General features: G+C 37.0%; 6 protein-coding genes and 1 long non-coding RNA gene across 9 annotated transcripts in view; 4 read left to right on the forward strand and 3 right to left on the reverse strand.

The window, feature by feature from the left end:
- Positions 1 to 2,275, forward strand: part of LOC149787977 (C1q-related factor-like) — a 7,051-nt gene extending 4,776 nt beyond the window's left edge. The window contains exon 2 of the mRNA XM_089975695.1: positions 1 to 2,275. This exon is cut by the window's left edge and continues 2 nt beyond it. Coding sequence (XP_089831821.1) covers positions 1 to 444 — 444 coding nt within the window. The 3' untranslated portion in view covers positions 445 to 2,275.
- Positions 2,276 to 23,598: 21,323 nt separating this feature from the next.
- On the reverse strand, positions 23,599 to 58,812 carry LOC149787978 (complement C1q tumor necrosis factor-related protein 4-like). Its single transcript, XM_089973503.1, has 4 exons — positions 58,178 to 58,812; positions 57,377 to 57,808; positions 25,550 to 25,744; positions 23,599 to 24,883 (listed from the first exon to the last, which is right to left on the reverse strand). Exons 1-4 carry the CDS (start codon positions 58,374 to 58,376, stop codon positions 24,450 to 24,452), a joined length of 1,260 nt encoding a protein of 419 aa, XP_089829629.1. The 5' UTR covers positions 58,377 to 58,812; the 3' UTR covers positions 23,599 to 24,449.
- LOC149787979 (C1q-related factor-like) lies at positions 30,769 to 37,839 on the forward strand. 2 transcript variants are annotated; one of them, XM_089974252.1, is made up of 3 exons: positions 30,769 to 31,041; positions 35,563 to 36,033; positions 36,660 to 37,839. In XM_089974252.1, exons 1-2 carry the CDS (start codon positions 30,837 to 30,839, stop codon positions 36,006 to 36,008), a joined length of 651 nt encoding a protein of 216 aa, XP_089830378.1. In that variant the 5' UTR covers positions 30,769 to 30,836; the 3' UTR covers positions 36,009 to 36,033; positions 36,660 to 37,839. The 2 variants fall into 2 exon arrangements, with proteins under 2 accessions (XP_089830378.1, XP_089830377.1); XM_089974251.1 differs by having other exon boundaries at positions 35,563 to 37,839.
- LOC149787980 (uncharacterized) lies at positions 38,621 to 54,641 on the reverse strand. The gene is made up of 3 exons (XR_016424128.1): positions 54,545 to 54,641; positions 39,561 to 39,616; positions 38,621 to 38,884 (listed from the first exon to the last, which is right to left on the reverse strand). It is a non-coding gene; the product is annotated as an uncharacterized LOC149787980 (long non-coding RNA).
- Positions 58,813 to 61,846: 3,034 nt separating the features above from the next.
- On the forward strand, positions 61,847 to 68,300 carry LOC149787981 (C1q-related factor-like). The gene is made up of 3 exons (XM_089974253.1): positions 61,847 to 61,931; positions 63,026 to 63,188; positions 67,669 to 68,300. The coding sequence occupies exons 2-3, from the start codon at positions 63,128 to 63,130 to the stop codon at positions 68,112 to 68,114; spliced, it is 507 nt and encodes a 168-aa protein (XP_089830379.1). The 5' UTR covers positions 61,847 to 61,931; positions 63,026 to 63,127; the 3' UTR covers positions 68,115 to 68,300.
- A 26,689-nt stretch (positions 68,301 to 94,989) lies between these two features.
- On the forward strand, positions 94,990 to 107,130 carry LOC149787982 (putative glutathione S-transferase 8). The gene is made up of 5 exons (XM_089974254.1): positions 94,990 to 95,261; positions 100,932 to 101,024; positions 101,539 to 101,654; positions 104,797 to 104,901; positions 106,911 to 107,130. Exons 1-5 carry the CDS (start codon positions 95,129 to 95,131, stop codon positions 107,073 to 107,075), a joined length of 612 nt encoding a protein of 203 aa, XP_089830380.1. The 5' UTR covers positions 94,990 to 95,128; the 3' UTR covers positions 107,076 to 107,130.
- A 34,154-nt stretch (positions 107,131 to 141,284) lies between these two features.
- LOC149787983 (glutathione S-transferase-like) overlaps positions 141,285 to 144,179 on the reverse strand; it is a 92,668-nt gene continuing 89,773 nt past the window's right edge. Inside the window, exons 3-4 of one of the 2 annotated variants that reach the window (XM_089975696.1) lie at positions 142,074 to 142,178; positions 141,285 to 141,516 (exon numbers count right to left, since the gene is read on the reverse strand). In XM_089975696.1, coding sequence (XP_089831822.1) covers positions 141,352 to 141,516; positions 142,074 to 142,178 — 270 coding nt within the window. In that variant the 3' untranslated portion in view covers positions 141,285 to 141,351. The remainder of the gene's footprint in view (positions 141,517 to 142,073; positions 142,179 to 144,179) is intronic. The other variant, XM_089975697.1, reaches the window with a different exon arrangement.

The following is a 144,179-nucleotide window of genomic DNA, read 5'->3' on the forward strand; positions in this document are numbered from 1 at the left end:
TCCTCAACTTCCCCATCCACCACAGCACCAAGCATTGCCTTTATGGCTTATCGCAAAACAGTCTTGACGAATCTAGGAGTTAACCAGAAGCTAATCTTCGACAAGGTTGCTACAAATGAGGGGAATGGATACTCTGCGACGACGGGGATTTTTACAGTTCCTGTTCAGGGGACCTACTTCTTTACATGGACAACTGCACATGCCAAAGGTTGTTCCTTTCCTGATACATATCTTGTGACAGGTCTTGTGGTCAACGGGGAGTACATGGTCCATGTTTGGATTGGCGTCGAAATGGCTTTCAATATGGGAGGTAACTCGGCCGTTCTCCGACTAAACACTTCAGATGCTGTGTGGATAGGCGTTTCCAAGGGAAATGGAGTTTATTCCAATACAGCCGCAGGATGGTTCTACCCGACCTTTTCTGGATATCGGATACACATTTAATGTGTTTCCCACATTTTTCGTCCAAGTTAGTTTGGACACCTAAGATAAACTTTAATCCATACTTCCTTATACTGGTGACGAAATCATGCTTGTCTGATTGCTTGATGATATTTTTTTTAATTGCAGAGGCAACAATAGTTAATTGACTCGCCCAAAACAAATTAAACTTTTATCGCCAAAACTTTTTATGAATATTTGTCTTTTTTGTAGCTTCACTGGTATCCTGCTTGCAGCAAGAGATAAATTAATAATTGCTACATAATTTAAGGAGAACTGTTAGTCAACTGTCATGTCTGAATAACCACAGTTCAGTGAGTAGAGATAATATTCAGACTAACAAATATTAGACCATATATCGTCACTTCCGGTCATTTCCCCAATAGTAGATTTTCAAGAGCTGATAAACTCCTTGACTTCTATACTGAGAAAAACGGCTAAGAAGCATTATTCTCCTACACTTGATATTCTCATACATGGGCTATTCTTTAAAGAAAAGGTATTCGTGAATAATAATAATAATAATAATAATAATAATAATAATCTGTATAATCTTTATAATTTTATGTGTATTAAATTAAAAATAAAGAGTTATTAATTATTGCTATAAATGTTAATTTTTTCAGTGCAAAATATTTATTTTTCTTTATCTAGGTCGTACGTGCCTTATTGAAATATCGGACAAGTGATCATACCGGTCTACTATGAGCTAGGTGGTGTAAGCCCTCCTTTTTACCGTTTGCACAAGAGAGAGAGTTGCAGCTAGTTGGTTTAGGCTAATAAAATCACAATGAAGATTTTTACCTATTGCATTCAGAGCAGAACTTCATGCTTAATTAAATCATGTAAACCAAGCAAGTTTGCTCTCCTCCACCCCCACCCCCAACACAAAAGACAAGGTGAAAAAAAGTCACAGCTGCATTGGCTCATAACATTTAGTTTTCTCAGAACTGGGAACATGGCAGTTCTTCGCATTTTCTTTATGCACAATTGTTATGTAGATTTGATTTAATTATATAGGATTTAATATATATTTATTTCAATTTAATTGTTTGTCAGTTTAATTTTTTTATATTTTTCATTACATGCTACTGTAATGTAAATTTATTCACTAGAGATGATACTTTTTTCAGAAAATAGTTTGACCATGACTGTTCGTTTTCATAAACACCAGGTGTTGATGTAAATCAGGACCTTGCTTCAAAATTTTTAGCCACGACGTAAACAATTTTTAAATATTTTTATTTATTTATTAGAGTAAGATAATTGGTTTTCGTCAGGGCCATACTGGGTGGACGTGAACTTAGCATGTATCTAATTTCTATAAGCTTCTAGAACATGATCACGTGACCCCTTGTTTACGTTTTAGGAGAGGATATAACCTCTGTTTTGAAGAGATATTCTCATTTGCAGCTGGGCGTTCTCTTACACTGGAAGTTGTATTTTGTGCTGTTTGAAGTTATTTCAAATTAGTTGCATTCAGAAAGATTAATTCTGCTATTTGTCTGGAACATACGTGTGTTCATGTGAAATTGTTGAACAAGGACAGTTTTGTTAATAAAAATTTATTTAAATATCCGAAATCGGAGTGATAATTCTTCTTTCTATAAGGAACTGTAGACTTCAACACTACAGATTGCATCATACGTCATCGTCTTCCATCTTGGATTCGTCGTCGGAATTAGAACTTGAAATCAGAAGAACATTTTGTTATTAGGACTTCTAAAATATTATTCGTGGATTTTTCTTCGATTATTTTTGGATTTGATTCTATAAAACCGTAATAACTTTTACAGAATTTTTCCTGGGAAATAAATTATTGTATTTTATCAAAGCTTGTTGTTTACTCTCTTTCTTGTTTTACTATTTATTCGAGCCTAAGCACGTGCAATAAGAACAATGCTGCACTGCATCAATGACAACCTTTCTAGCCGTGATGTCAACGCCTTAAAGTTATTAATGATAACTTATAGTAAGGATAAATATCCAGTTATTTGCGAGATTCGTTTCGCATACACATTTTAAAGATATAAACTTATCTCATTAAAAAAGTTTATATTTTAAATTAGTATATTGTAGAGGTCATTCTGTATCATCCGGCAAAGACAACGTAAAAAGCTCACACATAAATGAAAAACTCAATCTTTATCGGTCAGTGTGTTTTTGTGTCATAAGTACCTTCTTTAACACTCCTGCGCGGATTTTTGAGATCTTTTCCTTATCTGGGTCCCTCACATAACCCCTGCGAGAGGTCTGGTTGAAGTTTAATTTCAGTGTCATTCTGTTTGCAATTACAAAAATTGTGTGTAAAACTATACTACTGGAGTCGGAGACCTTGTCACATGCAACACTAAATATAACTAGACCATCATGACCTGTCTTTTGCCCTTTGTTAAAGGCGTCACCGCATATAATTAGCATAGCCCACTGTGAGGGATGTTATGGTTGGGGTGGGGTGCTCCCAATATTGGACGTCAAATTAGTGAAATATTGATGTAACGCTCCGAGCCCCCAGTCAGCAATGCCGACGGTTAAATGATTGAATATACAAAAAGTGAATTTCAACTAATAACAATTTAATAATAAATGATTCACATTTCCCAAGTACTCTCCTTCCTATCGACCCTGTAATAGCCTACTGCATCACGTGATTAGTAGTGTGAGATAGATTTCCAACTGTCCTTGTATTCTACTCATCGGTATATCTTCTATTCCTCTCAATTCCTTGTTCTCTTCCTCTCGACTTTCTCCACATTCCTTCTCCTCCTCGACTCTCTATACTCATCTTCCTTATCCACCTTTACCTCATGCTCCACTTTCTATACAGCTTCTCTCACACCTTCTCTTCACCGACTAGACTGTGGTCCACTCCGACTGCGCTGAAAACACAAGGACGCTATAAAATTTTTCCGTAGCCCTCTCATCTCACACTACACACAGCCTATCATCAGAAAACGGCTGTTAAATTTCATCGGTCACGCATTTATTTCCATCGAAATACACATACGTGCTTGTATGGTAAAACAACGTCGTAATAAAAGTAATAAAAGCACGGTAACAATTACTTCTCATACATACATCAATAAATTACGTCACGCATCAGTACATATTCCTAATCCCATTATACTAAACAATGTCACAACAATCAGGCGCATTTCTTTACATTACAACTCATCCAAAGTATACAAATATTCAAGTATCCATGCTCTAGTATATAAATACGTCCACAATAACTAATCTTGCATGCTTCAACCATTTTCCCAACTCACAATTCAAGCATGTGTAACTTCTAACATAAACATTAATACATTCACTAGTTTACTACGAATTAACCTAATAGCGAATTACAATATTAATTCTAACCACAAGCTAACAATCTACAATCTACATAATTCTCTACGTAAAACTCAAGCTCATTTCTCAAATACGCATGTAAATGAAACACTACAAAGGTGATTCTACATACTAAACGATCCTAATAATTAAGTATACATATTCCAAGTATTTATAATTAAGATGCCATAATATTCTGCAAAAATCGATCAAATAACTTACTGAACGTTTCGAAGCTTTGTCTTTCCTTAGAAACTCCTCTCTAAGTTTTACTGTACCTGAAATTATAACAAGATTATATTTTATATTCTTTAAACAAGGTTTGAGAAATATATCGGTGTAATGCCATATATGTTCTTATAAACTGCGTAGATGTATTTTCATTTCTAGCTTCAAAGTTGGCTCTTTGTCACAAAAGTGTCATTCTAAAGGACACTAGTTAAAGACAGAAAGAATAAAAGATTAAAAGATAGCTACTCAATTTCCTATTTCAAAGTTTTATACCTACCAATGCCCTTTGACCCTTTGACAAACTGGTTGTCGTGAAGCTTTCCTACGTATTTCATTGATCTGCTCATCAAACTTTATAAGTCAGCCAATGACAACCCCAAGCAGCCAGACAATGTTGTCACAGGCGATCTCAGTGGAGAAATATATTCAGCCGTAGACAGTTTTTACTAATGCAGATGGTATCTAACTTGTCTGGTTTGGTTTTATTTAAATTCTAGGCAAACCAGTCAACGATGGCTTCACTCTCCCGCTGAAACAAATCCTTAAAGTAGACAATGTATGCGTGTGTAAAAGAAAGAGTGCTATCATTTGCATACTTGTTAATCGTTACCTGAGGCGGAAGCTCTAACCATTAGGCCGCCGGAAAAAGTTGAGCATACAAAAAAGTTGGTCAGATACGAGCATGCTTCATTCCATTCGAATTATTGTATGATCATTAGTTTTGGCCTTATTGAATAGACAATGTTTGATACTGAATTATACTTATACCTCTCCTTTTAGCTTTCTTACCTTTTATTCATTTGAATTTTGTAATTTTCCAAGTTAGTGTTATTTCTTCAGTTTTGAAACAATCAAAGAGCATCCTCTTCAGTATATTAGATACCTCAAAACCCCTGCTTATAATACTTGTCATATCAAACACAGATTGGTTACCAGTCCAGAAGAATTTACTCCAGTTATACAGGACTTTAGTAAAAATCTAAACTTGATAATGGCTCGACTGTGTACGGATCAGCTAGACTGTGTTCGGATCAGCCAGACTGTGTACGGATCAGCTAGACTGTGTACGGATCAGCTAGACTGTGTACGGATCATCTCGTAAATCTACCAGCAGAGGCAAGATTAGTCATAGGCAGGGATTTGAGACTTCGGAAGGAAAAATGCATCTACGCTGAGGCAAATGAACCATGACTTTATTTCAGTATACTACAAAACTGTCTTCTAATCAGTCTAATCCCGAGTGTGACGTCATCTTTTATACACATTTGTACGATCAAAAGCCAGATTTCATCAAATCATTTAGCAAATGAATTCGTCCTCTTCTAAAAGCAACAATACTGCAAATATCTCTATCCCTAAATTGTCAGGTTGATTAAAATAAAACCCCATATTTGACTCACGTCATTATTAACAAGTGCTGTACTAATTACATCTTTGATCTTTGCTTTTGCGGAAAGGCTACCTGCCGTCTCGCTTTTCGGAGTAGATACAATGAATTCCGAATCACCTATCTAGATACAATGAATTCCGAATCCTCTATCGTGGTCATGCGTCCCTGTATAAGGATGATTAGAAAGATGGAGACAATGCATCTTCCGTTGTAGTTGTATGATGTGCAAATTTTATATATATATATATATATATATATATATATATATATATATATATATATATATATATATATATATATATATATATATATGTGTGTGTGTGTGTGTGTGTGTGTGTGTGTGTGTGTGTGTGTGTCCATAATAGTATACTAAGTAGAAATAATATACACAAGCCGAAATCGAGTTTAGGTTCATGCTCTAAGGGAGATAACTCGAAAAACTACAAATTTTGCTGGATATTGGTTGTGTGTTTAGTATCCCGTGGCTAAGCAAAGCCTTGTCAAGAGCAACTGCATGTAATGTCGGCTCTTCTGTACTACTTTTAGAATCGAAAAGTTTCGATTGCCTATGTATTCATGTGAACCGTGATAATTATGCCATTATTTTAGGTCTATGTCGTCACTAGACGATTCGAAAGATGGAGTCAATGCTGCAACATCCATGTCACTATATGGATCCGGTTACCGGATAAAGACTACATTCATACTTAAATCTGGTTACCGCGTAAAGACTACATTCATACTTAAATCTTTGAAATACACTGAAACATCTCAAAGAAAGAAATTTCATCATTTTTTGGGATTCCATTTCCTGTGCAAAACCTTACGTTTCGACAACCCACTGATGTCCCGTTTCTAACGAAAAGGGACCGTCCATTTAGTACGTACGCATGGAGGGGGAGGGGGTAACCCAAATGCATACGCTTTGGTATGGGGGCGTGTCTACTGATAATGTACGTACGCTTAGGAAACGGGGGTGGGTGAAACTTCAATAATAATTTGTCTAATACGTAACCTGTTCGACTGGGTTCACGCGGGGTTTGAATTTTAGCGGACACTAGGCAAACTGTTTAAAGTTACGCGGCTTATTTCTTTGGTGCAGCCAGACATTCAACGTCGGTGGACTATCTGTTTTATTAAACATGTTAATATTATTAATCCTTTATGGTTTCTGCGTGGATTAAATAAAGGCCGTTCTATAGAAATGGGTCGGGGGCGTTGAGCGTACGTACCCAGGTGGGGGTTAAAAAAAAGTACGCATGTGTACAGGGACGGGGGAGGGGTTAAGCCTTGCCAGAGTTTTGCGTACGTACTAAATGGATTGCCCCAAACATGATTTACTCATACAACCTGGCAAATGCATTCTGTACTATTGTATGTGTAGCCACATTGGTATTAACGACAATTACAGGTCAGACAAAGCAGCCGAAGTTACCCCGATGTCGCCTGTTTCTGAATGGATGAAGCAGAAGGTTTTTGATGTGGACTCATCTAAGGAGCATTTTGAGGATTTACTCAAGCTAGACCCCAGGATGTGCGGGGCCTAATTCAACAAGCGATGAGCACGGGGCCCCAAACAAAAACATTGCATTTGCCTGAAAGCTGGGGGCCTAAGGCGGTTGCCTCGTTCGCCTTGCCCTAGGGCAGGGTCTGGATTTACCATGTTACGTATATTTGATTTGATTTGCATTTGATTTAATTTGTGTTTGATTTGATTTGTTTGTGCGTTTTGGAATCTTTTATTTTATTTACATGTGAACGTAATGCAATTTTGCTTACAAGGAATTTGATATTTTCCAGAAAATTTAGTTTGACCTGAATCTTTCCATAAATACCTAATAATAAAACCATTTGTTTATATTTTTGACTTAGTTCCTGGGGGCCCCTAGTGGCCTAGTGGTCTAAAGCGCTCTCCGTTACGGATCACTGCCATCTCACCTCCGTCTGCGTGGGTTCGAGTCTTGGATTTTGCCAATGTGGGTATGTGAGAAAACTTGCCAGTAGCTTCTCGTGGGTCGGTAGTTCTTTCCGGGGTTTTCCCGGGTACTTCCTCCACCATTAATACTGACCGCCATGTATAACCTATTTTGTGCTGAAAAATGGCGTTAAATCCTACAACAAAAACAACTTAGTTCCTTCCTTTGATTGAGGGTCAAGTAAACAACTTTTATTCTCGGAGTAAAATGATTGGATCTTATCAAGGACACACAGGGGCTACGTGATTTTTTTTATATGTAAACATGATCACGTGATCCTCTATTTTGCAATTAGGCATTTCCAAAATTGCGAAATACTTAGTATTAATAGTGATGTTTAGAGAGAGAGAGAGAGAGAGAGAGAGAGAGAGAGAGAGAGAGAGCTCAGAGACCGGACTTTTAAACACTTGATGTCAAGTTGTTTTCTTCTGTTGTGGCCAGTATTGAATTTTAGAGTTTTGAGTTATTTTTTAATTTTTCTTCCGATTATTTGGACTCTAAAAAATGAATTCGTTTCTTTGGAAATATTATTGTATTCATACAGAATTATTGAACAAGGACATTTCTTGAAAATGTTATTTGAATTTCCAAGACCGAAGGATTAATTATTGTGTTTCTACCAGGAACTGTTGACTTCAAAAAAGTACAAGTTACAGCATACGTCGTCGCCTTCCATCTTGGATTCTTCGTCGGGACTCGAAATTGAAATCATTAGAACATTTCAATATCAGGACTTCTAAAATTTTATTTGTGGATTATTCTTGGATTATTTTTGGATTTGATTCTGGAAACCTTAAGTTCATTTTTTGGTTTTCATTTTTACAGTATTTTTCCAGGGAAATAAATTATATTTTTCAAAGCTTGTTGTTTTCACTCTTCTTTGTGTTACCGTTGATCCGAGCCTAAACATTAACATAAGAACAACCAAAGAATGTTTTGCAATATTTAAATAGAATGTGGTGTATATTTTAGGTGTTGACTATGTATTTTAAGGATTATTTATTATTACCTTTATCTTTTATTTAAAGTAATTTGTAGATCTATATGGCTGAGTTAATTTGAAAGAGTCTTGAATTTGAAATTTTACCATTACGTCTTGGAGCTTTACTTTAAATTGTAAAAACAGGACTGTGCGCTGAGAGTTAACACGTATACATACTCATCATCATCATCTTTATTTCCTTCCATGGAAGATTGCATGATATAAGAATAAATCATCTGAATACAATCAATAAATAAGTATTTTAAAAAAATACAAATTCTTACACTATATCAGTCAACAAAGTGTTCGTCAACTCATAAGTTGCAAGTTTCAGTACCTTATTTACAGAAGATAGCTGCACACTGCATGACAAAGTATGCTGCATACAGGGCGAATAGCTTGGAGTTTTCTTTGTCGATTACACCTGATAGTAACCTTTTACCTAGAAGATATTGTAGTTGCAGCTCATCTTCTGCATTAAATAACGTAATGTGCAGGCTCAGTAGTAGTGAATAGGGACGGTCTAGGGACTAGGGGACTTTCATGTTAAAAAGTGTACATCCACTCTGGGGACTATGTAAATTTAACATGGGAAAAAAAAGTATACACTCTGGGGACTATGTAATTTAACATGGGAGAAAAAAAAATATCCATTCTAGGGACAAGGGGAATTTAACATGGGAATAAATCGTGGGACTGTCTAGGGACTAGGGGAAATCGAACAGGGTCGGGACCCTATTTTTAATACGGTCCCGACCTGATGGGGCCTATAAAAATGGAACAGGGGAAAATTGAAACAGGGAGGGTCTCTATTTTTTTTAAGACAAAAAAAATTTAAAAAATGGGGGGTAGGCAATGAAAGTCAAGATCTTTTCGAGACCTACGAGTGGCCCTGAAAAGGGCCTTTGGGTTTATGTTAATATACCCTTAACATAAAGGGCATCTGTGACATCTTCTTCTTGTCCTTAGCCTGCGCCTAACTGTAGGACCATATATTAACACTCTTTTGAGGCATCCTTGCCTCTCCACATAGACTCTTCGCATTAACAGGCTGGTGTCTGTCCTGTGGATAACTGTCCAGATGGATCGGACATACATTAATATGTCCGTCCGGAACATCATCGAAGACACAAGCGTGGAAGATTGTACGTCGGTCCACATGTTGGGGGTGCCGAGAACAGGTGAAGGAATGCAGTGAACTGCGCTTATTTATAGGGAGAGGAAGGATTGAAACGGATTGAGTTCGTTGACCAATCCAAACAGGCGTTACAAAATTCAGTCAGCCCACATCCAATCCGAAGAGAGCAGTCTGTGACGTCACGTGGTCTATATAGATTCGCTAGTGCCTGTGCGCAGTCAATTCATGCGACAGTTTTTCAACATGACGAAAACTCAGAAAACGATCAATTGGGGTGCACCAGCCATGGAGACTACTCAAGGGAACCCGGACTTACTTTCAGAAGAGGTGAATTGGGATTTTGTGGATTTTCTTACCTCGCAAGAATTTGTTCCGGAACCTTCGTCACCTTCTCCTTCATTACCGGAGAATATTAGACAGAGACAGAAAGAACAATTGGAGAAATTTATACAACAGCAAAAGGAAGCGGAACAAGCTTTTTTCCTACAGCAACAACATCAAGAAGAAGAGGTAAGAAAAAAACAACAACAACAAGAAGCAGCAGCAAAGAAACAAGGGTGTGAAAATCAAACGGTCACGGTACATTTAGACATTTTAGTGGAGTTAAGAAGTCTGAAACAAATGTATCAGACTTCTTTATTACGACCGAAGAGAATACGACCATCCCGAGCTAAACACTCCAACCCTGTGACTAAGCCTACCGTGCCACCCTTAGTGATTTCAACCAAATCATCATCATCAATAGTACGCAGTCCAGAAGTACGCCTTGGCCGTGGCAAAGGCTTAAGACAGTTAAAGCTGATTGCTTAATCTCACCCCTACACCAAAAAAGACCCTTTTTATGGCCACCCACGTCTATCGAAAAAGAGATAGACTTTCAATTGCCAACATCCATTCAAACTAAAAAAAAGCCATTTTACCGCTATAGTACGTGTCTGTGTATGAGTGCGTGAGTGTAGCTTCTTATTTTAAAATCAAAACCCAAGGACACTTACCTTTTTATACCTAATTTATTCTTTTATAAATATTTACAATCCAATTCACTATTCACAAGAGCACTTTAAAAAAGTTCATAAACTTCCTCTCTCTCATTGTTCACTCTCTCTGTTTTTTAATTTCTTCACCATCACAATCTTTTCCTCCTCTTCCTCCTCACTTTCTTCCCGTCTTCTTTTCTTCTCCTGTTTCTTTTTCTTCACCTGTCTGTTTTCTTCCTCTTCTTCTTCCTCTTCCTCTGAAGAATCCCTCTCTTCTTCTGACTCCTCTTGTTTCTTTTTTGGGCAATCTGGAGACCAATGTCCTTTTTCTTGACAATAATAACAGGTATCTTGACTTTTGTCTCTTCTAACAGCTTTTTTTCTTTTTTGACGGTCTGGACACTCTGAAGACCAATGCCCTTTCTTCTGACAGATATAGCAATTATCTTGACTTTTATCTCGAAAGGAAGGAGAGTAGTCCCTCGGCTGGTCTGAAGAGAATTTTCTAATGACCCCTCGCAAAGTTCTGATGAAACGTTCGATCTGGGTAGTCTCTTCCATCGTTGTGCTCGGTTTGAGAGTGAAATGAATAGTGAAAGGACAAGACACATATCCTTTTATATACGCTGGTCTGCTATGACTATAAATTAGTCCATGGTGTTTAAACTTTAGTCGTTTGACTGTTTGCTATCAAGATGAAACGATCCAATTCATTTGAGAAGAAAGAAGAAGAAAGTAAGAGGCAGAAACGTGATCTATCGCCTCGTACCAGGGCTGAACTCTTGGCATAAATTCATGCCAATGATTTTGCTAAATTTTATCCTGGTCAGCTAGCTGCGATCGGTTAATCTATCGACCTCAAATGCAGATAATATGTTACAATTTCGTTATTGACATTTAGCTGCCGGCCGGAATGATCGGTCAGTGTCATCGTGACAGAAGATATTTGATTTTCGACACTAACAGGATTGTAGATTATTTGATGTGGTGCCACTTGCATTAAAGAACCTGCTGGGACATTAATATTAAAAGAATAAATTGTTTGTCCTTGACTACCATGTGCCGTATAGGATCCGCTGGCAGTTAAGCAGTTCACTAAAATCGAATTTATTTTTGTTATGTCCACCGGTGATTCGCCATATTATGAAATTGAAGCACTTTTCGATCCAGAACCGTACTGTTTTCGAGCAAACCTAACAACCCGATGATGTTGGCGGTAATAAAATCTAATTTGAAAAAATGTTCTTCAAAGTAATTCTGGCACGCAGTGTGTTATAGTTTGGAATAAGCTCAAAACTGTCTGAACGTTAATGCTTTATTTAGATCAGTAACTTTATGAGAGCCTTGCGATATTTTAACAGAAATCCAAACTGGACCACAGCTGGCTGGATCGATTGAAATGTGAAATCGTCATTCACCTTAGTTCATAAATTTGACATAGCGTGCCCATCAGTAGCTGATACTAGTCCAATTTCGTATTGTTTATTGCTGTCAAGTTCGATTGGTGGATTATAAATAACAGGGAAGTTTGCACTGTCTGATGCAGTCTGCGATGAATCAAGCAGTAATGTAGTTGATAACATTCTTATTTTATCTGATATCTAACACTGAACTGTTGGCAGTTTGTGCTTTGCTGTTAGCGAATCAAATCACTATGTAAAATCTAATATTCGTCGGATGTTAGATAATTGTTTGATCTGAAATTATCTAAAATTTCAACAATTGCCTTGTCAGTTTATGTGCTCACATTTCCTGTTTCCTTTGATAATATTAATAGCATCAACCGGTCAACTATTTCAGCTTGAGAGATCTTAAGATCACGACATAATCGTACAGATTTATACTTTATATTTTCGCCAGAGTAAGTAATTTAGTATTCCAATTATATTTTTTTGTCGAATTTTTGTATTTTCCAAAATTGTAATGTATATCTCAGGTATAATACTTTTTCGGTAATTTTTAACAAGATTGTACGCTTCCCAAAAATCATCAGAATTATTGATATTATTACAGTATTCAGATTCGTTCAGTTTTATATATCTGTTAATAACTCGATATATTCATCAATTTTTGCATCATCCAGTTTTCTGATATTACCTACTGTAATGCGTTTTTCTGATTCCAACACATCGTTTTCCAGATTCACTATTTCGCTATCATGAAATTCGTTTCTAATTAATTTTATTGCTTTTTCAATGTTGCTTAATCGATTTTGTTATTTTCTAATGTTCAGTTTCTCCTGTTTTAGTCATTCTTTTTATCTCGTTTTATTTTTGATCTTTCTTCTTCAACTCGATCGACTCTTCCAATTTCGCGTAAAATCTTAGCCTGTCATACAAACGGATCCTCTATTTTTTCAATAATTTTTGTGCTGCAGCTTTTTCTGTACTTCTACAACTAGACCAAGTAGTCCTTTCTTTAGTAATGCTGTTTTTTTTATTATCTGCTAGTGATACCGCGGAAATATCAGGTTATTTGCCAAGTACACCTTCACTCACTGGTCTAAAAAGTCTACCAGTTTCTTCTGTAGTTTGCTGTTATTCTCTTCATTCCTGTTCGACTTTTTTCTTAAATGCGGCCCTTGTTACAACAAATTTCTGTAGAACTTTCAATTCGTTTCTCATCCATTTCTTTAAGTATCTGACCAAAAACGTGTCTATTCCGCATCTGAACATACGATTTCGATCTCGTGCTAGTTTATCAAATAAATAGAAACTGTGATTTCCCTGAGCAGCAGGCTGGTCCGACGCAGGCAACCTGCCAGTAGCGTTATGATAAAGCTCGGCAATTTTATCTTCTGATACACATCCCCATTGCTCTCGACCTATATTTTGTCAAATGCAGCGAATAGTATAAAATAACCTGTATTTCGCCTGATAAATCGATCGACATTATAAAATCCTTGTGCCAGATAAACTGCATTACATTTTCTGTTGCGCGATAGTGAAAAATAAGATATTTTCGTATCCACTTCGACTTATCAGGATGTCATCCAACACAATAATTGTATGCTCATCAGAATCTAGCTCAGCAACAGAAATCATATTTTCCGTATTGTTTTATGATAACTGTATCATCACCGGCGCCAAGTTCATTGTTTTTAGCTTTCCCTTGTATTCGCTAAGCAGCTTATTTTTATCCTGCTGTGGATTGATCGTGTATAACCTCGATCGTAGTTGAAGCGGTCGTTGTGTAACAGATTCATCAGAAGATTAGTTTTGTCCGATCCAGTTCGTCCTACTATCAGATAATGACAGTCCGGTAGGCCGTGGTTATGCTCATGTCATTAAGCGCTCCGTGTAAAAGGTGATTATGCTCATTCTGTACCAAGTATTCACAAATTTTATCTCACAGTAATAATAAGAATGAGCTATTACACAAAAGTTGGTACGATAATCGAAAGCTCAACAGAAACAACAGCAGCAATATAAACTACCGCGGCTGGAGCAGATTTAGCAAACTATTTCCCAAAAAAATCTGTAGATACAATGACAGGTAACTTAAATATGTCAGGTCAGCGAGCGCTACACCTTGAAACAACATATCCACCTGTCAACCCAGATAACTCACAAGCAGTAAGCTTTGCCTAACAAAAGACGATCGAAAATAGTAAGTTATCATTGACAGGTGGAAAAATGGCTGGTAACTTAAGTATCTCAGGTCAGCAAGTGCTAGACCTTGAAACAACATATCCACGTATCCACGTAGATAACTTACCATCAATAGGTTTTGCCCAACTTCGCGGGCAGTAATAGCAAGTTATCATTGACAGGTGGAAATATGACGGGAAATATCAATATGAGCGGGAAAAAAGTTTAATATGGGTGCTAACAAAATAACAACTTATAATCCAGTCGCCCCGTCTGAGCTTATAAATAAATGGTATGTTGACTCTGAAATAAATGTAGCATATGCAAGAACAATAAATGCTGTGAATGCTAATTATGTTTTTAAAAAATCCAGAGGAACAGTTACAGGTGCGATCGATATGGCTGCCAACAAGATAACTTCTACGTATGTACCCGTTTCGACAGTTGAGTTTGTCAATAAACAGCATAGTGTTACCCAATCGCATGCGATTTGTGGTAGTACAAAACGAATTAAAATAGCGTAGGTCATATTCTAAATGTCGCTGATGCTAGAAACAATCAATCGGGTTTTGTCAAGATATTATTGGGAGAATAATCCAAGTTATGCATTTGCGTTCAACAGCTATATATATATATATATATATATATATATATATATATATATATATATATATATATATATATATATATATATATATATATATATATATATATATATATATATATATATAATTAGAGTGGTCACAAACGCAGAAAGTTTTTTTAACTTTTGGATCAAAATAAAGTGTTTACCAGTCGTTTCAATATGGAAATTTCAACTACGAGGTCTAATAAATGCCAATGTCGGAATAATTTATATATGGCAATTACGAGGATCGAATAATGATTCGGAATGGACTGCGCTGCATAAGGCATCGAATGTTTATGTTAGTGCTTCTCTGCAATTTACACTTGATTCGCAGTAACCACAAATAAGTACTCGTATTTTCGGATTTATGTTGTCGACGTTGAGGGTCCATATCCAGGTTTGATGATGCTTCAGATCTATTGCGTCGATGATCGAAATCAATATAGCTGATGTTGATCAGCTAGATCCAGAAAATGTTGAGGAAGCAAAGCGGTAAATACAAATGCTCGAATAAAAAAATTAACTTTATATTCAACGGGTTTAAATGAGAACAGTGACAATTTTGCTAGAGTTGCTGGAATGAGAGGCCCTCAAATGAGATACGCGATCAGAGACTTCGATATAATTAGCAAATACTGTCCTGTGAGTGACTGTGAGGAACGACGAGTAAAAATTGAAAAGTTGTTGATAAATACACTGTTTGGGCTACACGAAGTAAATGTTCTGACGATCGACAAATCTAACCTTATTTTTTTAATAAATTCATGGTGGTAAAAGCTAGAGCAAGAGCGAAGATTCACGACGAGCTTGACAAACTAGAAAACACAAGTTTCTTAAAAAGCGTAAACTCAAAGACACATTAAACGTCGAGTATTTAGTGTGCTACGAATGGACTACTATGACAAAAAGACACTGTTGGAAATGGTAGATAATAATACTGACACTAACCTGCTGACAACAGCATATCTAGTTCTAATAGAGTCTCTCACCGCTATACAAAAGTATAAAGTATATCATATTAATGCAGCACTAAACGCAATATCAGATACTTTAGTCCAGGATAGTCGTATGATGATGTCGAACGAGATATATTTTATCAGGAGTTTGATATTTTAATTGTAGAATCAAGTATTGATGAAGATTATAAAATATATAATAGTTTTTAAAAATTGCATTGAAAAACTGTAAAAAAAAAAAGAAGCTGGAAAGTTACTCACAGAAGCAAAATACAGAAATATCAAAGAGCTGATTACTAAATACCTAAACCTGCCCGTCAGCGACATAAATATAGACCAAGCAGATATTTGCGGTCTTTTGAGTCTTACAACAGCACATGCGATTCTCAGGCAATATCGAGTATTTTAACAAATTTAAACTGGGACATTTATGTTATGTTGTTAGTTATCTCGATGAAATAGATGATATTTATCGTGATAGAGTCAATTCTATTACTGAAATACAAATTTTGACCCCCCCCCCCCAATTTCATCCTCAGATCGTAAAGTTTTAATTGATAGCAAATATAATGAGATCTCGTCTGAAGTGTATGAAGTGCCTGAAGTGTATGACGTGTCTGAAGTGTATGAAGTGTATGAAGTGTATGAAGTTTATGGAATGTATGAAGTGTATGATAAGTAGAGATATTTTCTTGCTAATCCTGTTAATAGTAAATTTAGTGTTCCGATCGATAAGGCTGCCGCTGAAATACCTTCACTACAGCAATTGAAATAATTACGGAAACAGTTTCAGAATGGCAAAGAAAAAGAAATTATTGATTTCAACCACATATCATCAGGCCTGTCAGACAATGATAGGGATAAGTTCATCAAATACTATAAATAGTACAATTTAAAAAAAAATTACTGCGTCAGACAAGCTAGAAAATATTACATTAAAATAATAAGCATGCTGAACTACATTCCAATGATACTAACAACATCAGGAATTGTATCAGCAGGAGGAACATTAAATCCATTACTACTGATAGTGTCAGAAGAAAGTGTTCTATTTTCAGCAATAAATAAAAAGATCGAGCCAAAACAAGAGAACAAAAATACTTCATGTAAAACAGGAATAGCTACCTACAAATTTTTGTTTCTTCCTTTCTTTTTTTTGCTAAGTATTTAAGTCTTGAGTTTCGGAAGTCGCAAGAAATGAAAAGGTGATACACTGTGATTGAGCTAGTCATTCGAATATTCGAATGGTGCTGAGTATTTGGGTGACTGGTGTTTGAACTTTTTAAGTTTTACGGCATCATCTATTATATGCATGTGTTTCATAAATGTTTTAACTAATTTAACGCAAAACGTAATTGTCTTGAATTTACCATTTTCAGATAATATGAATAAAATGAAATCCTCGTGAATGTGTTGTAGTTAACGTTAATGAGATTGCCTCAGTGTTAGAGACATATTCTCTTGCTCTAACTCAGACACAGTTTAAAATTCCTGCTCTAACTCAGACACAGTTTAAAATTCCTGCTCTAAGTCAGACAATTTAAAATGCCTCCTCTAACTCAGACACAATTCAAAATTTTTGCTCGAACTCAACTCTGTTGTTTGGTAGGGACCTTTTAATTGCTTTCTTACAGGCGAGTTTGGTATACAAAATCAAAGACTATCATAAATAACGCGAATTTTTTAAAATAAATATTCGTTATAAATGTCATGTCTTCCGGACGAGAATCGCTGCGTTTTAATTAGAATGGATGCTGAAACATAACGGCCTGATGTCTCTGCATGACATACCGCCTAACCCACAAACGAATCGCATTTCTCTGTATCATCGAGTCAATTCTAGAACGAAGACGGTGTATGTTGAGTTTTGGAAGAGTTGCCAGTCAATAAAAGTTATTATAAACCTAGTATATGTCTTGTTGTTGTTGTGGACATGACGCCATTTTTCAGCACATGCCAGGCTATACATGGCGGCAATTTTATGGTTTATATATAGGGTTGCTTATAGAACATTTAGCAAATAAACAAATTAATGTAAATGTTTGCCATAACTATGTCGACTGTGGGAATTTAGATACACATCACCTTCATGAATTGTACATAGGGTTGCGCGGATGACGCACCCTAAAAAATTAGTAACAAAAAAGTAATAAATAAAAATGAGTGCGTAACGAACGGAACACTTCAAAGGGTAAGTTGTCTTGACAGTTAAATGGTTAAGATTATGCCTTGAAAACAGTTAAAAATGCAGGAGCTCAGAGGTTCCATCCCGCAGACCCCATGCCTACTTGTTTACTTGTCCCCCTCCCGAAATAACTGGATCCATCGGTGCATTTTAAATGACAAGGCGTTATGACGGAAGATCCTGGAGTTTACTTCAGATTTTGTTAATAAACACTTCTTATACAAACAATTCCAGGGGCCCAACAGTAAGACTGCGTCGTTCCGAGGTTACTCTTTCACAGACATGAATGTAATATTCTTGTTTTGTTACCACGTCATTGTATTTCAATACAAGCAAGTTACGGAGATCTCTAGCAATACACGATATGACATAATTTTGATCTTCCACATAATGGAACGTTTTCCAAACATATTTCTTTAGGCATAGTGCAGAACACGAATGCTTCACCAAGGAGAATAAAGGGGGGGGGGGCATTTACTCCAATTTCATTTTTTAAAATAGAAAGTTTTGTCCTAAAAATATAATCTAATATCTTACGATTTATCTTTAGTGCCTCAAACCATAAATTTAAAGTAATTTTGCACCTGGAGGGATTTTGTCAACACCATTTGAGCATTGACCTTTATTGTCGTACACGATGAGAAAGCTGTTGTTTCCTTTGACATAAGATTAAAACCGGAATCTTGTTCGGTGATTTACCTGGAAAATATGCCGCAATTTTGTATCGAACAGCTTACACTCTTCGTCTAGTGCAGGTCGACAGTGCTTCGTTTTGTCCCGTGTTAGAACCATGAGGAAGTTTGTTTCGAATTGAAGAGAGTTTTCCTTTTTTTAAACAAGAAAATTAAAGGTTACATTTTTTCAATTGTCACTTTATCAGTGTATTTAGCAGGACAAATGTTTAAAATTTCACATAAAATATCTTCATTTTTAATATCAACGGAAGTTCAAAGAATAAAGTATGTACAAAGTAAAGCTATTATTTCAAGTGTATTAATCTATCATCCATATATTCTAAAACTATATATAATATTGCTAGTGCCGTTAATATTTTTTTTAGTCAATGTCCAAAACCCCAGCAATATATCTATATTGTGTTTCTCTTATTCTGACTATGAAATCTTTTATTTGACAACGTAATAGTTTAAGTCACTACCGCCACCCCACCCCTTTTTGAAATGTATGTTCAATATATACGAGCTAGGTTCAACACGGTGTCTGGTCGAGTATTATGACATTTAGCACTGGGCAAATTGATTTAGAATCTATCCTGTCGATCATCGCAGCAATCTTGTCCAAAAGCTGTACTAAAATCTATACTTGATACATATAGCTCTGCAACGTTAGGCCGTCATATAACCTGGTTTGATTCTCTTGCATGGTTGAGGCGTGACTTTAACTGTAAACTTTCTCAGCATAGTTACATGGAATAAAACAGATGACTTCTGTTTTTGTTATTAACATCAATTGTTTCTAATCGTTTATACGATTAAAAAGTTGTTACTCTAAATGGATATTGGGGTTTTCATAAAACACTATATAGAATAATTGTACCTGTGCATATTTGTTTCCTGACAGGTAAATGGGGATTTCTCTTTCTCCCTCAGAGGCCCACGTGGCCGAATGATAGACAGTAGGCGCTTGCAGTAACAGAAAACACATCTCAACTCTGTCCACGTGAGTTCGGGTCTCGGCCTGACCAACATAGGTGGAATCGGATCACAATTGTAAGTTCCAATTCAGAACCCACGAATGTAATCCCAGTCTATTTTTAGAGTATTTTTTCTGTCTCCTTTTGGTGGAGATCCAAGAGTAAGATTTAGGCATTCTTGCTGTTGATTTAAAGGTAATTGTTTATTATTTAGAATTATGAGCAGTATGACGTGCTTGTCTGTGTGCATTTCGGCGACAGTGCACACTGAGTAATGAGGCATTGATAATGATCCGGTAGTGGAATCTGTAACCAATCTATGATGCTTTGTTTATAGCTCAGCTTCTCAAAACAAATGTCGGACGACATATGACAAGACCTGTATCATGAGTTTATCTTTGAAAGTACCTTAGAATAAGATGCGATTTATTATCTTTTGGACACAACGGAAAGTTCAGTACTGAGAAACAAATGTAGAGAATATAAAGAGAAATTAATTTTAATCCCATTCCAGATATGCTAGAGAGAGCCTACTAGCAGTTTCCTGCGAGTTGATGGTTCATCGCGGGTTTGCACGTGTGTGTGTGTGTGTGTGTGTGTGTGTGTGTTTAGACGCATTTGTAAGTATACCACTCGTTCTCTTTCTCCGTTTTTAGATGGATTAGTAACTTAACCACCTTGTTTCAGTGACACAAACTCCACATGTGATATAAATCATTGTGTCATATAATATTCTCAAGAATAACCTTGACATATTTGCTCAGTTGTTGTTGGGCAGTGACGTGGTTTTATATTACCATATATGATAAAACACATCGCTAATAATGATGTACAATGTCGGCCTAGGGGTTTTAGGCGCACCTGACGACCTTTGACTTTGGCGCTCCCAACTTTCCCCCTCCGCGAAAAATCACTTCAGTCTAATTTGGCGTCGCTTAAACCTGGAACCCTAGGCGACCGCCTAGTCCGCATATATTTGTATATGGTCGACGGGCCTGAAGCTGTACGTATATATGATCAGTGTTGTTTTGCTATCTCTTGCCAAAAACAAACAACCAAAAAAAATTAAAAAAATACTGTACGATATCTGTAAGCGCACGAGTATACACTAGCTGGTAAAACAGTACCGTACATACAGGCTTATAATTGGAGTCTAACAGTAAAAAAGCACAAAATTTAATAAAAGATTTAAAGGAAAAATTGAAACTATATTTCAAGCAAATTATTTTATCATAATTTACAATTAAGTCACTTTTCATCATTTTGTAATCAATAAATTATTTTAGAATACTACTATAGTTATTAACATTCTTTTAGATATTAATTTTGTATTAATTTTGTATTAGTTTTGTACTAATTTTGTAAGTTTTGTAATAGTTTTAGGAACCATTTTTGTCAAACTATAATAATAATAATAATAATAATAATATCTACATTACTTCATTTAAAATTTTCTCAGTTTGCTAACGTCTTAAATACCATGTAATATGACTCAGACCAATTGTCCAGGTAAAGCCACATTTATCCAGACTACGTTTGTTTTGGATTGTCTGGCATGTACAAAACAAACAAAAAACAAGGATCAAAGTCTAACTTTTCTTACATACTTACAGGATATTTCCGTGGTTTCGTCTGCATTTTCTTATTTTAATTGGAGCTGTTGTAGCGGTGGTAACTTGCGTGTAGCATGGATGATAAAATAAATAATTTTTCCTTTGCATATACAAATGGCTGCGTCACGTATTACGTTAGTCGCGTATATTAGAGCTCTCCCTTTTCGGTTTGTCTACTTTACGCCGATTCGTTTTCATAACTAAAAGTACTAATTTTACTTCTATAGTAAAAGTATGAAAACAACATAATAATATAAAAAATTCAGTCACTTGAGATTTATAAACAAGTTTTATTACACCTATATATCTCAGCATAGACACAATCTTGATGCTGTCGTATGTGTGGAGAATAATGGAATCAATAATGTGGTGGGCACCGAGACAAAGAAATCCCAATGGAAGGGTTACATTATATGTCTTCTGCCAGACTCTACAGGAACATCCTCGTCTCCTTCCTATCAAGTTGAAATGACTTCGATTCTCTGAAGTAGTCTCATGGTTGCAAGCCACGGACATCGATCCACTACGCTCCTTTATCAAACGTGGCTGCCTGTGCTTAGAATTTCCCGCTTCCGATGAGTACACATGAACAAAAATACGTCACCAAAAACACAGTGTAGCTGACACCTACACATCAGTGAAAGCTCCCGTGTAACCAACAGAAGAAGGCTTGTATTTGGAAAAGAAACAATTGGCTCATTCCAACAGCATGATGTTGGAAGACCCGGTCGTATAGTTGGCGATGCCCAAGGAGTCACGCTAGCAGCGGGCCCAGCCGGTGCATTACTGTACTATGCGTAAAATAAAAAAAAATTGTAACTTCGAGCACAGGACCCCGAAGGGGCGGGGCCCAAGGCAACCGCCTTGCCTTAAGGCCGGCCCTGTCTGATCACAATGGCGAGTGATTGGTTAAGCAGGTTTATGCATAGTCATGAGAAATCTCAATACGGAGCGTAGTGGATTGTCGTCTGAGGCTTGCGACGATAACGAAACTCCTATGTAATCACAGTAATACTTCGAAAAATTACTAAATTTTTGGCGGACGTACATTCGGATTCATATGCAAAGAATATATACCTATAAAATGACAGGTGTTGAAAATAACACTCGACGATGTTTCAACTATCAATGAAATACCTGTATTTTCAAACTCTGGTGTTATTCCTGCAATTTGAGATGAAAAAGTTTGACGAAATCATTCGATTATAATAGCAACTTTTTATTCTAGTATTCTTGATGTTACGACGTCGACTCTTTGTGACATCAAGGCACTTCTTTTTGTGTATTATCACATGGTCGGTATAGTTTTCCTACAGTATGTGCAGTTTCATATTTTTTTTAAATATCACAACGTGTTACCTATCACTTTATGTGATTCTGATTGGTCCAAATAAGCCCTGGAAATTATGATGCAATATTCTCGTTACTGATTGGCTGCGATCGTGGGAAAGCTTTTTCAACTGCACCTTCTAGAATGTTTTGTTTTCAATTAACAATTTGGCTACCATTTTTCGAGTCGACTCACGAAAGGGAATTGAGGAAAAATGGTCTAGTCTGTCTGAATACGGTCAATTCCCCCCACACACACACACACACAGTGGTTTATGACGCCATGAATAACAATATCATCATATGAAACATGACGTAAAATCCCAAGGCAAGAACAAAAACAAGAAGTAAAACTAAAGGTATTGCACATTTGATAGTGGGTCTGTGGGGTGGGGGTTGAGGGTTCGGTATATATCCACCCTTTTTTAAAGCGTGGTTTAAATATTAACTTACAGAAGTAAATAAACTCACCTTTTTTCACAGAAGACAGTGGTCATAAACCGGTTTCCCATCTGACAGAACTTTATCCAAACACAGCATATTTATGCTGTACATTTGTGATGCAATTCCGACTCTCATATTCGGTAGCCTTTTGTTCCAAATCAAATACTGTAAATATCCGGTCACGACTACATTACAGTAAATATGGAAATTTCGATCTAGTAAACCTTCTTTCACATGGATATCGCAACAATGTAATGTTTAGTTGTGAAGATGACACTTAAGGTTGCGTAAACATTGAGTGTCAACAGTACTCAAACGGGTACTGCATCAAACAATGCGACATCACACACATTGAACATTCTGTGTTCAAAAATGACTATGTAAAATGTTCTATTTATTCGGAAGGACGCTTATTCTTTGATTTATAGTTTGTAAGAAAAGCATAATCTACTTTTAGACGTTTAAAAGTAGATTATACTTTTCTTACAATCTATAAAGTGTTATGTTAACATGTTATAATACCAAAATTATTACATTGCACACACTGTAGGTAAAGTATACCGACTATGTTTTATATATATATATATATATATATATATATATATATATATATATATATATATATATATATATATATATATATATATATATATATATATATATATATATATATATATATATATATATGAAATACATAATACTAACAATAATGTGAACTTTATATATGTAACTATTAATCCAAACACTCAAATAAAAACCACAAGAATTGCATGACAGTATTGGAAGTAACTCGAAGAAATAAACTGTGAGAAACCAAATAACTTTCAAAAAAGCTCTAGTAGAACCATTTCCTACTCTGAAGCGAGGTAAGTCAACAACTTACTATAAGAAGCAGAAGAAAAAAAAATCTCTCCCAAATTTTCAGAAATATCTCCCACTCTTTAACTTGCAAGCGATGGAAGCCGGAAATGCCGAAATCGGTTAAAAATATAATAATTATTTTTAATGAACACGTTTTAAGTGTATTTTTATTAGTTTCTTTAAAGAAACATAGCTCAGCTTAATCCAATTTCAGCATTCCCGGCTTCCGTCGCATTTCAGACAGCTGAACTGTAGGACAACGGATTTGCAAACACGTTCATTTGCTTGTGTGAGAATTTGAATGTATTAGAAATATAGACATCAGAGAAAGAACCGTCTGACTAAAACATTATGACATTAATTTGTAGAAAAGCGTCGATAAGGGCTGCCAAGTGTGTGAAATATTCCTGAAAATGCGACTTCATGTTTCCATGCTAGTCGATATCAGAACACGCTACACAGCGTTCTTGGGCAGTAAGACCTCGACCCCACCTCCAGACATTAATATCGGGGTCGATGTCGTACATTTTAGGACTGAGACTGACAACTGTACATCCCGGTTATATCAATAAGTACTGATGGAACTTGTCTAACTTTATATGCACGGTATAGGATACAGTGGTCCGAGTTTCCTCTGACCCTTGCCACCCCATTTTTGACGTTTGGACATTTTGGGGTGGCAAGGGTCAGAGGAAACTCGGACTAAGGATACGGGTATTAATCCTTAAGGCTGCACAAGAAATCCGGAAAATGCTGGGTAGTACCAGCGTTCAAATGAATTAGAAAACATCCCATTTCCGTGGGAAACACCTATCCACACAATGTCGGCTGCATTGAGTCGGAACACTGCAGAGTTACCTCCCATATGGAAACCATGTGTAATGGCAATACCCGCATGAACTTTGTACTCGCCGTTCACGACGATCCCGGTTACAAGGTCGGTGTCAGGAGAAGCAATACCCATTGCGTGGGAAGTCATCCAGGTAAAGAAGTAGATGCCAGAAACGGGGGCAGTAAATATGCCTGTGATCGCAGAATATCCGTTACCTTCATTCGTAGCTACCTTGTCGAACACTAGCTTCTGTTTCAGTCCGAGATTTGTCATAGATGTGTCTCGATAAGCCATAAAGGCAACATTTCTGCACCTGGACGATGAACCTTTATGAAATAAATGCAAAATATTATTATTATGCGGCTAGGTTACTGTTTTTAATGAAATGTTTCCAATGACTCTACTCCACCGCAGAACATATGTCTGCAAAAGTACTTTCACTATTTGATTCTTAACAACATCCGGTCCAGTAGCTTTTAAGAAAGTGCAGGTCAGTTGAATACGTGCTGTATTTGAGAATGGGGAATTATGAAAATATTCTTTTAAGACCTGACTTCTAATTTTAAATTAGCATTTTTATCTAGGTTTCAGGTTTGCTAATGATAGAGACCCACCAGAATTTTTTTTTATAGAACATGACAATTCTGTTATTCTCGTTTTAGATGAAAATCTGACTGTGACTAGATTTTAAAGGAAATAATCGAAATTCCGAGTATTTTTATTTTCATATATTCATTCTTTCTCGTAAATTTAGCGTGGGGAGGAGCTGTGTGAGTAAAAAGTCTTGACTACATAGTAATTTGCCAAATAAACGCTGTCTTTAGTCGACAAAACAATGCCAAACAGGTGTGTGATTTTTCCAATGTTACTGTTTTACTGTGTATTTATATTTGAACATGTCATTTTTGAGTTGTTCAGAAAGAACTCATTGCCTTACTCAGAAGGATAAAATATTTATAAAGTGAAATGTTGTATCAAAATAATCGTCTTACCGTCAGCGTCTTTCTCTAGTTTCCTTTCAAGATTTGCTACTTTCAGCATCAAAATCTCGACGTCATTTTGCAACAGGAGACGTTTCTCCTTTTCCTCCTCCAGACGCAACTTTACGGCACCGACGTCACTGCATGTCATTCCGTCCAATATGCCGTGACACAGTTGTACAGAGATTATACAAATGCACAAGAACCACATTTATGTAGCTTGTTAATTCTTGACTTTTGTATCAAAGGCAGGCATATAGACGTTGTTGAAGGCTGATGTAAGTATTTGCTGCTAACCATCGCTTTTTGTTTCTTTATTCATTGTATCATTTATTAATGCTTGTTATTTTGGCCCCAGTTACTGTTGGGCCGAAGCTTGTTTGCCAGAGACTGAATAATATTGATGGAAGTGTAACAAGTGTCATTCCATAGGAATGGTATGTTAATTGTATGCAATATACCAAATTGTGTTTCTCTCATCATCCTGATTAAACAAGTACATGTTGTAAGTAATAGCTATTATTTATGTTGCTACGAGAACAATTAAGCTGAATTTACGCGCACTTGCAATCACACCCGAAAGCAACAATAAGTCACACCATATAATTATGCTTGTATGGAATTTACAAAGTACATTTAACATCCACGAAGTAAATAAAGGTCAAAATCAAATAAAAGTCGTTTGAAAAACATAGTTAAGATAGTTAATGCCGTACAGGGTTATTTTCTGCAGCAATCTAAATTGTATTTTTATGGTCTATCTTCATTATGACAAGGTGTTTGTAAAACAGATTTCACAGCATAAAAATCTATACCTTATTTGTTTGTCATGATACAGGCTTTTATTTTTGTTCTATATCCGTCTAGGCCAATCTATATATGAGTTTCCTTAGAGAGTATATATATATATATATATATATATATATATATATATATATATATATATATATATATATATATATATATATATATATATATATATATATATATATATATATAATGTCAAATATTAAATCCCGTCAAGCTTCCATTATGTATTTTTGCTTACTTATTGATATCGTGACAAAATACCTGATTGTCAGGTGAAATCTCACGCTTGTGTACAGAAAAAAGGCAATGCTACACATTGCCGTTATAAAAAGAAGAGCGTTTGTCGATTTTATTTTTGGGGAGAGTCTCCTAATTATCACAGCAACAAGGCGCGTAATCCGGACGAATTATCACAGCAACAAGGCGCATAATCCAGAAAATTATCACAGCAACAAGGCGCATATTCCAGACAAATTATCACAGCAACAAGGCGCATAATCCAGACAAATTATCACAGCAACAAGGCGCATAATCCAGACAATCAACAGAGGCAACAGATATCAAATGTGCTTTCAAATTCCTGATGCAAACCATGACGCAGATAAATATGGATGACTGGATCCCGTATTTCATTTACATGTGGTATATAAATACACACGTGACTAATCTCGAGGTTAACACAAGTTAATGATACAGTCTTCTTTAGTTTCTTGATAGGCTAGTTTAAATCCTAGTATTATGTAGAAAAATGTGCACATTAACCGATTACGTTACCCTCAGATACATTATACTTTGGGGCAGGGCACAGAGCCAACTTCTCTCCTACAAGTTTCAGGCAAAATTTTGAATCTTCGATTGATATCGTTAGTGACACGTACAAACATATTATTACTATCAAGGACTATAATACTGATTTACTTGTACCTTCTATCTCTGCAACTTTAGTTCATTTAATGGAAATATATAGTCGACGAAATGTGATAGCATATCCTACACGAGTCACTTCCACTACTAGAATTTTGCTTGATCCAATCTTTGTAAATAATGCTACAACTATATTCATGCATACATTTTAAAAATTGATAAATAATTTAGTGACCGTGATGCTTCTACTACAGCAATCAGTGTTTAACGTCTACCTCCAAACGGCCTACCCTGTCTGGGTTTACAGCAAAGTTGATTTTAGCTAATGAAAAGCTCTGATAACAGGAACTAACTGGGCAGATCTTTTGCTAACACCAACGGATAATGATGTTCCAACATATGTATTCAAAACCAAATTATTACAATTGACAGCTTTGTGTTTTCCTTTTAAATCTGCAGCAGTTCGCCCGTGCAATGAACCGTGATTTGGTTGCCAATTAAGAAAAATGACAAGGAAATGGGACAGAGCACGCAAATTTGCCCTGAATCGTGGTAGCTAATCGACTGGAATAAATTCAAACAAATAAGAAATAAGGTAAGCAACATTAAAATGCATGCTAAAAATCAATATATTTGATACACATATTACAGATTCTAAACAAAAATGCTCCAAAAACATTTTGGAAAATTACAAGATCAGTTTTGAAATGATAAATCATTCAACTTTTATTCCACCACTTCCATTCTTAATCCAGGAAAAAAAGAACGGCTATGTTTTTCAAGAATATAAACTGAAAAAATATTCCTGAAGCTGTTTTTGAAAATATTCATCTCAAGTATGTGAATCCTCTTCGCCATTTTGGATTACTACCTTCAGCAAATATCAAACTGACTTTTCACATTGGTAGCATTTATAGCATTTTAAAAACAACATCATTTCGAATAGCCTCTCTTCGAAAACTTAAATACCAACTTAGTAGGTAATTTTATCAAAACTTTATGAAACTAATATAAGGCCCATCTTTTAATATGCCAGTGCAGTCTAGGACTTATGCACGTTGACGGATTCAGAAAAATTGAAAAAACTACTGCTTTAAGCGACAAGAATAGTTACAGGACTTCAACATAGTTACAGGACTTCAACATAGTTACAGGACTTCAACATAGTTACAGGACTTCCACATAGTTACAGTACTTCAACAAAACTAAACATTAGTAAGCAATATCTCTATTTTCAAACAGAGTGGGAAAGTCTGCGGTCTAGAAGAATGAGACAAAAATTAAAACTGTACCACATTAAAAGGAAACAAACTCCGTTCTATCTCAGTGAATTTCTCCCCGCCCCGTGTCAGAACAAACAAATTATAACCTTCGACATTCAAACAATATGGTCATTGTCAAGTTCAGGCTAAATTCTACCAAATCATCTTTTACAGACTCATTGGTTGCCTTGTGGAATAGGATACCTTGTGTTGCATGTCTTTCTGCTTTGAAAAAAGTGTTTGTGTCCAAAAATCGTATCTTGGAAAAAGCGAAGTTTTCTTATTCGAACCCTAGATATTATCCATACTGGATTACGACATATTGTAAGTTCATTAAATGCTGATTTTTATCGTGTTCAGCTTGCTGACACCCCTTTTTCTTCTTGCCATAGAACTGAAACCACCATGCATTTCTTGTTCTGTCCCAGGTATAGTTGACAAAAAACTGAGCTAATGAGAAATTACTCATTGCCAAATGCAACTGATAGTTTAGATTTACTGCTTTGGGGATAGGGCGATGCAAGCTGAAAAATATAGAACTATACATGCATTTAAATATATAACCTTTGCCTGACGACTGCAATAACTTACTCAAAATGCGATTACTGTCTCTTTTTCTCTCTCTCCAATCACGTGTCATTATTAGTCACTGTATTCATGTTGAATATGTTGTGATACTTGTAGTATAAAGAGAGAGGGCAAATATTTAAATTGTGTCCAATCTTATTGTATTTTTTGCGACAATAAAATATGTTTAATCCATGAAACCACTAGATCACTGTGCACTTGTGCTTGTAGACTGAGTTATTGCCCTTTTGGCTTAAAACTGGTTGCTCTATTTGTCATAATCCTGGGACTAAAGCTTGTCTCGTAGTTGCTGAGAGACGTCTCTGATACTTGGTATACAATACTTTGCATGATCATCATGACTTTAGTAAGAGTTATGACCCTTTTGGATTGTATCTTGAGGCAAATAGTCCAATAATTTTGGTTGGATGCAGCAAAGTAGAATATATATTTGCTGAGCATTTTGCTCATCATTCGTGTAATTTTCTATTTTTCTTCTTCTTCTTCTTCTTCTTCTTCTTATTATTATTATTATTATTATTATTATTATCATTATTATTATTTAACCACAACACAAGTGAATGGAAACTTTCGAATGCTGTGAGGATACAATTCTTGAATACAACGGTTAAGGCCCTCTTTATTCTAAGTAAATCCAGATTATTGAACTATTTACATTTGTTTTCTTTTTCTTTATGTTATTTCTCCTTTCGTTCATTATTCTTATTCATTTTCATTCTTTTTTTACTAGATACATATTTTCTTATCGATGTCTGGTTTGGCGAGTTTCTAAATTCTCAGCAAGTATAATCGATACTAATGTTAAATACACGTTCTCAGAAGACACATCTGCATATCAATCCAATAATTATTCTCATCTAATATATATATATATATATATATATATATATATATATATATATATATATATATATATATATATATATATATATATATATATATATATATATATATATATATATATATATATATATATATATTCGACCAATGCGGGTATGTATATGTAAGAAAACTTGCTGATAGCTTCTCGTGGGTCAGTGGTTCTTTCCGGGGTTTTAAAACCTACAACGGCAGCGACTTTATAGCGTAATTTGTGGTGATGTGTGCATGACTGAGATGGTATACAGGTCCGTGCTTCCAGGTAAGGCGATGGGTGCAGTTGAATACGAATTAAAAATTCTCTTATCTGTATAATTATGTTGTTAATTCGTAAGTATCACAAATGTTTGAAGTCTCTAGGTAGAGAACGTGACACTATATTACCAATGTGTTGGTTAGGTTGCCATGGTTTTCCCATTCTTGGTTTACGTCTCTTAATATTAAAATATAAATGCTTGACACTTTTATGTCAGAGAAGTGGGTTTAAATAGGACAAATCTATCACTGTGTTTAATATGATGTACCCCTTTATGAGGACGAAATGAGGCTTGTTAAATGTTACAAATCGTCGAAAGATTCTAGCCAGCTAATAGTAATGGTTTGTGACAGTACTTGTTTAAGCAGTTCGTCGAGATAACGAAAAACAGGATAATCAAAGATGACCTTGATTTTGTGACCTAATGTATGATGTCATGCATATCAAGGAATTCAAATTAGTCTCATTAAATTGTAGCAGAAACGCTTAAACAGCTTCCGGAATTCCATCTGGTATATAGATAATGATGCTGAATTGCGTGTTCTATTTACTGGGTTTAGCAAAGTCTGTAAACAAATTAATGTTAGTTACATTCTGAGTTTGCTTTTGCCACCAATAATTTTAGAAAGGTTGGAAGAAAATGGAGGTTTTCTGTATTGCTCTACATTTTCTGTTCGCCCAATCTTCTTTCGGCATTTTAGACAGCATGATTAGCAGTGACGTCAGCGCCGTCAAGTTTCGTCTTGAAGAAGAAAAGGAGAAACGTCTTTTATTGGAAAATGATATGGAAATCCTGATGTTGAAAGTAGCAAACCTTACAAGGACTGTGGAGAAATTTGCAACAGGTAAGCATCTTACTAACGTACAGAAAATCGTCACAGGTAAACATCGATTAATATGGAGAAAATAGCTTATTATTTTTTGTGGTTATTATTATTCGCCAAAATTGATATTTCAAAGTATACCATTGGTAGTAATTTAAGACACAATATATTCATCAAAATCGTATAAAATCAGACGAGTTTTCATCCTAAGGTTTACATTTTAAAATATTCAATATGAATAAAATGTAACCAGGAGTGCGCTTAGTTAAATTATATAACTTACGTAGCGATACCAATATGTCGCTTACTAATAAAGGTGTACTTTTTGGTCTGTTATTTTCGTTGCTAACCCAAATAAGTTATATAATTGTTTGAAAATGTTCAATGCTTTGTCGCTAAAATTCTTTTTACTATTCCATATTTTCATTATTAGATCAATAAAATTATGGTCCACATTCTTCCTTTAAAAAAAAAAAAACGTTTGCCATTTTATTATATGCTTCCAATTTTGATTCAGATCGTTTATTAGGGTCAATATACAATTTATCAATATCAACTACTATTCAGTTTATAGGACTTTCAGGTAAACAATCAAAGAATCATATTATATTTCCAGTCCTGTACTACTATTGGTTTTTATCGTTTTTGGAAACTTTGGAATATTGATATGAAAGATGTAAAGCAGATATTAGAGATTTCTCTGAACGGTCAAGAACGCACATAGCATAAAAGACATGAGGAGAATGGATATCCCTGTCAACGCCCTCTATCGATACCAAACTAATTCGAAAACATTTGTTGTTTCGACATTAAAGTTGCATACAATTATATATATATATATATATATATATATATATATATATATATATATATATATATATATATATATATATATATATATATATGACCATACATCTTAGTCAAAATCTTCTCACTCGCTAGGCATTCAGCATTAAGAGGTTAATTAAGGACTGGTCGGACTGGTTTCAATATAATGTGACTGGGTGAGGCATCATGTTACGCGTCTGCGGCATGATGTCCTAGTGCTACACATCACTATGAACTGTTACACTTCAGACAGCGTAGCGATAGGACTGAAATTGTTTTAAAGCTACATTAAAAATCCAAATCACACACACACGCACAAATTTTGATTTTGTAAAAATCATACTTTATATAAAAATTCCACCTTTTTATATTTTGTGCTCATTTGCAAAAAAAATCTTTTTTCATGCAACAATAAGATAATTTTAAAACATTTGCGTAAAATGAGATACTTTGGGTTAGGGTTACTATACATTTTGAATATTTCAGTCCAGATTGTGGCAACATTTGCACAGGTTGTCCTATATTACGTAAAAGAAAGTAACTCCTGCTTCCAGGTTTTAGTCATGTTGTGGCAACATTTCCCACAGGTTGTCCTACATTGTGCAATACAAATTAAGTACATGTACTCCCAACTGACCTGTGGTGATTCATATTGCTCCCACATTGACTAGGTAATTAGATAAGCAGTTACTCAGCAAGGTTGACTGACAGGTCCTAAAGGTCTATTCTGCATAAAAGTCAGTACAAGTGACCAAAATTTTGAACTGAACAGGAAATACATTATTTTGAGAAGTGCTTTTTTGCAGCTGGGGTATGATACATTCATTGTTCATTCATTGTGACACTTACATGGATTATAAATATGATGGCAAAATCTGAAGGTCAACGCAGATCTTAAAGTAGTTTATCCCACACTGCAGACATCGTAGCGATATGACTTAAAAAGTTTTAAAGCTACGTCAAAAATTAAAATCACACACAACCACACAAACAAAATCTTTTCAAAACGAATCAAAATATATATAGTAAAGAAAAAGTGAGCTTTTTTGGTTTCTTGTGTTATCTACAGTTTCTTGTTCTTATAGAAACTTTGCTTATTCCATATGAAAAACTATGGGAAACAAAGTATCAACCCTACTTGCAATAATTGCAGAAGCAACCTTGTATGATACAGTTGGAAGTGAAATGGGTCTCCAGTTTGAAATGTACCACTTGGGTTTATCACATTGTGGTACACATGTAATAACTCCTGAGGGAAGATAATTCACCAATTCATACCTAAAATTAATGACCCTCGCTAGACACTATCCAACATCTTTCCAAAATAATCCACCAGATCCTGGGATTTTTCATGGCATTTTTAAAAAATGTGCAGCTTCTGTATGTGATACGATACCATTAAAGTAATGTTTCTGTACTTGAATGTCTGCGCAATTAAGTAGCATTTCAAGAGAAACAGAATCACCTTCACGAATTTTATATAAACTCATATAAACTTGTTTTGCTCAACCTCAGATGTCTTGTTGACTCTGTGTTAAAAACATTGCTTGTTGCAAGATGCGGCAATTTACTCGTATAATTTCTATTTTCCAAATGACAGAGAAATTTAGTTACTTTCTTTCCGTCTACATAGCTCTAGACCGCACCCTCATTCCATCCAACTTTACCTTCCTAAAATCTTCTAACTCTTTTATTTTTTCCACAAGTTGTCATGCTTCACTAAAAACTCTCGTCTAAAATTTTATAACTGCAATTAGTTGATGTTCCTGTCCATCTTGAGTTTTCTTTTCATACAAGATGCATACGAAATTGTTGTTCCAATAAATTGTAATAGAAGCATTTTAAATAGATGTTGATCATTTGTTATACATTCAGAATCCGATGAAGATACAGGCTCAAAATTGTCCAGTTGTTCAGTACAAACCTATTAATGTTTATCTTTTAAGATGGCTTATTTTACTCTTATAACATTTTCCAGGTCTTCTAATCTTGAATTATTAAATTTCTTGAATTTTTCCTTTTAAATTCCTTTTTGAAAGCTATCATCATTTTTACAAGAGAATGGTCAGTCCTGCATCAAGTTGAACATTTACATTTTCACGAACTGTAAATCAATTTTCAACTCTTCATTTTCAGATTTCAAATTAATCTTTTCTGTGGCTCAATTTCTCATCACACACAACAGGAAAAAAAGCCCATTAAACTATATACATTTTACCTAGGGTCGGACCACGGGTTTTTGGTGCCCTAGCTGAACTACAACTTTGGCGTCAAGAAGTTATGAAGTTTCAAAAAAGCAAGATACACAAAGGGTTGTTGGCGCCCTAGTTGAGCTATACCTTTGTCGTTTTCCTCCCTGAAAATAAAAACGTGTAAACAATGGAGGCTGAAGATGCCTCCTCTTTATGCTGGGAAGCCAATCTTTTCATTCAGTTGCACATTTCAGAATGTGGATCCTTGAGCTGTCTTTGAAGTTACTGATTTCCCTCATCCTTGAGCTGTCTTTGAGGTTACTGATTTCCCTCATCTTTGAGCTATCTTTGAGGTTACTGATTTCCCTCATCCTTGAGTTGTCTTTGAGGTTACTGATTTCCCTCAACGTTCGTGTTCCATAGCTGATGAATTTCCCAGTGTTAAGACATTTTAGTAACCTGTATCGCGGGATTTGCTCTGAAACACATCCATTTGACGCCAGGGGATGTTTGGAATAGTTTACTCTAATTATTATCTGTACAACAGGAGTACGACCTAAACCGCCTGCAAATAACGGAAGCATGACTATTATAAAATACATATACCAACAGATTCATCCACATAACATCTTGCAGCATAAAATATATGTTTACCACAACATTACCAAATTTATTCTGGCTTTAAGATTAAGAAATGATGTATTTTTGGTGTGCCATAAACAACAAAGAGCTCGCTGTCTTAGCAAAAATGAGTGTATCTGATAATCGAAATGATTATTTTATCCTTTCTGTACACACCATCTCGCTTCCCTCCCCCCCCCCCTCCATTTCATTTCGTTCTCTCCAGTGAGTATAGTTTTCCAACATATGAAATACAAACCTAATTTTAAAAAAGTGATAATTTAAAAAATAAGGAGGTTTACAAGTGTGCACAGTCTCTTCGAGTTTCAAAAGTAAAAATAAGAAAATAATCGAGTATGGGTTTCTAACTTGACGAGTAACAGCAAAATGCGCTTGTGCCAAGTCACTCGTTTAGAGCGATATCAGGAAGTTCTGAACTTTCAAAAAAGCAAAATATACAAAGGACAAATCAACTGTAAATGTAACAGAACGACGTGAAAAGAACAGGCACAATAAAATGATAGAAAACATTATAAAGAACAACCTACATGAATCCAAAGAAAACGCAAGGAAAAGCAAAGGATAGGAAAAGAAAACATGAATTCAGAGAAGACAAGAAAATATATAACTGTAAATCTGAGACACTTGCATAAGGAGATAGCCACATTTTGGCAAATCCTGGAAGAAAAATTGTGTTCAGTCTAATTGAAATCTGGGGTTAATGGTCATCACACTACTCTTTAAATTCAATATATTACAATACTATGTTTAACAAAGTATTTATGTTTACTCAATAAACTCTTACCAGCTCACGTTGTACGTGTGTTTTCCAACTTGTAAGGAAGGGAGAGAAGCATTTTGCTTTAATAGCCTACGTATGAATAGCATCTTTTTATTATAGGTTCCTCAACTTCCCCATCCACCACAGCACCAAGCATTGCCTTTATGGCTTATCGCAAAACAGTCTTGACGAATCTAGGAGTTAACCAGAAGCTAATCTTCGACAAGGTTGCTACAAATGAGGGGAATGGATACTCTGCGACGACGGGGATTTTTACAGTTCCTGTTCAGGGGACCTACTTCTTTACATGGACAACTGCACATGCCAAAGGTTGTTCCTTTCCTGATACATATCTTGTGACAGGTCTTGTGGTCAACGGGGAGTACATGGTCCATGTTTGGATTGGCGTCGAAATGGCTTTCAATATGGGAGGTAACTCGGCCGTTCTTCGACTAAACACTTCAGATGCTGTGTGGATAGGCGTTTCCAAGGGAAATGGAGTTTATTCCAATACAGCCGCAGGATGGTTCTACCCGACCTTTTCTGGATATCGGATACACATTTAATGTGTTTCCCACATTTTTCGTCCAAGTTAGTTTGGACACCTAAGATAAACTTTAATCCATGCTTCCTTATACTGGTGACGAAATCATGCTTGTCTGATTGCTTGATGATATTTTTTTTAATTGCAGAGGCAACAATAGTTAATTGACTCGCCCAAAACAAATTAAACTTTTATCGCCAAAACTTTTTATGAATATTTGTCTTTTTTGTAGCTTCACTGGTATCCTGCTTGCAGCAAGAGATAAATTAATAATTGCTACATAATTTAAGGAGAACTGTTAGTCAACTGTCATGTCTGAATAACCACAGTTCAGTGAGTAGAGATAATATTCAGACTAACAAATATTAGACCATATATCGTCACTTCCGGTCATTTCCCCAATAGTAGATTTTCAAGAGCTGATAAACTCCTTGACTTCTATACTGAGAAAAACGGCTAAGAAGCATTATTCTCCTACACTTGATATTCTCATACATGGGCTATTCTTTAAAGAAAAGGTATTCGTGAATAATAATAATAATAATAATAATAATAATAATAATCTGTATAATCTTTATAATTTTATGTGTATTAAATTAAAAATAAAGAGTTATTAATTATTGCTATAAATGTTAATTTTTTCAGTGCAAAATATTTATTTTTCTTTATCTAGGTCGTACGTGCCTTATTGAAATATCGGACAAGTGATCATACCGGTCTACTATGAGCTAGGTGGTGTAAGCCCTCCTTTTTACCGTTTGCACAAGAGAGAGAGTTGCAGCTAGTTGGTTTAGGCTAATAAAATCACAATGAAGATTTTTACCTATTGCATTCAGAGCAGAACTTCATGCTTAATTAAATCATGTAAACCAAGCAAGTTTGCTCTCCTCCACCCCCACCCCCAACACAAAAGACAAGGTGAAAAAAAGTCACAGCTGCATTGGCTCATAACATTTAGTTTTCTCAGAACTGGGAACATGGCAGTTCTTCGCATTTTCTTTATGCACAATTGTTATGTAGATTTGATTTAATTATATAGGATTTAATATATATTTATTTCAATTTAATTGTTTGTCAGTTTAATTTTTTTATATTTTTCATTACATGCTACTGTAATGTAAATTTATTCACTAGAGATGATACTTTTTTCAGAAAATAGTTTGACCATGACTGTTCGTTTTCATAAACACCAGGTGTTGATGTAAATCAGGACCTTGCTTCAAAATTTTTAGCCACGACGTAAACAATTTTTAAATATTTTTATTTATTTATTAGAGTAAGATAATTGGTTTTCGTCAGGGCCATACTGGGTGGACGTGAACTTAGCATGTATCTAATTTCTATAAGCTTCTAGAACATGATCACGTGACCCCTTGTTTACGTTTTAGGAGAGGATATAACCTCTGTTTTGAAGAGATATTCTCATTTGCAGCTGGGCGTTCTCTTACACTGGAAGTTGTATTTTGTGCTGTTTGAAGTTATTTCAAATTAGTTGCATTCAGAAAGATTAATTCTGCTATTTGTCTGGAACATACGTGTGTTCATGTGAAATTGTTGAACAAGGACAGTTTTGTTAATAAAAATTTATTTAAATATCCGAAATCGGAGTGATAATTCTTCTTTCTATAAGGAACTGTAGACTTCAACACTACAGATTGCATCATACGTCATCGTCTTCCATCTTGGATTCGTCGTCGGAATTAGAACTTGAAATCAGAAGAACATTTTGTTATTAGGACTTCTAAAATATTATTCGTGGATTTTTCTTCGATTATTTTTGGATTTGATTCTATAAAACCGTAATAACTTTTACAGAATTTTTCCTGGGAAATAAATTATTGTATTTTATCAAAGCTTGTTGTTTACTCTCTTTCTTGTTTTACTATTTATTCGAGCCTAAGCACGTGCAATAAGAACAATGCTGCACTGCATCAATGACAACCTTTCTAGCCGTGATGTCAACGCCTTAAAGTTATTAATGATAACTTATAGTAAGGATAAATATCCAGTTATTTGCGAGATTCGTTTCGCATACACATTTTAAAGATATAAACTTATCTCATTAAAAAAGTTTATATTTTAAATTAGTATATTGTAGAGGTCATTCTGTATCATCCGGCAAAGACAACGTAAAAAGCTCACACATAAATGAAAAACTCAATCTTTATCGGTCAGTGTGTTTTTGTGTCATAAGTACCTTCTTTAACACTCCTGCGCGGATTTTTGAGATCTTTTCCTTATCTGGGTCCCTCACATAACCCCTGCGAGAGGTCTGGTTGAAGTTTAATTTCAGTGTCATTCTGTTTGCAATTACAAAAATTGTGTGTAAAACTATACTACTGGAGTCGGAGACCTTGTCACATGCAACACTAAATATAACTAGACCATCATGACCTGTCTTTTGCCCTTTGTTAAAGGCGTCACCGCATATAATTAGCATAGCCCACTGTGAGGGATGTTATGGTTGGGGTGGGGTGCTCCCAATATTGGACGTCAAATTAGTGAAATATTGATGTAACGCTCCGAGCCCCCAGTCAGCAATGCCGACGGTTAAATGATTGAATATACAAAAAGTGAATTTCAACTAATAACAATTTAATAATAAATGATTCACATTTCCCAAGTACTCTCCTTCCTATCGACCCTGTAATAGCCTACTGCATCACGTGATTAGTAGTGTGAGATAGATTTCCAACTGTCCTTGTATTCTACTCATCGGTATATCTTCTATTCCTCTCAATTCCTTGTTCTCTTCCTCTCGACTTTCTCCACATTCCTTCTCCTCCTCGACTCTCTATACTCATCTTCCTTATCCACCTTTACCTCATGCTCCACTTTCTATACAGCTTCTCTCACACCTTCTCTTCACCGACTAGACTGTGGTCCACTCCGACTGCGCTGAAAACACAAGGACGCTATAAAATTTTTCCGTAGCCCTCTCATCTCACACTACACACAGCCTATCATCAGAAAACGGCTGTTAAATTTCATCGGTCACGCATTTATTTCCATCGAAATACACATACGTGCTTGTATGGTAAAACAACGTCGTAATAAAAGTAATAAAAGCACGGTAACAATTACTTCTCATACATACATCAATAAATTACGTCACGCATCAGTACATATTCCTAATCCCATTATACTAAACAATGTCACAACAATCAGGCGCATTTCTTTACATTACAACTCATCCAAAGTATACAAATATTCAAGTATCCATGCTCTAGTATATAAATACGTCCACAATAACTAATCTTGCATGCTTCAACCATTTTCCCAACTCACAATTCAAGCATGTGTAACTTCTAACATAAACATTAATACATTCACTAGTTTACTACGAATTAACCTAATAGCGAATTACAATATTAATTCTAACCACAAGCTAACAATCTACAATCTACATAATTCTCTACGTAAAACTCAAGCTCATTTCTCAAATACGCATGTAAATGAAACACTACAAAGGTGATTCTACATACTAAACGATCCTAATAATTAAGTATACATATTCCAAGTATTTATAATTAAGATGCCATAATATTCTGCAAAAATCGATCAAATAACTTACTGAACGTTTCGAAGCTTTGTCTTTCCTTAGAAACTCCTCTCTAAGTTTTACTGTACCTGAAATTATAACAAGATTATATTTTATATTCTTTAAACAAGGTTTGAGAAATATATCGGTGTAATGCCATATATGTTCTTATAAACTGCGTAGATGTATTTTCATTTCTAGCTTCAAAGTTGGCTCTTTGTCACAAAAGTGTCATTCTAAAGGACACTAGTTAAAGACAGAAAGAATAAAAGATTAAAAGATAGCTACTCAATTTCCTATTTCAAAGTTTTATACCTACCAATGCCCTTTGACCCTTTGACAAACTGGTTGTCGTGAAGCTTTCCTACGTATTTCATTGATCTGCTCATCAAACTTTATAAGTCAGCCAATGACAACCCCAAGCAGCCAGACAATGTTGTCACAGGCGATCTCAGTGGAGAAATATATTCAGCCGTAGACAGTTTTTACTAATGCAGATGGTATCTAACTTGTCTGGTTTGGTTTTATTTAAATTCTAGGCAAACCAGTCAACGATGGCTTCACTCTCCCGCTGAAACAAATCCTTAAAGTAGACAATGTATGCGTGTGTAAAAGAAAGAGTGCTATCATTTGCATACTTGTTAATCGTTACCTGAGGCGGAAGCTCTAACCACTAGGCCGCCGGAAAAAGTTGAGCATACAAAAAAGTTGGTCAGATACGAGCATGCTTCATTCCATTCGAATTATTGTATGATCATTAATTTTGGCCTTATTGAATAGACAATGTTTGATACTGAATTATACTTATACCTCTCCTTTTAGCTTTCTTACCTTTTATTCATTTGAATTTTGTAATTGTCCAATTTAGTGTTATTTCTTCAGTTTTGAAACAATCAAAGAGCATCCTCTTCAGTATATTAGATACCTCAAAACCCCTGCTTATAATACTTGTCATATCAAACACAGATTGGTTACCAGTCCAGAAGATTTTACTCCAGTTATACAGGACTTTAGTAAAAATCTAAACTTGATAATGGCTCGACTGTGTACGGATCAGCTAGACTGTGTTCGGATCAGCCAGACTGTGTACGGATCAGCTAGACTGTGTACGGATCAGCTAGACTGTGTACGGATCATCTCGTAAATCTACCAGCAGAGGCAAGATTAGTCATAGGCAGGGATTTGAGACTTCGGAAGGAAAAATGCATCTACGCTGAGGCAAATGAACCATGACTTTATTTCAGTATACTACAAAACTGTCTTCTAATCAGTCTAATCCCGAGTGTGACGTCATCTTTTATACACATTTGTACGATCAAAAGCCAAATTTCATCAAATCATTTAGCAAATGAATTCGTCCTCTTCTAAAAGCAACAATACTGCAAATATCTCTATCCCTAAATTGTCAGGTTGATTAAAATAAAACCCCATATTTGACTCACGTCATTATTAACAAGTGCTGTACTAATTACATCTTTGATCTTTGCTTTTGCGGAAAGGCTACCTGCTGTCTCGCTTTTCGGAGTAGATACAATGAATTCCGAATCACCTATCTAGATACAATGAATTCCGAATCCTCTATCGTGGTCATGCGTCCCTGTATAAGGATGATTAGAAAGATGGAGACAATGCATCCTCCGTTGTAGTTGTATGATGTGCAAATTTTATATATATATATATATATATATATATATATATATATATATATATATATATATATATATATATATATATATATATATATATATATATATATATATATATATATATATATATATATATATATATATATATATGTATGTATGTATGTGTGTGTGTGTGTGTGTGTGTGTGTGTGTGTGTGTCCATAATATTATACTAAGTAGAAATAATATACACAAGCCGAAATCGAGTTTAGGTTCATGCTCTAAGGGAGATAACTCGAAAAACTACAAATTTTGCTGGATATTGGTTGTGTGTTTAGTATCCCGTGGCTAAGCAAAGCCTTGTCAAGAGCAACTGCATGTAATGTCGGCTCTTCTGTACTACTTTTAGAATCGAAAAGTTTCGATTGCTTATGTATTCATGTGAACCGTGATAATTATGCCATTATTTTAGGTCTATGTCGTCACTAGACGATTCGAAAGATGGAGTCAATGCTGCAACATCCATGTCACTATATGGATCCGGTTACCGGATAAAGACTACATTCATACTTAAATCTGGTTACCGCGTAAAGACTACATTCATACTTAAATCTTTGAACTACACTGAAACATCTCAAAGAAAGAAATTTCATCATTTTTTTGGATTCCATTTCCTGTGCAAAACCTTATGTTTCGACAACCCACTGATGTCCCGTTTCTAACGAAAAGGGGCCGTCCATTTAGTACGTACGCATGGAGGGGGAGGGGGTAACCCAAATGCATACACTTTGGTATGGGGGGGGTGTCTACTGATAATGTACGTACGCTTAGGAAACGGGGGTGGGTGAAACTTCAATAATAATTTGTCTAATACGTAACCTGTTCGACTGGGTTCAGGCGGGGTTTGAATTTTAGCGGACACTAGGCAAACTGTTTAAAGTTACGCGGCTTATTTCTTTGGTGCAGCCAGACATTCAACGTCGGTGGACTATCTGTTTTATTAAACATGTTAATATTATTAATCCTTTATGGTTTCTGCGTGGATTAAATAAAGGCCGTTCTATAGAATTGGGTCGGGGGCGTTGAGCGTACGTACCCAGGTGGGGGTTAAAAAAAGTACACATGTGTACAGGGACGGAGGAAGGGTTAAGCCTTGCCAGAGTTTTGCGTACGTACTAAATGGATTGCCCCAAACATGATTTACTCATACAACCTGGCAAATGCATTCTGTACTATTGTATGTGTAGCCACATTGGTATTAACGACAATTACAGATCAGACAAAGCAGCCGAAGTTACCCCGATGTCGCCTGTTTCTGAATGGATGAAGCAGAAGGTTTTTGATGTGGACTCATCTAAGGAGCATTTTGAGGATTTACTCAAGCTAGACCCCAGGATGTGCGGGGCCTAATACAACAAGCGATGAGCACGGGGCCCCAAACAAAAACATTGCATTTGCCTGAAAGCTGGGGGCCTAAGGCGGTTGCCTCGTTCGCCTTGCCCTAGGGCAGGGTCTGGATTTACCATGTTACGTATATTTGATTTGATTTAATTTGTGTTTGATTTGATTTGTTTGTGCGTTTTGGAATCTTTTATTTTATTTACATGTGAACGTAATGTAATTTTGCTTACAAGGAATTTGATATTTTCCAGAAAATATCCATTCTAGCGACAAGGGGAATTTAACATGGGAATAAATCGTGGGACTGTCTAGGGAATAGGGGAAATGGAACAGGGTCGGGACCCTATTTTAATACGGTCCCGACCTGATGGGGCCTATAAAAATGGAACAGGGGAAAATTGAAATAGGGAGGGTCTCTATTTTTTTTAAGACAAAAAAAGTAAAAAAATGAGGTCTAGGCAATGAAAGTCAAGATCTTTTCGAGACCTATGAGTGGCCCTGAAAAGGGCCTTTGGGTTTATGTTAATATACCCTTAACATAAAGGGCATCTGTGACATCTTCTTCTTGTCCTTAGCCTGCACCTAACTGTAGGACCATAGATTAACACTCTTTTGAGGCATCCTTGCCTCTCCACATAGATTCTTCGCATCCACAGGCTGGTGTCTGTCCTGTGGATAACTGTCCAGTTGGGTCGGACATACATTGATATGTCCGTCCGGAACATCATCGAAGACACAAGCGTGGAAGATTGTACGTCGGTCCACATGTTGGGGGTGCCGAGAACAGGTGAAGGAATTCAGTGAACTGCGTTTATTTATAGGGAGAGGAAGGATTGAAATGGATTGAGTTCGTTGACCAATCCAAACAGGCGTTACAAAATTCAGTCAGCCCACATCCAATCCTAAGACAGCAGTCTGTGACGTCACGTGGTCTATATAGATTCGCTAGCGCCTGTGCGCAGTCAATTCATGCGACAGTTTTTCAACATGACGGAAACTCAGAAAACGATAAATTGGGGTGCACCAGCCGTGGAGACTACCCAAGGGAACCCGGACTTACTTTCAGAAGAGGTGAATTGGGATTTTGTGGATTTTCTTACCTCGCAAGAATTTGTTCCGGAACCTTCGTCACCTTCTCCTTCATTACCGGAGAATTTTAGACAGAGACAGAAAGAACAATTGGAGAAATTTATACAACAGCAAAAGGAAGCGGAACAAGCTTTTTTTCCTACAGCAACAACATCAAGAAGAAGAGGTAAGAAAAAAAACAACAACAACAAGAAGCAACAGCAAAGAAACAAGGGTGTGAAAATCAAACGGTCACGGTACTGTTAGACATTTTAGTGGAGTTAAGAAGTCTGAAACAAATGTATCAGACTTCTTTATTACGACCGAGGAGAATACGACCTTCCCGAGCTAAACACTCCAACCCTGTGACTAAGCCTACCGTGCCACCCTTAGTGATTTCAACCAAATCATCATCATCAACAGTACGCAGTCCAGAAATAGGCCTTGGCCGTGGCAAAGGCTTAAGACAGTTAAAGTTGATTGCTTAATCTCACCCCTACACCAAAAAAAGGCCCTTTTCAGGGCCACCCACGTCTATCGAAAAGAGATAGACTTTCAATTCTCAACATCCATTCAAACTCAAAAGAAGCCATTTTACCCCTATAGTACGTGTCTGTGTATGAGTGCGTGAGTGTAGCTTCTTATTTTAAAATCAAAACCCAAAGACACTTACCTTTTTATACCTAATTTATTCTTTTATAAATATTTACAATCCAATTCACAATTCACAAGAGCACTTTAAAAAGTTCATAAACTTCTTCTGTCTCATTGTTCACTCTCTCTGTTTTTTAATTTCTTCACCATCACAGTCTTTTCCTCCTCTTCCTCCTCACTTTCTTCCCTTCTTCTTTTCTTCTCCTGTTTCTTTTTCTCCACCTGTCTGTTTTCTTCCTCTTCTTCTTCCTCTGAAGAATCCCTCTCTTCTTCTGACTCCTCTTGTTTCTTTTTTGGGCAATCTGGAGACCAATGTCCTTTTTCTTGACAATAATAACAGGTATCATGACTTTTGTCTCTTCTAACCGCTTTTTTTCTTTTTTGACGGTCTGGACACTCTGAAGACCAATGCCCTTTCTTCTGACAGATATAGCAAGTATCTTGACTTTTATCTCGAAAAGAAGAAGAGTAGTCCGTCGGCTGGTCTGAAGAGAAGTTTCTAATGACCCCTCGCAAAGCTCTGATGAAACGTTCGATCTGGGTAGTCTCTTCCATCGTTGTGCTCGGTTTGAGAGTGAAATGAATAGTGAAAGGACAAGACACATACCCTTTTATATACGCTGGTCTGATATGACTATAAATTAGTCCATGGTGTTTAAACTTTAGTCGTTTGACTGTTTGCTATCAAGATGAAACGATCCAATTCATTTGAGAAGAAAGAAGAAGAAAGTAAGAGGCAGAAACGTGATCTATCGCCTCGTACCAGGGCTGAAGTCTTGGCACAAATTCATGCCAGTGATTTTGCTAAATTTTATCCTGGTCAGCTAGCTGCGATCGGTTAATCTATCGACCTCAAATGCAGATAATATGTTACAATTTCGTTTTTGAGATTTAGCTGCCGGCCGGATTGATCGGTCAGTGTCATCGTGACAGAAGATATTTGATTTTCGACACTAACAGGATTGTAGATTATTTGATGTGGTGTTACTTGCATTAAAGAACCTGCTGGGACATTAATATTAAAAGAATAAATTGTTTGTCCTTGACTACCATGTGCCGTATAGGATCCGCTGGCAGTTAAGCAGTTCACTAAAATCGAATTTATTTTTGTTATGTCCACCGGTGATTCGCCATATTATGAAATTGAAGCACTTTTCGATCCAGAACCGTACTGTTTTCGAGCAAACCTAACAACCCGATGATGTTGGCGGTAATAAAATCTAATTTGAAAAAATGTTCTTCAAAGTAATTCTGGCACGCAGTGTGTTATAGTTTGGAATAAGCTCAAAATTGTCTGAACGTTAATGCTTTATTTAGATCAGTAACTTTATGAGAGCCTTGCGATATTTTAACAGAAATCCAAACTGGACCACAGCTGGCTGGATCGATTGAAATGTGAAATCGTCATTCACCTTAGTTCATACATTTGACATAGCGTGTCCATCAGAAGCTGATACTAGTCCAATTTCGTATTGTTTATTGCTGTCAAGTTCGATTGGTGGATTATAAATAACAGAGAAGTTTGCACTGTCTGATGCAGTCTGCGATGAATCAAGCAGTAATGTAGTTGATAACATTCTTATTTTATCTGATATCTAACACTGAACTGTTGACAGTTTGTGCTTTGCTGTTAGTGAATCAAATCACTATGTAAAATCTAATATTCGTCGGATGTTAGATAATCGTTTGATCTGAAATTATCTAAAATTTCAACAATTACGTTGTCAGTTTCTGTGCTCACATTTCCTGTTTTCTTTGATAATATTAATAGCATCAACCGGTCAACTATTTCAGCTTGAGAGTTATAGATCTTAAGATCACGACATAATCGTACATATTTATACTTTATATTTTTGCTAGAGTAAGTAATTTAGTATTCCAATTATACTTTTTTGTCGAATTTTTGTATTTTCCAAAATTGTAATGTATATCTCATGTATAATACTTTTTCGGTAATTTTTAACAAGATTGTACGCTTCCCAAAAATCATCAGAATTATTGATATTATTACAGTATTCAGATTCATTGAGTTTTATATATCTGTTAATAACTCGATATATTCATCAATTTTTGCATCATCCAGTTTTCTGATATTACCTACTGTAATGCGTTTTTCTGATTCCAACACATCGTTTTCCAGATTCACTATTTCGCTATCTAGAAATTCGTTTCTAATTAATTTTATTGCTTTTTCAATGTTGCTTAATCGATTTTGTTCTTTTCTAATGTTCAGTTTCTCCTGTTTTAGTCATTCTTTTTATCTCGTTTTATTTTTGATCTTTCTTCTTCAACTCGATCGACTCTTCCAATTTCGCGTAAAATCTCACCCTGTCATACAACCGGATCCCCTATTTTTTCAATAATTTTTGTGCTGCAGCTTTTTCTGTACTTCTTCAACTAGACGAAGTAGTCCTTTCTTTAGTAATGCTGTTTTTTTATTATCTGCTAGTGATACCGCGGAAATATTAGTTTATTTGCCAAGTACAGCTCCACTCACTGGTCTAAAAAGTCTACCAGTTTCTTCTGTAGTGTGCTGTTGTTCTCTTCATTCCTGTTCGACTTTTTTCTTAAATGCGGCCCTTGTTACAACAAATTTCTGTAGAACTTTCAATTCGTTTCTCATCCATTTCTTTAAGTATCTGACCAAAAACGTGTCTATTCCGCATTTGAACATACGATTTCGATCTCGTGCTAGTTTATCAAATAAATAGAAACTGTGATTTCCCTGAGCAGCAGGCTGGTCCGACGCAGGCAACCTGCCAGTAGCGTTATGATAAAGCTCGGCAATTTTATCTTCTGATACACATCCCCATTGCTCTCGACCTATATTTTGTCAAATGCAGCGAATAGTATAAAATAACATGTATTTCGCATGATAAATCGATCGACATTATAAAATCCTTGTACCAGATAAACTGCATTACATTTTCTGTTGCGCGATAGTGAAAAAAAAGATACAATCTTATCCATTTCGGCACTGCTTATCAGGATGTCATCCAACAGAATAACTGTATGCTCATCAGAATCTAGCTCAGCAACAGAAATCATATTTTCCGTATTGTTTTATGATAAATATATCATCACCGGCGCCAAGTTCATTGTTTTTAGCTTTCCATTGTATTCGCTAAGCAGCTTATTTTTATCCTGCTGTGGACTGATCGTGTATAACCTCGATCGTAGTTGAAGCGGTCGTTGTGTAACAGATTCATCAGAAGATTAGTTTTGTCCGATCCAGTTCGTCCTACTATCAGATAATGACAGTCCGGTAGGCCGTGGTTATGCTCATGTCATTAAGCGCTCCGTGTAAAAGGTGATTATGCTCATTCTGTACCAAGTATTCACAAATTTTATCTCACAGTAATAATAAGAATGAGCTATTACACAAAAGTTGGTACGATAATCGAAAGCTCAACAGAAACAACAGCAGCAATATAAACTACCGTGGCTGGAGCAGATTTAGCAAACTATTTCCCAAAAAAATCTGTAGATACAATGACAGGTAACTTAAATATGTCAGGTCAGCGAGCGCTACACCTTGAAACAACATATCCACCTGTCAACCCAGATAACTCACAAGCAGTAAGCTTTGCCTAACAAAAGACGATCGAAAATAGTAAGTTATCATTGACAGGTGGAAAAATGGCTGGTAACTTAAGTATCTCAGGTCAGCAAGTGCTAGACCTTGAAACAACATATCCACGTATCCACGTAGATAACTTACCATCAATAGGTTTTGCCCAACTTCGCGGGCAGTAATAGCAAGTTATCATTGACAGGTGGAAATATGACGGGAAATATCAATATGAGCGGGAAAAAAGTTTAATATGGGTGCTAACAAAATAACAACTTATAATCCAGTCGCCCCGTCTGAGATTATAAATAAATGGTATATTGACTCTGAAATAAATGTAGCATCTGCAAGAACAATTACTGCTGTGAATGCTAATTATGTTTTTAAAAAATCCAGAGGAACAGTTACAGGTGCGATCGATATGGCTGCCAACAAGATAACTTCTACGTATGTACCCGTTTCGACAGTTGAGTTTGTCAATAAACAGCATAGTGTTACCCAATCGCATGCGATTTGTGGTAGTACAAAAAGAATTAAAATAGCGTAGGTCATATTCTATATGTCGCTGATGCTAGAAATAATCAATCGGGTTTTGTCAAGATATTATTGGGAGAATAATCCAAGTTATGCATTTGCGTTCAACAGCTATATATATATATATATATATATATATATATATATATATATATATATATATATATATATATATATATATATATATATATATATATATATATATATATATATATATATATATATATATATAATTAGAGTGGTCACAAACACAGAAAGTTTTAACTTTTGGATCAAAATAAAGTGTTTACCAGCCGTTTCAATATGGAAATTTCAACTACGAGGTCTAATAAATGCCAATGTCGGAAGAATTTATATATGGCAATTACGAGGATCGAATAATGATTCGGAATGGACTGCGCTGCATAAGGCATCGAATGTTTATGTTAGTGCTTCTCTGCAATTTACATTTGATTCGCAGTAACCACAAATAAGTACTCGTATTTTCGGATTTATGTTGTCGACGTTGAGGGTCCATATCCAGGTTTGATGATGCTTCAGATCTATTGCGTCGATGATCGAAATCAATATAGCTGATGTTGATCAGCTAGATCCAGAAAATGTTGAGGAAGCAAAGCGGTAAATACAAATGCTCGAATAAAAAAATTAACTTTATATTCAACGGGTTTAAATGAGAATAGTGACAACTTTGCTAGAGCTGCTGGAATGAGAGGCCCTCACATGAGATACGCGATCAGAGACTTCGATATAATTAGCAAATACTGTCCTGTGAGTGACTGTGAGGAGCGACGAGTAAAAATTGAAATGTTGTTGATAAATACACTGTTTGGGCTAAATGAAGTAAATGTTCTGACGATCGACAAATCTAACCTTATTTTTTTATAAATTAATGGTGGTAAAAGCTAGAGCAAGAGCGAAGATTCACGACGAGTTTGACAAACTAGAAAACACAAGTTTCTTAAAAAGCGTAAACTCAAATACACATTTGTTAAACGTCGAGTATTTAGTGTGCTACGCATGGACTACTATGACAAAAAGACACTGTTGGAAATGGTAGATAATAATACTGACACTAACCTGCTGACAACAGCATATCTAGTTCTAATAGAGTCTCTCACCGGCTATACAAAAGTATAACGTATATCATATTAATGCAGCACTAAACGCAATATCAGATACTTTAGTCCAGGATAGTCGTATGATGATGTCGAACGAGATATATTTTATCAGGAGTTTGATATTTTAATTGTAGAATCAAGTATTGATGAAGATTATGAAATATATAATAGTTTTTAAAAATTGCATTGAAAAACTTTAAAAAAAGAAGCTGGAAAGTTACTCACAGAAGCAAAATACAGAAATATCAAAGAGCTGATTACTAAATACCTAAACCTGCCCGTCAGCGACATAAATATAGACCAAGCAGATATTTGCGGTCTTTTGAGTCTTACAACAGCACATGCGATTCTCAGGCAATATCGAGTATTTTAACAAATTTAAACTGGGACATTTATGTTATGTTGTTAGTTATCTCGATGAAATAGATGATATTTATCGTGATAGAGTCAATTCTATTACTGAAATACAAATTTTGACCCCCCATTTTCATCCTCAGATCGTAAAGTTTTAATTGATAGCAAATATAATGAGATCTCGTCTGAAGTGTATGAAGTGTATGATAAGTAGAGATATTTTCTTGCTAATCCTGTTAATAGTAAATTTAGTGTTCCGATCGATAAGGCTGATGCTGAAATACCTTCACTACAGCAATTGAAATAATTACGGAAACAGTTTCAGAATGGCAAAGAAAAAGAAATTATTGATTTCAACCATATATTATCAGGCCTGTCAGACAATGATAGGGATGAGTTCATCAAATACTATAAATATTACCATTAAAAAAAACTTTACTGCATCAGACAAGCTAGAAAATTACACACTAAAATAATAGGCATGCTGAACTACATTCCAATGATACTAACAACATCAGGAATTGTATCAGCAGGAGGAACATTAAATCCATTACTACTGATAGTGTCAGAAGAAGGTTTTGTATTATCAGCAATAAATAAAAAGATCGAGCCAAAACAAGAGAACAAAAATACTTCGTGTAAAACATCAATAGCTACCTACAAATTTTTGTTTCTTCCTTTCTTTTTTTGTTAAGTATTTAAGTCTTGAGTTTCGGAAGTCGCACAAAATGAAAAGGTGATACACTGTGATTGAGCTAGTAATTCGAATATTCGAATGGTGCTGAGTATTTGGGTGACTGGTGTTTGAACTTTTTAAGTTTTACGGCATCGTCTATTATATGCATTAGAATGCTTCAGTATGTACCATATTTAGTGTGTGTGTGTGTGTGTGTGTGTGTGTGTGTTTATGGGTGTGTGTTTATGTGTTTCATAAATGTTTTAACTAATTTAACGCAAAATGTAATTGTCTTGAATTTACCATTTTCAGATAATATGAATAAAATGAAATTCTCGTGAATGTGTTATAGTTAACTTTAATGAGACTGACTCGATGTTAGAGAGATATTCTCTTGCTCTAACTCACAGTTTAAAATTCCTGCTCTAACTCAGACACAGTTTTAAAAAAATTGCTCGAACTCAAACAGTTTAAAATTCTCAGATGTAGTTGCTCTGTTGTTTGATAGGGGCCTTTAATTACTTTCTTACAGGAGAGTTTGGTATACAAAATCAAAGAACATCAAAAATGACGTGCAAAAATAAATTTAAATATAAAGATCATGTCTTCCGGACGAGAATCGCTGCATTTTAATTAGAATGATTGCTGAAACATAACGGCCTGATGTCTCTGCATGACATACCGCCTAACCCCACAAACAAATAGAAGAAGGAAAAAAAAAAGACGAACTCAAACGAATCGCATTTCTCTGTATCGTCGAGTCAATTCTAGAACGGAGACGGTGTATGTTGAGTTTTGGAAGTGTTGCCAATCAGTAAAAGTTATTAAAAACCTAGTATATGTCTTGTTGTTGTTGTGGACGTGGCGCTATTTTTCAGCACATGCCAGGCTATACATGGCGGCCTTTTTATGGTTTATATATAGGGTTGCTTATAGAACATTTAGCAAATAAACAAATTAATGTAAATGCTTACCATAACTATATCGACTGTGGGAATTTAGATACACATCACCTTCATGAATTGTATATAAGGTTGCGCGGGTGACGCCCCCTAAAAAATTAGTAACAAAAAAGTAATAAATAAAAATGCAAGCAAGCAAGTTATGGAGACCTCTAGCAATACACAAAATGACATAATTTTGGTATCCCACATAATGAACGTTTTCCAAACATATATTTCTTTAGGCATAGTACAGAACACGAATGCTTCACCAAGGAGAATAAAGTGGTTTTTTGGGGCATTTACTCCAATTTCATTTTTTAAAATAGAAAGTTTTGTCCTAAAAGTATAATCTAATATCTTACGATTTATGTTTAGTACCTCAAACCATAAATTTAAAGTAATTTTGCACCTGGAGGGATTTTGTCAACACCATTTGAGCATTGACCTTTATTGTCGTACACGATGAGAAAGCTGTTGTTTCCTTTGACATAAGATTAAAACCGGAATCTTGTTCGGTAATTTACGTGGAAAATATGCCGTAATTTTGTATCGAACAGCTTACACTCTTCGTCTAGTGCAGGTCGACAGTGTTTCGTTTTGTCCCGTGTTAGAACCATGAGGAAGTTTGTTTCGAATTGAAGAGAGTTTTCCTTTTTTAAACAAGAAAATCAAAGGTTACATTTTATCAATTGTCACTTTATCAGTGTATTTAGCAGGATAAATGTTTAAAAGTTCACATAAAATATCTTCATTTTTAATATGAGCGGAAGTTCCAAGAATAAAGTATGAACAAAGTAAAGCTATTATTTCAAGTGTATTAATCTATATACTAAAACTATATATAATATTGCTAGTGCCGTTAATATTTATTTTTTTAATCTATGTCCAAAACACCAGCAATATATCTATATTGTGTTTCTCTGCTTCTGACTATGAAATCTTTTAGTTGACATAGTACTAGTTTAAGTCACTACCGCCACCCCACCCCCTTTTTGAAATGTATGTTCAATATTTACGAGCTAGGTTCAACACGGTGTCTGGTCGAGTATTATGACATTTAGCACTGGGCAAATTGATTTAGAATCTATCCTGTCGATCATCGTAGCAATCTTGTCCAAAAGCTGTACTAAAATCTATACTTGATACACATAGCTCTGCAACGTTAGTCCGTCATATAACCTGGTTTGATTCTCTTGCATGGTTGAGGCGTGACTTAAACTGAACTTTCTCAGCATAGTTACATGGAATAAAACAGGTGACTTCTGTTTTTCTTATTAACATCAATTGTTTTTAATCTTTTATACGATTAAAAAGTTGTTACTCTAAATGGATATAGGGGTTTTCACAAAACACTATATAGAATAATTGTACCTGTGCATATTTGTTTCCTGACAGGTAAATGGGGATTTCTTTTTCTCCCTCAGAGGACCCCGTGGCCGAATGATAGTAGGCGCTTGCAGTAACAGAAAACACATCTCAACTCTCTGTCCACGTGAGTTCGGGTCTCGGCCTGACCAACATAGGTGGAATCGGATCACAGTTGTAAGTTCCAATTCAGAACCCACGAATGTAGTCCCAGTCTGTTTTTAGAGTATTTTTTCCTGTCTCCTTTTAGTGGAGATCCAAGAGTAAAAGTTAGGAATTCTTGGTGTTGATTTAAAGGTAACTGATTTTTCTTTAGAATTTTGAGCGATATGACGTGCTTGTCTGTGTGCATTTCGGCGACAGTGCACACTGAGTAATGAGGCATTGATAATAATCCGGTAGTGGAATCTGTAAGCAATCTACGGTGCTTTGTTATAGCTCAGCCTCTCAAAAAAATGTCGGACGACATATGACAAGACCTGTATCATGAGTTCATCTTTGAAAGTACATTAGAATAATATGGGATGTATTATCTTTTGGACACAACGGAAAGTTCAGTACTGAGAAACAAATGTAGAGAATATAAAGAGAAATTAATTTTGATCTGATTCCAGGTATGCGAGAGAGCCTACTAGCAGTTTCCTGTGAGTTGATGGTTCATGGCGGGTTTCCACCTCTGTGTGTGTGTGTGTGTGTGTGTGTGTGTGTGTGTGTTTACACGCATTTGTAAGTATACCACTCGTTCTCTTTCTCCGTTTTGTGATGGATTAGTACCTACACCACCTTGTTTCAGTGACACAAACTCCACGTGTGATATAAATCATTGTGTCATATAATATTATCAAGAATAACCATGACTTATTTGCTCATGTGTTGGGCAGTGACGTGGTTTTATATTACCATACATGATAAAACACATCGTTAATAATGATGTACAAGGTCGGCCGAAGGGTTTTAGGCGCCCCTGACGACCTTTGACTTTGGCGCTCCCAACTTTCCCCCTTCGCAAAAAAATCACTTCAGTCTAATTTGGCGTCGCTTAAAACCTGGAACCATAGGCGACCGCCTAGTCCGCATATATTTGTATATGGTCGACGGGCCTGAAGCTGTACGTATATATGATCAATGTGGTTTTGTTATTTCTTGCCAAAAAACAAACAACAACACAAAAAATACTGTACCATATATGTAAGCGCACGAGTATACACTAGCTGGTAAAACAGTACCGTACATACTCGCTTCTAATTAGAGTCTAACAGGTGACAGCACAAAATTTAATAAAAGATTTAAAGGAAAAATAGAAACTATATTTCAAACAAATTTTGTATCATAATTTACAATTAAGTCACTTTTCATCATTTTGTAATCAATAAATTAGTTTAGTATACTACTACTATAGCTATTAACATTCTTTTAGATATTAATTTTGTATTAATTTTGTATTAGTTTTGTACTAATTTTGTAAGTTTTGTAATAGTTTTAGGAACCATTTTTGTCAAACTATAATAATAATAATAATAATAATATACATTACTAACATTTGAAAGTTTGTCAGTTTGCTAACGTCTTAAATACCATGTAATATGACTCAGACCAATTGTCCAGGTAAAGCCACATTTATCCAGACTACGTTTGTTTTGGATTGCTTGGCATGTACAAAACAAACAAAAAACAAGGATCAAAGTCTAACTTTTCTTACATACTTACAGGATATTTCCGTGGTTTCGTCTGCATTTTCTTATTTTAATTGGAGCCGTTGTAGCGGTGGTAACTTGCGTGCAGCATAGATGATAAATAAATGATTTTTCGTTTGCATGTACAAATGGCTGCGTCACGTATTACGTATCAGCGTGTATAGTAGACCTCTCCCTTTTCGGTTTGTCTACTTTACGCCGATTCGTTTTCATAACTAAGAGTACTAATTTTACTTCTATAGTAAAATTATGGAAACAACATAATAATATAAAAATTCAGTCACTTGAGATTTATAAACAAGTTTTATTAAACCTATATATCTCAGCATAGACACAATCTTGATGCTGTCGTATGTGTGGAGAATAATGGAATCAATAATGTGGTGGGCACCGAGACAAAGAAATCCCAGTGGAAGGGTTTGATTATATGTCTTCTGCCAGACTCTACAGGAACATCCTCGTCTCCTTCCTATCAAGTTGAAATAACTTCGATTCTCCGAAGTAGTCTCATGGTTGCAAGCCACGGACATCGATTCGCTACGCTCCTTTATCAAACGTGGCTGCCTGTGCTTAGAATTTCCCGCTTCCGATGAGTACGCATGAACAAAAAATACGTCACCAAAAACACAGTGTAGCTGACGCTTACACATCAATGAAAGCGCCCGTGTAATAAACAGAAGAAGGCTTGTATTTGGAAAATAAACAATTGGCTCATTCCAACAGCATGATGTTGGAAGACCCGGCCGTATAGTTGGCGATGCCCAAGGCGTCACGCTAGCAGCGGGCCCAGCCGGTGGATTACTGTGCTATGAGTAATTGTTTTCTTCTAACTTCAAGGACAGTGCCCCGAAGGGGCGGGGCCCAAGGCAACCGCCTTGCCTTAAGGCTGGCCATGTCTGATCACAATGGCGAGTGATTGGTTAAGTAGGTTTATGCATAGTCATGAGAAATCTCAATACAGAGTGTAGCGGATTGTCGTCTGAGGCTTGCGACGATAAAAGAAACTCCCAGGTAATCACAGCAATATTTCTCAAATTACTAAATTTTTGGCGGACGTACATTCGGATTCATAAGCAAAGAATATATACCTATACAATGACAGGTGTTGAAAATAACACTCGACGACGTTTCAACTATCAATGAAATACCTGTATTTTCAAACTCTGGTGTTATTCCTGCAATTTGATATTAAAAACTTTGACGAACTCATTCGATTATAATAATAGCGACTTCTGTTTATGCATGTACTCTTGATGCTACGACGTCGACTCTTTGTGACATAAAGGCATTTCTTTTTGTGTATTATCACATGGTCGGTATAGTTTTCCTACAGTATGTGCAGTTTCATATATTTTTTTAAATAACACAACGTGTTACCTATCACTTTATGTGGTTCTGATTGGTCCAAATAAGCCCTGGAAATTATGACGCAATGTTCTCGTTACTGATTGGCTGCGATCGTGGGAAAGCTTTTTCAACTGTACCTTCTAGAATGTTTTGTTTGCAATTAACAATTTGGCTAGCATTTTTCGAGTCGACTTCGCGAAAGGGAATTGTGGAAAAATTGTCTAGTCTGTCTGAATACGGTCAATTTACCCCGCTTCCCGGCTTCCATCGCATTTCAGTCAACTGAACTGTAGGACAACGGATTTGCAAACACATTCATTTGCTTGTGAGAATTTGAATTTATTAGAAAAAAAGACATCAGAGAAAGAAACGTCTGACTAAAACATTATGACATTAATTTGTAGAAAAGCGTCGATAAGGGTTGCCAAGTGTGTGAAATATACTTCTCATTTCCATGCTATAGTCTGATAATACAAACCGTTTGTTTGTAAAAAAAAACAATAAAAAAAAAACACTGATTTAAATAATGGAAACCTTTAATGTGATAAAAGGTGCAAGGAACTTGGTAAATTCATTCATTGATTTATAGTTTCTAACCTGACTCTGAGTAGAGTGGCCCTAACACCGTCATCATATGCGCGTTTCATGCATATCAGAAGTTTTCAGTGTAATAGACGGACATGCTCGGATCTATTTCCAGTTTCTGGGCAAGTCCATTTTCAGCAAAGTGGTGTACCACGACTATAGATGTACATACATAAGTCGTCTGCTTCTGATATTTACAGTGTCGAATCAAGCAAATGAAAATAATAACAACTACAAATATGCTTTTCATGTGGATTAAACAAGCGGTTTAATTTCTATGTTCATATATGCAGAGGAATATAATTCCAAATTCTCGACGTTATGTAATTTACGCAATTATTCAGCAGTTACCGAACAGGATCAACTACGTCATTATGTTGTCTGATGGAAATAAACTAGCCTATAGTGTACGCAATATGGCGCCGTGTTAGTATGGAAAGTCCGTTAAGCATAAAATGGTGCAGGGGATGACACCATTAGTGCCATTCTGGTCACAGTCAGGTTAGAAATACAAATCAGTGATTCAATTGACTTAGTTCTGTGCACTTTTTATCACATTAAACGTTCTCCTTTTTGAAATCGGTAGGAGGGTACAAACAAACGGGGACGTAGAGTCAGACTATAATCTATATCAGAACACGCTACACAGCGTCGTTAGGCAGTAAGACCTCGACCCCTCCCCCCGACATTAATATCGGAGTCGATGTCGTACAATGAAGGACTGAGACTGACAAATTTACATCCCGGTTATATCGATAAGTACTGACTGAACTTGTCTAACGTTATATGCACAGTATAGGATACAGTAGTCCAAATTTCCTCTGACCCTTGCCACCCCATTTTTGACGTTTGGACATTTTGGGGTGGCAAGGGTCAGAGGAAACTCGGACTAAGGATAAAAGTATTAATCCTTAAGCCTGTACAAGAAATCCGGAAAATGCTGGGTAGTACCAGCGTTCACCAGAATTAGAAAACATCCCACTTCCAAGGGAAACTCCTATCCACACAATGTCGGCTGCATTGAGTCGGAACACTGCAGAGTTACCTCCCATATGGAAACCATGTGTAATGTCAATACCCGCGTGAACTTTGTACTCGCCGTTCACCACGATCCCAGTTACAAGGTCGGTGTCAGGAGAAGCAACACCCTTCACGTGGGCAGTCATCCAGGTAAAGAAGTAGATGCCAGAAACGGGGGCAGTAAACATGCCTGTGATCGCAGAATATCCTTTACCTTCATTCGTTGCTACCTTGTCGAACACTAGTTTCTGTTTCAGTCCGAGATTTGTCATAGATGTGTCTCGATAAGCCATAAAGGCAACATTTCTGGATCTGGACGATGAACCTTTATGAAATAAATGCAAAATAGGTTACTGTTTTTAATGAAATGTTTCCAGTGAGTCTACCCGACCGCAGAACATATGTTTGCAAAAATACTTTCACTATTTGATTCTTAACAACATCCGGTCCAGTAGCTTTTAAGGAATTGCAGGTCAGTTGAATACGTGCTGTATTTGAGAATGGGAAATAATGAAAATATTCTTTTAAGATCTGACTTCTAATTTTATATTAGCATTTTTATCTAGGTTTCAATTTTGATAATGATAGAGACCCACCCGAAATTTTTATAGAACATGACAATTCTGTTATTCTCTTTACTGAGAAGGATAAAAAATTTATAATGTGAAATGTTGTATCAAAATAATCGTCTTACCGTCAGCGTCTTTCTCTAACTTCCTCTCAAGATTTGCTACTTTCAGCATCAAAATCTCGACGTCATTTTGCAACAGGAGACGTTTCTCCTTTTCCTCCTCCAGACGCAACTTTACGGCACCGACGTCACTGCATGTCATTCCGTCCAATATGCCGTGACACAGTTGTACAGAGATTATACAAATGCACAAGAACCACATTTATGTAGCTTGTTAATTCTTGACTTTTGTATCAAAGGCAGGCATATAGACGTTGTTGAAGGCTGATGTAAGTATTTGCTGCTAACCATCGCTTTTTGTTTCTTTCTTCATTGTATCATTTATTAATGCTTGTTATTTTGGCCCCAGTTACTGTTGGGCGGAAGCTTGTTTGCCAGAGACTGAATAATATTGATGGAAGTGTAACAAGTGTCATTCCATAGGAATGGTATGTTAATTGTATGCAATATACCAAATTGTGTTTCTCTCATCATCCTGATTAAACAAGTACATGTTGTAAGTTATTGCTATTATTTATGTTGCTACGAGAACAATTAAGCTGAATTTACGCGCACTTGCAATCGCACAAGAAAGCAACAATAAGTCAAACCAGATAATAATGTTTGTACGGAATTTACAATGCACATTTAACATCCACGAAGTAAATAAACGTCAAAATCAAATAAAAGTCGTTTGAAAAACATAGTTAAGATAGTTAATGCTGTATAGGGTTATTTTCTGCAGCAATCTAAATTGTATTTGTATGGTCTATCTTCATTATGACAATGTGTTTGTAAAACAGATTTCACAGCATAAAAATATATATCTTATTCATTTGTCATGATACAGGCTTTTATTTTTGTTTTTTATCCGTTTAGGCCAATTTATGCATGTTATGCATGAGTTTCCTTTGAGTCAATTATATATATATATATATATATATATATATATATATATATATATATATATATATATATATATATATATATATAATGTCAAATGTTAAATCATGTCAAGTTTCCATTATGTATTTTTGCTTTCTTCTTGATATCGTGACAAAATGCCTGGATGTCAGATGAAATCACATGCTTATGTACAGAAAAAAAGGCAAGCGCTACACATTGCCGTTACAAAAAGAATAGCGTTTGTCGATTTGTTTTTGGGGAGAGTCTCCTAATTATCACAGCAACAAGGCGCATAATCCAGACAAATTATTACAGCAACAAGGCGCATAATCCAGACAATCAACAGAGGCAACATATATCAAATGTGCTTTCAAATTCCTGATGCAAACCATGACGCAGATAAATATGGATGATTGGATCCCGTATTTCATTTACATTTGATATATAAATACACATGTAACTAATCTCGAGGTTAACACAGGTTAATGTTACAGTTTTCTTTAGTTTCTTGATACGCTAGTTTGAATCCTAGTATTGTGTAGAAAAATGTGCACATTAACCGATTACGTTACCCTCAGATAAATTATACTTAGGGGCAATGCACAGATCAATCTTCTCTCCTACAAGTTTCAGGCAAAATTTTGAAACTTCTATTGATATCGTTAGTGACACTACAAACGTAGTATTAATATCAGGGACTATAACACTGATTTACTTGTACCTTCTATCTCTGCAAGTTTAGTTAATTTAATGGAAATATATAGTCGACGAAATGTGATAGCATATCCTACACGAGTCACTTCTCCTAATAGAATTTTGCTTGATCCAATCTTTGTAAATAATGCTACAACTATATTCATATATACATTTTAAAAATTGATAAAGAATTTAGTGACCGTGATGCTTCTACTACAGCAATCAGTGTTTAACGTGTACCTCCAAACGGCCTACCCTGTCTGGGTAGTAGTGAATGGGGTCACCCTAGCGACAATGGAAATTTAACATTAACCAAACGGCCTACCCTGTCTGGGTTTACAGCAAAGTTGATTTTAGCTAATGAAAAGCTCTGATAACAGGAACTAACTGGGCAGATCTTTTGCTAACACCAACGGATAATGATGTTCCAACATATGTATTCAAAACCAAATTATTACAATTGACAGCTTTGTGTTTTCCTTTTAAATCTGCAGCAGTTCGCCCGTGCAATGAACCGTGGTTTGGTTGCCAATTAAGAAAAATGATAATGAAATGGGACAGAGCACGCATATTTGACCTGAATCGTGGTAGATAATCGACTGGAATACATTCAAACATATCAGAAATAAAGTAAGCAACATTAAAATGCATGCTAAAAATCAATATATTTGATACACATATTACAGATTCTAAACAAAAATGCTCCAAAAACATTTTGGAAAATTACAAGATCAGTTTTGAAATGATAAATCATTCAACTTTTATTCCACCACTTCCATTCTTAATCCAGGAAAAAAAGAACGGCTATGTTTTTCAAGAATATAAACTGAAAAAATATTCCTGAAGCTGTTTTTGAAAATATTCATCTCAAATATATGAATCTTCATCGCCATTTTGGATTACTACCTTCAGCAAATATCAAATTGACTTTTCACATTGGTAGCATTTATAGCATTTTAAAAACAGCATTATTTCGAATAGCCTCTTTTCGAAAACTTAAATACCAACTTAGTAGGCAAATTTTATCAAAACTTTATAAAACTAATATAAGGCACATTTTTTAATATGCCAGTGTAGTCTAGGATGGATGCACGTTGACGGATTCAGAAAAATTGGGGGAAAGAGCTGTTGCTTTACAGGATACCTTGTGTTGCATGTCTTACTGCTTTGAAAAAAGTGTTTGTGTCCAAAAATCGTATCTTGGAAAGAGCCACGTTTTATTATTCTAACCTTAGATATTATCCGTACTGAATTACGACATATTGTAAGTTCATTAAAAGCTGATCTTTATCGTGTTCAGCTTGCAGACACCCCTTTTGTTCCTGCGATAGAACTGAAACGACCATGCATTTCTTGTTCTGTCCCAAGATTAGTTGACAACAAACTGAGCTTATGAGAAAATTACTCAGTCATATATGCAACTGATAGTTTAGATTTACTGCTTTGGGGATAGGGCGGTGCAAATGAAAAATATAGAATTATACATGTATTTAAATACATAACCTTTCCCTGACGACTGCAATAACTTACTCAAAATGTGATTACTGTCGTTGTGCTCTCTCTTTTTTATTCTCTCTCTCTCTCTCCAATCATTTGTCATTATTAGTGACTGCATTCATGTTGAATATGTTGTGATACTTGCAGTATAAAGAGAGAGGGCTAATATTTAAATTGTGTCCAATCTTATTGTATTTTTTTGCGACAATAAAATATGTTTAATCCATGAAACCACTCGATCACTGTGCACTTGTGCTTGTACATTGAGTTATTGCCCTTTTGGCTTAAAACAGGTTGCTCTGTATGACATAATTCTGGGACTGAAGCTTGTCTCGTAGTTGCTGAGAGACGTTTCTGATGCTTGGCGTGCAATGCGTTGCATGATCGTCATACGAATATGTGCATACTAATCACTGCTTCCATGACTTTAGTAAGAGTTATCACCCTTTTGGATTGTATCTGAGGCAACTAGTCCGACAATTTTGGTTGGATGCAGCAAAGTAGAATGTATATTTGCGTGAGCATTTTGCCCACCAATCGTGTAATTTTCTCTTTTTCTTCTTCTTCTGATTATTATTATTATTATTATTATTTAGCCACAACACAAGTGAATGGAAACTTTCGAATGCTGTGAGGATACAATTCTTGAATATAACGGTTAAGCCCCTCTTTATTCTAGGTAAATCCAGATTATTGAACTATTTACATTTGTTTTCTTTTTCTTTATGTTATTTCTTCCTTCTTTCATTTCTTCCTATTCATTTTCATTTTTACTTTGTTAGGTACATATTTTCTTATCGATGTCTGGTTTGGCGAGTTTCTAAATTCTCAGCAAGTATAGTCGATACTAATGTTAAATACACGTTCTCAGAAGACACACCTGCATATCAATCCAATGATTATTCTCATCTAATATACCAATGTGGGTATGTAAGAAAGCTCTTCCTCCACCTTTGATACTGGCCGCCATGTATAGCCTATCTTGTGCTGGAAAATGGCGTTAAAACCTACAACGGCAACAACGGCAGCGACTTTATAGCATAAGGTTTGGTGATTTGTGCATGATTGAGATGGTATAGAGGTCCGTGCTTGCAGGCAAGGCGATGGGTACCGTTGAGTACGAATTGAAAATTCTCTTCTCTGTATAATTATATTGTTAATTCGTAAATATTACAAAAGATTGAAGTCTCTAGGTAGTGAGCGTGACACTACATTACCAATATGTTGGTTAGGTTGCTGTGGTTTTCCCATTCTTGGTTCACGTATCTTAATGGTATAAAAAAATGCTTGACACATTTATGTCAGAGAAGTGGATTTAAATAGGACAAAAAATCTATCACTGTATTTAATATGATGTACCTCTTTATGAGGACGAAATGAGGCTTATTAAATGTTACAGATCGTCGAAAGATTCAAGCCAGCTAATAGTAGTGGTTTGTGACAGTATCTGTTTAAGCAATTCATTGAGATAACGAAAAACAGGCTAATCAAAGATGACTTTGACATTGTGACCCTATATATGATGTCATGCATATCAAGGAATTCAAATTAGTCTCATTAAATTGTAGCAGAAACGCTTAAACAGCTTCCGGAATTCCATCTGGTATATAGATAATGATGCTGAATTGCGTGTTCTATTTACTGGTTTTAGCAAAGTCTGTAAACAAATTAATGTTAGTCACATTCTGAGTTTGCTTTTGCCACCAATAATTTTAGAAAGGTTGGAAGAAAATGGAGGTTTTCTGTATTGCTCTACATTTTCTATTCGCACAGTCTTCTCTCGGCATTTTAGACAGCATGGTTAGCCGTGACGTCAGCGCCGTCAGGTTTCGTCTTGAAGAAGAAAAGGAGAAACGTCTTTAATTGGAAAATGATATGGAAATCCTGATGTTGAAAGTAGCAAACCTTACAAGGACTGTGGAAAAATTTGCAACAGGTAAGCATCTTACTAACGTACAGAAAATCGTCATAGGTAAACATCGATTAATATGGAGAAAATAGCTTATTATTTTTTGTGGTTATTATTATTCGCCAAAATTGATATTTCAAAGTATACCATTGGTAGTAATTTAAGACACAATATATTCATCAAAATCGTATAAAATCAGACGAGTTTTCATCCTAAGGTTTACATTTTAAAATATTCAATATGAATAAAATGTAACCAGGAGTGCGCTTATTTAAATTATATAACTTACGTAGCGATACCAATATGTCGCTTACTAATAAAGGTGGACTTTTTGGTCTGTTCTTTCCGTTGCTAACCCAAATAAGTTATATAATTGTTTGAAAATGTTCAATGCTTTGTCGCTAAATTCTTTTTACTATTCCATGTTTTCATTATTAGATCAATAAAATTATGGTCCACATTCTTCCTTTAAAAAAAAAAAAACGTTTGCCATTTTATTATATGCTTCCAATTTTGATTCAGATCGTTTATTAGGGTCAATATACAATTTATCAATATCTACTACTATCCAGTTTATAGGACTTTCAGGTAAACAATCAAAGAATCATATTATACTTCCAATCCTGTACTACTATTGGTTTTTATCGTTTTTGGAAGCTTTGGAATATTGATATGAAAGATGTAAAGCAGATATTAGAGATTTCTCTGAACGGTCAAGAACACACACAGCATAAAAGACATGAGGAGAATGGATATCCCTGTTAACGCCCTGTATCAATACCAAACTAATTCGAAAACATTTGTTGTTTCGACATTAAAGTTGCATACAATTATATATATATATATATATATATATATATATATATATATATATATATATATATATATATATATATATATGACCATGCATCTTAGTCAAAATCTTCTCACTCGCTAGGCATTCAGCATTAAGAGGTTAGTTAATGACTGGTCGGACTGGTTTCAATATAATGTGACTGGGTGAGACATCATGTTACGCGTCTGCGGCATGATGTCCTAGTGCTAGACATCACTATGAACTGTTACACTTCAGACAGCGTATCGATAGGACTGAAATTGTTTTAAAGCTACATTAAAAATCCAAATCACACACACACGCACAAATTTAGATTTTTGTAAAAATCTTACTTTGTATAAAAATTCCACTTTTTTATATTTTGTGCTCATTTGCAAAAAAAAAAATCTTTTTTAATGCAACAATAAGAAAATTTTAAAACATTTGCGTAAAATGAGATACTTTGGGTTAGGGTTACTATACATTTTGAATATTTCAGTCCAGATTGTGGCAACATTTGCACAGGTTGTCCTATATTACGTAAAAGAAAGTAACTTCTGCTTCCAGGTTTTAGTCATGTTGTGGCAACATTTCCCACAGGTTGTCCTTCATTGTGCAATACAAATTAAGGACATGTATTCCCACCTGACCTGTGGTGATTCATATTGCTCTCACATTGACTAGGTAATTAGATAAGCAGTTACTCAGCAAGGTTGACTGACAGGTCCTAAAGGTCTATTCTGCATAAAAGTCAGTACAAGTGACCAAAATTTTGAACTGAACAGGAAATACATTATTTTGACAAGTGCTTTTTTGCAGCTGGAGTATGACATATTCATTGGTCATTCATTGCGACACTTACATGGATTATAAATATGATGGCAAAATCTGAAGGTCAACGCAGATTTTAAAGTAGTTTATCCCACACTGCAGACATCGTAGCGATATGACTTAAAAAGTTTTAAAGCTACGTCAAAAATTAAAATCACACACAACCACACAAACAAAATCTTTTCAAAACGAATCAAAATATATAGTAAAGAAATAGTGAGCTTTTTTGGTTTCTTGTGTTATCTATAGTTTCCTGTTCTTGTAGAAACCTTGCTTCATCCATATGCAAAACTATGGGAAACAAAGTATCAACCCTACTTGCAATAATTGCATAAGCAACTTTGTATGATACAGTTGGAAGTGAAATGGGTCTCCAGTTTGAAATGTACCACTTGGGTTTATCACATTGTGGTACACATGTAATAACTCCTGAGGGAAGATAATTCACCAATTCATACCTAAAATTAATGACCCTCGCTAGACACTATCCAACATCTTTCCAAAATAATCCACCAAATCCTGGGATTTTTCATGGCATTTTTAAAAAATGTGCAGCTTCTGTATGTGATACGATACCATTAAAGTAATGTTTCTGTACTTGAATGTCTGCGCAATTAAGTAGCATTTCAAGAGAAACAGAATCACTTTCACGAATTTTATATAAACTCATATAAATTTGTTTTGCTCAACCTCAAATGTCTTCTTGACTCTGTGTTAAAAACATTGCTTGTTGCAAGATGCGGCAATTTACTCGTATAATTTCTATTTTCCAAATGACAGAGAAATTTAGTTACTTTCTTTCAGTCTACATAGCTCTAGACCGCACCCTCATTCCATCCAACTTTACCTTCCTAAAATCTTCTAACTCTTTTATTTTTTCCACAAGTTGTCATGCTTCACTAAAAACTCTCGTCTAAAATTTTATAACTGCAATTAGTTGATGTTCCTGTCGATCTTGAGTTTTCTTTTCATACAAGATGCATACGAAATTGTTGTTCCAATAAATTGTAATAGAAGCATTTTAAATAGATGTTGATCATTTGTTACACATTCAAAATCCGATGAAGATACAGGCTCAAAATTGTCCAGTTGTTCAGTACAAACCTATTAACGTTTATCTTTTAAGATGGCTTATTTTACTCTTATAACATTTTCCAGGTCTTCTAATCTTGAATTATTAAATTTTTTGAATTTTTCCTTTTAAATTCCTTTTTGAAAGCTATCTTCATTTTTACAAGAGAATGGTCAGTCCTGCATCCAGTTGAACATTTACATTTTCACGAACTGTAAATCAATTTTCAACTCTTCATTTTCAGATTTCAAATTAATCTTTTCTGTGACTCAATATCTCATCACACACAACAGAAAAAAAAAACATTAAATTATATACATTTTACCTAGGGTCGGACCACGGGTTTTTGGTGCCCTAGTTGAACTACAACTTTGGCGTCAAGAAGTTATGAAGTTTCAAAAAAGCAACATACACAAAGGGTTGTTGGCGCCCTAGTTGATCTATACCTTTGTCGTTTTCCTCCCCGAAAATAAAAACGTGTAAACAACGGAGGCTGAAGATGCCTCCTCTTTATGCTGGGAAGCCAAACTTTTCATTCAGTTGCACATTTCAGAATGTGGATCCTTGAGCTGTCTTTGAAGTTACTGATTTCCCTCATCTTTGAGCTGTCTTTGAGGTTACTGATTTCCCTCATCCTTGAGTTGTCTTTGAGGTTACTGATTTCCCTCAACGTTCGTGTTCCATAGCTGATGACTTTCCCAGTGTTAAGACATTTTAGTCACCTGTATCGCTGGATTTGTTCTGAAACACAACCATTTGACGCCAGGGGATGTTTGGAATAGTTTACTCTAATTATTATCTGTACAACAGGAGTACGACCTAAACCGCCTGCAAATAATGGAAGCATGACTATTATAAAATACATATACCAACAGATTCATCCGCATAACATCTTGCAGCATAAAATATATGTTTACCACAACATTACCAAATTTATTCTGGCTTTAAGATTAAGAAATGATGTATTTTTGGTGTGCCATAAACAACAAAGAGCTCGCTGTCTTAGCAAAAATGAGTGTATCTGATAATCGAAATGATTCTGTTATGCTTTCTGTACACACCATCTCGTTTCTCTCCTGTCCCCTGCCCCCCACCATTTCATTTCGTTCTCTCCAGTGAGTATAGTTTTCCAACATATGAAATACAAACCTAATTTTAAAAAAGTGATAATTTAAAAAATAAGGAGGTTTACAAGTGTGCACAGTCTCTTCGAGTTTCAAAAGTAAAAATAAGAAAATAATCGAGTATGGGTTTCTAACTTGACGAATAACAGCAAAATGCGCTTGTGCCAAGTCACTCGTTTAGAGCGATATCAGGAAGTTTTGAAGTTTCAAAAAGCAAAATATACAAACGACAAATCAACTGTAAATGTAACAGAACGACGTGAAAAGAACAGGCACAATAAAATGATAGAAAACTTTATAAAGAACAACCTACATGAATCCAAAGAAAATGCAAGGAAAAGCAAAGGATAGGAAAAGAAAACATGAATTCAGAGAAGACAAGAAAATATATAACTGTAAATCTGAGACACTTGCATAAGGAGATAAACACATTTTGGCAAATCCTGGAAGAAAAATTGTGTTCAGTCTAATTGAAATCTGGGGTTAATGGTCATCACACTACTCTTTAAATTCAATATATTACAATACTATGTTTAACAAAGTATTTATGTTTACTCAATAAACTCTTACCAGCTCACGTTGTACGTGTGTTTTCCAACTTGTAAGGAAGGGAGAGAAGCATTTTGCTTTAATAGCCTACGTATGAATAGCATCTTTTTATTATAGGTTCCTCAACTTCCCTATCCACCACAGCACCAAGCATTGCCTTTATGGCTTATCGCAAAACAGTCTTGACGAATCTAGGAGTTAACCAGAAGCTAATCTTCGACAAGGTTGCTACAAATGAGGGGAATGGATACTCTGCGACGACGGGGATTTTTACAGTTCCTGTTCAGGGGACCTACTTCTTTACATGGACAACTGCACATGCCAAGGGTTATTCCCTTCCTGATACATATCTTGTGACAGGTCTTGTGGTCAACGGGGAATACATGGTCCATGTTTGGATTGGCGTCGAAATGTCTTTCAATATGGGAGGTAACTCGGCCGTTCTCCGACTAAACACTTCAGATGCTGTGTGGATAGGCGTTTCCAAGGGAAATGGAATTTATTCCAATACAGCCGCAGGATGGTTCTACCCGACCTTTTCTGGATATCGGATACACATTTAATGTGTTTCCCACATTTTTCGTCCAAGTTAGTTTGGACACCTAAGATAAACTTTAATCCGTACTTCCTTATACTGGTGACGAAATCATGCTTGTCTGATTGCTTGATGATATTTTTTTTAATTGCAGAGGCAACAATAGTTAATTGACTCGCCCAAAACAAATTAAACTTTTATCGCCAAAACTTTTTATGAATATTTGTCTTTTTTGTAGCTTCACTGGTATCCTGCTTGCAGCAAGACAAAATGTAATAATTGCTACATAATTTAAGGAGAACTGTTAGTCAACTATCATGTCTGAATAACCACAGTTCAGTGAGTAGAGATAATATTCAGACTAACAAATATTAGACCATATATCGTCACTTCCGGTCATTTCCCCAATAGTAGATTTTCAAGAGTTGATAAACTCCTTGACTTCTATACTGAGAAAAACGGCTAAGAAGCATTATTCTCCTACACTTGATATTCTCATACATGGGCTATTCTTTAAAGAAAAGGTATTCGTGAATAATAATAATAATAATAATGATAATAATAATAATAATAATCTGTATAATCTTTATGATCTTTATAAATTTATGTGTATTAAATTAAAAATAAAGAGTTATTAATTATTGCTATAAATGTTAATTTTTTCAGTGCAAAATATTTTTTCTTTATCTAGGTCGTACGTGCCTTATTGAAATATCGGACAAGTGATCATACCGGACTACTATGAGCTAGGTGGTGTAAGCCGTCCTTTTTACCGTTTGCACAAGAGGGAGAGTTGCAGCTAGTTTGTTTAGGCTAATAAACTCACAATGAAGATTTTTACCTATTGTATTCAGAGCAGAACTTCATGCTTAATTAAGTCATGTAAACCAAGCAAGTTTGCTCTCCTTCACCCCCACCCCCAACACAAAAGACAAGGTGAAATGAAAGTCACAGCTGCATTGGCTCATAACATTTAGTTTTCTCAGAACTGAGAACATGGCAGTTCTTCGCATTTTCTTTATGCACAATTGTTATGTAGATTTGATTTAATTATATAGGATTTAATATATATTTATTTCAATTTAATTGTTTGTCAGTTCAATTTTTTTACATTTTTCATTACATGCTACTGTAATGTAAATTTATTCACTAGAGACGATACTTTTTTCAGAAAATAGTTTGACCATAACTGTTCGTTTTATAAACACCAGGTGTTGATATAAATCAGGACCTTGCTTAAAAATTTTTAGCAACCACGTAAACAATTTTTATATATTTTTATTTATTTCTTAGAGTAAAATAATTGGTTTTCGTCAGGGCCATACTGGGTGGACGTGAACTTAGCATGTATCTAATTTCTATAAGCTTCTAGAACATGATCACGTAACCCCTTGTTTACGTTTTAGGAGACGATATAACCTCTGTTTTGAAGAGATATTCTCATTTGCAGCTAGGCGTTCTCTTACACTGGAATTTGTATGTTATGCTGTTTGGAGTTATTTAAAATTATTTGCATTCAGAAAGATTAATTCTGCTATTTGTCTGGAACATACGTGTGTTCATGTGAAATTGTTGAACAAGGACAGTTTTGTTAATAAAAATTTATTTAAATATCCGAAATCGGAATGATAATTCTTCTTTCTATAAGGAACTGTAGACTTCAACACTACAGATTGCTTCATACGTCATCGTCTTCCATCTTGGATTCTTCGTCGGGATTAGAACTTGAAATCAGTAGAACATTTTGTTATTAGGACTTCTAAAATATTATTCGTGGATTATTCTTGGATTATTTTTGAATTTGATTCTATAAACCCGTATAACTTTTACAGAATTTTTCCAGGGAAATAAATTATTGTATTTTATCAAAGCTTGTTGTTTTCTCTCTTTCTTGTTTTACTATTTATTCGAGCCTAAGCACGTGCAATAAGAACAATGCTGCACCTGCATCTCTGACACACTTTCTAGCCGTGACGTCAACACCTTAAAGTTTCTTAATGATAACTTATAGTAAGGATAAATATCCAGTTATTTGCGAGATTCGTTTCGCATACACATTTTAAAGATAAAAACTTATCTCATTAAAAAAGTTTATATTTTAAATTAGTATATTGTAGAGGTCATTCTGTATCATCCGGCAAAGACAACGTAAAAAGCTCACACATAAATGAAAAACTCAATCTTTATCGGTCAATGTGTTTTTGTGTCATAAGTACCTTCTTTAACACTCCTGCGCGGATTTTTGAGATCTTTTCCATATCTGGGTCCCTCACATAACCCCTGCGAGAGGTCCGGTTGAAGTTTAATTTCAGTGTCATTCTGTTTGCAATTAAAAATAATTGTGTGTAAAACTATACTACTGGAGTCGGAGACCTTGTCACATGTAACACTAAATATAACTAGGCCATCATGACCTGTCTTTTGCCCTTTGTTAAAGGCGTCACGCTTCATATACTCGCGAGACCGCATATAATTAGCATACCCCACTGTGAGGGATGTTATGGTTGGGGTGGGGTGCTCCCAATATTGGACGTCAAATTAGTGAAATATTGATGTAACGCTCCGAGCCCCCAGTCAGCAATGCCGACGGTTAAATGATTGAATGTACAAAAAGTGAATTTCAACTAATAACAATTTAATAACAAATGATTCACATTTCCCAAGTACTCTCCTTCCTATCGACCCTGTAATAGCCTACTGCATCACGTGATTAGTAGTGTGAGATAGATTTCCAACTGTCCTTGTATTCTACTCATCCTTATATCTTCTATTCCTCTCAATTCCTTGTTCTCTTCCTCTCGACTTTCTCCACATTCCTTCTCCTCCTCGAGTCTCTATACTCCTCCTCCTTATCCACCTTTTCCTCATGCTCAACTTTCTATACAGCTTCTCTCAGACCTTCTCTTCACCGACTAGACTGTGGTCCACTCCGACTGCTCTGCTAGCCACACATCCGTCTCCACCTCTTGGAGACTCAGGACTCAACTGAACCGGAAGTTCAGTCCCCTAAAAAGCTTCCTGTGAAAACACAAGGACGTTATAATATTTTCCGTAGCCCTCTCATCTCACACTACACACAGCCTATCATCAGATAACGGCTGTTAAATTTCATCGGTCACGCATTTATTTCCATCGAAATACACATACGTGCTTGTATGGTAAAACAACGTCGTAATAAAAGTAATAAAAGCACGGTAACAATTACTTCTCATACATACATCAATAAATTACGTAACGCATCAGTACATATTCCTAATCCCATTATACTAAACAATGTCACAACAATCAGGCGCATTTCTTTACATTACAACTCATCCAAAGTATACAAATATTCAAATATCCATGCTTTAGTATATAAATAAGTCCACAGTAACTAATCTTGCATGCTTCAACCATTTTCCCAACTCACAATTCAAGCATGTGTAAATTCTAACATAAACATTAATAAATTCACTAGTTTACTACGAATTAACCCAATAGCGAATTACAAAATTAATTCTAACCACAAGCTAACAATCTACAATCTACATAATTCTCTACGTAAAACTCAAGCCCATTTCTCAAATACGCATGTAAATGAAACACTACAAAGGTGATTCTACATACTAAACGATCCTAATAATTAAGTATACATATTCCAAGTAATTACAATTAAAATGCCATAATATTCTGCAAAAATCGATCAAATAACTTACCGAACGTTTCGAAGCTTTGTCTTTCCTTAGAATCTCCTCTCTAAGTTTTACTGTACCTGAAATTATAACAAGATTATATTTTATATTCTTTAAACAAGGTTTGAGAAATATATCGGTGTAATGCCATATATGTTCTTATAAACTGCGTAGATGTATTTTCATTTCTAGCTTCAAAGTTGGCTCTTTGTCACAAAAGTGTCATTCTAAAGGACAGTAGTTAAAGACAGAAATAATAAAAGATTAAAAGATAGCTACTCAATTTCCTATTTAAGTTTTATACCTACCAATGCCCTTTGACCCTTTGACAGACTTGTTGTCGTGAAGCTTTCCTACGTATTTCATTGATCTGCTCATCAAATTATATATGTACAACCCCAAGCAGCCAGACAATGTTGTCACAGGCGATCTCAGTGGAGAAATATATTCAGCCGTAGACAGTTTTTACTAATACCCACATTGGCCGAATCCTAGACTCAAACCCACGCAGACAGAGGTGAGATGGCAGTGATCCGTAACGGAGAGCGCTTTAGACCACTCGGCCACTCGGGGCCCCACATGTCTACGGCATGATACCCCAGTCATCACTATAAAATACTGCCACACTGCAAACCTTTTTGTGATATGACTGAGAAAAAAATGTTAAAGATACATTAAAATTCCAAATCACACACACACACACACACACACACACACACACACTTCTCAACTTTCAGCGCGTGTACTTCTATAAGTATTAATCCACCAAACTTTATATCTTCAGGTATCATCAGTCTTTCGGTCTTGATAATGAAAAATACGTGCCATTAGCTACTTGTTCTAAATAAATATTTATATGAATACATAAATAAGATGTATATTGAATTTAATAGCAAGTAGGAGACCTATTCTAATTTGTGGTATGCCTTTTCGCGTGTGAATCAAATTAAGAAAATACAAATTATAGCAAAATTACAAACAAATCAGGTAAGATATGTCAGCATTTTATACTTTACAATATGGCATTTCGTACAAGTTCTGGTTGCTGTCATGATCGTCACAAATGGTGACTGTTAAACGAAGTATGGCGTAACATGCTTAATGACAATGAATATGACACTTATTCATGTATATATCAATGTACTTTTCTACACTGGATTCTACGGTGTGTGGAATAGGCCACGTATTGGGAAAGGGACACTTATTTGTACAGTTTGTTATGTACATGTTAGCGGTGAATTAGTTCTCTAGAATTGTGATTCTAACTCTTAATTTTGGGTACAGCATAATGTTTGGGACTAGCATGATGTCATTATTATTATTATTATTATTATCGAAATACATGGAGAATTGTTATATTGTCTTTTTCATAAAATGCTAATAATGGCCAAGGTTGTTGAGGACTTACTGGAATCCATTTTATTTGCAAACAGTATGTGTAGAAAAACAGCCCATGTGTTCTCTCTCCAAGTTTTATTCAAAATCCACTTATCCTTGCCACTTCATGGATTATTCAAAATCCACTTCTCCTTGCCACTACATGGATTATTCAAAATCCACTTCTCCTTGCCACTACATGGATTATTCAAAATCCACTTCTCCTTGCCACTACATGGATTATTCAAAATCCACTTATCCTTGCCACTTCATGGATTATTCAAAATCCACTTATCCTTGCCACTTCATGGATTATTCAAAATCCACTTATCCTTGCCACTACATGGATTATTCAAAATCCACTTATCCTTGCCACTACATGGATTATTCAAAATCCACTTATCCTTGCCACTTCATGGATTATTCAAAATCCACTTATCCTTGCCACTTCATGGATTATTCAAAATCCACTTATCCTTGCCACTACATGGATTATTCAAAATCCACTTATCCTTGCCACTACATGGATTATTCAAAATCCACTTATCCTTGCCACTTCATGGATTATTCAAAATCCACTTATCCTTGCCCCTTCATGGATTATTCAAACTCCACTTCTCCTTGCCACTTCATGGATTATTCAAAATCCACTTATCCTTGCCACTACATGGATTATTCAAAATCCACTTATCCTTGCCACTTCATGGATTATTCAAAATCCACTTCTCCTTGCCACTACATGGATTATTCAAAATCCACTTCTCCTTGCCACTACATGGGTTATTCAAAAGTGACACTGGCACTTCATATTCATTACATACGTACTCATACTGATGTACACTGACTGCATCAAATTCTGTGGACAATGTTTTTTGTAAGCTATTTTTTTTTCACACACTCACTGCTAAATGGTACATGATACTTAACTAATAGAAATGGGTCATCATTATTACCATAATCTGTTTTAGCCATTTCGTCAGAACAAAGTACCATCCCCCACCCACCTGTGTTGAATTGTGCATTACCAATAGCTGGATGCATCTCTCTTAGTACTACTATGTCGCAACCGGAGGTCACAGTGATGAACACTTGATGCTTTTACTAACATAGGTTTAAGAGTCTCTAAGCCATTTACGTCCAGTGTACTATGACGTATGAATACGTACGCTTATTCAGTGGTAAACTTTCTATGATGATAACACATTGTATAGTGATAGTTAATCTCAGCAGGTTAACTGTGTATTGTATTTATTTTCTGAATGATAATAAATGTTTACAGTGGCCATAAGAGACTGCTAAAAATTGTAGTTATCATTGATCACACTCATGATTTTGCGAAGCTATACTTCTGTAATATACCGCCCGCTCCGGTGGCCTAGTGATTAGAGCGTCCGACTCGGATGCGAGAGGTCGTGGGTTCGATCCCCGGCCGAGTCACATCAAAGACTTACAATAATGGTAATAACAGGTGCCTCGCTTGGCGCTCAACATTAAGAGGTCTGTGTTAGGACAGGTTTGTCTGGTGTCTGCTGTACGATGCCCTGGTGAGCAGCAGGGAAGTCGTACAGACCAGGTGGCTCAGATAAATTTAAGCCTCCCACACAACATTTCTCCGTAGAAGCCTCAGAAAGCAGAAATAACGCCTCCTACGCAAATTAATCCGCAAAATTTCAACCCAAAGTGCATTTTTAGGCATAAAAAAAACAGCATTTTTTTTGGGGGGGTATTGTAAAATTTGTTTGTGCCATAATGAATTATGGTGGGTTGCAATTTTATGAGTAAATTTGATCAAGACCGATTCGATACCTACTACGTGGATCATGAAGATTAATCGTGACAAAACCGTGTGGTGTTGCCTGAGCGTGACTGAAGAAATTTTTAAACTTATTTATGTCCATGTCGCCATTGCACCAAGTTTGATGGATATTTCTTAGTGTGTGAGTATCAACGCCATTGAAAACTGATAAAATATTACAATTATCTCTAATTACCTTCGGAATTTGCGTATATCGCTGTGTCACGTAAATCACATCGGTGTTCTTGTGTCGGCCACGCGAGAATATCCTAGCTGGGTTAGTTTGTTTGTCCAGCATCACATCATCGAAAACAACAAGATTATTAGCATCACCGTCTAAACTTTCCACTGATGGAGATTCATTGATATCCGTTATAAATTCTATTGTGCCATCCTCAGTATTATCGCTAAATTCCTTTAGTACTTTATAACATCGCTGATCATCAACGGACGGTGCAACCAAATACAATTTGTCCCATTTTAGCCATCTCATTATCAAATTCAACAACAATTGCGTTTTTCCAGAACCAGATGGTCCAATGATTATCATTCTAATCGAATTCGGTAATGCCTCGGTGTGCTTTACTTGCTCGCGTTTTTTCGTGGCTGAAAAATCAATTACATTCATGTTATTAGAATATTATGGATTCATATTGTGTTAAGTGTCGCACTCGAACTGCTACGCTAAATCCAATCGAAGTCGTTACGCGCAACAACAGGAATGCAATCAAAGGTGAATGTGAAGTTTGCAAGACAATCAAGTTTAGATTTGTAAAAAAAAAAGTAGAACCGGAGGAGACATCGCTGCCTCCTTAACAAATCTGCCTGGAGCTCCTTGGGCAAAATATCCCGGAGAGAAACATTTACCAGGATACAACTACTGCGGACCTGGTACAAGGCTAGATATAAGACTTAACGATAATAATCAACCAAATCCTGGCGAGGATCCAGTAAACGCTATCGATAACGCATGCTACTATCACGATCTTGCATATCGCAGCGGAGATTTACAACAAAGACATCTCGCTGATATTAAATTAATTCACGCAATAGATGCTATTCCTGATAAAAATTTCAAAGATAAATTGGCAACTTGGTTGATAAAAGGAGCAATGAAAGGTAAATTAGTACTAGGTGCTGGTAATTTATAATGGAGCAAATATATTATTCTCCGCGAGGATTTTGGCGAGGAAAATCAGCAATAGCCAAACTTGTTAAGGCAGCAAAAGTAAAGCAATCTGTCGCTGAATCGTGGCTATCGAGACAAGCAGTTTGGCAAATTTATCTTCCTCCGCCTAAGAAAATATCATATGCGAGTTTCTCTGTCAGTGTCCCTAATGAAGTCCATCAGGCTGATCTTATGTTTCTTCCTTACGATACCGTTGACGGAGTTATATACAAATATGTTCTGACGGTTGTTGATATTGCAAGTAGGTACAAGGAAGCAGAACCATTATCGAATAAAACAGCAACGGAAATAGCAAAAGCATTTGAGAAAATTTATTCACGATCTCCATTAACATGGCCGAAGCTTCTCCAGGTTGATCCAGGTCGAGAATTTCTTGGCGCGGTTACTTCACTGATGAAAAAGAATAATGTTAAAATCCGTCGCGGTATTGTAGGTGTTCATCACAATCAAGCTATCGTTGAGAGATTCAATAAAACTCTTGCAGAACGATTATTCGGATATCAGTACGCGAGAGAATTTATTCAAGATAAACGATCTCACGATTGGGTAACAAGATTACCTCACGTGATTAATGCGCTAAATAACGAAGTAACACGAACAATATCAATGAAACCCGCAATTGCAATTACAAAGACAAAAATACCACTAAAGCGAGATTCTACTATTCCACCTGTGCTAGGTAGCGTTATTGTAAGGTATTTGTATAAGGAAGGAGAAGCCGAGGGTGGCAGAAAAAGAGCAACTGATCCAAACTGGAGTGTTACGACACATAAAATATCAGCTGTAACAAGATCATCAGGAAGGCCAGCGATTTATTTTCTAGATTCACTAGCGCCACAACGCGGATTTACCAAAGAAGAATTACAAATAATACCAAAGGATACTCAATTACCACCATCGTCGTTAATGTGAAATTTAATTCTACCTAACTGAGATAATTTTCTTACTCGAGACACGGCCAGATAAACTAAATTTGACCAGGAAATTCTATCATCGACAATCCAGACTTGACCATCTACTGTTAATCCTTGTGATGAATGTATCGTTGCTGCGTATCCGAGTTTCCATGGTGATTTTTCGGCATTTATCGCATCATTGACAAGATTAATATCAACGAAAATAATATCATTTAAAACCATTATTTTTTCTTCTCCACATGGCAAAGTAACATTAATATTTTGTTTCCTAGTATCAGCTGGCCTGTAGCACAACGGAACCTGCAATGTTGGAAATTTCTCACAATGAAGTTTGAATAGTATTTCCTGAATAGTATCGCGAATAATTTTTCTGCTAGCAACAATCAAATGATCTGGACGCCACAAAGTTAGAAAATTATCCATCGGAGTCTCATCAATTATTTTTCTCATCACATCACATTGAAACTTATTAGGTTGCAACCGAATCATTTTTTTAAACTCGGTCAGTAAAATATCATTAGATCTATAATCAGCATCAATCTCTTCATAATAATCCACAAAATTTCTAAGCCATCTATGAGGAGATTCGCCATCAATAGGATCAGGTTGGCCGTGATCGCCGCACATTATTACTGCGGTGTTTTTCTCTTCCAACCAACTTAGGAATGATTTTAGTATAACTAAATTTACTGTGCAAATTTCATCAAATATTATAATCTTATTAACGTACTTGTTTCCCATTCGAGCCGGATCCCACAATCCACCACTATATTTGAAATAACTGTGATAAGTACAAGAATTAACGCCACGCTGTTTTATTTCTCGCGCTAATCTATGAGTTGGAGTCAATACGATCATATCAGAATTTGAAAATAAGTTTATTGCTCGTGTTGTTTTACCACTGCCGCCAGGACCATTTAGGTAAACGAATTTGTTTCGTGAAATTGGATCAAACACTGATACTGCTGTTGATACTTCATCGCATTTATCTTTATGAAATTTATCGCAATCTTCTACATCCGCGTCCTCACAATAATCTAGAATATCCTCGTTTTTTATTCTCCAAGTTCCCCAGGAACCATCGGTGATTAAATTTTCCAACCTACATTGAAATTTCTTATTGATATAAAATGAATCCGTTGCAACCCTTACCGCGATATCAGAAAATTTATTTATCATTGACAGCAAATTAATACTCACATAAGCGAGCATTGATGATCTTAAATGAGTATACTGCGCGGATTCTCCATCGAGATAAGTGATCACGGTACCTAACTTCGTTCCATCAATAATAATATTTTCTCTGTTGCAAAATATTCCACGCGATACTGTATCAGCAATAATAAAATCCATCTCGGCATCATTGATAAATAACCTAGCGTGGCGATGTTTATGATCAACTGATCCTCCTTGAGTAAATTTACCAATTATTTTTCTTCCAATATCTTTCGCGTTCTCACAATCCGTGGGTAACCACACCTCGGTCTGCTTTCTATACGATATAATCGCTTCACTTACCGTCAATGATATTAACATCGACGAATCCAGCATATATCTCAACAATACCGTAGGGACCCATCTTCGCTGAGATAAATGCCGACCAAACCAAATATAACAAATTTTATGCAAATTTTCAGCAAGTTCGAATGAAGTAACATGAGCGAATCCTGTCATGACAAAATCAGGTAACGGTCCGTTAATTGCCACTCTCGTCATTTCGTTGGTGGGATGGCCGAATTTAGCAAAGTAATTTGCACAATCGCCATACCCAAGGAAACTTCCAGGATAGCATGCGCTCATATCAACGGAAATCATATCTTCGAAATAATACTTAGTATTCCATAATCCTCCATGGCCGTATTCGATACAGCTAAGTTGAATATCATTAAGAAATTCATTTCTTGTAGGTTTCCACGAATTTCTTTCTCTAGCAGCGTGAGCAGCAACAGACGGAACAGTAAAGCAATTTGTCAGTAACTGATCTGGATTTGACGAATACTTCTCCGCGATATTTTTCATCGATTCATGTAATATTTCATCTCGGTAAATATCTCCGCGTGGTAAGATAAATTGATCGTATCTTTCTTCGCTAGAAAATAACCAAATCGATATTGGATCGGACTTGGCTAATAGTTTGATATATCTAAACATTGCATCGGAACTATCTTTCCCAGATTCCACGGGATAAAACTTAACAACACGATCTCGCGGGAATATCATTACCGACTGACTCCACGCATGTGAATTATGATCAACAATTTCGATTGGTGTTCCTCGAGAATTATACGGCGATGAATATAATATTTCTCCCGATAGTGTTTTAACCGTAATAGGAAATTTAAGTTTCTTACTTAACGCAGCAACATCATCGATTGATGCGCCATCAGCAACTGTCTTTGCCCATGAATTAATTTTATTCAATCTCAATTGAGTTAGACCAGATCCGCGACGAGCATTCCTCATGTGTTCGATAACGCGCTCAGCTACGCAGTTTATTTTCGGAGATTCCCTCATCGCAGGTAGATTTTTAACATCAGGATTATTATTCAGCCGATAAATTCCATAAACAACAGCACTAGAAGGATACGCCCTAGCATAATAAGGACCATCAATCCCTAATAACAATCCTGGTTTCGAATTTTTATCAAGAACAACATTTTTCTTACCGCCGCGTACCGGATCTCGTTTATCACGAATAATCCAAATGTCATCGGGCATTTGTGCAATAAATTTTATTCCGAAAATAAATCTCTCTTCTTTGTGTGAGTTTTTTATATGTTCGATTATCTTTTTCGCTCGCTCCAAATTCATCGTAGCATCAACAAAGTTAGTTTTCCATGTCGACCAAACATGAATCGCTCCATCATCAAAAAATTCCTTCTTCGCACTATCAACTTCAGGAATGATATATTCTGCCTCATCGAGATCAAATAAATCCATTATTATATTTTAGACAAATGTTTAAATTATATAATGCAATGCAAATGGATAACAGTCGGATCAACAAAATCATGTAACAAATCCTGTAGAGGTGAATATTGTGGCGCTCACATATACGAAATTCGACGAGGTAACAAAGGACCACAGCGATGTTTAATTTGTCAAGTTGGCATTCGAGGAAGGACTCGATTATGTTTCTCTTGTGGAGGGAAAAAATATCGTGAGTTACGGAGATATTATGAAAAAAGATCCTCGTCAGTGATAAAATGCGAAGAAGATTATATTAATCGTTTCAAAGCAAATTTCGATTTAAACAAAGAGAATATCATATATGGAAATGAAATCAGCGATTCCCACAATGAAAATCACATGCGAGTATAAATCGCATCCCATCATCGAAGGTTACGAAGCATCTGAGGATGGTAATGTCAGAAACATCAAAACAAAGAAACGTGTTGGTAGTATTTGTAATTCGGGATATCTCAAATTTACAGTCCATAAAAGAAATGAAAGAACAGAATGTTATTCGAATCATAGATTTGTGTTCGAATGCTACAAAGGACCAATAGAGATCGGACTTGTTATCGACCACATTGACGGTAATAAACTTAACAATAAACTTTCCAATCTGCGCGCGGTAACCCAGAGTGAAAATTCAAGATTTGGTAATAACCGTGGATTTCCTAATTATTCGAAGACTGTTAAATCAGTGAATCAGGCAACAGGTGAGGAAATCGCGTTTACATCGATGAGTGCAGCAGCAAAACATTTCTTTATTGAACCACGATCAGTACAATTTGTGGCAGAAGGAAAATATAACGCAACATTTTCTTATGATGCTGATTCGTGGATCAAATTCTCCTATGTACCAATAATATTTGATTCGGAGAGTGACGAAGAATAATTGAATATCTCCGCAAAACAAAAAAAAAGATTAATTTTGAAAATTTCCCTGGATTTTATTTATTTTTTTCGCCCATTTTTCCCACGGAGACAGATTTGGAAAATCTCACTTGCGATTTAAAAATCTATGATTTCACCAAAAGATTGATACTTACAGTTTCTCCTCGTATATCAAGTAAATTTCCTTTCTGATCCGTTAGTTTGAAATTTATTCTTGTCAATAATCGATTATGACATCGCAGGTAAAACGGATTCATTGGTTCCTTGATTATCAAATAACCCGGGGATGCGCTAGGTGAAAACGAATACAATACAAATCCCTGATTCGCTTGATTCGACACTGACGAATCAACATTATAGCTACCCTCGACAACATCCGCGTGAAGATAAATCGCGATAACTTCCGTTATATTAACGATATCCGGCGATATATGTCGTCCACCTTTGTCAGGATCGTTATTGTGTTTAAGAATTAATTCTGAATGTATTTTTTTGGTCCATGCGGCATGTAATTTCGGAAATAAATCATCAATGGTATCAGTGACGGATTTTCTCATCGCATCAAAATCAGAATTGGGAAATTTGAAATTTGGCAGTGTTTCCTCGGTTAATTCAAATACTCTCATGAATTTTTGTTTCTCACCCGAGTTCTTGATCAACTCGAATTTGCTAATAGGAAGAACATACTCGGCAATTGATATATCGTCGACTATCGCCCGAATAAACATATCATGATAATATTCAATATCATTCGCAAGTTGATTTAAAATTTTCACGTGCTTTATAATTTCGCTACATGAACCAGATTTATTTAGGATGCATTCATGAAATGATCCGCGCAATAAATTTAATTGTAATTCATGTTCTTGAATAAACTCGTCTAGTGTTCTTCTTACCAAGATACCGTCTATGGGGGCTATTATCCTGTTAATGTGGGTAGCGTCGAAGATTTTCACATCTGGGGGGATTTTAGGAAGAGGCAGCCATGAGAGAATTCTTTCGTTAATAAAAGTGAAAGCGAATATTACTAGGTTAAATTTGTGGTTATTCATGAGATTGATGGCGCTGTGGATCAGAGGCTTGTGTTTGATATCTCCATACCATCCTTCGTTGGTGGTAAAATCTTCCTTTTTTGGTTCCGGTATTTCTGGAATTGCCTCCTCATACCAACCTGGAATAATAACATCCGATTTCTTTGGTTCTACCAGAGGTGCGACCTCGGGCCAACCTAATACGGTTCTAATCGATGATTGGTAAATATCTACCACGTACGGTGATTTCACTTCTATCATTGACGATAGTGTTGGATCATGTGAAGATATCTTTATTCCCGGAGTAGCATCGCCGGTTAAATTTGATATTCTAGTGGTAAACTCATTATTCAGCTGATCAATTTCATAACTGCCCGTTGGTATACCAACGACGATCCAATCGGGTGTTCCATCGGGTTTATTTTTATTTGCAAAAACAATTGAATTATTTGGCATCAAATTACCGAATGATTTTGATCTAACATTAGGCCAGCTATTGTAGACGCGTAATTGTGTTAATGCAATTTCGTTAACGTTAATTGGTGTTGAGAAATTAATACTAAACTCGGGTTTCGTTGAACTTAACGATATTAACGTTGTTGTCGGCGGCGTCGTGTTTGTCACGATCTGGGCTAACTCGGACATTATTAATATTCATTTGTTCAATCTCCGAGTAAATACTAATCATTGAAGAAAATTCTAGATCGGATATAATACCATCGTTGAGACTTTCAGAAAGTAACAATGATAACTTCGAGTACGCATCATTGATTTTAGCAAGTTTACTTTTGTACGAAGATAACTTTTCACTTGTGCACGAGGATATCTTTTTTGCAATGATATTAAGAACACCCGCGATTGCTGTTGTTGACGAGATTATTATTGTTGCAACGATTGGCGTTATCATTGTTACCGCGGATAGAATTATTCCTGCACCAGCGACCACAGCAGATACCGCGTACACTGCAACATCAATGATAACTAATTTGCGCTGGTATTTATTTATTTTTATCTGATAATCGTCAAGTTGTTTTCGCAACGAATCCTGCCATGATCGCGCCTGATTGTAGCGGTAATCCGATGCGGTCATTTATTAGTATCTTACGATAACAATTGCAGATAATATGGCGTATGTTCGGATAAATATTCGAACATTATAGAATAATGCACAATTCCCATGCTGGTTCTTGGCGTGAATATTGATCTGTCTGGCGGTTCTAGCGTGAATGTTGTTTTGCTATATTCACTTAACGAAATAATAATAAAAAATCCAGGGCAGAATTCATAAATTTTATTATTCTGATCCGGTTGTACCTTAAATTTTATATCGGAGATAATATGTGCTCGATATATGCCAGCAATTGGCGCGGTAAATTCAAAAGAATCATTATCGGGTGTCCAGATAGAATCATTTATGATTAACACAAATGTTGGATCGAATTGTGTAATTACATCTATCAATTTATTTGGTATATGTAATTTCTTCAATATTGGGATATCCAACGATGATATTTTTGTGTTGATATTGTTAATTTTTGTGGTTGTTTCGATAATTTCCCTACCTAATTGTTTTACGTCAGTGGCGTGACCAGTTTTATCGACGGATTGGTCAATCTTTGCTGTTGCAGCAAGAAGTTTCGTGTTTAAATCTCGAATTTTTTCGTCGTACGTTGATGTATCTAACTTTTGACGCGCCAATTCACGTACCGCGTTAATTTCATCGTTGATGGATTTTATTTGTCCTTGCATCACGTTAATCCCCTTGGTAAATTCAGGAACAACAACATTGCCGAGTTTAATAATTTCCTCGTTGATTTTTTTGTTGAGATCGTCGATGGATGGTTTCTGACTCATCGAGATATTTACTTCGTTAATTTCGGCAAGAATATTAGTAATTTCCTCGTTGATTTTTTTTATTTTTTTGTTGAGATCGTCGATTGATGTTTTATCGATTTTCTGACTCATCGAGATATTTACTTCGTTAATTTCGGCAAGAATATTAGTAATTTCCTCGTTGATTTTTTTTATTTTCTCGCTAAGATCGTCATGTGATGCTTGATCGGCTTTTTTATCTGATACGGAGGAAGTATCACTGGATGTTTTTATATTCTCGTCAAATTTTTTGCTAAATTTATCTAAAACATCGTCAAGTTTTTTAAGGTCGTTATTTAGCCTATTAAGTCTTTTTGTCATTCTGTCCTGAAGATCGTCGTGTAATGCTTTATCGGCCTTCAGGGGTAACTTTGCTATAATATCGGCGATATCAGCAACAGATTTTAATACCATCTCCGATTGGCGAGTAAATTGACTAATGTGATCGCGGTATTCGTCTCGCTTGATTATATCAGTTATTTTGACGTTGCTAGTTTGTAATCGCCCTTCTGCATTTTGAAATACAGCAACTTCGCCGGGATCCACTTCTGACAGCGATAAAAGATTGTTAATATCACTCTTGGTTGCAAACTTTGATGTATCGATGTCGACTGCTCCCTTTTTTTCTTTTCTGAAGAGAGATCTACCGTAAATGTCAACCATGATATTTATCTACGGTATATTCAAATAAAATTTTGCGATAAGGATTGGATGATTTTGAAATTGCATCAAGGACATTAATTGACTCCGGGCCGCATATTGGTGGATCTGCTAATGTTTGTGTTGGAAGTGTTGAATACCAAACCGGAAGTTTTAGTTTTGACACATATTTGATAAATTCATTTGGCGGTGCTAATCCATATGAGTCGAAGTAAATAACTTCGCGAGGATTAATCGCGTAAGCAACCCAGTGAGTGCCAGGACCAGAATTTTTATCAAGATTTATTATTCCTGTCTCGGTGAGATTTGGTTTATCTGGTAGTTGATCTCGCATAAATACGCCTCTGAAAAATTTTATTTTCTTTTTTTTTGCTTCACTGATTAAATCTAAATTTGAGGCTGGTAGGCTCGACTTAGACCGGATCCGTACGGGGGTCGTCTTAGGTAAAGTCCTGATCCTTGTTGCGGCTGTATCAATTTTGCGAGAAGAGGAAGAAGAGGGAATATCCCTCCCTTTTTTTTGCGATATCTTCCTCCAACGACCTTTTTTCCTAATGCGGAACCTATCCCACCAAGTGCACCTAATCCTACTGCCTTTGCAATCATGGGTGCCGCTGCAGCTATTAATCCTGGAATAGCTGCGAATAAAGGAAAAATACCACCTACTTTGATCATATCTCTGATTGCACCTATTGAGAGATTCAGGCGAATACCAGTATTTGCTGATCTGGCTCTGGTGAAATGTCCGTGTTGATTTTTAGTTAACGATAGTTTGTTAGGTCCACCGTGAAGTTGATTACTTTTTAAGGTTAAACTTAAACCTCGTCGCGCTGTTGTTGCTGCATGAAGTTTTTTCACCTGACCGGGGGTCAGAGTTACGCTGACGTGATCATATGGCATATTAATAATCACTTAATCTAAATTTAGAATTTATCACATGTTCTCTACGGGTGCGTCGATAACTCTCATTCTACCACTGATGCCTTCCAGGATCATCGTTCTATCACTAAGAATAACCGCGATTGCTCTTGCTGGTCCTCCCGTGTTAATTCTGGCTTTGAAATGAATATCGACAACCGACTGCTTTACTAAATCGAGATGTTCCAGGGAAAAGTAATAGATGGGATAGAGAGTATTAAAATCTAACTGTGATATTTGCAATCCGGTATCAATATTTTGATCGCGTCCCATAAAACTTAGTAATCGATGATATGCACGTGCCGTCGAATTGTTCTCAAAATCGATGGCTATTTCCTCGGATGGCTCCTGTTGGCCATTTATTCTTAATGATACGTTTGTTGCCTCGAATCGATCGAATATCATGTTACTGTGATTTTGATCGTCTCTGATCATGCTTTGCAGAGCAACAAAGATATGTCTGGGTGCGGAAGAGCCCTGCTGTGACGCAATTCGCCAAGTAAATATTCCGTCCATATTAACATTTTCGTAGGAGTCAGTCATTGTTGTCAGCCAAGACATAATGGATTTTCCACCTTGATTCATAAATGATAATAATTTTTCTTCTATGATCATCGATGGAACTATTGCTGGCATCCACAAGGTAATTTTTTCAAGGACAACTTTACCAGGATCACCAGGATCTCTCCAAATGGCTCTGTCATCATTGGCATCTCGAACGAAAGATATCGTATGCTTCGCTCCGTAAATAACTTTTCTGAAATGTCTGCAAAATCCAAAAATATGAGATAATGGAATTGCACAGGAGAATTTTCGTTCATCTCCCTTTAACATATTTTTTCTTATGGCAAATCCAAGATTGTAATTGCCATTGGGGGCAATCATCGCTGAACGAACATCAGCGGGTTGGCCATTGGGGTCTACCGGTCTACCGATATCAAATGGTAAATGTTCAGGGTAGTTGGAATTATCCTTGGCAAACATCATACTAGGACCGGCTGATCTAGTAAAATCATCCGAGTATCTCGCTAGACCTATGATAGTCGTTGCTATATCAACGTTGTTCGTAATTGATTCAATCTCTCTTCCATCAATCATGTAAGTGGCATTCTTGAATAATGCCATGATACCATTATTGACAAACCCAACACCAAAATCCGCATCGTAGTTGGTACCATCAGCTGCCTTTACAATTTTACCAACAAATTCGATATACGCCTCAGATGGAAGAAAATATCTTGTTGTATCGTGGACTTGAATTTCCTTCCGATTTCTTGAATCTGGCTCAACTACATCGTACGAGAAATACTGAAAATCTCGCACTGATGTGTCCCTACCTACTGGCTCGTCCATATCAAATACTTCATTTGACACTTGTGCGAACATTTATTACTAATAATATCGTCTAAAACGAAGACCACTACCTGAAACAAAACTTGTATTTACAAGATTTTTCTTAGCAACATCCTGTGCTAGATTTGTATTAGCAACTTCCTGCACTAGATTTGTTATAGCAGCTTCCTGTGCTAGATCATTTATTTTTTTATTTGCCGCATCATTTATGGCCTTACTGACTTCAGGTGGCATTTCGCTGGTAATGGGTAATTTGACGGGTTGCTTTTTACGTACTAAACTTAATATTTTATTTTTGATAGCGTTGAAGCCTTTACTGGCCAAATTACCGATACCAGAAACAGCAGTCTCACCGATCTTTCCTATCGCTTTCAACCCAAATTGCTTAATCACGGGTCCAATTTTAGGTATTACTCGCGTGACAAGACTTCCAACGATATCGCCGAATCCATTACCGTGAATATATTTGTATACTGGCAATCGAGAGTTTACTATGCGGACCTGATTAGGTCTGCGCTGATGTTTATGAATAATCATATTATTTCAATTGTGTTGATTTAATCGATGAGTTCATCGACAAACTCCTTGTAAATGTGAGAATCGATGATACCACCACGGAATAATCGCTGACAAATATCTGATGCTTCGTTGACTATCTCACGAGAATTATTTCCGGCTCGCTTTCCTCCGATTAATACTTCAAGGCGAGATACATCGTTGACAACACTGTCAGGGCAAACTGAATATCCACTTCCTGTTTTTTTTGTTTCTGGAGATTCCAATGGCGTTACGTAGAATACTTCATCTGACGGCGATGAAGATGTCCCTGACAATGACCTTGGTGGCAAATCCCCTATAGGAATATCTTGTTTAGATTTTATTAAAGATAATGCTATTGCTTTTCCCTCTGATAACTCTATTCTGTAATTACCAACATCCGATGAAAATTTCGCAAAACCTTCATCAGAATATCTTACTGGTTTTCCTAAACTACCAAAATACATTATCGCATACCAATCAAGTATGTTAACTTTATCAGCATTAATTTCTTTTCGTAAAAAGAATCTTTTATTTTCCGTAGAATCATTCGCAGTCATTTGAACTAATGAATCATAGTGGCTAAGTAAATAAAACCTACTTGGATTCAAATAATTATCCGCTGTTACACTAGGATCAATTTTAAACACACTACTAGCCGGTGATGATTTATATTCGGGTACAATTATCGGTTCATCACTTTGATCTTTTTTCTTTTTCGATTTTCTTTCCTTTTTATGAGGTGGAATTTTTTCTTTTGGTCTAGCTCCTAATTCCTCTGGTTGAATTATTGGTTCCTGCGGTTGAATATCTTCCTGTGGTATTACTTTTCTTCCTCGTGTTTTAGTTTTTTCTTTTGGTCTAACTCCTAATTCCTCTGGTTGAAATATTGGCTCCTGTGGTTGAATATCTTCCTGTGGTACTACTTTTTTTCCTCGTGTTTTAGTTTTTTCCTTCTTCTCCAGTTGTTTTCTTTCTTTCTCTAGATTTTTTTCTTCCTTCTCCTGTTGTTTTCTTTCTTCCGCCACTTGCTTATTAAATCTTTGTGTATCTCTTGCCGCTTCTAAAAATCTTCTGTAACGTGGATCCGTTACTACACTCACATGTGTTTTTCCCGTATAAACTTTATATACCATGCTGTACCAATTATCACGAGTCCCATATCTTTTTTTTCCTATTGGAGTCAAATATTCATTTCGATCGCTAAAATAATTTTCCGCAAAATCACCAATTTGTTCTATAGTATACAGTGCCGAGAGAGGTCGCGATATCATCTCCCATCCCTCCTCGGTAAAATTTTCTCTTAAATTCTCAATATTAAACTTTCCTTTTATCATTAAAGGTTTTCCTCCTCCAGGTTTTTTTCCTCCAGGTTGTCCTCCATCAGCAATTGCAAGTTGTTGCGCCGCTGCTGCTATTGCTAATCGCTCGGGTAATGTTTGTGATTGATCCTCAATACCTTTCAACGCACGAAAAATTCCACGTTTTCTGGTATCTGGATCTTTTTCGTCACCATATACAACCTGCTCAATTGTTCCGGTCACTGGCTTCAACCATTTTGCCGAAGTTTCGGAAATTCCATGCTGCATATCTTCGTAACCACGAACATTTCTCTTAAATAATCGCTTCGTCGGAATGAACTTCTTTAATGCCGCTAATTGCTCTCGCGCTAATCTAGCAGATTGAGGTTCTCCAACTGTGCTAGTTTTCCGACTCATCTTATTTTCAACTATATTGTTTTATTGTGAAATAAAATTAATATCCGCAACCCAAATTTGCAATCACAAACAAATTTTACAATACCCCCCCCCAAAAAAAATGCTGTTTTTTTTATGCCTAAAAATGCACTTTGGGTTGAAATTTTGCGGATTAATTTGCGTAGGAGGCGTTATTTCTGCTTTCTGAGGCTTCTACGGAGAAATGTTGTGTGGGAGGCTTAAATTTATCTGAGCCACCTGGTCTGTACGACTTCCCTGCTGCTCCTGGTGCTAGACAAGACTATAAACTGCCACACTGCATACATCGTATCGGTATGACTGAAAAATTGTTAAAGCTACGTTAAAAATCCAAATCACACACACACACACCCCTCTGTAATATTTTAGCGTTTAAGGGCCATTTTACCGATGCCGTGGAGTGTTCGTAGCAGTCTCGACTTTAAATGCAACTGGAACGGAGGAAATTATTCAAGTTATAAGTGATAAGAACGCTGATGGCAAGCGGAGTGTCTGTATGTATTTATAGAATGCAAAATAAATGGAAAAAGATATACCAGTTTGGAATCATTCTGTTTTTACATCAAAAGTCACTTGAACTTATTAAATTAAGAATTAGTACAAGTCTTGACCTTAGACCTATACAATAACAAAAATCAAAACAAGTCTTGATCTTTGACCTGTACAATAAAAAAAAATCAAAACAAATCTTGATCTTTGACCTGTACAATAAAAAAATCAATACAAGTCTTGACCTTGGACCTGTACAATAAAAAGATCAATGCAAGTCTTCACCTTGGACCTGTACAATAAAAAGATCAATGCAAGTCTTCACCTTGGACCTGTACAATAAAACGAGTATTGTCATAAAATGTACATGTTTTTCATTCGCCACTCTTAATTTTTACTGTTTCGTCTATCGTTTGTCATACTCTAACTTGAGAGAAGTTCATTCATTAAGGCGTGTATTGTATATATGATGCCCAACATATCTAAAGTGTTTATCTTGATCAACCATACTATCGACAATGAAACTGTGCTAGTCATGGGGATAGTCCTCCGATACAATGGGTTATAATTCAGAACCCATTATCAAAGTCAAGATTATACTCAGTACCATCATAAAGTAGTTATCAAGGTATTTACGTGAAATATAGCCTTGTGATTTACACCCTCCGTGTAGATAAGAACGGACAAAAACCAGAACATACAGGCCATTATGGCATGTAAATAAACTCATGTGAATTACACACCATGTTAGCTTTCATTTCACATGTTACATGATTTTGAAAGACTGTCAACGTTTATGCAAAATATCAATATTTTTCAATTGCCACGAACATAACAATTAATATTTTAATACTGGTAAATTCAATTATTATCACCTCTATTTCTTTTTTGTTGACTTAGAAAATGACACTTATAATTACTAATCCTTCATTGTTTTTCATTTTTATTTTTAACTGAGAAGAGTTTTCCTTTTAGCGTTTGTAAGGGTAAACGGCTATTCATAAATGTCATAGTTTTCATTTTGCAAATTCTCTTCATTATATATATATATATATATATATATATATATATATATATATATATATATATATATATATATATATATATATATATATATATATATATATATATATATATATATTAAAACGGAGAAAACCGAAGAAAACGAACATTTCAGATATGAGAATAGATAAATATAATGGCAAAAACTCTAATTTTCTAACTCAAAAGTACTTCAATATTGATACTGTAATTTGTACATTAAATATTTTTTGTGTCCAGGCGTTTTCTTTAACTTCACCTTTTTAGTCACTTAGTGATTTTGATTATTTGTCAAATTTCTTTATTCACGTCTGTTAAAGGAAGATCATCAATTTAAAGAATACTGATGTGTCTTACGACGACGATAACCAATATACATTGTCCCAACCAACGTCAATATTGTCATTGAATTGTAATCATAGACCGTGAATACGACATTGCTACGCATCCACCATACACTGCCCCTGTCGTGCGTTAATGGGGTGGGGGAGCGCTCTACAGATAGTATGTACTTCTGAAAGAGTGACAGGTGTAAGGTGAAGTGGTTTGCATTGTAACACGAAAAATATAGAGAATATTGGCATACCCTTAAGTTACTCTCATGTACTGTGGCTGAAATTTCTTTGAATATTGTACTTATGGATATTTTCCATGATCTTACACAGCTAATCAAAATGGCTGACCCCATATGCTTGAAACAAATTTTGCCAGACTAGACAATATCAGATTCTAAAAGTTCAGTGACTGAATCACAAAATATATATAAAATAAAAAAAATTATCTTTTTAATAATTTACCTTTAAGTTCAGGAAGTGAAAATGACCAAGCGTAGTATCTACATTTTTGATAGGTATATATCTGAAGTAAGACCAAGATTTATACTCTACAACCTAAATTACTCCAATCATTCAAACATCGAAATTAAAGGAATTTGAACTTCTTTTACAACGCCTAAGATATACGAGGTCTTTTCTAAATAGCCAGTATAACCAGTGAGGAAATCCTGGGACGTTATTTTGCTTAAAAATCAAACTTGAAGTAAAATACGAAACTGTAGAGCGCAACCTAAAAGTCATAAAAATCAAACAGCAAAAGAGGAAAACAAAATAAACTGAAGATTCTTAAATAGTATACTCGCGGTTAATATTTGCCTTATTAAATATTGAGGTAAGTTCGCTTCCTGGTTTTAACGATCAAATGAAACGCCTGTTTTTTTTTTAAGCAGTCAAATATTTGAGGAGTTAAATTCATGATACACTCTCAGATATTTTGCCATCATAGTTCACAATTTGTGTTTTATGTTTGTTGGGGTGGGGAGTAAATTATGGTAACAACTTTAAGAATAATTTTTATACGGTACTTTTGGGCCTTTTTCGAATCGTTTAGATATGCAGATAAAACTATCTGCATTATATAAGCAAAAATATGTAATGTAGACGTACGCCTCCCAAAATCAAGATGGCAGGAGTGATTCTCTGTTTAATTGTTCTTAGTAACTCTTCACACACAAATATTTTGATTCCTACTGTCCTCAAAACATTAATCTCCATTGATAAATTGGTAAATAATTCGATTCGCGTCCAAGTAAATTAAAATTGGGTTATTTGTCCAAAGAATTGCACATTGTAATTTATTACTTTTTAGTAGATTCCAGGCACTGTCCCATATTGTTAGAAATTTATTCAAAGATGTGCCCAGAATTTTAGGTGCCTTAAATGTTTGCATTCTGCTGAGGGCAAAAAGCTGATCTCCAAAACACTGGAATTTGTTAAGAACTTGTTAGAGTTCCAGAAAACAAACTTGACTGGCAAAAGTCCTTTTAAATCAAATGAACTCTGGAATGCAAATAAAACATGTTTGTACTAGAATACGATGCTCACTGGCTTAAATTTAGTACAACACTATATCAGACACATTTTACAGTACCCACCCGAATGTAGGACACAGTTCTGAGTTACTAAAGATGATACTCCAAAAACATAAGCTTGAACGCTGGTTATAATTATCGGTATGAGCCAGCATAGCGAGATCGGATGGTGTAATGCGTCGTGTGTAATACCAGTGTGAGCCAACATAGCCAGAGCGGCAGGTGTAATGCATCTCGTGTAATACCAGTGTGAGCCAACATGGCAAGATCGGATGGTGTAGTGTGTCATGTGTAATACCAGTGTGAGCCAACATAGCCAGATCGGCAGGTGTAATGCATCTTGTGTAATACCAGTGTGAGCCATCATAGCAAGATCGGATGGTGTAGTGTGTCTAGCGTAATACCAGTGTGAGCCAACATAGCAAGATCGGCTGGTGTAATGCGTATTGTGTAATACCAGTGTGAGCCAACATAGCAAGATCGGCTGGTGTAATGCGTATTGTGTAATACCAGTGTGAGCCAACATAGCAAGATCGGCTGGTGTAATGCGTATTGTGTAATACAGGTGTGAGCCAACATAGCAAGATCGGATGGTGTAGTGCGTCGTGTGTAATACCAGTGTGAGCCAACATAGCAAGATCGGATGGTGTAGTGCGTCTAGTGTAATAACCAGTGTGAGCCAACATAGCAAGATCGGCTGGTGTAATGCGTCTTGTGTAATACCAGTGTGAGCCAACATAGCAAGATCGGCTGGTGTAATGCGTATTGTGTAATACAGGTGTGAGCCAACATATCAAGATCGGCTGGTGTGATGCGTATTGTGTAATACCAGTGTGAGCCAACATAGCAAGATCGGCTGGTGTAATACGTCTTGTGTAATACCAGTGTGAGCCAACACAGCAAGATCAGATGGTGTAATACGTCTTGTGTAATATTAGTTTGAGTCAACTCACTCTTATATTACTCCTTGCCGCAACACTATTCCTTTTAGTGCTCAAAAACAGCTGAATTATTTCTGCGGTGCTGGCTGAGAACATGTTTATTCTATATATACCTAGTCAGGGACTCATACTTTCCCATGGGGAACTTGATAACTCACAAGAAACACACATGTGGTTGCAGGTTTGTTTAGTTACTGTTATAACTACCCAGCTAATGCTCACAGCTTGTACAGTACGGTGGGGGGGGGTTGGGTTAGTAAAAACAAGTCTCACACTTCCCCTGGTAACATATTTCAGGTTCAAATAATGCACATGCCTTTGAAATTCAAAAGAAAAAGCACACACACACACACACACACACACACACACACACACACTGTGTTCATAATATCAATGATACATAGTTGCAACAGTCAGTGACACTAGGCCTATATGTTTAATTTGTCGGTTACGAGGCACCCATAATGTAATGTGTTTTAAACCTTTGTTGTTGTTTCTTAAACCTATTATAATGTTCTAAAAATCGATTATTAATTGTTAAATACAAAAATATCAAAATTGTAGCCCCGTCCCTCCCTCCTCCCCCCCCCCCCTCTGGATTATCGTAGCTAGATAAGAGCGAAAATCCATGAAAATACGAGCGTTGTGGATTTTCGCTTGTGTCATAAGACGAGAGATAGAGAGAGTTGTATAGTCTTTAGAAATGTTAATTAAAGCAGAATAATAACTTAGATGAACTGTAATATATTAAAATGTTTTAATTACCTCTTTTGTTGGTTCGTCATTTCGTTTGGTTTCTATTCCACGCTAAATTTCCATACGCCAGTACGTGAATGCCTGACAGTTCAGGTTCAGTGTACAAGTAGCTAACCGAGTTTGCAGTGCACTACTTTCTTCATAAAAGACATATTTCCTGTTTAAATCAGGAGTGTGTCTTCTATTAATTTAATAAAGCTGAATAAAAATACAAACTCAGAAAGAAAACAATCAACTTATGAATTTGCATATGTGATTGTAAACAACAAGAAAGAACTACATTTTGAAGCGGACACACTCGCAGGGATGTGAGGAGTTCATTGACTCGGTCAATACACAGTTACCCGGAGCATATCGTAACTCCATTCAAAGTGCAAATATGTGTATTTGTATATGATATAAATAAAATATAGTACGTACGATGTATCAATGATATGCCATTCGTTGAATAATTTTTTATTAAAGGAAAACATGGCATCCCTACTTTTTATTTAATGAAATATGTATACATCTCGTGGTACATCACTGATACAGCGTACAATATATATATATATATATATATATATATATATATATATATATATATATATATATCCAACCAATCTTCTAGGTGGGCGGGGGCAGAATAAACTATATAAGAAATCAGTTCTCAAAATTAAATGAAGTTGCTTTTAAACTCTGTGCCAATAAAAAATGGAACATTCGAATGGACAATTTAGGAATATTTGCAAGTTATTATGCCCTTCGGATCACACACACACACACACACACACACACACACCCGTGTCTCTGTGCCTTTTAGCCCAGCATATTTGACCAGTCATAATCGTATTGACCTATATATCAGTGTGTACACATGTATACCGAGTAGATAAACATGGTGTATATATATATAAAGCGCAACAGAGGTCGGCTAATGTAGAGATAAACTTCCTTCCTCCAGGGACTGATTGAAGTGAACAGCTTTGGTAAGAGAGATCACCATCTTTACGCCGATAGGACAGAAAACCGCCTCCACACTGCCAGTGAATTAAGGCACCATTGACACCATGAGGACGTACAGATTAACCTATTTTGATGTCAGAGGCCGTGCGGAGCTAGCCAGACTGGTTTTTGTGGCCGCTGGAGAAAGCTTTGAGGATAGAAGGGTGTCTAGAGAAGAATGGGCAGAGCTCAAGAAAGGTAAGGACCAGTGTGTTAGGGGCCAAAGTTTCTGCCTATTTTCTGAACATTTTATACGTACTGCAAATAATATCTGTAATGATGAGATTTCATGCAAGCTGCTTTAAAACTCTGCACTAATAAACAATGGAATAGTCGAATGCAATCGAAAAATTAGGAATATTTGCAAGTTATTATGCCCTTCGGATCACACGGCACCCCCATCCCCACCCGTGTCTCTGTGCCTTTTAGCCCAGCATAAATGACCAGTCGTAATCGTATTGACATATATTTAGATTTCTGGATACTATTTTTTCTTCAGAAGCAGATGCTGGTAATAGAAAGTATTGCGTTTATGAGTTCCATAAACGACTTTGATATATCACACTATTAAGGTAATTAAAAAAAAAAGCCGATATATAGTGTACAGGATTCAGACATACTGTGCTATAGTCCAGGTGGCTGATGCGAGTTTAATGTTCCTAAAAAAAGCAATAACCTGAAGGAAAAAATATCATACCGAGTGACAAAATTACCTCCGATTACGCCTATGACCCTTTCTGACAGAGGACCTTGTCTATCATATTATAACAGAAACAAGGTAAGTAACTTCCAAACACTTCGTTCCACGCCTGGCCCCCAGGCTGAATTAAAATAATATAAAGTATATCTTACTTCTGCATCTTTAATTGTTCCCAAATTACTTAAAGAATGTATCGTACAGTCGCAAACACCTATCTCAGTAAATATCTTAACTTCGCCCCGGTGTGCAAAATTCGCGCAATTCCTAAGTTTTGCAGCCAGTAACTTCAATTTGGTGGAACGCAGAAAGGTCGATGATGACTTGAAAAATATCGCAGGAGTAAAACAAGCCATAGATTATGGTCGTGTTCCTTCAAAGACGGAAAGAGCAGAAGGAGATCGATGGTCAGTAGTGGAATGAAGTTTTTGGAAGTGACTTACCTTGTCTCTTTTACAGGATGAATAGACAAAGTCCTTTGTCAGAACCGGTCATGGGTGCAGAGGTATTCTTGCTACTCAGTATCATTTCTTTCCCTTCAGGTTATTGCTTTTTTTAACAATAAGCTCGCGTCAGACACCTATGATGTATAGCATACATAATATGAATCTACGACGGCCCTATGCTAATGTGGTGTTCTTACCTGACACGTTTTAAACTATCATATTTGTAAATTGACTGAACGTGAACTTGAGAAAAGTTCATTTTCTTTTTATTTTACTTTGAACTTTCATCAAGTGTACTATTTTAAAGAAAAATCCAAATTTATAAATGATACTAATTGCAGAGAAGAAAATCCCGGTAAAGTTGGAATGTAATACTTAATTTGAACAGTTATCCCCTAACAGAAATACACCACAGTACGTCAAAGATGATGTTATAACACATTCACTTAAAACATGCTGCAAGCATGTTCAAAACCATTAATATGTAAGTATATATAAGTACACTATAGGCCTTGCTAAAAATAATGACACAGCAACACAGGGCCGTAGAGAGCGATCACGGGCCCTGGGGTAAGAAACACCCTGGCCTCTCCGTTCTTGTTTAAACAAAAAAAATGTTTTATAAAATTAAAAAGTGTTGTTCGGATATATCCCCGGTTGCCCTCCCTCATGTCGACCCTGACAGTGTAATAAAGTCGAAGGTCCGGTACGGACGGACAGGCATATATGATTGTTGCACTTGCTACGGGTTAACAGACAAGATTGTTTGCATCTAATTATTTCGTGCTCGTAAATCTCATGCGACAAAGCAGTGTTTTCGTATTACGTATGAGTTAGTTGGGGCTGTTTTTATTTCTTGAAGCAAAGAGTACGTCCTCATTTACTCTCGTTTAACCGGATTCTCGCGAGACTGGTAATGAATAACTAATACTTATATTCTGCAAAAATCTTCGAGATCTTCAATTTCTATCCTTCGTAAAATATCTACCAGAGAAAATTTCATATAGGACGGTGTTTACATGGAACAAAAGCAAATAATAGATGACAGCGATATAAGTCGTAAGCCTGATGTTTTGAGGGGATAGGGTGTTGGAAAATTTGTTTTCCAAGCACAAGGTACTCAGTTAACAGGACGGTTCAAATTCACTCATCGTAAAATTAGTCTCAAAAATAAAACTAGAAAATTTGACTGATCAGTTTTGTGTCAGACATAAATTTAATCTAATCAATTTTTGTTTGTTCCGCGATAACACATTTCGGATATACTATATCTTCCAGGAGCTGCGATAACACATTTCGGATATACTATATCTTCCAGGAGCTGCGATAACACATTTCGGATAGACTGTCTCTTGCAGGAAGTGTTATTGTGTAAACTCCATATCGATACGAATCTGTTCATGAGAAGAAGAGATAACAGGATTTTAAAGATGGATGCCATGTCAGCATTGTTGTCATGTCAGATACGCAACATTTTGAGATTTTTTTTGGGGGGGGGGTAAATTGCATCTCATAAGAAAATTTCTAGTTTATCACTGGGGGGGGTAACTATTGCAAGATGTTACAATTTCTACTATACTAGCCATGTTTTGGGGTCACATCGGCATCATGTAGTTTTAAGAGTTTTAGTGAAAATATCCTAAGTTAATACGACCATTGGTTGAAGCTGAATGCACATCATTTTCAATATGGCAGCTACGTTAGCGGTTCGATAAGGAAACATTTTCAATTACAACCAACTTGATTCAAAGGAAATCTTTTAGTGAACACCGGATGTCAATACAAACATCCGTTCAGAAAGAATAGCAACATCAAGATTTTCAAGATGTCTGCCGTGGCGGCCATGTTCAAGTTCGGATCAACGCCATATTTATTTAAGACTACCTAATAATTATAAGAAGTGTTTTAGTGAAATTCCCATGTCGTTATGACAATTCATTCAAATGGAATAGCGATAGCAAAATATTCAAGATGGCCACCATATTAAACTTTAGATTTTCACTGTTTCCATCTGAGACCAAATGCACATCATAACAAGTATTTTGTTGAAATTCCCATGCAAATAGACCATTTGTACAGAATAAGGAAGGGAAAAATTTTAATATAGCTAGCATGGCGGCTATGTTTGACGTTAATTCGGAATATTTTATCTAACGCCATCTACATAGCACTAAACAGCATTAGAAATGTTGTAGTGAAAACTCCATACCGTTTGGTTGGTTGATTTAAATGGCACTTTCAGCACGTTCATTGCAAAGAAGTGGGAGCCATTCGCCCTTCCTAAGGAAACACTAAGGCAACCGGCTGAAACCGCGACCCTTGGATTAAAGAACTTATAACGTCTTTTGGAGTAATGGAACCTGTACGAAGACAGTAAGGTATCTAAACTAAAAGATACGGTACGAAAACAGAACGGTATGCAAACTAAAGGATACGGTACGAAGACAGAACGGTATGCGAACTAAAAGATATGGTACAAAGACAGAACGGTATGCAAACTAAAAGATACGGTACGAAGACAGTACGGTATGCAAACTAAAAGATACGGTACGAAGACAGTACGGTATGCAAACTAAAAGATAAGGTACGAAGACAGAATGGTATGCAAACTAACAGATACGGTACGAAAACGACTGAACATGGTATGACGACGACAATGTACGATTAGGTAGACCGTTTAAAACTGCGGAACGGTGCGAAACGATATGTTGATATGACCACAAAGAAATTAGTTGAATGGTTGTTTTTAATGTTTCGAACTTATACTTGTTTTCACAAAATTTTAGGGTAGTTGATTAAACTTGACTAAACTTGAATTAAAGTCGAAAACCAAATTTCAGTAACTACAAGTTTCGAGATGTTTGGAAACTACTTTCAAACGTTACGAAATGGTTAATGAAATGGGATCTAAGTGCCTTTACCTTCCCAAAGAAGTCAATGAGTCAACCGACCCAGATTGACCCGGGTGGGTATCGAACATGTGATCCTTACGATTCCGTACTGAAACGAAGAGAATATTGATGAACTGTCAGAAACGGTACGAAACGGGAATGGTTCAATAGGCAATTGAAGCGATCAGAACCTGTATGGAAAATGTTCAGAACGGGAACGGTCTGCCGAATGGTTGCAAAAGCCGTTACAAACGCTGAACGCGTCTGGCGCAACCGACTGAGCTCTCACCGCATCCTCAATCACCATGACAATATGACCATCCATACGGTAGAGGTAGCAGTAAGATTTTCAAGATGGACGCACGTGCATGATGGTCATTAGACAGGCATAATTTTCATTTTTGACCATCTTCATGTCATAAAAATGTATTAAGTGAAAACCGCATGATGTTATGGCCGTCCGTTTAAGATAATTATGGAGAACAATGTTGTCAAAATAGCAGCCTTGGCGGCCATAATGGATGTCAGAGGCGGGATTCATTTTTGATCAGGGCCAACTTGACTCCATGGTGTTACCGTGTGCCCTGTTTCATGGCTATTCTCCGTTTCGTTTAGCATGAGTATAGATAACAAACACATGTTAATGAATGCCAAACGACGAACTAGAACAATCATATAAACTTTCCTGGCTTTCTAGTCTCAAAACTTTTGGAGGCCCAGACCCCAGCTAAAGTCCATATAATTCGACATTCTATAACTTTGATTTGAATGCAGTTAGAAATACCAAATGTTAAGGATTTTAGTTAGTATCACTAGTTCCTTCGCTGGCATGCCAAAAACCAACTACGTAGGCTTACTCTAAACACGTAAAAAAAAATCTTTTTTTTTTGTGTGCTATAGTTTAAATTTTTCTTGCTCCAAACATTTCAAGAATATTTAGCCTGGCATTCACCCATTAGAGGTCAAAATCAAATTTTTTTCGTTTTATACTTATATGTTAATAAAATTAAAATTGAAAATTTACTTAAATACTGAACATTTTTTTTATTTTAAAAAAAGCGTATTGGAAAATGTCGACGTTTGAATATGATATACATAGACGTACTAGCGTCAAGTTATCAAAAAAAAAAAAACGAAAAAAAACACAAGAATGTTCCGACAAGCTTTCACTTTCAATGTGCCTAGTTACGGCGCAATGCCTTGCTGCTTGCTGGCGGTAGTGTTGTGAATATGTAAATGCCAGACTGTCATATGACGATTGGCCAATTGCCTGAAAACTGAACATGGTTGTATTACCAGCCACGTTTGATGCGATTAAAGGCAAATAAACCGAATTATAGATTCGGATTCCTACTGAAGCCACATAAATTATATCTTTATAAAACAGGCTTTTAGACTCATTATTTTGTATGTCGCATCTTATGTCAGAAATATGATAACTATGTGAAACCGTTCGTTTGTACGTACGTGTATAGGCATAGTGTGTGTTTAACATAGTGCAACTCCAACTCACCCGTAATAGTTCTGGTATTGCTACTTGTATCATAAAACCATCTTTCTTTTAGTCAGTCCGCATCGCTATAAATCATATCTGAACCCTAGGGAAAAAACCGTCAAACTTGACAGAAATATTTTAAGTGGAAAACTATTTATTCATCACTGAGAATTTCACCCTAATATCGTCATTATGTTTTATATAGATACTGCTCAGTTGTGATTGAATTCTCGGATTTAGTCTTGAATGTCTATTTAATTCCAGTTCAGACCAGAGAGGCTACTTAGTTCAAGGTTTATTATTATTATTATTATTATTATTATTATTATTGTTTGACAGAAACACCTTTTGGGCAGATTCCTGTATTAGAAGTGGATGGCAAGCCACTGGCACAAAGTTACGCAATTGCCCGCTTCCTGGGTCGTGAATTTGGTAATTCTCTTCCTTCTTCTCCTCATCGCTTTTCTACTGATTGCCCCCATCCACCTCTCCCTTTCTAGGAGCTTCGGTGACAGAGCTGTTAGCATGCCAGATTCATGAATTCATTTACCCCTCCCACCCCACCAACACACACCTTGATCAGACACCAAACTGGTTTGTAGTTGTATATGGCGTGTGAAGTCAATGGTTACAGAAGTTTGTTTTGTGTCAACTACTTTAATTGGTAGCAGACATGAGTACCTTATGCTGATTCTTTTAAAAGCAATAATTGTAATGCCACTGTGTTATGATGATTAATATTCAAATATGATATACACACATTTACACACACGTGTGTGTGTGGGTGTGGGTGTGGGTGTCCTATTTTATGAGGCAACCAGAAGTTGCTTCCATAAAATACAAGGTGCCTGATGGATCAATCGATTGAATTCCATGCTAGGTCAGTATCTCAGTCAAGTAGTGCAATCAGTAAAGAAATATTTCCAAACTATTTTGTCTTTAATAGGTTTAGCAGGGAGTTCTAATTGGGAATCAGCCCAGATCGACCAAGTTATGGACCTAGTAGAGGATCTCAGGAGAGAATTACTAAAAGTAATCTTTGAAAAGGAACCTGACAAGAAGGTTGGTAATATATCGACAATGATATCTACATCGATCTCTACCTGCATGCCTATGAAACACGTAATGTAATAAACTTCACTTAATGTATAATATGTAAATGTTATCAAAAAATAAAAGTAATAACATTAACCGTTAAAAAGCGGTATTGTGTCACGAAAGTGCAATATCGTGAATTATCACATAGTCGGTAGTTTTCTAATAACATGTGCAGTTTCTTATTTTTGATACCACAACATGCCACATGTCACATTACGTGATTCTGATTGGTCCAACTAAGCCCTGGAAATTATTGTGCAGTATTCTCTTTACTGACTGGCTGCGATCGTGGTAAAGCCTTTTTAACTCCACCTTTCGGAATTTTTTGTTTTCAGTGAACATTTTGATGGCCATTTTTAGACTCGAGCCACGAAAGGGAATTGGAAAATATGGTCTTGTATGTCTGAATATGGCAAATTTACCCCCACATGGATTTGTTATGCCATGTATAATAATATCATCATATAAAATGTGGCGTAAAACCTCAAAGGCAAGAACAAAAACAAAGAGTAAAAGTTAACAGTATTTTTCGGTTGATCGGATATGTGGGGTGGGGATGGACAGGGGCAGATCGGTATCTAATCAACCCTAAATACAAGCGTGGTTTAAATGTTAACTTACAGAAGTACATAAAGTTACCTCTGTTCACAGAAGAATACGGACATAAGCCGGTATCCCAAAATACAGAACTTTACTCAACCACAGCGTATTTACGCGGTCAATATGTGATGCAAATCCGACTCAATAAGAAATTTGTTTACATCGTTTGTACAGTCTACTGTTCCAAATTAAATACTGCAAATATCCAGTCACAAATATATTACAGTAAATACTGGAATTTCTGTATCCATTAAATATTTCACACGAATATCGCAACAATGTAATGTGAAGTTGCGAAAGTGACATTTTAGGGTAAACTTGAATCGCGTTTTGTAGGCCTGTTCTAACCGGTACTGTGTACCGCATCAAACAATGTGACATCACATGCATTGGACAATCTGTGTTGAAAAATGATTTTGTCTGTGCAAAATGTTCTGTTTATTAGGACGGACGCTTGTGACTCTTTGACTTATAGTGTGTATATCATCATCTATCAAGTGATAGGAGGGCGGGGTGTGGGTATAGGATACCTTAGCTGTTTTCGAATGGCATAACGGATGGCATCTGGTGCTGTATAAAAATATAATAATGAAACAGCCTCAGAAAATGGATAAAGAAAGTTCCTCTTACACAAGCTTTGATGATTCCATACCATTCATTCCTCATTTAATGCGTATGGTATGCGCTCATATAATCTTCTAAACCTCAAGGCGCTCATGTTGCAAAATCTAGAGCAATATTGTCCCACTGTTTTGTTTTGCAGGGTGTGCAGGCTTCGAGATTTCCTGCTATTTCCTGCCAAATAATATTTCAGCAATTTGATTTTAAACACTTTATTTAGTTTTAACACAAGTTATCGTTTTGAGAAACCATCATCCATTAGTTATGTTAGGAACATCATGATTGCAAATTAAGATGTAAGCTGCAGTACTACGACAATACCCAAGTGTGACACCCCTCTAGTGTTATGCCAGCTTCTCGTCAATCTTTCCAGGTGCTAGAAATGCACATCACGAAGTCTAAAACTACGTGGTTGAATCATGAACGAAACAAAAAACAAAAAACAAAAAATGAAATAACAGAAGCTCATTTAAAACAAACTCTTTCTATCCATTAAAGTGCCGTTAAAAACCAACCACGAAAACATTTGTTCAGGCTGTTTCCACGAATTATTTGTTTGACGAATCACCAACATTTGCAACTTCGAGGTCAGTTATACGGACCATACCTCGATTGTTTGCCTAGAGCTGCTATTCGGAGCACCTGGATTATTTACCTAATATGGTTTGACAGAGAAGATGCGAATGCATCGAACGAACTTTTACTTAGCAATTTCTCGGTCAATCTTACGGTTAAGCCAATCACAGAAACAGCCAAAGTAGTGCAAACAGATTGCTGTTTCTTTCTGACAAGAAATTTCGGAGAACAAAATATAATGTATTGTGCTGACACGCACGTGAGGCATGTTTGTTTCACGGAAATGGCCGAGGTGGTCCGAATGACAACGCCAGATACCAGTCGCGATTCCACCCGAAACCAGCACCGATGAAATTTTTTATTTCAATGTGAAGCTATATCATAGTATATTTTGAATAAATGTCGCAATAAAATATGATAAGCATGTGCGTGAATTTCGGTCTGTAGACATCAGCCTCCTCCCCCGCCTCCACCATTTTTTTTTATATACCTTCAACCCTGTATATAAAGCAAACATCGGAACCATGATGAGAGTTTCCTTCAGAATATGGAAGAGCAAACCATAATGAATAGTTTGTGTTGGATTTATGTCAGAATACGGAAATGGATGCATCTATGTCCATTACTGTGTTCCATTAGTAAAGCTTAGTCTTATACGACTTAGGCATGGGCCTTTTTATTCTTATCACAAATTGACTAATTTGTCAAGGACATGAAATCATAATGTATCATTATTTCACAAGATGTATCGAGTAATTTTAACAGTGCCAACTGTTTATTACTTAGACAGAAACCGCAGCGGCTTAGTGGTTAGCATGCAGGATTAGCGATCTAGAAGGATGCTAGTTTTAATCCTGCCCGAACTAGGTTGGCTCGGCCACCTCAGTATGTTTTTGGACAAAGAATTTTACTTCAATCACTTTGGCACAATATAACCTTTCATGTAATCATGTGCAATTGGACATCATCATCATCTTAAAATAACAACAGTTGGTTCGTAGAATCATCAAACAGAGTAACTCTTTTCCAAGACGTTCTGGGGTACAGTGTAACCTATGTTCACTGGCAAGCATACATCGAATTTTAAAATAAGAGCAGTGGAAAACAATAGGATCGGACACCGGCTGGATCATTATAAGGGGTAACTATCGGGAAGAGAGGTGTTGCTATGTACGGATGAGATTTTTGCATTCTGTAATGATTCAAATTCAACAATTATACATGCAACATGAACAATATGAGATAGGTCTTGCCATCATAAAACATTTCGCTGAACTAATAAGTTTGTATTTGACCTATTACTTTGCAGAAAGACCTGGAACAAAAGCTTCAAGATGAGGTATTCCCTAAATTCATCGTGTTCTTCCAAAAATTGCTGGAAAACAATGGAGGTCAATACTTTGTGGGATCATCTGTACGTAAACGAATATGGAATTTTTCTCAAAGATAATTTGCAATCGCTGATCCCGATATATATATATATATATATATATATATATATATATATATATATATATATATATATATATATATATATATATATATATATATATATATATATATATAAAACAACATACGGACTCTGCTAATAATGTACTATTCTAATTATGAGGATCCAGGAAGAGACGAAACTATTCATTGTGTGGTCTTATATCTTTAGAATTTACTGGTTCCCCGTTGCAGGTTAGGAGGCCAGCCTATTCATGTGAATTAGGATGATGAATTTGGCGGGTATGATTCGGCCCAAGAAAGATCATGGCCACAAGTATTTTATTAACATGCATGTTGTTGTTTTTTTATTATTATTTTTTATTTATTTTTTTATTTTTTATTTTTTTTTACCTTAGCAAATTAAATTTAGCTTTTTTTCGATTATTTTTTTTTACCATAAACAAAGATAAGCACCCCCAAAGGGATGATCAATGTCACTCCGACGCTAAACGGTGCGGTAATTGCCATTTTAGTCAAGCATTTACGTGACTTCGTTTAGAATATGTTTACCTTTAATCATCGGCCATTTCTGTATGCTCTGCCTCAGTAATTGCCTGGAAATAGTAAATAGTTTTGGAATTGTGAATATACCGGCATGTCTTTTCATCTACATCTAATTACATTTACAAATTAGAGATACACAAGGAAGTAGTGTACATCACTGATATCTGGAAATATTTATTTAATAATAGTAAAAGCTGAAAATGCCTCTTTACTCTTCAAGATCGTTGCTAACCAAAAACCCCCGCGCGGTCTCAGATTAAGCGATAAGTGAAAAAACACTGCATTCATGGGTGAGTTCTCATGTTTATGGTCAGAATTATGCATGGACTTAAACCACCACTCTGCCAAAATTTAGAAAACAATCCTTTCTTCTAAAAATAACCGATGTTACCAACAGATCTGAAAATAAACAAAAGGTCACCCAATATTTTTGTAAAAACGTTCGAGTCCTTTCTACGTGTATTCTTGAGATGATCTATAAAACGTATCATTTACCTATCAAACTATCTACTTTCGTTACTTCAAACATTTCTCATTCGGATTACATGCTATCACAGGAAATATTGCTAAAAGAATTCTGAGAGACAACTCTCTCTTTCTCTGTCTCTCTCTGCCTGTCTCTCTCTCTCTCTCTCTCTCTCTCTCTCTCTCTCTCTCTATATATATATATATATATATATATATATATATATATATATATATATATATATATATATATATATATATTATCAGATGAAATATGAAATTCAGGACCTGTCAATCTTAGACGTAAATTGACAAACATGCCACGTTGTTGCCGTGTTTATAATAATTATGACCGTTGCTTCCATTATTGAGTAAAAGTGTTCTGGAAGAGAATTCCAATTTAAAATATACCGACAAATGACTGAAGTAGTTCCTTTGATTGATCAATAAAAATGTCTCTTCTTTTACGTGAAGTTGTTGGCATCTATACAAACTGTAAACGTTCTACTGTATACACCGGTCATAGCTGCCAAGTTCAAAATTTGCGACAAAAACGTGCACCTATTTTGTTTTAGCGTGTGTGTGTGTGTGATTTACGTATTAGCTTTGCAACTGCTCAATAACGTTGCCTGAATTTGTAAGACAAACTGATCAATACAGAGACAGAGAGATTTTATTAACTTCGGCCACTCACATAACTCGTTTTGAAATGAGAATGACGAATTTGAGTATTTATTAGTCAAGGCAGACGACAGATGGGAATTTGTTCGTTTTAAAATCTGGAAATATTCTAGATATGCAATTAACAATATGGGGACTACAGTTAAATTTACAAGGTCATGTGACCAAATTTACCATGGAATACAATATTTGCTTTTCATTATGTCCGTTATCCTCGCCATCTTGTTGAAATCGCATAATATACAGACATACCATATTGATGCATTATTGTTTTTATACCAGTTATCCTTGGCTGACCTGGCTGTACTAGACCTTTTCGACACACCCCTGCAGATGTATCCAAGCCTCCTGGACAAATCACCCGCCCTCCAGGCCCACCGGAAGCTCCTCGAATCTTCGCCAAAGCTGGACGAATATCTGAAGAGCAGAAAGAAGACGGACATTTGATTTTAGATAATATTAGTTTTCTTGAACATCTGTGAATTAAACATACCTTTATGAATGTATTTCTTTATGTGTTTTTCTCTTTAAAACACACACACACACACACACACACACACACACACACACATATATATATATATATATATATATATATATATATATATATATATATATATATATATATATACCATACAGAACGGAAATTGCTACCCCTGGATTCTAATGGAGAATGTTTAATACAAATAATACTATTATACAGGTTAGAGAATTTTTAATTCGTACTCTACTATATATATATATATATATATATATATATATATATATATATATATATATATATATATATATATATATATATATATAGTAGCATACTATGAGTAAAAGCGCCCTGGGCGAGACACTTAAGGCCTGAAGTGGTAATAGGGTTTTGGCGCCCAAAGACCTCTGTCCCCCACCCCAGTTAGTAAGCTATATATATATATATATATATATATATATATATATATATATATATATATATATATATATATATATACAGTAATACCTCGTGCATTCGCGTTTCTGGATTCGCGAATTCACGGAATCGCGAAATTTTCATTTGTACCCTCTACGTACATGTTTTCTTTATTTTATTGAATTGTACCTTCGTTATATGACTTCTGTGACATATGAAGTTTACCTAGTTTACCTTCCTGACAATGACAAAGAAAACGTCAGTCATTAAGTTTACAGTCCCATTCGTTACTTGATTTTACCTTACTGTGAGTGCAAAAGAAAACGGCAGCCAATGAATTAGTATAGGGATAATATTAGTTCATGTATACATGTACCGTACTGTAAATGCGCTAGTGTGGCAAATACCCATTAGGCGTTACTGTACTCTATTTTTACGTCAACCATTTATTTCTCTTTTTAAGGGTAATGTATTAAGCTAACTTTTAAATGAAATGAAAGTGCTTTGGGAGCATGATTTGGGTCATATTTAGGGTTTAAACCCTAGAAATGAGCATTTATTAGCATTTTTAGTGACTCGTACCAAACATTCGCGATTCCTCCTGATCCGCGACTGGTTCTGGAACCTAACCTCGCGAATGTTCGAGGTATTATATATATATATATATATATATATATATATATATATATATATATATATATATATATATATATATATATATATATATATATATATATATATATATAAGCTTAAGTAAAAGGCAAGGAAATGAAAGATATCTTTAAGTGAAACAATCTTTTCTCTCATCTTCCTCCTCAACAAACATGAGGAGTTCACAGTATCGGAATCCGTGCGAATGAATTGTCTTGCTTTTGGCTGATTGGCTATAACTTTTTAGTGTCTTATTGAAAGTCTGTTGGAAAATAAACGAAAGAAGTTTGCACAACATTAACATCAGTAACACACATCAGCCCGAAAGTGCACCGACATGAGACAAAATTAGGCGCACATATCAACCGTAGACGCACCGATTACTGGGGGAAAAAATGACACAGGTACATATTTTATGGTGCAGAGAAGATTCTTCTTTCATGAATACATACCAGAGTGATTAACCAGTCTGTTATTCTTCTTTCGTGAATACAGACCAGAATAATCAACCAAACTATGATTTTTCTTTTGTGAATACAGCCCAGAGTGATCAACCAGTCTGTGATTCTCCTATCCAAATACATACCAGAGATCAACCAGTCTGTGATTCTTCTTTCGTGAATATAGACCAGAGTGATCAACCAGTCTGACAGTTCAGTACTACACAACCCATAATATACTGCAGGATTTGGAAAGAAATTATGACAATATTGTTTAGGCAAGGAGTTTAATTAAGTTCAGACTCGGAGCTTCACAAAGAATTCATCTAAAAAGGAACGATCATAGAGTGTGGATAATGAGTGATTTAGGGCAACATTTAGACTTTTTGAAACAAATTGGATAAAAATAAGTCTTGCTTTTTGTAAAAAGCAAATATAGATACATGATTGATAGTATAGAATATGTTACCTCTACCGTGTTCTATTGTGAATAATTTTGAATATATAGTAAAAACACTTCGTGCAACCTTTCTGGTTGTTGTTGTTGTAGGGTTTAACGCCATTTTTCAGCACACGATAGGGTATACATGGCGGCCAGTATTAATGGTGGAGGAAGAACCCGGGAAAAGCCCGGAAAGAACCACCGACCCACGAGAAGCTACTGGCAAGCTTTCTCACATACCCACATTGGCTGACTCCGAGACTCGAACCCACGCAGACAAAGATGAGATGGCAGTGATCCGTAACGGAGAGCGCTTTAGACCACTCGGGGCCCCTTCTGGTAAAATTTGTCATCCATTTTAAAAATTAGAAGAAACAAATTGTTTCTCTCCTCTGAACATTTTCTTTCTTTGCTGAATAATGATTGCATGGAAACACTATACTATTGCGTCAAGTATGAATCTGCACACTTGTTTTCATAAACAACACAAGGAACACTTTACACGAGGCATCAATCCAACATTGACAAGCGCCTAAATATATTCTGAATTTTGGACTAATAATTTCACTGGTGGACAACACCTGTGTTAGTTGTTTTTATTGATATTTAGTGTGTGTGCTGGAATTTTAGTCAGCTTTACTGTGCTCGCCAACATCAATTCCAAAGTCATTTTCTTTGGAAGACTTTGCTAAAGATTGGTCTCCCTAAATTTGTGCCTTCTCTTAAGAACTGCAACAACTAGCATTTATGTACGGTAAATATCACATGTACAGTAAGCTGATATTGCTAGAAAGTATAACGAGCATAATCTAAATATCACATATACAGGAAACTGATGTTACAAAAAATTTAGTATAACCAGTCTAATTTAAATATCACATATACTGGAAGCTGATATCGCAAGAAATCGAGTATAACGAGTATAATTTAAACATCACATATACTGGAAGCTGATATCGCAAGAAATCGTGTATAACGAGTATAATTTAAACATCACATATACTGGAAGCTGATATCGCAAGAAATCGTGTATAACGAGTATAATTTAAACATCACATATACTGGAAGCTGATATCGCAAGAAATCGTGTATAACGAGTATAATTTAAACATCACATATACTGGAAGCTGATATCGCAAGAAATCGTGTATAACGAGTATAATTTAAACATCACATATACTGGAAGCTGATATCGCAAGAAATCGTGTATAACGAGCATAATTTAAACATCACATATACTGGAAGCTGATATCACAAGAAATCGTGTATAACGAGCATAATTTAAACATCACATATACTGGAAGCTGATATCGCAAGAAATCGTGTATAACGAGCATAATTTAAACATCACATATACTGGAAGCTGATATCGCAAGAAATCGTGTATAACGAGCATAATTTAAACATCACATATACTGGAAGCTGATATCGCAAGAAATCGTGTATAACGAGCATAATTTAAACATCACATATACTGGAAGCTGATATCGCAAGAAATCGTGTATAACGAGCATAATTTAAACATCACATATACTGGAAGCTGATATCACAAGAAATCGTGTATAACGAGTATAATTTAAACATCACATATACTGGAAGCTGATATCGCAAGAAATCGTGTATAACGAGTATAATTTAAACATCACATATACTGGAAGCTGATATCGCAAGAAATCGTGTATAACGAGCATAATTTAAACATCACATATACTGGAAGCTGATATCACAAGAAATCGTGTATAACGAGTATAATTTAAACATCACATATACTGGAAGCTGATATCGCAAGAAATCGTGTATAACGAGTATAATTTAAACATCACATATACTGGAAGCTGATATCACAAGAAATCGTGTATAACGAGTATAATTTCATTTCTTAGAAGAGACTTTGTTTTTCACTTTCTTTTAAAACCAAAATATGCATAAAATAAAAGTAATTTAAGTCTCATTTGGATTTAAGTATATACGCAGTTGATTGTTCATGTGAATTTTGATAACTCTTTAAATTATTACAAAGGTGAAGCTCAATATAAAAATGTATTTCATTTAGTCTGCACTAACCTCGACAACTCTTTGTTGCACAATTATTCAAACATAAAGATTGAAATGTAAAAAGTATGGCATAGAAAAGCTTTTTTTTCATGACTTCATTTTTCTTAACTGACATCATTTGTCTACTATGTCATTGCTTCTAAAATTAAGATTCATCATTCTGCTGTTAAAATGCACACCTGTTAAATTAAAACATGCAGTTCCATAATTTGTTTAGGCTGAACACATTTGAAATCGGTGGGAGATATCAACATATGCAAAGTCTGTTTATGAAACCTGTTTAAATGTTAATTTGTGACTGGAAAAAAAAAACACGAATAAGATGTGATGTGATTTGCAGTAAACAATGTAACTCATACGAAAAGTATTAGCGGAATTTTTATCCCTATTACTACAACAAAAACAGTTATTCATCATCATCATTGTCGGTATCGTCGTCGCCGTACATCAATTAATAATCACGGAAGTATAATATTGTGGTTCGCGCGAAGCAGAAGAATATGAAACCATATTTATGTGAGTAAACAATAACTTTTACGTTATGATTAACTTATGTACCTTGAAAATATTAAAATGCTACTGAGTTCTCGGTGAATATTACAAATACAGTCGAATGGAATGCCCAAAAGGATAATAAAAACAAGTCAAGTCGGGGAGAAGGATGCAAGTCAAGTCAGAGCGAAGGTTAATATAAACAAGTCAAGTCAAAGAGTAGGATAATACAAGTCCTGGAGAATGATAATGCAAACTAGTAGTCAGGGATAAGGAAAATATCAAAAGTTTTGTCAGAGAGAAGGATAATACAAACAAGTCAATTCAGGGAGAAGGATAGTACTCAACAAGTCAAGTCAGGGAGAAGGAAAATATAAACAAGTTAATGTTAACGATCGGCGAATAAGTCAACAAAAAACCGAACTTCAAGATCTTATAGTAGTGAAGTGGGATACCCTAGCGACAATGGAAATTAGCATTACAGACCCCCTTGGGACAATCTGGCGACAATGGAAAATTAACATGGAGAAAAATCGTGGGACAATCTGGCGACAAGGGAAATTAACATGGAGAAAAATCGTGGGACAATCTGGCGACAAGGGAAATTAACATGGAGAAAAAATCGTGGGACTGTTGAACGACAAGGGAAATTGAACATAGGATTTTTGTTTTAAAAAAAAATAAAAAATTTTTTTAAAAAGGGGTAGGCAATTCAAAGACTATCTCTTTTCGAGAAATATGGCTGGCCCTGAAAAGGGCCTTTGGTTTATGTTAACATGCCCTTAACATAGAGGGCATTTGCGACATCTTCTTTTCCTCAAACTTCGTCTTACAGCAGGGCCATACATCAGAGTCCTCTTGAGGCAACCTTGTCTCTCTATATAGACTCTTCTTATCCACAGACTGCTGTTGGTCCTGTAGACAACGGTCCACTTGGATCGGACATACATGAGCATGTCCGTCCTGAACATCATTGTTGACACAAGGGTTGAAGATTCAACGTCGGTCCACATGTTGAGGCTCCGACAATAGGTGAATCAATGTAGTGAACGGCGCTTATTTATAGGGACAGAAAGGATTGAAACGGATTGAGTTCATTCACCAATCCGAACACGCGTTACAGAATTCAGTCAGCCCGCATCCAATCCGAAGAGAGCAGTCTGTGACGTCACGTAGTCAATATAGATTCGCTAACGCTTGTGTGCAGTCAATCTATGCGATAGTGATTCAACATGACGGAAACTCAGAAAACGATCCAGTGGGGTGCACCAGCAGGGGAGACCGCCCAAGGGAACCCGGACTTACTTTCAGAAGAGGTGAATTGGGATTTTGTGGATTTTCTCTCCTCGCAAGAATTTGTTCCGGAACCTTCGTTACCTTCTTCATTACCGCAAGTGGAGAATTTTAGACAGAGACAGAAAGAAGAATTGGAGAAATTTATACAACGACAAAAGGAAGCGGAACAGGCTTTTCTCCTACAGCAACAGCAACAAGAAGAAGAGGTAAGAAAAAAACAACAGCAAGAAGAAGTAGCAGCAAAGAAACAAGAGGGTGAAAATCAAACGGTCACGGTACTGTTGGACATTTTAGCGGAGTTAAGAAGTCTGAAACAAATGTATCAGACTTCTTTATCACGACCGAAGAGAATACGACCTTCCCGAGCCAAACATGTCAACCCTGTGACTAAGCCTACCGTACCACCCTTAGTGATTTCAACCCAATCATTATCATCATTACGCAGTCCAGAAGTAGGCCTTGGCCGTGGCAAAGGCTTAAGGCAGTTAAAATTGATTGCTTAAACTCACCCCTGCACCATAAAGAAAAAAAGGCCCTTTTCAGGGCCACCCACATTTCTCGAAAAGAAATACAATTTCAATTTGCCAATAACTCAAAAAAAAACCCACCCATTTTACCCTTATAGTACGTGTCTGTGTATGAGTGCGTGAGTGTAGCTTCTTATTTTAAAATCAAAACTCAAAGACTCTTACCTTATATCATTCATTTATTCTTTTCTCCATTTTTTACAATCCAATTCACAATTCACAACACAACACTTTAATAAAAAGTTCATTGATTTCTTCTTTTCTCCTTGTTTAGTCTCTCTGTTTTTTGAATTTCTTCACTGTCACACTCTTTTCTTCTTCTTCCTCCTCACTTTCTTCCCTTCTTCTTTTCTTCTCCTGTTTCTTTTTCTTCACCTGTCTGCTTTCTTCCTCAGAAGAATCCCTCTCTTCCTCTGAAGAACCCCTCTCTTCTTCTGAAGAATTCCTCTTTTCTTCTGACTCCTCTTGTTTCTTTTTTGGGCAATCTGGAGACCAATGTCCTTTTTCTTTACAATAATAACAGGTATCTTGACTTTTGTCTTTTTTATCCCCTGTTTTTTTTCTTTTTTGACGGTCTGGACACTCTGAAGACCAATGCCCTTTCTTCTGACAGATATAGCAAGTATCTTGACTTTTATCTCTAAAGGAAGGAGAGTAGTCCGTAGGCTGGTCTGAAGAGAATTTTCTAATGACCCCTCGCAAAGCTCTGACGAAACGTTCCATCTGGTTAGTCTCTTCCATCGTTGTGCTCGGCTTGAGAGTGAAATGAATAGTGAAAGGACAAGACACACACCCTTTTATATACGCTGGTCTGCTATGACTATAAAGTAGTTTATGGTGTTTGAACTTAAGTCATTTGACTTTTTGCTTTCAAGATGAAACGATCTAATTCATTCGAGAAGAAAGAAGAAGAAAGTAAGAGGCAGAAACGTGATCTATCGCCTCGTACCAGGGCTGAAATCTTGGCACAAATTCATGCCAGTGATTTTGAAGAGGACATGAGTGAACCAGAATCCGAACCCTCTAAACCAAGTTCACCACCCTTAGTCAACCCTGAAAAGTACTATTCCATTCGAGAGACGGAAAAGCGCTCCTCTAGAAAATTTAGAACCACGGCTTACAAATACACAGTGAAGTTTAAAGATTTCAAGTCTGAAGTGCCGTTAGAGAAAGCAGAAGTGTTCATCACCGAGGTGTGGGATTCTTTGCTCACTGCACTCAAGCAACAATGTCAACCCAAAGAAGACGATCGCTTGAGACTTTCCATACAACACGACGGTTTGAAATCCCCTGTTTGGATCGAGTTTAGCACCCCGGCAGAATTGACCGCTTCCAAAGTCATGGACAAGATTCAACACGTGCAACAATCTAATGACCAGTTTGACATCACCGATGGAAAAGCCACACTGGACATGACCCACGTCTCTCCTCCTCAAGGGACAGGACGCAAAAAGATGTTATTGGTGGACGACCTTCGCAACACCAAAACAAGTCTCGTCCGAATTCACAACTCTCATGACCAGATGTGTTTAGCCCGTGCCATCGTGGTGGGACGAACCTATGCCAACAAGAACGACACGGTAGAATGGAAAAGAACCTGGAAAACTATTCAACGATCCGACCGAGCCAAACAACGAAACGAAGCAGAACTCCTGTTACAACAAGCCGGACTGTCCAAAGACACACCCTGTGGCATTCCTGAAATGCAAAAATTGCAAGATGTCCTAGCTCCACGCTACACTTTGAAAGTGCACCCTCAAGAAATGCGCGGGTCTCTGTTGTTTCGAGGCCAAGAATTTAAGGACGGAAAATACATTCATGTCTATTATAACGATGGCCATTTCGATACCATTACCAGTATCACTGGATTCCTAGGATACGCTTATTATTGTGAGAAATGTGATTATGGTTATAACAATCGAGAGCAACACAAGCATTGTGGATCGAAATGCCCAGGATGTTTGGCCTCTCCACCCTGTCTGAGCGAAGAACCAGTGCCTTGTTCAACTTGTCTGCGCACGTTTGTCAGCCCTACCTGTTACCAACAACATTTGAAAACACAAGGTTCACAGAAGAAATGTGCTTGTCAACTCCTGAGATTGTGCTCTACGTGTGGACAAGGCATACTTACCAACAATGCCAAGGCACATGTATGTCGAGGAAAGAAAAAATGTCACATTTGTCACCACATCGTGGACTTGGAACACCAACGTTACGTGCAAAAATACCAACCCCCACCAGAGAAAGAGGACGGTCACAAGAAGAAAGGCAATTTCATCTTTTTCGATTTCGAATGCATGCAAGAGACTGGCATTCACATCCCTAATTTCTGCGTGGCTCATCGAGCGTGCGAGAAGTGCATTCAAGAACCTATCTTCAGTCATTGCCCTCACTGCAGCAAGATTCCCGGAGGGCGTGAAAAAATCTTTCGGGGGCCAAACACGTTAGCCGATTTTGCCCAATGGGTCTTAGACCCCGTCGACAAGACGTGGAGCCAAGAGGACATCGAACGTTACGGAGATTGTCATCGTCATATCACGGTGATGGCTCACAATTTCTCCGGATACGATGGACAGTTTCTTCTCAGATACTATACAGAACAAGGCACCGAGCGTCCTAAAGTGACTTTGAACGGAGCCAAAATCATTTTCATGCAAGTGGGACAAGTACAGTTTAAAGATTCGATGAGCTATTTGGCCATGCCTTTGAGTCGAATGCCTAAAACGTTTGGAATGACAGAAATGGCTAAAGGGTACTTTCCACACTTTTTCAATACGGAAGCCAATCAACACGCCGTTCTACCCCATTTACCCGAGGCTCACTATTACGACCCCGACAACATGCGTACCGAACAACGAGAAGCTTTCTACGCTTGGTACCAGGCTCACGCCTCTGACCCCTTCGACTTTCAGGAAGAAATGTTAAAGTATTGTCGTTCCGACGTGGACATTTTACGGCGTTGCTGTGGAAAATTTCGAGAACTGTTCATGGAACACGGAGGGGTCGATCCTTTGAAAGAAGCTTGCACCATTGCCAAAGCGTGTTCCTTAGTGTATCGACAACGATTCATGCCTGAAAACACCGTGGCTGTCATCAGTCCTCAAACGACCCACTTTGTCAAGCGTCAATACTCGGTCAAAGCCCTACGCTTGTTACATTACTTGTGCGACAAGGAAGACAAGTGGATTCAGCATGCTCGCAACGGAGGGGGCGAAAAGACCATCGGAACGTATTCGGTCGATGGCTGGGACTTAGAAAACCCCAAGATCGTGTACGAGTTTAACGGTTGCTTATTTCACGGATGTCCCGTCTGTTACCCTGACCGTGGCACTAAAAATCAGTTTTTACAACGAACCATGGAAGACTTGTACCAGGACACTTGTCAGCGACGCCTAAAGTTAGAACAGCAAGGATACCAAGTGGTGGAAATGTGGGAACACGAGTACGATCACCGCATGAAAACCGATCCCGAGTTTAAACGCCTCGTGGAAAGTTACCAGTTCATGGACCCGCTGAACCCGAGGGATAGTTTGTACGGAGGAAGGACCAATGCCACCTGTTTGCTGTACCAAGCCGACGAAGAGAAAGGAGAAGAAATCAAATACTTGGACGTGTGCTCGCTGTATCCCTACGTGTGCAAATATTGTCTCTTTCCTGTAGGGCACCCGCAATTGTTAACGGAACACATCGACCTGGTCAACATTCGACAATACGAAGGCTTGATCAAGTGCAAAGTTTTGCCTCCCACGAACCTCTACCATCCCGTCTTACCTCACCATTGTCAAGGCAAACTGATGTTTCCCTTGTGCCGTACTTGTGCCGAAACGTGCAACCAAGACCAACCTTGCCATCACAGCCAGGAAGAACGGGCCTTGACGGGAACCTGGGTCAGCGTAGAATTGTTCAAAGCTCTGGACATGGGATACCAACTGTTAGAAGTGTACGAAATTTGCCACTTTCCCAAGACACAACAATACCGCAAGGGTGACCCCAGTCAGAAAGGCATTTTCGCCGACTACGTGGATGCCTTTTTGAAACTGAAACAAGAAGCCAGCGGCTATCCTTCCTGGTGTCACACTCCCGAAGACCAAATAAAATTCAAAGAGAAATATTACGAACAAGAAGGCATCACTTTAGACCACATCGAGAAAAACGAAGGCAGGCGATCGTTTGCCAAAGTGATGTTAAATTGCTTGTGGGGTAAAATGGCACAACGACCGTGTTTACCCAAGACGGAATATTTGACAGAACCTTCCCGCTACTTCCAGATGATTCACGGCAAAACCAAATACATGAAACACGTGGACGTCGTTCGAGAGAATTTGATCTTGGTCAATTACGAAGAAGATCTGGACTTTGTACAAGACTACCCTTTTGGAAATGTCATCATTGCGGCTTACGTGACAGCCCATGCTCGCTTAAAATTGTACGAGGCTTTAGAACTGTTAGGGGAACGCGTCCTGTACTTTGACACGGACAGTTGCATTTACATCCATCACCCGATTCAACATCACCCTAACACCGAAGGAGACCGTTTAGGAGCCTGGACAGACGAGCATCCCGACGACAAGATTTTAAGTTTCGTCAGTGGCGGTCCCAAAAATTACGGCTACGAATACCGTGACAAACAAGGAGAAGTGCACACGACGTGCAAAGTGAAAGGACTGACTCTGAATTATCGTACCAGTCGAGTGGTCAACTTTGGGGTATTGAAAGAAGCCTTGCAATCGGGAGAGGATGGAAACTTTAAAGTGACTACTCACCAACCGAACAAGATTGTACGTTTACCCACTCACCACATCGTCAGTCGACCCTTGGAAAAAATCTATCAAATTGTATACCAGAAGCGAGTTCGACTTCCCAATCATTTCACCTTACCGTACGGTCACGTCGGTATTGGTCTGTATATAAAAAGGAACCCTAGGCAAAATCGATAGGTCATTGTGACTACCAAGACTGAGCGAATAAGATGAATACTTTCAGAGAAACACAGAACAAGTTGTTTAGAAGGGCACAATTCAAGTGTGAGGCTTCGGAAGTGGAATGCGATTGTGAGCCTTGCGATGGGACCGATGCTGTACCTTGTGACCTGAGCGATGCCGTGAAGCATCATGGGAACTTTAGTGCCCCTACCCCTATCATGGAAAGTGATGCTGTGCGTGTCAAACCTGTGGGATGCGAAAGTGATGCCGCTCGTCCTCTTGGACATTTTACTGGGCTTCGTTTTAAAGGGGAATGTTCACCTTCACGTTTACCTCCCTACGGATGTCATCCAGCCCTGAGCAAACTCCTGCCCATTTCACTCAACCCTCATCGAAACGAACCTGTGAAAAACGAATATTCGTTTCCTGTGCGTTTGTCGGAATACTGCGACTTTGAAAATCGTCTTCAATCGTTCAAAGGAAAATGGCCTAAGTATCTGGGAGGACCGACCCCCGAAGAATTAGCCAGAGCCGGATTTTTCTACTTGGGCGAAGGGGATAAAGTCAAGTGCTTCAGTTGCGGTGTGTCACTTCACCACTGGGAACCGCAAGATTCGGCCTACGTAGAACATGCTCGATGGTCACCGAATTGTCATTACTTACCTTTAGTGGGACCGAGACATTGAAGTAACTTTTTACCATAATAATCTGTTCATGGATACTTTACAAGAGAACATTCGTGCTTTGCCTGTGGAGTTGAGAGAACGCATTTATCGAGAACTGGTCAAAATACAAGTGAAACGTAAAGAACAATTGCATCCGATACGTCACCGGTGTTTGAACCACTGGTACCTGAAGGCTATACAAGGACTGATTCAATTGAAAGTGTTCCATTGGACAGACATTGATCAACGATCCTCTAGTTTTCAAAAGGAATGGTTTGGTATTGACGATTTTATCTACTACATTGTAAACGTACTGCATCGAATTCCAGAGGAAGAGTTAACGAATTACCAACATCTTGAACACAATGTCAACTTGGTGAAAGAGGAAACTTCTGAACGAATTGTAATGTGTAGATTAGTGACTCAACGATTTAAATTCGACACTGAAGTGAAACCATGTTTGTGCAAAGAGTACATTTCTTGTGTCAGACCAAAGAGGATTTAGTATGACCTATTCATGGATACTTTGCTAGAGAACATTCGTGCTTTGCCTGTGGAGTTGAGAGAACGCATTTACCGAGAGCTGGTGAAAATACAAGTGAAACGTAAAGAACAATTGCATCCGTTAAGTCACCAGATCTTTAACCACTGGTACCTGAAGGGTATAAGAGAACTGATTCGTCAGAAATTGTTTCAGTGGTCAGACCTTGTTCAACACTTTGAGTTAGTGAATGATCGAAATGTTCATTATTTTGGTTACTTCGAGATTCACCTAGAGCAACCCATTGAGGAAGACGAGGTAAAGGATTATCAACATATTTTACGTGGAATCTACTTAGAGGAAGAGGAAACTTCTAAACGAACTCTGAAGTTTCGGTTACAGTATGCAAGATTTAGATTCCCTACTGGAGAACGAAGATCTCTGGCTAGAAAGTACGTGTATTGTTTCCGAAACAAAGAGACTATAAAAACAGGTTGCCATGCCACGACTTATGTCACATGTCATCCAACAGATTCCGTGGAAGGAACTCAATGACCATATTCAAACCGTGGATCATTACCATCGATTGTTATAAGAACTGTATCCACTCAATTTGGGACGACAAGTGGTGTGTGTCTTAGTGACTTGTTTTCTGGGATTTCGTTTACCAGCCGATTCTTTGTGGACTCTTTACGATCAGTACTTACCACCTCCATGGCCTTAAATGGTCACGAAAAACTCCTTTTGCTCAAAGCCTTGCGTTTTCATCTGGATACTTCTCGACCTCAACAGGAAAAAAAGATTCGTCAACTTTTAGCGACCCAAGACGTGTATGACGATGTGTGTGTAGCTTGTGACTTACACCCTCATTGGACAGATGTTCGTGACTGGAAAAAGGGGGGTTTTGAGGCTTGGACCCAAGAAGTGGCCCAGTATGCACAAGAGTTGTTCAAGGAAAAAAGTTACTTTTCAACCTGTGTTAGTGACGGTGCCAGAAGAACCCGTCACCGAGAACAACCACTCGCTTCAGGACAGGACTGTCATGGACATTCCTGAAAGGTCATTCCGGGAGGACACTTGTGTGACAATACCTCATGTAGAGACTGTAAGAACATTACACACTGTCCCTAGGACATCTTGGTTACCCAAAACATGTTGTACAGACACTTGTTTATATTCCACTTTGATCGCTTTGCTGTGTTTTATATTCCTGTACATCACTATTTGGGTTGTATGTATTTTTGTCTTTCGTGTTCATATTTGAAACATTCAATAAACGTGTTCTGAAAAAAGTATATAAACTCTTGTCTTGTTTGTTTTTTCGTGTCACAAGTGACATTTCTCACACCATGGCTGCCTCTACTGTCTCTGCTCCCTCTTCCTCTACTGTCAAAGTCATCGACGAACACTTAGATCGTGCCAGTTGGGAGGCTTTGTATCTTCGCCATCCCTTTAACATGCTCATTGCTGGACCAGGCAAAACCGAATTCGTCAAACGTTTGATCGAACATAAACATCATTTGATCGATCGGCCCCCTCAACGGATCGTGTGGTGTTACAAAGAGTGGCAATCGGCGTACAACCTCTTGCGTGAAAGTCAAGGCGATTCCATCGTGTTTGTGGAAGGCATTCCTAAAGAAGACGATGGCATCGTCTCTGACTCCCGTCTAACCCATTTGGTCATTTTCGACGACATGTTAGGAGAAGACGAAGAAGAAATTAAATTGTGGTTCACGCGCAAAGGGCATCACCGTAATGCCAGTGTCGTTTACATCACCCAAAATTTGTTTCAACAAAGTAAAGCCCATCGCACAATCAGTCTCAATGCGCATTACGTGGTCTTGTTTAAAAGCCCTCGAGATAAATCGCAAGTGCAAGTCTTAGCCAAACAGTTAGGAACGCCTTGGCTGACTCAGGCGTACGACGATGCCACTCAAACGCCACACGCCTATTTACTCGTCGATTTGAAACCTACGACTCCCGAGGATTTGCGATTTCGTACCCACTTGTTTCACCACTGGTGCCAAGACGGAGGGCCTGTTCTGTACACGTCTCCGTCCTCGACTTCATTTCACTCCCCATGAAAAAAATCTATAAAAACCTCAGACCCTTTTTCGTCTGTCTCACACAGTGTGAACATGACGTCCCTTCAGTCGCATCTTCCCGTCAAATTGATTCGTGCCTTGTATGGCATCAGTCGAGAAAAAGATCCACAAACACGAGCTCGTGTCTTAGAAGCTAGCCTCAAAGAAGTCTTACGATGGTTCACGGTGACGGCACGTCAATTACTCCAAGGAATCATTCAGATTCCTCATCAAACCCAACGCTTTTTCGATCGAAACAAAGTCGCTTTGGTCCAACTGGCCGATCCCCGCATCGACACTCAAACCAAAAAACAAATCATTTTGAAACCTGGAGGGAGCGGTACTCTAGGAGGGGTCATCATTCGCTCACTCTTAAGATGGGATCCTAATGCCCCCAAAGTTATCCCCAAGACAAAAGTTCAACGAAGCCCCAAGAAGAAAAAGAAAAAGACCAAGTCCCCAAGAAGAATAACTTCTCCAGTGGCGGGACCCTCCTCTTACCAGACACCACCACCATCACCCCGGAAAAAGAAAAGAAGCCCCCAGAAAAAGAAACAGAGAAAAAGTCCTCAAAAAAAGAAAAGTCCACAGAAGAAAACTAGTCGCAAGAGAGGCACTTCGGCCAGGACGCAACCTTACACTCGCAAGCCACGACCTGCCACAGCGTCTCCGGCAGCCTCACGTTTGTCCACTTCTCCGTTGATGTCACCAGGAACTGAAGAGTACTTGGAGACGTTGATCACACTAAGAACTTCTCCGTTGATGACCCCCAAAAGAACTTCCCCAGTGGCAGGACCTTCCCATTTAGCGGCAGTGGCTGCTGCTCACAAAGTACCTTCTCCCAAAATCAAAGTCCATGAAAGATCGGGCATGTTACAAAGTTTACTGGATTTGTCCAAGCAAGAACTGGCTCGATTTAGTCCGTTACGTACCCCTGCACGACGTGTCATGCCTGTCCTCAAACTGATACGACGTAAAGACAATCAATGGCGACGTGTTCCAGTATAAAAAAGGCCTGTGACCGAGTAGGGTATCAGTGTTTTTTGGTGCTCCTGAAGACTCAAAGATGTCACCCTCCAGAAAACCCCAAGGAAAGAAAAGGAAAGGACTGCCACCACGTTTAGCCAAACATGGGGACATGTTATCTGTCCTGTCCAAAGCTTCTCCACCCCTACGAAAAAAAACTCATTCAAACGGCCTCCAAAGAGGTCATCGATACCGTGTGCGAATGTTGTTTGAACGTTTTGAAAGGCACGATCCCTTTGTCCAAACACCAGAAACAATGCTTAAGCAAACATCGTCACGTTCTTCGCCAAATGGTTCGAAAGAAAATTCCCATTCGTCAAAAAAAGAAGATGTTAGTGCAACGTGGAGGCATTTTGCCCCTCTTGTTAGGCCCCATACTGAAAGGAGTCTTGGGAACCATGTTGGGAGGACTAGTGGGAGCAAGATAAAAAGGCCCTCGAAAGTCCCAAGATCTCAGAATTCACCCCTGACAACCCCATGGAAGGACGAAAACTAGCTTTAGTGCCTTACAAACGATGGATGGAATACCATCGGTGGCAAGAACAACGCACCCCGCATTTACCTCCCAATCCCAATTTGAGCGAGATGTCCCAGTTACAACACGAATTGCAGTCCTTGATGGATCGCCAAGATTTGTCCGAAACAGAAAAATCGCAAAAGTACGGTCAACTCTTGCAACGACTGCAACTCTTTCACCAGAAAGCTTTAGACGAAACAGCTCTACCCACTTTGAAAGATTTTAAGACCTTGATGAAAAGTCCAGCACCATCACCAGTACCAGTACCAGTACCGGTACCAGTGGTCAAGAAAGAAAAAGGAAAAGAAGAAGAAGAAGAAGGGTTTCAAACTCCACCAGAAAAAGTACGCAAGTTAACAACACCACCTACCTCCAGAATTGGATGGATTAAAAAGATGATGGCCACCCCTTCTTCATCACAAGAGAAAAAGAAAGTGAAGACAGAAGTGAAACAAGAACCGATATCCCCTGCTCAGACATCCTCCTCTTCGACACCTATTGCCGGTCGCACACGCAAAGCCTTGCAATCCAAGAAAATACCCCAAGAGAAAAAGAGTAGCCTCTTCCAAGAGTGGGTGCCTTATTAAGACACCAATCAACACAAAAAAATGGAAAAAGTCTTAGCTAGCATTTACTACGATCCCTCCCATCCTGCAGGTTACGCAGGAGTTCAAAAATTGTATCGTGCTGCCAAAACGCGACTGAAAAGTCTCCGTTTACCTCAAGTGCAACGATGGTTACAAGAACAAGCTACCTACACTTTGCACAAACCCATTCGACGCAAGTTTGCCAGAAGTCGCACCCGAGTGGAAGGCATCGATCATCAATGGCAAGCCGATTTAGCCGATGTCTCTCATTTGGCCAGCTACAATCGTGGTTACAAATATTTGTTTTGTGTCATCGACGTCTTTTCCAAATTTGCCTGGGTCGTGCCCTTGACTTCCAAATCCAGCAGCGAGTTAGTGCGAGCCCTGCAACGGGTGTTGAAACAAAGCGGTCGTCGCCCTCTTCGATGGCAAACGGACAAAGGCACCGAATTTCTGAACCAAGCTTTCCAAAAAGAATTAAAGAAACGTGACATTCATTTTTTTACCACCGAGAATCCCGAAACCAAAGCCAGCATCGTGGAACGTTTTCAACGCACTTTGAAAGAACGCATGTGGAAATATTTTACGCATCACCACACTCTGAAGTACATCGACATCTTACCGCACCTGGTGCAAGCGTACAACCAATCTTACCATCGAAGCATCGGACGTGCCCCGCAAGACGTGACTCCCGACAACGAAGTGCTGGTGTTTGAGCGCCTGTTCGGTACGTCCCCGACGAGGGCTGTCCCCAAGAAAAGTGGAGAGTTGACCGTAGGAGATTGGGTGCGCATTGGCAAAACCAAACGCACTTTCGACAAAGGTTACTTACCTAACTGGACGACCGAATTGTTTCGCGTCACTGGACGAGTACATGGCCGTCATCCTGCCGTCTATAAATTGGAAGACATGAACGGAGAAGTACTCAAAGGAACGTTTTATTTGCCCGAGTTACAACGTGTCACCAAAAAAGAAGACGACGTGTACGACATCGAAAGCATTCTCGAACGCAGAACCCGTAAAGTGGGCAAACGACGTGTCAAAGAAGTCAAAGTACGTTGGAAAGGATATCCACTCAGTTTCGATTCTTGGATCGACGCTTCGCAAGTCATCGACTATAAAAAGAAGAAGTGACCATCATGCCCTTTCACACATCAGACGCAGCTACGTCGACCAGTCCTTCTTCCCCTAGTTCTTCTGTGCAAGATTTACAAAAACAACCCTTGTGGGTGTGGTGTGGAGAACGTGTGCCTAAAACGCAAATCGTCTTTTTCTGCCAAATCTTCGTGGTGTATTGTGTCATCGGGGCAGCCATCGCCAATTTGAGTTTGCAACAAGGAGACAAACAATTGTGGACCATTTTATTGAGTAGTTGCATCGGTTACCTGCTTCCCAATCCCTCCCTGAAATTCTCCTCGAACGGGAACGTTGTGTCCAGTGCCAGTGCCAGTCACCACTCCAACAACAACCACAACCAGAACCCTATTTTGGGCGGAGACACACCTCTGACGTCCAGTAATATCCCCTCGGACAGCCACAGAACTCTGGAATTATGAGTCACCAAAACCAATTTTACTTAACCTTACCCAGTGACAGTTCCATGGAGGTGTTTCCCCACAACACGTTGTGCTGTTACACGGCCAAATTACCTCAAGCCATCCCCTTAGATAACGAAGCCCATTGGGAAGTGGCTTTAGTGGAAATGATTCACCCAACACAAATCAAAAACATCACTGAAACTCAAAACACTTTTGACGTCGAAATTCTGGACCCAGCACTGCAGCAACAGATAACGGGCAGTCCTCAACATAAATCACATCTTGCAAAGGACCTATTACCCCGCAGCAGTGACTCTTCTCCTCCTCTTTTCGTTTATCACTTTAAAATTAATTCAGGCCATTATTTTAGTGGTCAACATCTGGTGGAAGCCATCGCTGACAAATTCTATGCAACCTTTGACAAAGTTCTGACCACAGCAAAAAAACGTGTCACCATCGAGTACCACAAACAGTCTCACCGTCTACTCATCAAATTTGAAAGTGAGGAAAGAAGTATACGTATTAAATTTTGCCCTGAATTGTATGACATTTTGGGTGGAGACCTCAATATGGTCACGGATAAGCAGACCAAAAAAATTATTAAAATGGCAGAGATTGACAACGACATGCATTTTGCAAGGTATTTTCGTTACCCGGTAGAACTGAACCAAGGACTGAATTTGATCTTCGTGTACTCCGATGTGGTGGAGTACAACGTGGTGGGACACACCTCCGTACCGTTACTACGTGTCATTCCTTTCAAAGTAAATTCTGCCACGGTCACTGACGAGGAAGGTGGAAACACTTACCACATCCACCGCGAATTTGTCCATCCTCACTATTTGCCCGTCAGCAAGTCTTATTTGGACACGGTCAACATTGCTATAAAAGGAGATCTGGGACAAAATATTCCATTCACCAAAGGAAAAGTCACGGTGAAACTCCATTTTCGAAAACGGTTCTCTCACGACTCGTAAGTAAGTCATGTATCCAGTGTACCGAGGGGTTGCACGACAGCGAGGACACGGTTTAGGAGACATGTTAAAATCGGCCTTTCGTTCGGTGGCCCCAGTCTTGAAACCGATGGTGACACGTGGATTGCACGCCTTGAAAGATGCGGCACTGACGCAAGGCAAAGAATTTCTCCAAAATGTCATCATCGACAAACAAAACCCTAAAGAAGCCTTCATGAGGGCTGGCAAAAATGTCTTGTTGCAAACGGGTAAAGACATTTTGGGTCGACGAGACACACCTATAAATGCCCTGCACGCTACCGAATCAGGCATTCAGCAAGGACAAGGCAGAAAGAGACGACGAATAAGAAAACACCCTTTCACCAGACTTCAAGCGAGAAAGGCCAAGAAAAGAAGAACCGTTCGAGACTTAGACGTTTTCGATTATTGAGACACAGCAACAAAAAATGATGCACCGAGAGTCTTGCGCTTGTTCCAAGACGGAACTGGATCTGTTTGCCATGCCCCCCACCATGATGACGATGCAAGAATCCCAATGGGTGGAATTTCACCCCGTCTCCTCATTGATAGCCTCAGCTCCCATCGAGTTTGAAATCAAAGGACAGCCCGAAGATTACATCGATCTGAATAGCAGTTACTTGTACCTGAAAGTCAAAGTTGTCGATGAGGATAATACGACCCTAGATGGAGATGAGGTAATAGCTCCCGTCAACAATTTCATGCATCCCTTGTTCAGTGGAGTGGACTTGTACTTGAACAACAAACTAGTCAGTAGCAGCATGGATACTTACCCTTATCGAGCGTACCTGGAAAATCTCTTGACGTACGGAATAGACGCCAAGAACACTCATCTCAATGCCTGTGTGCTATGGGAAGCTGACGAAGCAGGCGAGTTTGAAACATTCGAAACTGATGCAACAGCCAAAAAAAACAATGATGGATTTATAGAACGAAGAAACAGAACCATAGAAAACAAAAGTTTAGAACTGATGGATCGTTTGCATTTGGACATGTGGTTGCAAGAGAAATATTTGCTAAACGGAGTGAATGTTCGCCTGAGACTGAATCGGAGCAGTGCCGCTTTCCATTTGATAGGTAGTACCACTTGCAAAACTGACATCGAGGTAGCCAGGCTCTACGTACGACGCGTGGAAGTGTTACCCAAAGTGGGTAACGACATCAGTCAAACGTTGAGCAGAACGACCGCCAAGTATCCCATACGACGTGTGGAAGTGAAAACGTTCACCATTCCCAGTGGACTGCAATCCATAACCGAAGATCATCTGTTTCAAGGACAGCTACCCAAGCGTTTAATCCTTGGTATGGTCGAAAATTCAGCCTTCAACGGAACTTTGGGTAAAAATCCTTTCCACTTTCATCACTTTTTTGTGAAGAAAATCGAAGTCAGTCGGGATGGCAAGACCTTGTGTACCCGACCTTTCGAACCTGACTTTAAAGAGAAGAATTACTTGAGATCGTACTTGTCCTTGTACGAAGCCACCGGCCAGTTAGGAACCAACACCAGTCACGGCATTGAGTACGACGATTATGACAAAGGCTATGCTTTGTGGGCTTTCGATTTCACTCCAGACCAAGGCAGCGACGAGGGACATTTCCACCCTATATAATCTGGCCAGATTCGTGTGGAACTTCAGTTTGCAGAACAACTGAAACAGACAGTGAACGTCATCCTGTATGCAGAATTCGATAATACCATAGAAATCAACAGTTTGAGAGAAGTCATTCTAGATTATTAGAAGCTATGGAAGACTGTTATCCCTCTTTACCTAGTGGAGAAACTTTGGAGATGGAATGTGAGGAAACTGTGGAAGAAGAAGTGATCATGATGAAGTCGAGATGGCCAGAACAAGAAGCCCATTTAGTCTCCTGTTTTGCCAAACACTTGGTCGACAAAATGACGGAATTGATCAAGAAAAATTGCCATGGATGTCAAAACGATCATCCCAGTCAAATTCAACACGATAAATGCCTGATGTTAAGTCAAGAAGAAAAATTGGACGAGTATCTGGACGAAGCTTGGAGTCTCATCTCGAACAAAGACGTGTTGCACCAGTGGTATAAAGACTTGCGTGAACATTCTTGTCCACCATTAACCACTCAAGAGATCCATCGTATCGAAGCTCTCCTGAATCAGAGTGAGGAAACAGAACGAATAACCATTTATTCGTCAGACATTTTCAAGCAAAAAGTCAGGATCGAATTGACGACGTATTATTACCTGTGAAGAAGAAAAAAACACACAAAACAATGGATACCTGGGAACTTTATTACCTTTTGAACCACAGTTCGTATACGTCTTCTTGGAATCCTGTCGTCTGTGCTAAAGATGAACTCCCTCATCGCAAACCTAAAGACCATCAAGCTTACGTGATCAACACGGACGACAGTCATCTCCCAGGAACCCACTGGGTAGCCGTCTACTTTCCTCAAGAAGGATGTGTGGAATATTTCGATTCGTACGGATTGCCCCCTTTGGAAGACGATATCATCGACTTTATGAGAAGAAATGCTCAAACCACCTGATTCAATAACGTGAAATTACAAGGCACAGATTCCTTGGTGTGTGGACAGTACTGTGTGTATTTTTTGCATCATCGCAGCCTGGGCTATTCCTTAGAACATTTAGTGACTCATTTCGATCCTCGTTCTTCTGCTAGAAACGATGTGAAAGTAGATCGATGGTTCTGTGACCATTATGCTTATCTTTTGTCTCAAGCTAGGAAACGTAGTGTCCATCAATGGCCTAATGATTTCCAACAGTGGAAATCACAATTTCATTCACAACGTTGTCAGCCTTGTTTAAAGTAGATTGAATTTGAAGAAAAAAATGTTTGTGATTTGAAAAAAATTGTTTGATGTTATAGTGTTGGATTATTGTTAAAAATGTTGTTGTTTAGTGTTAAGTGATTTTTGAATAAAAAATGTTGCGTTTAGAAAAAATGCCTTTGTCTTTTGTTTAGCTATAAGAATGTTGGATTGATGCTCTTTCATTTCTTACTATCCCTCTCATGAACGTTGCGGCTCGAAAACCGTGTGGGGGATGTTTTCCTTCACGTCCGCGCTTTAACTTTAAGAACCGGGTTGTTCCCAGTCTAACCATCCATTGTCGACTCATCCTCCTAAGAAGATGTGCTCCAAACTAGCTAAGCTCAACGAAGCCTACGTGAATTTACATAGGGTCAGACACAGTCTGATACCGAAACCAGAAGAAATAGAGAACGTGAGAATGTTAAAAATCACTGAAGACCTGATAGAAGAGCTCTTCAGAGAAGAAATGAACAGGGAGAAAGAAGAATGGACAGAGAAGTACAGACTTCAGAGACAGCAGCAACAGCAGCAACAACAGCAACAACAGCAGCAACAACCTGAAGCTGACAGAGGCTTTGTCGATTGTCGTATCGACACCAAAGAATTCTTCTTCTCTTTCCGAAGAAGCAGACCTATCGCCAGAAAGTCTATCCTCAGAGGACATCGCATTCTTAGAAACTAAAAAAGAATGCCATAGCAAAACAAAAAAAACAGCCCTTTTCAGGGCTACCCAATACTCTAGAAAAGAAATAACGATCGATTTGCCAATGTGTGTAGGTAGAGTAGTGTGAAAATAAACACTAACTCTTTTATAAAAAATGTGAGGGTATGTGTTTGTGTGTTTGTGTTAGTAAGAGCTAACGTAAGTTGGTAGGGGTAGTAGATTAAAATGATGTTAGTTTTTTGGGCTGTTTGAGGTGTATATTTTGGGTTAGATTGGATTGCTTTGCGTATGTGGATAGTCTATTGAAGTGATGGGTAGCATAAAAAAGTGAGCGAGTGTTTCTTTTAGGTCCGCGCGTTGTTGTTTTTTTTTGGTCATGATCTAGGTAAGATGAATTTTATGTTTTTAGGGGGATGTTTTCCTTCACGTCCGCGCTTTCAGTATAAATTGAAACTCGTTCGGCAGTCCAGCTACCCTTGTTGATTGATCAACACAGTCAGAAGAATGACTAGCAGAATAGTGAAACTGTTAGAACTCCAGATGCACCTGGAATATGCCAGGCGGATAGTAAACGAACTATCAGCGGAGGCTATAGTAGAAGAAGCAAGAATAAAGAAGGAAGAAGAGGAGAGAAGACAGAGGGAAGAGGAGGAAAAGAAAAGAGAAGAGAGGATGTCGTTTAATATTTCTGAAACAGAGGATTGGGGTGATGAAGCGAATCATCCTCCCTCTGCGCTCCCCAGAAGAAAGGTGAAAGAAGACTGGGGAAGAAGATGCGTGTGCGGCGCCAGGCCAGGAAGGTGCAACCATTAGATAGGTGCATCTGGAGTTTAAAAAACAGCCCTTTTCAGGGCTACCCAATACTCTAGAAAAGAAATAACGATAGATTTGCCAATGTGTGTAGGTAGAGTAGTGTGTATATAAACACTAACTCTTTATTAATAGTGGAAGTGTATGTGTTTGTGTGTTTGTAAGAGCTCAGGTATGTTTGTGTGAATAGTAGATTATGGGTTTTTTAGCAAATGTGGAGAGTATAGTTAGGGTTATATTATATGAAATGAGAAAGTAGGGGGACGTTTTCCTTCACGTCCGCGCGATGTTTGGTCATCATCTAGGTAAGATCCATTTTATGTTTTAGGGGGATGTTTTCCTTCACGTTCGCGCTTTTCGTATAAGAACCCACAGTATTAGTTGTTCAAACCATTCTGCAAAGAATACAAAGAAGATGGCGTCAAACCAAATGGACAAATTACAAACCTTGCAAGACGTTTTAGACAACTTAGGAATAATGGAACAGATGCTATTAAGACTGGTTGAAGACCATTATTCCTATAGTCCCCATCGTGTGAAGATGGAAATTAATAACTTAAGGAAAGCAAAGGACAAGATTAGTGGTGTCATGAAAGAGATCAAGGAGGAGAAGGAAGATGAAGAGGAAAGAATAAGAATACGCAATTGGAACGAAAAAATTGAAAAAGAAGAAGAAAATGAAAAGAAGAAGAAAGAAGAGGAGGAAGAGAAGAAAGAAGAGGAGAAGAAAAAAAAGAAAGAGAAGAAGAGTGTAGGAGATAAAATAAGAACTTGGTGGAGGAAAAGAAGAAATTAGAAGAAAACCCAAAGGCCCTTTTCAGGGCCAGCCATATTTCTCGAAAAGAGATAGTCTTTGAATTGCCTACCCCTTTTTAAAAAAATTTTTTATTTTTTTTTAAAACAAAAATCCTATGTTCAATTTCCCTTGTCGCTCAACAGTCCCACGATTTTTTCTCCATGTTAATTTCCCTTGTCGCCAGATTGTCCCACGATTTTTCTCCATGTTAATTTCCCTTGTCGCCAGATTGTCCCACGATTTTTCTCCATGTTAATTTTCCATTGTCGCCAGATTGTCCCAAGGGGGTCTGTAATGCTAATTTCCATTGTCGCTAGGGTATCCCACTTCACTACTTCTTATGTATGTCTATTTGGTGTTCTTTGCTCTCAATTAACATACATTTAATTTCCAGTTTTAATCAGATGATTGCAGGTAACGATCGATAAATAGACGCCATGTAGATTCCAAATGCAAGGGGAGTTACTCTGATATTGCGGTAATAACGAAAAGGAAATATTTTTACGATGGGACATACTTGTCCTAAAGTTAGGATCTTCATGTACATGCTGCACAAATTGTATATTAGTTTGAAAATTGGATGCTACTTCAAAAGCCCTCATTCTTTCAAAAGGACCTTCCAAGAAAAGAAATTTTTTCTAAGATAATTAAAACAACGCATATGTAACCACTTGTGACGAGGGATGACTCCAGGATTGTCGGTGAGAATGGGCACACCAACGTTAACATGAAAGGTTATGTCGACCATAGACTGTTAAAAAAAACCTGGTGTTAAAACGAAAATCATGTACAACAAAGTTTTTTAGGTTAACACCTGTCAATTGCGAAAGCCACTAGAAAAAAAAAACAACATTAACATCCTTCATAAAATCGTTGGGCATTATCAAATGAAAAATTGGTTAACCGACTCGTTGCATTGGCGTCGCAGAATAGAAACGGAGTGGGTTTTTGGACTAAATGAATGAGACAAACACAGTGTGAGAAAGATGGAAATTTATGAAATGAATTGATAAAGAAAAATATATGATGTTAAAATACAATGATTCTCTCATGCTCTCGATATACGATTGACTCGAATCACTCTACACAACATTCACACATTGAAAATAAACCAAAATATTAAATCAATATGAAGTACAGATCCAAGAAACCTCATGGACTGCAGATACGCTTCAAACAGTATTTTACACTGTAAGAGAGATTCACATAATCTCGAATATGAACTCTATTAAGATTCAAAATAATCTTATGAACACAACTAAGATTCAAAATAATCTTATGAACAAAACGAAGATTCAAAATAATCTTATAAATATAAAAATGCAATGGAACAACAATTGATCCAAACGTATGCTTCTAAACCCCTTGTACAGTCGCACGATTCCTTGGGTTGGCCCACACTCTTATCGGCCGCTCGCACCCTTTATAGATCCACCACGTGTACAGTCATACGTATACACACTTACAGACAGCATACAGCACCCTTTTTAATTTGCTACGTCTACGTCCGTGGCACAGACATACGTACATACATATATACGTATCGACAGCACGCAGCCTTAAATACTCTGGAAACTCCAGACAGCTCTAAACAACTTTAGACAGCTTCAGACAGCTCTAGTCATATTCACAGTCGCAATCACAGTGACAGACACAATCACAGCGACAGACACAATCAGCCCTATGGCTGGAGAACAATGGAGAGCGTACACTTCTTGACGTGATCCAAAACGACCAGTCTGGTTTTAGAAATTGATCTTGCTTAAATCCATAGGAGAGTGAGCAAAGGTCAGTGTAAAATACCCGTGCATATCATGTTAGTAATGTTACTTCGTCACAAGTAATTTCTGGCGAGGTACATGTTAATACAGTCGCTTACCGGGAAAAACACGTATTCACCCTAGATAACGTTGTACGCATGTACAATGAGAAATTGTCGAATAGTTCTAAGGCAAAACCAAGTTATTTCTTTGCCTAATTCTGTGACAAGTGGTATAGATTTTAAGAAGAAATAGATTTTATTTGCGAACAAAGGATACGGCCATGTTTAGAAAAAATTAAATTCACGGATGCATTTGTATATAGTGTACTCGCCAGCACTTTCGACATTTTCCCGAAATAAAACTGGTGATACGGAACTAGTAACTTATGGTCTCCACTGTATGCCAGACAAGAACACAGTAGGTGACACTATGCAGGACATTAGCAAAAGCCTCGAATAATGCGATACCAAAGTACGCAAAAACAGTGACTGTATGCCTGTAATGGAATAAACTTAATTAGGAAACCAACAATGAGCTGGTGCAATCGTAGGGTGAATTTGACGAGATCATAGGGTGAGATGAATAAATCACTTTGAAATATAAGAACGTTATCTAATATGTATTATTGTTAATACAAATGAAATGGTTCATGCTGTTGTTTACTTGTATTGTTTTGCACTTCGGGGAGTATTTTTTATGGGGGGAGAGTGTTGTTGTTGTTGTTGTGTTTTTTTAACAATGGCAGAGTTTAATTCTAAGTTCGAAAAGAGCGAAAAATAATTATAACTAATGTTAAGGTTTGGCAGGCAAGTACTTGAAGGAAATATAACACATATAACATAAACTTGATTTTATTTGACTATACAGTGTATTCAGCGGTATATTCTTTTACAAAAATGAGGGGGGAAAAAGCTACTTTGATGGCTCCATTGCAAACGCCAATATCATGCATTTTTAATTCCTGCTTTCTGGGGGGGGGACGGAATGTAATAAAATGAGACTTTTATTCCATCCTTTCCTTTTCCATGACCATCCATCATTCTTCCCTGAGTCTGCCTCACGTTCGCTTCTGTACAAACACTCTCCTTAATTAAAACTGGATTTTCAAAAACGGTGCGCAGATTTAAATATATAAGAATTCGGTAGAAGTTTTATGTTGGCATTGTATCCAATTCCAATAAATCAATTTCATTTCTGCATGATAACGATATTTATTATTATCACCAGTTTTCTCCTGCACCTTTACTTGGATAACGTCGTACATAAGATAAAATTTGAACAATTCGCGTCATCATTTTGAGGCGTTCTTAGACCAACGGTTCTACCTAAGTTTGGCATGCATAGCTAGAATTTAAGTGTTACTTTCAGCGTTCTGTCATTCTTGGATATAATTATGTATTCTGATCAATGTTCCCAATTTGTCTCCATAAGAGACACTGTTGTATTTAGGACATTTTGGTGTGCATTTTAATAGTTAACAGGACTAGGATGGGTTTAATTTTAAGGATGGTTAGTCATAGTAGACTTAGTACGTTACAGCCTCCTTTTTTTGATACTCAAAATATATGCAGTTTTACTGCATACATTACCTTACCTTATTTAAAAAAATGAACTTAAACTTAATTTGATAATGGGTGTTATATATTATGACTTTAATGTTCTAGAGGTAATCATACATGTACCTTGTACTATGATTTAAGCAGACCAAATATCAAAGCATATCTCCATAACAACCTAAGAAAAGTAGAGGACTCCTTGGATTCGCTTGTTTGAAAAAATATAACTCTAGCCTTCATCTCAATCACACACACACAAACACACACACACACACACACACACACACATCCAGGACTCGCCAACGTTAGGCGTACTATGCAATATATCGCGAACTTGACTGTTAATGTCACGGTCATTTATATCCATAGTTATGTCCTTTAGATATAGCTGAGATACTAAATTGCCCGAAATGAGACAATTTTGTCCCATGTCATGTCAGTTTCACCTAAGGATTCTATCTGATCGAATGAAACGCTATAACGTGGATGACCATGTCGAGTTCTCACCTCAGATGGGCATTCATATGAAAACGACTGCCTCTGTGAACTGTCTAGCAGATTTTATAGACCCGAAAGTACTCTGCGGATGGAATAGTCAAGTCCCTGTAAAACGTGTAACACTTCTCTTCTTGCACCTAGATGATAGCTAATAACACGATGCAGTCCTCCAGTTTTCTAATCTGGTATTCGATTCCTAACAAATCTTGTGTCAACTAAAATCTATCAATATTTTGCAGACAAGAATCGTGGTCTATTAAGAAGTCGTAAATTTCATTTCTCTCCATAATTACTCATTGAAGGAAACATGTTCTTCCAACTCAATCAAAAAGCACGCTTAAAGTAAGATCGAAAGTCACAAAGGGAGATTAATCTAAACTCCAAACGGAAACGTATCCATTGTGAACGTTTTCTACCGCCCACCTTAAGATTACTCCAGCTCACCCTACGATTACTTCACATACCCATATTGGCCGAGCCCGAGACTAGAACTCACGCAGAGAGGCGAGGCGGCAGTGATCGGTAAAGACGAGCACTTTAGACCACTCGGCCACACTGGTCCCCTATTGTAAGGGTATTCTACTAATAGAGATGCATAATATCGCACATTTGATGATTCTAACATGAACAGTTTTTGAAGCCTAACCTCACAACAAAATTTAAACCATGTCTGTGAAACATGAAATATTGATTGGTCATAGTAGCATATATATTTGTGATGAAGTTGTAGTAACTCAGCAAGCGGCATATTCTTACCAAGTTTAATTGTTCGAGGTTTAACTTTATGTATACAAGGCTACATAAAAAAAGAGCTAAAGGAGATTCTTCACCACAAATATACAACTAGCTCTCTGCTTCAGTGTGTCCTTGAGAAAGGCACGAAGCTTTCTTTTTCTCTGCTTGATATAACCAATTATGTTTTTCAGTGGCCTTGAAAAAAAGCAATAAATAAATAAATGAAACGGGAGCTCAGTTCGTAGAGTCCAACTCGTGATCCAAGTGTCGATGGATCGATACTCGCCCAGACAAAGCCCGGATCAGGTGCCACAGTATGTCCTTGGGAGAAGAACTAGGCTCTCATTTCGCCGGTTTGATGTAGCCCATGATATATTAAAGCACCGCGGAGGGCCATTTGTGGTTATTTTACGTAAGAATATTTAGCAAGGTTTGTTACACCGTTTATTTTTAATTAATGCAGTAGATAATACGGTGTGCAAAAGCTTAGTATCCTTTTATAAAGCAAATAATTATTCCTCTATTGGCTGTCAAGCCATGTTAAAGTTGAATATGTTGAATACTGTGTCAGATTTTTGTTGTTGTTGTGTTTAATTATAATGGTGTGCGCACAATTGCGCATGTGCCACTTTGTGTCAGATGAAGAATTATTTGTTCATGTGTTTATCTTGAATTAAAACAAAACATACACACTCACACACACACAAAATAAAAAAGAAGAAAATAACAAAAACAAAACAAAACAAAACAAAAACAGTAGACACTGCCAACACTAAGTAATCGATATACATTGCTACCTTCGTAATTTTCCACTTATTCAGTGGCTGATCCGAGGAACGGGGGCGGAGCCAGCGTCCCACCCCTGTTTTTACTCTTCTATAAAAATGAGCGCCAAAACAACCGGAAGGGTTTCTAGAGTAACTCTTCTCGACAATCAAAAGGTCAAAATTATACACTTGAAACACTTAAAATGCGAAAACTTGGAATTGTTTTTTTTATGTACCTTGGACCACAACAAAATGGTTTCATTGAATAGAGCCCTTGGCAACTTGGATACCCCACCCCACCCCCACCCCGTCCAACGGTATTTCTGGATCCGCCCATATTTTTGGATTGGATCATTAAAAAATACAAGCATGATCTGCCACGTGACTAGAATCAGTATATTGATGGGTTTAACAGGGCACACTTTGTGGATGTATGCGTGATTTCCCTTACAAGCAATGACATTAAACGATGAGTCCATTGAATATAGATTAGCTAATATGCTTTTTTTTTTCTTTTATGCAAAGGTTTTATTTACTGATAGTTAGGTACTATTCCTTCTGGAACACTCTTAAAATATTATAAGTTATAAAGTTGTAAAAAAAAATCTCTTACCATATACGAGAACATTTGTCGACCTCTCGATGGTTTCAACTACACAAATACCATACCCCACTCCTCGTTCATTGACCGTAGTAATATTTATGAGCTGGACGACTTTATTTATATAAAGAAAACAAAAATAGACCTATATGCTCCTAGACAAAAGACTTATTTCAAGACTAGGTCACACATATTTTAAGAGACACACATAATACAACTGTACGCTGATGACACCCAAATATACAAATCAAGCCACCCAACTGAAGTTGATGCTACCATCCAAGGTGTAGAGAGGTGCATTTCTGATGTGAAATCATGGATGACTTGTAACAAGCTGCAGATGAATGATGATAAAACTGAGACCATTCCGATCACAACACAAAGACTTTCTCATTCACATCCTTTACCTCAAACAATAAATATCAGCAACGCCAACATTAAATTCACACAGTCAGTATGAAACCTAGGTGTTACTCTGGACAGTACTCTCACATTGCACCAACATGTCATGAACATATGCAAGGCTGCATATCTTGAGCTGAGACGCATCAGCTCAATTCGCAAATATCTTTCAGCTGATGCCACTAAATTACTTGTGTGTTCATTAGTAATTTCAAGACTGGACTATTGTAACTCAGTTCTATCTGGTTCATCTCAATATCTACTCCAGAAACTTCAAAAAGTTCAAAACACAGCTGCTCGGATCATACTTAGAGTACCACGATCAGAGCACACCTCCCCGCTGCGCTGTACCCTACACTGGCTATCCATTCGATCCAGAATCAAACACAAAATTTGTTCTCTGTGCTACATTTCACTGTCGGACTCCAGTCCAACATACCTATTTGACCTCACCCATGTGTACACACCAGCAAGATACTTACGCTCCTCTTCTGACAATCGTATACTCATTATTCCCACTATGAAAACAAAGTCATATGGACAGCGTTCTTTTGCATACCAGGGCCCAGCAACGTGGAATGAATTGCCCACTGAACTTAGACACAAAGACACAGTGATCACATTCAAGAGAGCTCTCAAAACTCATTTATTTCGACTGCAAGAACAAACTTAAAGACCTAATAATGTTTCCTACCTGAAATATTCTCAGCATGTTTTTTTATTTTTTAATGTTTTTCTAATTTCATGTTGTTTGTTTTTGTAATTATATTTGTATGTTTCTTATCTTATAGGTGTTGTCTAATGTTGTAAAGCGCTTAGAGCATATAAAGATTAGGCGCTATACAAAGTCCTCATTATTATTATTATTATTATGCAAAGAAGTTTTACTTATTTCCTTCTAAATTAATTTCCTTGAATCGCGCTGTCTTGATCTTGTCTCCTTGTCAGAGAACTCCAGCACATCCATTTTGAACGATTTGGCGTGCCATGCAAATAGTATCTGTTTTTGTGAATTAAAATGTAACAAAGGCGGCCCAGAGAGAGAGAGAGAGAGAGAGAGAGAGAGAGAGAGATTGGTCGTATAAATAAGAAAGAGCTCGAGCATGTAGAACTATATGATATACATATTCACGCATAAAGGTATCGTATGAGCTATGTTCCAATAAATAAATTCCTTTTTTAACTATATGTGTAAATACTGTCTGCATGTAATGCTTTTGTAATAATGTAACAAAATTGTGTCCGAGGCTATACCCCAAATAGAATAAACAACACGAACAGTCATTGAAGTGTCTTCTGTTTTGACCTGCTTTAAATACGTATATATTGTCATTTCTTTTAAAAATATTGTGTAATGTTTGGCAATTATATGATCATAAGATTTGGTGTCAATTCCCGCCTGGGGAAAATCGTCCCATACGATGTGCGCTGTTAATATCATTGATATCAATATCCACTTGCAATTTATTTGTTAAAAGAATTGAAGACAGGTTCACTTGTATTAGGAACTATGCATTAATTGTTTTGGGGGTTGTTTGGATTGGGAAGATTTGCGTGGGAAAGTTTGTAAGAACAATTTCGGGATTGCAAATAGTTTGAAGAAAAAAATGTCTTGCTCTGAACAGTATAAAAAAAGAACTAGTTATATCCAGTCATATTGAAGATCGTGTATTTGACTCTCCTTACAAACGGAATGGGGTTTTCACAAGAAGACTTGTAGTTGGGTTTTCACTAAAAACTGATGCTAATATGGCTTCCATCTTGAAATCCTTGTTATCGCCACTCCTCCTAAACGGCTGGTCTAATCAACATGGCGTTTTCACTAGAAGGCTTCTCTTATATAATTTATAATAATCCTAATGAACCTGGACAATAATTTGTCGCTTTGTTCTTCGATGTACCTTTTCTTTCGTAGTTTTTCTTCCAGTTCTAAGGAGTTCTTTCTGTAATTATCAGTACGTATCTTCCAATTTTGGCGAGTCTCAAGTGGTCAATTGGTCTAAAGCGCTCGCATATACCAACGACTGTCGTATCACCTCTGTGCGCATGAGTTCGAGGGTTAGATCTGGCCAATATGAAATCGAATTAGTAAATTTAATATAAATCGTACGTACATTTCATATTTTGGCCAGTAAAAGTTTGAAGAAAAAGAAATGACTGCCACGGATGTGGTCGGGAAGTCTTTAGAAGAACATAATAGGAAATCATACTAGTTTATTATGTTTGCTGTGTGTTTAATAAGTTCGTCTAATGATATTTGTTGTTGTAGTAACTTGACAGTATTGTGTAGGTTGCAGAATTGACATTTTTTTTTTTCACCCCAGTTTTCATCCCTAGGATGTATGCCGATTCCGTGGATTCGTGTTGTGGTGGTAGTGGTGGGTAGGGGGCACGCTCAAAACGTTATACAGTTGAAGTAAATTCAGTATGAGCCAGAAATGCCTACACACTATGCTCGCAAACGTAATGAGAATGCCAAATTCATTATAAAAAATTAATTTCAAAAGCTGTCAGGCGGAAAGGTCCCTATATTTACACTCAGTGGACACTCCCACCGCATCCCAACACACCACCGTGTAAAAAAACAAAAGAAAATAGAGAAGAACGGAATAAACCCACTAGACAACCATAGCTGATTTCGGTAGAAAGACTATTACTTTATTTTGGAGGTACACAAGCACGTTTGCTATATCAATCTACATTGGTTTCGGAAGAATATCCAACGTTAGATCGATAGCATGTACGGTAATTTGTTGTGTTTGACAGCAGATTTCGTAATATCGGTCAGTTATTGTGCATGCACATTTCTGTACTTGATTAACGCCATTATAAATTTTAGGATGAAAGTTCTCTTTTAAGAGAAGATCACTCTGGTCCATCTACATTCAAGAAATATCTTTTTATTCGACAAGAGTGAAAGTATCCATTCATGCGTATATTTAACTCCGTATTTTACTTGAGAGAGAAATGGAACAATATTTTTCTTCAGGCAAGCATGCTATGCTACTCCATCTTCGCTAGCCATGGTTCCTATACTATAAAACCTCTATCTAAACCGTGGCGGATCGAGCAGATATTTCTGTGTTTTGTATCTGTGAAGTTTATTATATGCGGCGACGAAGCCACCGCATCCAATCAAAATTAAGTTGTTCAAATTTGAACACTGTTCCACATGATCGAAACGAGGGAAGCACACAACTTGAATGAACTCATGAATATGCAATTTTCCACTGTTGGTCCGTGTTTGTAGAAATACCTTTCACTCAAATACGCATATAATGGCTTCTCTGTGGTACGTAGTCACACGTCCGATGTCAAACTTACAAAGTATCATTTTGAAGCAATTGCCTCCACCATTTTCGGCCAATGTAACAATGCAACACTGTTCTACAATATTGGTTAGTTAGCATTACATACTTAGAGAAGCAACTCACGAAATCCAATAGACGTCGCTAGGAAAAAGCACTGAAATATCTGCTCGATCAGCGTAGGTGTAGATCGGGTTAACATATCGGAACCATGGCTAGCGAAGATGATGATACTCAGGATTTGTGCTGTTGAGATCATCATACATTTATATTGAAGTTTTACAAAATAAATTAAGGGAAATCCGAAAAGGTCGACAATTGAAACCATGGAATCTATGTATTAATGCTTTTTATTCAGGAATGTCCAGAGTGTGAGTGCTAGAGTTTGTTCAGTTTCAGTTATATTTCCGCGTGCTTTCTGTTTTTCAGATAATCGGCAATCTTGGGCAAAGATTCGACTAGCTTCCGGTGAGCCTGTAGGGCGGGTGATTTGTCTAGTAGACTGGGATATTTTTGCAGAGGGGTGTCGAAAACTGCTAATACCGCCAGATCAGCCAGCGTCAACTTTTATGTGAAGAAAGGTACATTACTATAAAATATATACATGAATATTTATGGTGGTCCATGCAAGACAAATGGAAAGCAAAGACCTAGACCGCTTTCACGTGGTAAATTCAAACACTATTCTAAAAATATGGTTTACCAAGTCAGAACTGAATTCTTTTGACCTTGTCAAAGGGGAAATTAATTTTTCTATAAATTATACTCGAGCGTCTTAGTCTCTTTGCTCGTTCTGTCAAAAAACTAAGTGCGGCATAAAATGTTCTCTATTTTCTTATTCCTTCTGTGCTTATTTTTAAAAAAAAGCCGGAGTGAGCGCTTTCAAATATTTTCGAGACTTTTTTTTTTAAAATTGCGACTCACCAATTAATGTCCTCTACACTTATGTTCACAACTCCTATAAAAGATTTTCTCGAATAACGTGTTTTGCTGAATTCACGAAAAAATGAGCTTGTGAAATTTTTTACTTGCGATAAGTTAGTAAAATAAAATAATTTTATTTTTAAAAAAATCGGATGCTTTTAATATTGTGGAGAAGCAGTATTTTCTATGTTACGTACCAATGAGCCGACAAAATATTGTCCTCCATTGTCCTTCAGCAATTTTACGAAGAACCCAATGAATCTCGGAAATACCTCATCCAGAAGCTTCTGCTCAAGGTCTTTCTGCAAAATAAGACGATAAGAACACACATTCTAGGAATCTTGTGTATCATGGCAATTTTGTTTGAAGAAGTCCTGATCTGCCGGATTACCCATTAAGCACAATAAGCACGTGCTTATGGCACCAGCCCAACAAGGGCACCAGAAAAATATTGAAATTAATTGTTGATGATAAAAATTGAATGAATTATATATGACCATTTCGATCTGCATGTACAATTATTTTGATGTCTAATGATGGCAACACTTGTATTTTCCCAGCTTATATAGCTTTTGTTATTGTTTTTGGAATTTCACTTGGGGTGGGGGTTGGGCTTCATAATATTTTCAGTACTTAAGGCCCTGGAAGGCCTTAAGCCTGCACTGTGTATCTGTGATCTTGCGGTTCTTCAGACAGCATCTGAGATAAAACTTCGCGTTCGATTTAAAACTACAAACATTAATATTTATTAGGATCATAAGCTCACATACGACGTAGCCCCATCATAGTGTACGAAGTTGAATGAAAGGGCGTCAAAGCTCCTGCCCAACACTTCCGTTGACGAACGCGAGTTTATACAGCAAGAAATAATTTCTTTCTCAAGATCAGGTAAAAACGTCAAAAGTAAAGATCACTTGAGCAATTGAACTTAATTTTGTTTTCTTGCAATACCATGGGTTGTGTTTCGTATACCTTTATCAGGTATTTCAAGTAAATTGTTCTTGGAAAATAAAAACCATAATGTTTTTGGAGTCGAAAGGCAAAGTCACGTTAACCGACCATGGCGCAAAGGTTTCCGTGCAATAAGCTGGTTTCGTTTTGATAAACTTCATCAAAGTTGGCAGATGGGTTTCACATTTAGAATATAAGGAAGCCTACTGGTTTAAGGGTATGCAATTCAAAGGTCAAGGTCATAAGGATCTGAGAAATTAACATTACATCCAAGTACAACTGGATGATGATCTATGACACTTGAGAGCGGCTGAGTGAACAGAATGAAGAGAACAGGTCCAAGAACAGACCCCTGTGGAACATCACAACATACATTAACTGGGCTGGAATGTATTACATTTGCAGACACAATTTGTGTCCTGTTGACCAAGTAGGACTTGAACCACAGTAAGGCTGTATCATGAATGGCAAATACATGCTGGAGACGGTGAAGTAATATATCATGGTATATTGTGTCAAATGCTGCAGAGAAATCAAGGAGGGTAAGGACTACAATCTTTCCACTATCCAAAGCAGAGAGAATGTTATTAACTACTTTTAGAAGAGTAGTTTCAGTACTGTGGCAAAGGCGATATGCAGATTGTACATTGCTAAAAATACTGTTTGAATTCAGATGAGTTACAAGTTGGGATAGAAAAACCTTTTCTATGATTTTTTTTATATGAATGGGAGCTTAGAACCTGGGCGGTAGTTGTTTAAATCGTTATGTTCGAGCCGATGTGTCAGCTCAAGGACTAACGGAAGCTGTATCCCCCCAGAGCATAATAGACTCGATCATTTAACCTCGACATCGTTTTGTAGTCAGATAATTATGTAACGTGCGTAGACAAATGTTTCAACTTCATGAACCGATGTCATCGGTAGATAGATAATCTGAGCAAACGAGCTGCGACTGGCTGACTTGGTAAGAATTAAAAATATATCTACCCGACCTGCTTACGAACAGATTTACATTGAACAGCATTACTTTATATTTGTTGTTGTCTGTTTTTGGTCAATAAGTACAAGTCTTAGACAGCCAAAGCTTCTGCATTCTTTAATAAATAAAGTATGTAAAAGGAATTGTTTTTGTGTGATTTAAGAATACATTTTAGTACATATACGCAAGAAACACTTAATAAAGAATGGTCGGTCAAGTGTGCAAGTTAAGTTATCATTTCCTATTATTAATTCCGTATTAAATAGAGCGAATAGATTCCAGGTCTATCGTATACTTTCTGTGTGCAAGATTTAAAATATCCATGAATCATACACAGCCATTTATTTAGAGGAACACTATTAAATACAATTTA

Source organism: Sinohyriopsis cumingii, chromosome 11, assembly GCF_028554795.1.
Source record: "Sinohyriopsis cumingii isolate HCF-2022 chromosome 11, ASM2855479v2, whole genome shotgun sequence".
Lineage (NCBI taxonomy): Eukaryota > Metazoa > Mollusca > Bivalvia > Unionida > Unionidae > Sinohyriopsis > Sinohyriopsis cumingii.

Bases quoted from the DNA above. Each gene is read 5' to 3' on its own strand.
- LOC149787979 (XM_089974251.1), top strand. From the start codon at position 30,837: ATGGAGGTTTTCTGTATTGCTCTACATTTTCTGTTCGCCCAATCTTCT. The intron at 31,042-35,562 runs GTAAGCATCTTA...TTTTTATTATAG, and splicing joins TGTGGAGAAATTTGCAACAG to GTTCCTCAACTTCCCCATCC.
- LOC149787981 (XM_089974253.1), top strand. From the start codon at position 63,128: ATGGAAATCCTGATGTTGAAAGTAGCAAACCTTACAAGGACTGTGGAA. The intron at 63,189-67,668 runs GTAAGCATCTTA...TTTTTATTATAG, and splicing joins TGTGGAAAAATTTGCAACAG to GTTCCTCAACTTCCCTATCC.
- LOC149787982 (XM_089974254.1), top strand. From the start codon at position 95,129: ATGAGGACGTACAGATTAACCTATTTTGATGTCAGAGGCCGTGCGGAG. The intron at 101,025-101,538 runs GTAATTCTCTTC...TGTCTTTAATAG, and splicing joins CTTCCTGGGTCGTGAATTTG to GTTTAGCAGGGAGTTCTAAT. The intron at 104,902-106,910 runs GTACGTAAACGA...TTTTTATACCAG, and splicing joins AATACTTTGTGGGATCATCT to TTATCCTTGGCTGACCTGGC.
- LOC149787978 (XM_089973503.1), bottom strand. From the start codon at position 58,376: ATGTGGTTCTTGTGCATTTGTATAATCTCTGTACAACTGTGTCACGGC. The intron at 25,745-57,376 runs AAGGATTAATAC...CTACATAAATGT, and splicing joins CGGATTTCTTGTACAGGCTT to GGTTCTTGTGCATTTGTATA. The intron at 24,884-25,549 runs GTAAGACGATTA...TATTTCATAAAG, and splicing joins ACTAGAGAAAGACGCTGACG to GTTCATCGTCCAGGTGCAGA.